Source organism: Silurus aristotelis, assembly GCF_946808225.1.
Source record: "Silurus aristotelis genome assembly, chromosome: 10".
Classification (NCBI taxonomy): Eukaryota; Metazoa; Chordata; class Actinopteri; order Siluriformes; family Siluridae; genus Silurus; species Silurus aristotelis.
This window is the reverse complement of record NC_139583.1, coordinates 7564727-7679726: the sequence shown is the minus strand read 5'-3', so window position 1 is coordinate 7679726 and position 115000 is coordinate 7564727. Positions and strand designations below refer to the sequence as shown.

The 115000-nt window shown below is 37.3% G+C and overlaps 7 protein-coding genes across 21 annotated transcripts in view; 3 read left to right on the top strand and 4 right to left on the bottom strand.

Moving 5' to 3' along the window:
• The first annotated feature begins 23360 nt into the window (after nucleotides 1-23360).
• Nucleotides 23361-26362, top strand: lepa (leptin a). Of its 2 annotated transcripts, none has more exons than XM_083551712.1 (3): nucleotides 23361-23448; nucleotides 24321-24521; nucleotides 25508-26362. In XM_083551712.1, exons 1-3 carry the CDS (start codon nucleotides 23425-23427, stop codon nucleotides 25877-25879), a joined length of 597 nt encoding a protein of 198 aa, XP_083407838.1. In that variant the 5' UTR covers nucleotides 23361-23424; the 3' UTR covers nucleotides 25880-26362. The 2 variants fall into 2 exon arrangements, with proteins under 2 accessions (XP_083407838.1, XP_083407839.1); XM_083551713.1 differs by having other exon boundaries at nucleotides 23363-23448; nucleotides 24317-24521.
• Nucleotides 26363-26988: 626 nt separating this feature from the next.
• rbm28 (RNA binding motif protein 28) lies at nucleotides 26989-44669 on the bottom strand. Of its 4 annotated transcripts, none has more exons than XM_083551698.1 (19): nucleotides 44301-44669; nucleotides 42577-42735; nucleotides 42346-42473; nucleotides 41008-41083; nucleotides 39861-39953; nucleotides 39680-39751; nucleotides 39497-39602; nucleotides 38913-39094; nucleotides 38758-38827; nucleotides 38172-38281; nucleotides 37229-37302; nucleotides 37006-37141; nucleotides 35869-35933; nucleotides 35568-35726; nucleotides 33385-33534; nucleotides 32118-32225; nucleotides 30057-30220; nucleotides 29826-29940; nucleotides 26989-27799 (listed from the first exon to the last, which is right to left on the bottom strand). In XM_083551698.1, exons 1-19 carry the CDS (start codon nucleotides 44416-44418, stop codon nucleotides 27665-27667), a joined length of 2220 nt encoding a protein of 739 aa, XP_083407824.1. In that variant the 5' UTR covers nucleotides 44419-44669; the 3' UTR covers nucleotides 26989-27664. The 4 variants fall into 4 exon arrangements, with proteins under 4 accessions (XP_083407824.1, XP_083407825.1, XP_083407826.1 ...); XM_083551699.1 differs by having other exon boundaries at nucleotides 30057-30217; nucleotides 44301-44652; XM_083551700.1 differs by lacking the exon at nucleotides 44301-44669 and adding an exon at nucleotides 43086-43437 and having other exon boundaries at nucleotides 42577-42777.
• A 1845-nt stretch (nucleotides 44670-46514) lies between these two features.
• LOC310731859 (transmembrane protein 53) lies at nucleotides 46515-51201 on the bottom strand. Of its 2 annotated transcripts, none has more exons than XM_083551817.1 (3): nucleotides 51057-51201; nucleotides 48406-48887; nucleotides 46515-47160 (listed from the first exon to the last, which is right to left on the bottom strand). In XM_083551817.1, exons 1-3 carry the CDS (start codon nucleotides 51167-51169, stop codon nucleotides 46799-46801), a joined length of 957 nt encoding a protein of 318 aa, XP_083407943.1. In that variant the 5' UTR covers nucleotides 51170-51201; the 3' UTR covers nucleotides 46515-46798. The 2 variants fall into 2 exon arrangements, with proteins under 2 accessions (XP_083407943.1, XP_083407944.1); XM_083551818.1 differs by lacking the exon at nucleotides 51057-51201 and adding an exon at nucleotides 50683-50823.
• A 7138-nt stretch (nucleotides 51202-58339) lies between these two features.
• On the top strand, nucleotides 58340-65246 carry prrt4a (proline rich transmembrane protein 4a). Of its 2 annotated transcripts, XM_083551767.1 has the most exons (4): nucleotides 58340-58831; nucleotides 60087-60720; nucleotides 61327-61461; nucleotides 62246-65246. In XM_083551767.1, the coding sequence occupies exons 2-4, from the start codon at nucleotides 60174-60176 to the stop codon at nucleotides 64138-64140; spliced, it is 2577 nt and encodes an 858-aa protein (XP_083407893.1). In that variant the 5' UTR covers nucleotides 58340-58831; nucleotides 60087-60173; the 3' UTR covers nucleotides 64141-65246. The 2 variants fall into 2 exon arrangements, with proteins under 2 accessions (XP_083407893.1, XP_083407892.1); XM_083551766.1 differs by lacking the exon at nucleotides 61327-61461.
• A 529-nt stretch (nucleotides 65247-65775) lies between these two features.
• On the bottom strand, nucleotides 65776-86565 carry impdh1a (IMP (inosine 5'-monophosphate) dehydrogenase 1a). Of its 8 annotated transcripts, none has more exons than XM_083551780.1 (17): nucleotides 85705-86565; nucleotides 81904-82002; nucleotides 77027-77075; nucleotides 75255-75356; nucleotides 74780-74854; nucleotides 74481-74687; nucleotides 74254-74341; nucleotides 73967-74166; nucleotides 73546-73636; nucleotides 72924-73019; nucleotides 72690-72833; nucleotides 72432-72576; nucleotides 71588-71731; nucleotides 71082-71165; nucleotides 69929-69945; nucleotides 69086-69136; nucleotides 65776-67449 (listed from the first exon to the last, which is right to left on the bottom strand). In XM_083551780.1, exons 1-17 carry the CDS (start codon nucleotides 85935-85937, stop codon nucleotides 67379-67381), a joined length of 1896 nt encoding a protein of 631 aa, XP_083407906.1. In that variant the 5' UTR covers nucleotides 85938-86565; the 3' UTR covers nucleotides 65776-67378. The 8 variants fall into 8 exon arrangements, with proteins under 8 accessions (XP_083407906.1, XP_083407909.1, XP_083407910.1 ...); XM_083551783.1 differs by lacking the exon at nucleotides 85705-86565 and adding an exon at nucleotides 82692-82910; XM_083551784.1 differs by lacking the exon at nucleotides 85705-86565 and adding an exon at nucleotides 82555-82894.
• Nucleotides 86566-92438: 5873 nt separating this feature from the next.
• Nucleotides 92439-98439, bottom strand: LOC310732709 (E3 ubiquitin-protein ligase TRIM35-like). Its single transcript, XM_083553327.1, has 6 exons — nucleotides 95832-98439; nucleotides 95078-95173; nucleotides 94348-94578; nucleotides 94237-94259; nucleotides 94023-94141; nucleotides 92439-93193 (listed from the first exon to the last, which is right to left on the bottom strand). Exons 1-6 carry the CDS (start codon nucleotides 96234-96236, stop codon nucleotides 92661-92663), a joined length of 1407 nt encoding a protein of 468 aa, XP_083409453.1. The 5' UTR covers nucleotides 96237-98439; the 3' UTR covers nucleotides 92439-92660.
• Nucleotides 98440-109983: 11544 nt separating this feature from the next.
• frmd4a (FERM domain containing 4A) overlaps nucleotides 109984-115000 on the top strand; it is a 155068-nt gene continuing 150051 nt past the window's right edge. For both annotated transcript variants that reach the window (XM_083551744.1, XM_083551760.1), the window contains exon 1: nucleotides 109984-110454. In XM_083551744.1, coding sequence (XP_083407870.1) covers nucleotides 110410-110454 — 45 coding nt within the window. In that variant the 5' untranslated portion in view covers nucleotides 109984-110409. The remainder of the gene's footprint in view (nucleotides 110455-115000) is intronic.

The following is a 115000-nucleotide window of genomic DNA, read 5'->3' as shown; positions in this document are numbered from 1 at the left end:
CGTAAGTGCCCAAGAAAAGTATGACTTATATTACATTGTCTGCAATCAATCAGTCACCTCTAGAAGTAACACCCCAGTGGTTGTAGTGGAATACGTGCAAAAGGACACGTTTTAGGTTCGTCAGAGAAATGGTTGAGATGCTACCTGTCTGCTGTATGAGACAAACAAATGCTCTGGTTTTCTTACTTTTTATTTGGGTGTTGATTATATATTTGTCTGTTTATGATTGCTTGTTTTCATCGTTATGTCAATACCTAGTACATCTGCACCACTCAGCACCCAATTTAAAGCATACATCACATTTTTGAATAATTATACTAAAGAAACATTGCATTAAAAACTGATAAAAAATAATAGTAAAAAAAGTTGTGAAATTAAGTCATTAAGTTTGAAATTCTTCCTGGTTCCATGGGATTGGGTTTAAATTTTCGTTTTCTACGACATACCTGGTACTGTTTTGTTGCCCACTTTTACCTACTGTTACATCACAACCAACCTTTTGTCTGCGTCATATTTTGCAGAAATTCATATCACTATGCTGATTTCCATAGATTAATTTTTTTCCAAAATCTTTTTAAAACCTTACATCGAGCAGTTTTAAGTCATATTCACATTCACATTCATATAGGTTTTATGCATGTTTTAAGAGCATCCTGATATTTTGTTCGTGAAATATTAGTGGAATAACAATAAGTATTTAAGTATTTAGGGGGAGTGGTGGCTCCAGCAGTTAAGGCGCTGGGTTGCCGATCGGAAGGTCTGGGGTTCAAGCCCCGGTATCGCCAAGCTGCCACTCTTGGGCCCTAGAGCAAGGCCCTTAACCCTCTATGCTCCGGGGGTCCCTTACGAGGGAAATATCAAGGTCCGTGACGTCGGAGTGACGTGGGGCCGCCTTCTCGTGGGCTCGCCACCTGCAGGAGAGACCGTAAGGGACGGTGCTGTGAGGATTGGGCAGCAGTCGAAGGCGGGGGCCTGCTTAGACTGCTGCCCCCGCGACCCGAATTACGGATAAGCGGGAGAAAATGAATGATGAACAATAAGTATTTATGCAATCAATTTATACGATTGATTTTCAATTTAAATGTTCGACATTCAGCATCTTCTTGTTGCTGTTGATGAAAGCTAGTCTGCTACCTTTCATAAAACATAAACACATTTTTATTTTAAACCTCTATGGTTTCGAAGATTTTGTTTGAACACAAGCGTTTTCAAATAGTTTCATACATTTAATATCTATGAACTTAATTCATATCATAATAGAGGCTCTGCTAGCACTCATTTCAGCTTATAAAGAGGCCCATAGATATCTGTGCAAAGATCACTTCCTACACAATAGCTATCAATCAAGAAGGGTGAGGGCAAGCATGTGTTTCCTCTGAGACCCATGAAGACAGCTGTCATATTTATTTATTCCTTTTGCTCATGATCATATTAATTCTCATTCTCATGAGATCTTGTTTATTGCTATTTGATTGGATATCCAAACTAACCCAAACTACTCTAGATGTTCAATATGGCAACAATGTTTTATATTATATTGTTACATATTATTATATTGCTATACCTACTGTATATAACACTATTTACTGCACAATATGATTGGTAAAATAGAACATGGTTCAATATCAAACTGCAACATTATTCTGACCATAATAATTGTGAATTGTTCAATCATCAAACAACAATCAAACAGATTAAAATAAAAATAACATTTATAGACCCATTACATCCATTAAAAAAAAAAAACCCTCCACTATAAATATTCAATATTTTCCTGTATTTATATGAGGAAAGTTATGGGTTAAGCACCTCTGTGTTCCAATCAGCAGTATGTAATTTACTTGCATAAACCTAATGCCTTCATTATTGCAGGCTTTCTAATTAGTAAAAGTTTCCTAAAAATAAGAAAGGCTTTATTAAATGGCTAATTTGCATATATCACCCTTATGTTAACTGTCAGAAAAAAAGCATTTAACACATAATATATTGTTCCCCTCCTACTAACTAGTTACTTTTCACAATGTTAATGCCTTTACAAATCTGGAATGCCAAGAAACACTAAGCATCCAGGGGAAAAGATGAAGTAACTGTAAGCATGCTTTGTTTTTTCGTTTTTTTCAGATCCGATGTGGATGTGTTCACATATTTCCTCTGCTCATGCCCTTCACGTATCTTTTTGCGGTCTGGGCTTGCTGTTCTGTAACTGAGTAGCCAGGAAGCCCTTACCCCAAAAAGTATGTGTGGAGAGGTCCAAACAGCACACACTCATCTCTCAGATTCACAACAACGAATCCCTTCTGTGGTGTCACACTGTTTGTAATTAAATACATATTTTGCCTATTTTACATTATGCATACAAATAACTGCATCTTGGTTTTTTTTGTCTGTTTTATCATTATTGTAAAAATGTTAAAGGTTAAAAAATAAAATGTGTGTACCTTGCAATCCAAATAAATAATCTTACCTAAAATTTGAGTATTTACTGTATTGTTACTTGTGATAATAAAGAACCATCTCTAATATATATTTATTATTCATATAATTATATATATATTTATTCATATTCATATATGGAAAAAAGTATTGGGACACATGACCTTTACTGCCATATGTGGTTCTTCTCCAAACTGCAAACTGTTTCCACAAAGCTGGAGGCACGCAAATGTACAGGATGTCTTTGGATGCAGTTTATTAAAATTGTGCATTTACTTAAACTTGGAAACCTGTTCCAGCACGACAATGCCCTTGTGCACAAAGTAAGCTCTATATAGATATGGTGTATATGGTTTGGAAAGGAAGATCTTGAGTGGCCTGCTATTGAGCTCTGATATAAACCCTACTGAACAGCTTTGGGATGAATTGGAAAACTGACAGCACCCAAGGTCTCCTCACCTCACCTACATCAGTACCTATATAACACTCTTGTGGCTGATGAACACAAATGTCCACAAGCACACTCCAAAATCTAGTGAAAAATCATCCCAGGGAAGTGAAGGAAATATTAGCAAATTGGGATTAAATGTAGAATGCGATGCTCAAAAAGCACATAGCCCCCTTTTGACAAGGTGTCCGGAAACTTTTGGCAATATAGTGTATGTACAATTAACTATAAATACTTCAAAAGCGTGATAAGTAGGCAGGCAGACAGACAGACAGACAGACAGACAGACAGACAGACAGACAGACAGACAGACAGACAGACAGAAAGACAGGCAGGCAGGCAGACAGACAGACAGATAAATCGCTCTTTAAGTATTTACAGTTGGTTTAATGTTGGTAAACTTTCAGTGTGAGAAAAGTTAGTTTCTGTTAACACTTATAGCAGCTATAATCATAAACATAAGTCGATCACTCAACAGTGTCTGTTTGTTTTGTTAATAAGACAAGAATAAAGCTTGTGTCTGTGTTCCCAGTAAACTTTAGTTGTATAAAAAAGAACTGTGCATGGTGAAAAGCTTATTGTTACAAAGTGTTGACATCTGAGACTCCCTTCATAAAATGTTAAACAGATAGCTTAACCATATCATTTATTTCCTTGCTAAATAAGGGTTATTGTTTTCATGTTACTCCAGTATGAAGCTCATTCACTTTGTAAATAAGTTGTTACTATCAAAGCCATCATACATTACAATTTATAGAAGTCATCCATAATCATTTTACTGCCAGAGCTCTTTACTATGCATTCTGACCAGTCAGATTCAAGAGTTTAGAAGCAGCGTGGTATCATTTAGTTTAAAAGCAGTTCATTCCAAGCCACTATTTTAATTAGTTTAATTAGCAATGTTCAAGAAAATCCTATATTCTTTACAACCACACTGGAACAGAATGGTGTGTGTGTGTGTGTGTGTGTGTGTGTGTGTGTGTGTGTGTGTGTGTGTGTGTGTGTGTGTGTGTGTGTGTGTGTGTGTGTGTGTGTGTGTGTGTGTGTGTGTGTATATATCACTACAATAGTCTGTGTTCTCCACACAAATTTTAAAATTGTTCTTCAGCATCTTTAGCAAAATGGCAAACCATTTTTTAGAAATATTATTTTGGTTTTAAAATAAGTAAACTCATCAAATATAGATTAAAAGTAAAAATGAGCACCAATTTCCCCAGTGGCACCTTTAATGGGAATGTACAAATCAATGTGAGCCAGTTAGACAGGTAGATGACGTGCAATGATGTGAGTGTGGCTTCTTCAGGATCTATTTCTGCAATTACCAAAGCAAAAATACCTAAAACATCCAGCCATTGGTTTATGAAATGTCTATTTTTCATTTTTTTAGCAGTTATACTTCTTCTTTCGGCTTCTACGATTAGGAGTCGACACAGCAGATTATCGTATTCATGTTTCGCATGTTCGATTTGGCACGTTTTACGCTGGATGCCCTTCCTAACGCAATCCTCCACATTTATCCGGGCTTGGGACCGGCACTAAGAGTGCACTGGCTCGTTGAACCCTAATGGCTGGGGTCGATTCCCTGACCGGAGATCGAACCCGTGCCGCAGCAGTGAGAGCGCCGCATCCTAACCACTAGACCACCAGGGAACCTGAATTGCTTAATACTATCATTTCTAAGTAATTTTGGGCCTTCTGTCAACGTTCTGTCATGATCTATGTATCATACACAAGAATTTCTCCTTGATGTGTAAGAAATTATATATGATTATATATGTGCTCCTTCCCCAAACTGCAAAAACAAAGCATCGTTGGAGGCACACAATTATATAGAATGTCTTTGGATGCGGTGGTCTTACATTTTCCCTTCACTTGACCTGGGAAACCCAAACCGGTTCCAGCTTCCAGCATAACAATGTCTCTGTGCACAAAAAAAGCTCCAAGAATATATAGTTTTCATTGGTTGGAGTGAAAGATCTTGAGTGGGCCACAATAAAGCTCTAATCTCACCCTTGCTTAACACCTTTGACACATGAATTGAAAAACTGACTGCACCCCAGGCCTCCTCAACTCCTCAAAATCCGTACCTGACTTTACTAACGCCCTTATAGCTGAATGAACACAAATAACCACAAGAACATTCCAAAATCTAGTGCAACTTTACCTCAGAAGAGTGGAGTGAGTGAAATAACAGCAAGTGGCAACTAGATGTGAAATGAGCTCCAAAAGCACATATCAATCTTACGGTGTCCAAAAGCTTTAGCCCATGCAGTGTTTATATATTTACTGTATAGCTTATAAATATAGTATCTCTGTCAACTGCAGTACAAAACATAATATTTACATATATACATTGGTTTTATATTGCATATGATGTCATAAAGAAAACTATGCACTAAGCTTCAAGTCACAGAGCTTATTCCTCTGCTATGTCACATAAAATCCAGCAGATGGAGTACATCTTCTTTGCTACACACAGAGCGTCGCTATTGAAAGGTCAACTAGTGCATTAATCTGTCTCTAGTTTTATTTACAGTACACAAGTATTTATTAATTCATTTGAATCTACTTATTTCACAATGCATGTTTTGTTCAACTCATTAGGGCGATACTATATTTTTCTCTATTCAGTATAGGAGGTTTTTGTGTCATGAACGAGAATATCTATCTAGCAAAGTTAATGATACACTGTTAGTTTTAACTAATTGAAGAATGGTGAAACGGAGTTTTTTGGTCAATTTCATTCAAAACAATTGTGTAGTCGTGTTTTTTTATTCAGAATTAGTTTCGAAACATGATCCGTCTCCTCGAAGTTGATCACAAGACAACTGGTAAAGCCTTGGCAGCCATGTTAATCTAAAGGAGAAACAGATGTGTTCAATTTGTTATTTTCCAAACAATTACATGACCAAGTCTGAGTTATAAAAGATTTCATAAAGCTTCCTGTAATCCAGCTGTTCTCAAGTAAAAACAAAAAACAAACCAACAACAGAATAATGTAATTATTCGGTCATCATGTGTTTAATATTTTCTAAACCTGCCTATCATAGACTCAACACAAACATACGGATGAGCTGATCTGTGGAAATAATTAAACCCATCATGCAGATGAAGGTGTAAAGTATTTATACTCCTATAAACTGGCTTTTACATATGGCTCCTCCTTGATGTCATTTTTAAACAAACAGCTGTACTTCATTTCATTTCATAAATACTTAAAAGAGTTAAAAGCAAAACCATTCACAAGAATTCTTTTGATATGTCTGTTCTTGGAATTCTCAATGTATGACTCAAATCACAAAGATGTGTTAATATGGATTGTGTTTGTTCATGAATTTCTGTGAAACTAATAGCTTGTGTTCAAAAACATTTTTTTTTAACTAATTTATTTACTTCTAATTTGTGGAAATGGAAATCATACACAGCAGAGTTTCGCTTTCCCTGAAAACCAAAAGCATTAACTATATCGTAATTACATTTAAAGCCATTTTATTCCGTTCCTGTAGCACTCAAAAGGATGTACAATGAATGATCAAAAGTTTGTTGACAACTGACTATGTCAGACATATGATGTTCTCCATTTGCTTGCTCAGATCCACATGGTACTTTTAGTTATTCTGTCTTTTCTTGTAATCCAAAACACTGAAGAGGACTGTAAATGTAGTGTTTTTATCAATTATTGTCTAGAAAAACTTTTCTACTGGCATGAGCAATAATTGGAAATTATCAATTAGAGGACATTAGAAAAGGCACTGCTGGATTGTCCAGAATTAATCAAATTGACCCATTTAATGTACACTATATCTATGACACAATGATCAAATCAAAATTACATTTTGCTCACTTTCTCAATGTGGAGCTTCTGCAACTTGACAATACTCTACTTATTGTGCCATTTATAAGTAAAATATCCATTACATGTAGTACATAAAGCTAAAACTTTCTCAATACCAAAAAAGGAACCACAGCGAGGAAGGTCCACACTCATTTTATGATAAAGCTAAACACATCAAGTACACACATCCTTAGCTCAAGTAGAACTACAGATACTGATGTTTTAAAAGACTCTGGTAAAAGTTAAAGTACTAACAATAATTTGTACTCAAGTTAAAATAAAGAAGTTTGGGCTCTTATTTGTACTTAAATAAAAAGTAGCCATTACTACTACCTGTTTTAGTGTCATGCTGGTAACTGGACCTCACATCTTATTCATATATTAATACAAAAGAATTAAAAATGTTGTTACCTAATGAATGTATCCATGTTTACATCACTGACTCCCTCTGTCTCATCCACATTACCCCCATACTTCTTGTTGCCTTCTGCCTTGCTTGTTTTAGGCTTTGTAAACTAGCCTACATCTGTGGTGTGTGATAGCCAGGAAATGATACACCAGTGGTAGGTTGAAAAAGATGCGCATTGACAAGAAATAGACAAGAAAATGATGGGCTAAAAACGGTGAGAAGAAAAAATATTGATCATGTCACCAGTTAGATTCAAACTAAAGTAACAAGCCTAGTTTGAAAATGTAAGAAGTAGAAAGTGCAGATATAGGAAGTAAAGTCAGGAACCTTGGAGGGGGGTTTAAACTGTTCTACCATGGTGTGAATGGAAAAAAACAATGGTGTAGGGATGATCCTGAGGGAAGAGTACAGTAAGAGTGTAGTGGAGGTGAAGAGAGTTTGCATGCTCATATTACTGCACTATTATTAGTCTATATGTGCTGCTCTCAGAGCAGTAGTACACAATATGCTTATATTACTGTACTATTTTTAGTGTATGTATGCTGCTCTTAGAGTAGGAGTACTCAATATTAGGTCATATTTCTTAGTGATATCGTTCTGTACAATTTATTCAGGACATGAAGGCCTATATGTTTAATTTGTATTTGGCTCCTACAATTTTGTTTCTTAGAATTTTCCAGGTCAATGGAGAATATTTGGCTTGAAGGGATTAAACGAAAATTTAAGAAATTAAAGGATGTTAGAGTCAGTCGCCAGGTCATATGTTTTTCTGGAGAGGAGACTGATTTCATGCAGAATAAGCAAAAGGCATCTTTAGGTTCCCTATGTCAACTCATAAAGACTATTTTTACTCTTTATGGGAAAGATCAACCAAAGCAAGTGGAAAAAGCAAGGGAGAACCAACAAAGACAAAACCTAATTCTTGCAAAGCGTATGTGTCATTCAAAATCCTCAAAGATGGTAGTTTCACAGGTGCTGTGGTAAACAAAATGCTTCAAAACAGCGCACATGATGTTTGCATGAAAGAAGAGGGAATAAAAAATCGCATTGACAAAGTTATTAAGCTTCATTAAAATGTTGATTAATCAAGGACTGTCAATTTCTGAAACATTTTTAAAATGTGTGGACTGGGCAGAACGGCATGGACATATGGACAAATACAATCGCCGATATTATGTTACACCGGAAGATATATACGAAAAATCAAGAAGACAGTCAGTACTCTTAGGTTTGCTGATGTGAATGAATGTGTTAGTGTGGACAAGTTAGTCACATCAGAGTTGCAGGAAAACATTTGTTACTACCAGCCATTGAGCAAAAATCAACCATTAATAATTGTAGTGCAAACACCTTGGCAAAATATGGTCAGAGAACATCCACATGCCATGGTATTCATGGATGCTACTTACAAAGCCATGGCGTCATATGGCTACGCATTTTATGCACTTCTTTTGATAAACAGTATTGGAAAAGCAGTGCCAATAAGCATACTTTATTGTCAGTCAGGAATGAGCAGAAAAACTTGCTCTTTGCTTGAAAAAGCTTACAATACACAACCCTGGATTTCTTCCTAGGTCAGAAGTTAAAAGTATAGGGAAGTCAATTTTTGGCAAAAATAATTGCTAATGTACTGATGTAAACTATGTTTGTACACAAGCGATTCATTTCGCCCAACACTAGATGAATATGCTTAGAACTTGATGTATTTAAATTCCTTCTCAATTCTTCATCATGTAGGTCAATAATGTTTGACATTGACCTTAAGGAACTTAGGTTTTTCCAACAACCAAAGTTCTTCTTTGCTGGTTTCATGTACTTCAGGTAGGTTTATTACATCTTTAGTACTTAAATAAAAAAAAAAATAATAATTTAGATTACATTTACAAAGGTCATATAAAGATTCTAACATAATGACTAGCTTTTGATCATTTAAATGTTTTTGTAGGCCATGCATAGGTTGATGGTTAGAAAAGAAGAAGGGGAACTTTCCAGTGAATGAAAGAATCATTGTGATTCAAGCAATGGTCCCAATTTAATCCTGTTTAACGGTAATATTTTTTTAATATCATACCATAAACCACTTTATTCTTTAGAAATAATAGATTATAATAATAGATTATTGTTAGATGCAAACTATGAATTTTATAGGATTGGTTAAGTTTATATATTGTTTAATGTTGTGTGTGAAATTAATGTTATAATTATTTTAAACAGAGAATCTAAAAGCCAGTAGACAATAGAATCTAAAAGCCAGTCTACTGAAGAAATAAAGTCATCTATGTTTTAATTGACATAAGGGGAAAGAAATTATTACAGAGATCACAAATAAGTTTTACCACAAAATGACAATTTTCCACTTTAGGTGAACTACCCCTGAAATGTGTGTTAATTTAATCTGCTCTAAATTTACAATGTTGTTTTTCTTTAAAGGAAGAGGAGTTTAATAGCATGTCAGCTAGAAAGTGCAAAGAGCTTGATTCTTGTCTGGGCAGTTCACATCCACCTCACATTCCTACCTCAAATATAATTGGATTTGATTGAGAGATTTGTGGTCCAGTTTTGGCAGGTCATTCTATCACCATAACACCGAAAACCAACAACAAGGCAGAGAGGTCATCTATTAAAATTATAACACCATGCTCTCATTTTATTTGAAAATATAGTGTAATTAAGATAATATACAGGAAAAATATTATATAATTGTCAATACAATTATGAATGTTCTACCTTCCTTATCTTTTTTACACAGTTTTTTTTTTTTACAATGCAGTACCAGTTTCTGAAGGAAAGGGTGAATAGCAGGAGTGTTTAGCTTCTTCGCTTGTTGTGTGGCGATGTCCAGAAATATTACAGGTAAATTTATGTTCATTGTATAACTTTTGTTATGGTGCAAAATTGTAATTAAAAGCCAAACAAATCATTTGGCCAAGCTGTGGTACTCTTATTATATAGCATAGATACATTAATCAGGCATAACATTATGACCAGCGGTCTAATATTGTGTTGGTCCCCCTTTTTTTGCCAAAACAGTCCTGACTCGTCAAGGCATGGACATAATTAAATCCCTGAAGATGTGCTGTGGCACCACATCTGACACCAAGATAGCAGCAGATCTTTTAAGTTCTGTAAGTTGCGAGGTGGGGCTTCCATGGATCGAACTTGTTTGTCCATTATATCTCACAGATGCTTGATTGGATTGATATATGGGAAATTTGGAGTCCAAGTCAATACCTCAATACCTATTGTTGTGCTAAAACCATTCCTGAACCATTTATGCTATGTGGCAGGGTGCATTATACTGCTGACAAAGGCCATAGCCATCAGGGAATACCATTCAAATGAAAGGGTGTACATGGTCTGCAACAATGCTTAGGTAGTCTGTACATGTAAAAAAAACATCCACATGGATGGCCCAGCAGAACATTGCCCAAAACATCTCTGCCGGCTTGCCTTCTTCCCATAGTTCATCCTGGTGCCATGTGTTCACGTAATGTAAAAGAAAAGGTGATTCATCAGACCTGACACCTTCTCTCATTGCTCTGTGGTTCAGTTCTGATGCTCTAGTGCACATTGTTGGAGCTTTTGGTAGTGGAGAGGAGTCAGCACAGGCAACCTGACTGGTCTGTGGCTACGTAGCCCCATACACAACAAACTGCGATGCACTGTGTATTCACACACATTTCTATTAGAACCAGCATTAACTTCTTCAGCAGTTTGAGCTACAGGAGCTTATCTGTTAGATCAGAACACACGTATCAGCCTTTGCTCCCAACATGCATTGGCGCCCATGACCCTGTTACCGGTTCACCACTGTTCCTTCCTTAGACCACTTTTGATAGATACTGACCACTACATCCCACAAGAGCTGCAGTTCTGGAGATGCTCTGACCCAGTTATCTAGACCAGTGGTCCACAAATTCTTAAAATCTTAGCCACATATTCTATGACTCACTCTTGATGCATGTCTAGATGCTTGCCTCGGTCTCATGTCTTACCTACATCCGCAACCTTCTTAAAGGGGCTGGTCCTTCCGGGAACCAACAATACATTACTGCTAAATTCACGTTTATTATTATATTTAGAAAATACCAGTTTTTAATGCCGTTCGTATCATTTTATTTTGTTGTATATATCCGCCACACCTTAAAGGCAGGTCAGTGAAAATATTGTCAGACATTAAACCGGTCTGTGGTGCAAAAAAAGGACCACTGGTATAGACGTCACAATTTGGCCCTTTCCAAACTCGCTCAAATTCTTATTCTTACCCATTTTTTGTTTCTAACACATCAACTTTGAAGAAAAAACTTTTACTTGCTGCCTAAGAAATAATTCCCACCCATTAACAGGTGCCATGATGAGATAATCACTGTTTTTGACTTCAACAGTTAGTGGTCATGATTTTATGCCTGATCGGTGTACATATAATAGTTTATAGATTTATTCCCTTAAACAGCACATATTACTCCTGAAATAGTTTAGCTAACAGGTCTGCCAGCTTACAGGGCATTGTTGATCCCATAAAACACAGTATTCCAGAGCTTCCCTTTTTGTTCTATATAGTATAGTTTTTCACTGTAATTTTATTTTTTACCTTGAAATCTATTAAAAAATATTAGGGTCATTAATTTTCTTTAATAATTTCTTTGTTACATTAGTTGAAAATTTCCTCTCTTGTTCTTTTATTTCAGTTTTTAGTTACCTCGATGAACTGACAGAAACTGGATGCAAAAATGGAAGTGGATAAAAATGGAGAATGTTTGGTTCCACCCGATACAAGCACACAATCTCACAGAGTTGACTTGGTGATGCATAAATATAATTGCAAACGATTCCAATGTGGATCTATGTGCAAACATCTAATTATCTCACAGAACATTGCAGAGAAACAAGGACTTGTAATTCAAGACCTTAGGAAAGTGTCAGAGCGCCACCAGTCATGCCACCCTCTAACGCTCAACCTTCTCACTCAGCCTCTCTCTACTACTAATCACCATCACCTGTTTTCCATTTACCAGTCCCCTTTAAAAGGTCCCTTTTCCCCTTCACTCGATGTCAGATCTACCGTTAACTTACCATAGATCATCCGGACTACCTACCGTGCCTATGAACTCCTGAGTTGCCTATGCTCCTCGCTACGCTTCTTGTAAAGCACGCCTCAGTTTATTATTTCCTGCACTCCCATTTCCTACTCTCTTGTGTTTTGTCTGTCTAAGATCAATAAATGACACCTTGTTTTACCCCAGGTTCCCAATAGCTCTTCTGGCTTCATACTCCAGGGAAGCAGCCGCAGCGGCTTCCTTCTGCAAGTCAATCTATACATCGAAATGCAGCCTACCAAATTCCCCACTGATCGTTCCAAGATGGATTTTCTCATCTCGCTAACCGGGAAGGCTCTGTCATGGGCAAGAGCTATATGGAACACCAATAGTGCCCTTACCACCTCGTATTTGCTATTTTACCAGCCACTTCGCTGATGTGTTCAGCATCTCCACGGCAGACCAGCTCTTTAGACTTCTCCAAGGGTCTTCCTCGCTCACGGAGTATAGCCTCCACTTCCGCACTCTGGCCGCCACCAGCGTTTGGAATGAAACCGCCCTGCTCAGCACATATTGTCAGGGGCTTAACCAAGACATCAAAATGGCTATGGCAATATATGATGTGATGATATGCTGGGTCTAGAGGCATTCATCCAAAGAACTATACACATCTCCCATGCCTGTCAATCCCTCACTCCGTCCCACTCCGTCCCACCGAACCATCACTCCTCCCCACCGTCCCTTCCATCCCAGAAGCAGAACCCATACAGATCGATTCCCAACGCTACAGTATCGAAAAGAGAGAGGCATGCCTGTATTGTGGTGATCCCGGTCAATTTATTCGCCAGTGCCCTGTCCAACCACCCGTTGGTGAGTACTGTAAACCTCACCTCTGAGATCACCCACTTATCTAAATTACCTGACAAGATCATTAACCCCAACACTATCACTTCTGGTTTCGAATTAGTCAGCCCCAAAAAAATTGTTTTTACTTTTTTCTAAAATGTTACTTTATTTTTATTTGTTCATTGAATACTAATGGTTTGTCTACACTGTAACATTAAACTACATTTATTTGGTAATTAAAGATATGAAAGAAAATTATGGTAAAGTTGGTCCAGACAGAATTACATGGTGTTGAAGTATGGAAAGGAAGCCATATTGGTTCATTAGGTCCAGTGACTGCTTACACAGCGGGCTAGTGGTAGCTCAGTGGTTATGGTGTTTGGTTACCCAACAGAAGGTCGGGAATTCAATCCACAGCATCAACTTTTTAATCAAGTCATATATGAGTTGGTGACTTATAACCTGTAATAGAGTAAGTTTTTCTGTAAGGTATCAATACTTCTACACAAGTTTGATTGTCAGAAACTCTTTACAGCACCTTTTGTGGTGACGTTGGTTCCAATTAGCCGCAGTCCAGACAGAAATTCATGGTGTTGAATTATGGAAAGGAATCCATCTTGGATGATTAGGTCCAGTGACTGCTTTCACATGCCGATATAGATAACTTAGTGGTTAAAGTGATAGGTTACTGATCAGAAGGTCGTAGGTTCCAGCCCCGACATCGCCATTTTACTCAAGTTATACTGGAATTGGTAACTTGTAATGGAGTAAGTTTTGCAGTAAGGTATCAATACTTTTACAAGTTGGATTGTCAAGAAGTCTTTATAGCACAGGTTGTGGTGAAGTTGGTTTCAATTAGCTGCAGTCTAGACTGAATTACGTGTTGTTGAACATATTGAGTACTGCTGCTCTTAGAGCAGCACATATACATTTATAATAGAAGCAGTAATATAAGCATATTGAGTACTGCTGCTCTAAAAGTAGTACAAATACACTATTAATAGAAGCAGTAATATAAGCATATTGCGTACTGCTGCTCTGAGAGCAGCACATATACTCTAATAATAGTAGCAGTAATATAAACATATTAAGTACTGCTGCTCTGAGAGCAGCGCACATACACTAATAATAGTAGCAGCACTAGCGTGGAAGTTTGGCTGACCAAATATCACAGAGATCTGAACCAGTTATTGTCGCTCATATCAGCTTCATAAACAGCAGACTAACATTGGAAAAGTGCATGTTTTATCCCAGTAACAAGATAAACAGGGAGATCAATGAAGGAGTCAAATCAAATGCATACAATAGGCTATTTAGACAATGAGTGTTAGCTCCTTACGTTTGTCATGTTCTGCAATTATCTCTGTAAATATCAGATGTTTTGATTTTGAAGAAAACTTTTACAATTTTAATTTTTAAACTCTCTGCGAATGCAATGCTAATATAGCTGTTTGAAGGATTCCCTCCACACGTTCAAATGCTCTGACCTCTCTATCAGTTTAATTAGTTGAATCTTTAAACCTATAATTTTCTTTCATTTTCCTTTCTGCCCTCAGAACTTATTTGATTAGGTAAAATAACATATAACATATAAGAGTGGAGGATGGTGCACACAGGTGGACTATGCTCTATGGAGGAGATGCAAACTAAAGGAGATTGGCGACTGTAAGGTGTTGGCAGGGGACAGTGTAGCTAGACAGCATCAGATGGTGGTCTGTAGGATGGCTTTAGAGGTAAAGAAGAAGAGGAGAAGAGTAAGGACTGAAAGAAAAATTAGATGGTGGAAACTGAGGGAGGAAGACTAGTGTGAGATTCAGGGAAGAGGTCAGACAGGGGCTCGGTGGTGGTGAAAAGGTGTTGGATGATTGGGCAACTATTGCAGAGGTGATAAGATTACTGCAGTAACTACAGGGAAATTATGTTAATCAGTCACATTATGAATTATGGGAAAGAGTAGTGGAAACCAAGCTAAAAGAAGAGGTGACCATCTGTGTGCAACAAAATAGTTTCATGCTGAGGAAGAGCAGTACAAACAGAGTAGTTGCTTTGAGAACGTTGATGTAAAAGTATAGAGAAGGTCAGAAGGAGTTGCAATGTGTGTTTGTGAATTTGGAGAAAGTGTACAACAGGGTGCCGAGAGAGTAGTTGTGAGGACCTGTATGAGGACAGTATGACAGCAGTGAAGTGTGCAGTAGGAACAACAGACTGGTTTAATGTGGAGGTTGGACTGCATCAAGGATCGGCTCTGAGCCCTTTTCTGTTTGCATTGGTGATGGACAGGTTGACAGACAAGGTCAGACAGAAGTCTCTGTGGACTATAATGTTTGCAGATGATATTGTGATTTGTGTTGAGAGTAGGGAGCAGGTTAAAAAAGAGCCTGGAGAGAAGTGGAATGAAAGTCAGTAGGAGTAAGACAGAGTACATGTGTGTGAATGAGAGGGAGGACAGTGGAGTGGTGCGGTTGCAGGAAGAACAAGTAGAGAAGTTGGATGAGGTATCTGGGGTCAACACTGCAAAGTAAAAGTGTGAGTGAGTGTGTTAGAGAAGTGAAGATAAGAGTGCAGGCAGGGTGAAGTGGGTGGAGAAGAGTAGCAGGAGTGATTTGTAATAGAAGGGTATCTGAAAGAGTAAAAGGGAAAGTTTATAGGACTGTTCTGAGACCTGTTATGTTGTATGGTTTAGAGACAGTGGCATCGACTAAAAGACAGGAGGTGAAGCTAGAGGTAGCAGAGCTAAAGATGCTGAGATTTTCATTGGGAGTAACGAGGATGGACAGGATTAGAAATGAGTATATTAGAAGAACAGCGCATGTCGGACATTTTGGATACAAGGTCAGGAAGGTGTGATTGAGATGGATTGGAAATGTCCAGAGGAGAGACATGGGGTATATCGGTAGGAGAATGCTGAGGATGGAGCCGCCAGGGAGGAGGAAAAGAGAAAGGCCTTATGAGGTTTATGGATGTGGTGAGAGAAGACATGCAGGTAGTGGGTTTGAAAGAGGCAGATGTAGAGGACAGGGGGTATGGAGACGGATGATCCGCTGTGGCAACCCCTAATGGGAGTAGCCAAAAGAAGAAAGAAAGTACAGATATTTGTGTAATAAATTCAAGTCAAAGTAAAAAGTTCCAAAAAATAGATAGTGAAGTAAAGTACTAATACCAGAAAAATGTACAATGTATTTGTACTTTGTTACTTCCCACCTCTGTCGATTGGTTACACCATCTCTCAGGATACAAAGAAGACATGCTTCAATGAGGTGGTGGAACAAACTTCCAAGTTCATATCTAAACAGCTGTTTCACTAGCAGCTGTTCTATAGACTTGCTTCTTCCAGCAGCACTTTAATAAACACTTTAAAAATTTACTTTCCAAATATATTCCCTCCCAAATTGTTTTGACTAGTCCTGTTTTGAGTGTTTGGTGCCAGAATGTATGTATTGATATATTTTACAGAAATACTTTGAAGTATCTAAATGGGGTTCTAGCATCTAAACTCTGGTTACCCCAAAAAGTAAAAGAAGAAGAATTGTCTATGTTGATAATAAGAAATTTGTTAACACTTTTTCATTTATTATCTCTGACATCATCACCTGAGGTAAAAGTCATTTGTGTTATTTAGAAAACAAGCCTCATCGTTACCTCTTCACTCCACGGACCTCTGTTCACACTTGCATCAGTGAGGAAATAATCACTGTGATTCATTCAGGCAGTTTTGTTTAACATTTTATTAGGTCATTTAAACATTTTACTATCATACAGTATGTGAATAGAGAGTGTTAGAGCTCTTCTTTGTTTTGATGATGTCAGTAACATTGACAGTCATCATCACATTACAGACTGAACTTATTAGGCTTTATATATCGCTGTGATATATAAAGGGCAAAGCTTTAGACAGCTTTAGGTAGTCTGATTGATTTAAAGCATAAAATGTCTTTTATGATATTATGTTTATAATTCTTTTTTTGCCAGAAGTGAGAAATTTGATTTATTTTGGGGCTCTCTGCGTTTCTGTCAGGCGAAAGAATGTGCCGGAAAACCGAAGTGAAGTCCACAAAGGTTTTTAATGAAAAAATAAAGAGCACAGCAGAAAACAGCAAAACCGCAAAAAAAAACTCCAGCTTCAATAACCCTGGTGAAAACTATGGTTAGACAAAACAAAGAGTCCTGCAACCAAAGATAAGCTCAAACAGAGTGCTAGGATAGTCCGACAGTTTTCCTTAGCCTAAGCTTTAGAACGGACAAAGAACTGGTGGAGGAACGGGGTTTAAGTAGCGTGCAAACTGATAAGGGCCAGGTGTAGCTGATTAGTATGTGGGAGAGCTGTTTGGAGTGATAGGTGAAGGTGTGGCTGGTGGATCCCTGACAGTTTCCTCAGGAAATTTATGTGTGATGCCACACTTCGCAATTGTGGTTACTGGCCTGCATGAAAGTAGACAAACAGGGCATTACAAACTGCAATATTACATAGCCTGCTAGATTTAATTGTTAATAAATTTTTTATGCAGATAAATACAGTATTTTACTACCAAAAATGCTTTGGATTTGCTACATTTTATATCTGTATCAAAATAATTGTGAAGAGAACAACCTACCAATTTCCCATTGCCTTGTTCACCAGCAGCTAAATAATACTACACTACATACAGAAACCCAACAGTGACCTGACTAATCTTATAACAGAGATAAAATAGTTCATTTGTTTATACTGTTTGAAAATGTCCAATAAGTCAATTTCATTTCTGTGTCAAACAGTGCACTGCGAGAAAGGGAAAAGGAAGAAATGTCCAAATCATATTTCTGTAAAAAAAAAATAATAATAATAATAATGAAAAAGCATGAATAATAAAATTATTATAAATCTCAATATATTCGAATATTTTGTTTATTCTTGTTTTTCAGAATGTGTCTGCTAGTGTTTTCCAGATTGTACACATCTGCTTCTAACCCAGTTTTATTATCTCTTGAGACTAATGTTTGATATTGACTTCAGTACACTCCTGTCTGCATTATGTCATCGTCTGTACCGCAGTCAGACCAGAATCATAAACTTTTTATCTTCATTACTGAAAAAAAGTGATGTAATCATGTTCAAGGGATATGACAGTAATATGTAAAAACTGCATTAGCATATATACAGTGTGTATATATATATATATATATATATATATATATATATATATATATATATATATATATATATATATATATATATATATATATATATATATATACACATACAGGTAGTCCTCTACTTACAATGTAGATACGTTATGATGACCCCATCGTAAGACAAGGTGCAATGACTGTGACAGACTTTCATGCTTAATGCTGATTCATAATTTTCATTTTCTGCTACAAACTGAAAGCTTTCCTCGTCTTTTTTTTTTCACTACAAGCAGGAGGCATACCTGCTTTTATAACTAAAATTGCTGTTTGAAACTGTTTGAAACAGAAAGAAATATACACACTAACATTAAGACAACCCACTAAGAGCGTCTTTCAGGGTTATAGATACGCTCTTACCAGCTGCGCATCCAACAAATCGTACATCATACGCTACTGCCTGTGCCTGTTGCGTAAAATTGTAAATATTTTTACAATTTTGTTGTATCGCTATCGTCATCGTAAGATAAAAAAATCACAAGTCGAACCATCGTAACTCTTGGACTATCTGAATATATATATATATATATATATATATATATATATATATATATATATATATATATATATATATATATATATATATATATATATATATATATGTATATATATATATATATATATATATATTACATACAGGCAGCCTTGATTAGTTCATATAGAGTACAATATAAGGTGACTGGTAATACATAGCCAAATGTTCGCTAGGATGCTAATGCTTGGCTGAATAATATATTAGCTACTGTTTCTAAGCTGATGAAAAACATGGATGAGTTCCTAGTGCTGTAGAGGTCACATGAGCTAAACATTTAGCTAGCAAAATTTTTGCAGCGTCATTGCGCTATTCTGTTGTGCTGACACAGTACAGTACTTATCCGTGAGTGTGTGTGTGAGTGTGTGTGTGTGTGTGTATGTTTAATGCTAAACATACCTGTACTGTGTGTCCAGTTTAATAGACATGGTGTTGTTGTGGTCCAAATTACATGTATATGTCTTTTTTATGACGTATATAAAATAAACATAAAACTAAGGAAAATACAGATGAGTTGCATAAAGCTATGTGCAGAATGCCGGCACTGACATATACAGGAAAGTGAGACTAATGGGTGAGAGATTTCTCACTGTGACGCTGCAGCAGCCAAACAGAGAATTCCCTCTGGGGAATTTCATGACACACACACACACACACACACACGCTAAATGTTGAGCTTGTGACGTCTTAAATTACAGTATGATGTTTTTCCCTAAGCTTTGTAACATTAGCTTCATTGGCGTATACATTACCATAAATAGTATTTACTGTCGGAGCTAATTGAGGCTACTTGCATTACAAGTAAACATGTATTGTGTAAAGGACTGACAAATGCATTTCTTTTTTGCAAAACATGATTCCTCAGTTTCTCTTGCCACACGTCTGTCCCAACATCCTCTGTGTGTGTGTTTCAGGAGGAGTTCTCAGAAATGCTGCATGAAGGCTGAAACACACATTTCTCGTCCAGTGTCAACATTTGTTGGGCACAGACTCAGGATTCTGAGTCCGACTATTCTAGATATCCCACATTGTAGCCCATGCGCACATCTGTTATTTAAGGCTGCCATATTGATTAGGAAGCAGTGATGTCAGTGTTTGTACAGGTGAAGCTCCACTTTCTGGCACAGTGTCTTACACACATACACATTGCAAAATTGTTGAGGGGGTTCTGTTTACTTGAAACAATTAATAGATTTCCCAATCCTGTTATTTTTATTATTTTGTTTAAAAAAAAATGCTGCTAATAATAAGTGTTCGATGATAAACACATGGCTGCACACATTCCTTTTCACTCTTTCTTGATCCCGGGGGAGCCAATTAAACCTTTTCCATTGGGCAATCTCTCTCTCGCTCTCTCTCTCTCTCTCTCTTTCTCTCTCTCTCACACACACATACACACACACATACACACATACATATACCCACACATGAGCACTTCTGTTCTCTTCATCCAAAAAACAGCCTCATGCATCCAAAAATAGCAATGTGACTACAGGAATAGTAACATTTCCTGTGCCTTTTCACTTTTTCCCGTAATATTTTTTGGCACCCCACACACTCACACTCACACACACTCACACACACACACACACACACACACACACACACACAGCCACGTGCCTGTGGCATACGAAAGGCTCTTTTACGGTTCCAGTAACAACGTGTGCATACCACACCTGGATCTGGATCACGCTGGTTTAGCTCACACATGTCCAGACAGATCCCTGACATAGCACTAATCTCCCAGTGGAGATATCACATTGCTTACACTGTTGAGGTTGAGAGCATATTACCGGACGCTGGATGCCATTGTCGATGTACTGTGCAGTTCTGGTCTGTGTTCTCGGTAGCCTCCTGACGAGCACACTGAGAGCACGCAGAGAATAAGTTTTGGTTTACACACTGAGCGTGATGTCTGCTAATCCAGAGAAACAACACAACTGGAATGACAAATTAGTTTGTACTTGTCTTCCTTGTACCACAAAGACAACCTTGTAGTGACTAATTCTGAAATACAGACAAAAAATTTGGAATTTAGAGCCAGTGGAGTTCAGCCAGTGCTCTAAAACCTATAGAATCGCAGAACCACATAGTGTGCAAATGTTTTTTTTACTTGCTAACATCACATACATTATCATGTAATAATTAAGAGTTACTCTTTGACTCAGTTGTTATTTTGCCTTACTGTGTTTTTATGAATTGTTAAGTCATTAGTATCTCATTATTTTGCTGTTTTAAGTTATTAGTTTGAATTTGTGTCTCATGAGTTGGACACTTGACTTACCATGTCATAAGTTGGGCTTAATATCGTCTAATTGTTTATTTGTGATTTTGTAAATGATTTTATTAAAATTTTCAATGATTTTGTAAATTATTTAAATATGTTGACTTAGTATCTCAGCATTATTTTGAAATTAGATGAAATAATGATTTATTAGGTCAATATTCTGAGTCAAAATAATGACAGCAATTGAGAAATAAATTCACACTGACACAGAACTATGGAATAGAAACTGGGGGGAAATTATGTAATAATGTCTGAGCCCTTAAAGATAAAACCAAGACAGTTAAGCATTTGTCATTGAATTGTTCAAATACCAAAGCCTTTAAGTGGCAGGTTTTTGTGAAATGGAAAGAAACTGAAGAACCCAGAGGAAGTCCAAAAGACAGTGAGAACATGGGGAACCTGGATGTCTCATCAGTTATGGACAATTCATCTCACCTCCACCAGAGGGCAACTTCAAATTAGTTGTAGTGTGGCATTTTTCACTTCCTGTTAGCTGCTAAGTCAGGCCACATGGATGTGCTCAATGCTAAGTCGTACAATTACTATTGTAGTAAATTCAAAGCCACAGTTTGGTCATCTGCAGCTTCTACTTGGCTGGAAGTAAAACTTGCACGCACACTGGCTTTTTAGTGGCAATGCTTTCGCGTGTCCTTTGTTACACTGGAGCTGTGAGATGTCAGCTGCACCACTGTCCTACCTTTCTTGATAAATCATTCTGATAAACTATTCTGTTCTAATACTATACTAAAACTATTTATGTGGGCAAATTCATACTTGAGGGACCAACAAAAATACTGCTGATACTGGCTATAATTTGTAACAGGTTTTTGGATGTATGCCCAGAATTAGATTTGATCAACTAGAATTCATACTAGCAAAAACTACAAAGTGTTAATTGCATCCAAAATAGGACACTACAGACTACAAAATATGATCGACTAGCATACATGCTAGCAAACTAGTGATCGACTGGCATACATACTAACAAACCACATGTTACAAAATCAGCTAGCACACAAACTAAAAAACTTCATATTTGACTACATGTGATCAGCTAGCACTAATGCTAAAAAAAAAAACTACATAATACATAATGTGATCAGATAGCATACATACTAACATAAACTAAATACTACAAAATGTGATCAGCTAGCATTATTACAAAAATAAACTACATACTACAAAATGTTATCAGCTAGTATACAATTTTAAGAACTCCATACTACATAGATCTACTTGCATCCACAATAACAAACCATGTACTACAGAATGAAATCAGCTAGCATAATACTAAAGAAAGTACACGCTACAAACTGTGATCAACTAGCATCCATACAAATACCATAAGGACATTACAGACCTTCTTGTTATGTCCTTTTAATTAATTTATCGATTTCTTAATTAATGTTGTCTCATAAGGAAATACTATTAATTTGACCGTCTCAGTGAATATATCATCACGTAAAAAATCAAAGAAAAATGGAATGAAAAAATTTTTTTCCAGGAATTTATAATGTAACTTCCTGCTGTGATTTGTGGTAATGTTCTAAATACTTATGAGCGAATGTTGTGAGACATGACTAAAATGCATTTTTCATCATCTATAATGTATGATTCATGGAAAGGAATGTTTTAACATGAAGTCAAATGCAGTCATACATGCAAATAGCATGTTCTGGAATATTATGGAATATTTTTGATTTAGAAAGGATACTCCAATAAGGAGCTTTAGTCTTCTTAATGTAGAATCTGACTCTCTCACTCACTATGCTAGATCAGGGATCAGTAACAAAAAAAAAGAGAATGAGTAAATCAACATGTCGGGACCATGTTTACACTAGGATTGTTCCTCAGAGTGACACACTAGGAGGAACTACATATTATTGTGTAAAAAGAAAGAAGGAGAGAGCAACAAATGGTCTTTCACAATTTCACAAAACGATCGTGCGACTATGGACTGTTTCTATTTATGATATATCTGGCAAAAATTCATCCTGGGGACATGATGTTGGATTTTAAGAGCACAAAGCACGTCATCAGATTTCAGTCTGCCACTTTTTTTTTTTTTTTAAGGTACAAGAACTTAATGACATGCCACCGTGTACACAGTAATATGTTCTTGCAAAATTGCTATAATGGAGGGAATTTTCTGAGAGTTAATTGATAAAGAAAATCACTTTTGTTTTTGTAAATCAAAAACTTAAACATGCAATAAGAGCATACCAAGTTTAAGTGTGTAATGTTGTGATGTTATGTTGTGATAGTGTGTGCTAGGTCTGTTGTGTTTGAGGTAAAGTTAGGGTTGGGGGGGGGGGGGGTATATTGTCCCCTTCCACATCTCTGCTCTGGGACATCACATCAGGAAAGCCTGAAGTGATTCATTGATGAGTCAACAGCTATGAGCTATAAAGCCACAGCACTGATGGAGCCTAAGCATGACACAGCTCGCTCACCTAAAGGTAAGACCCCAAGTCTTTTTCCTCTGCATCTCTTGACTGTTTACTGACTAAATACACCTATTAGTGGTTGTTTTACTTTAAAAAAAAAAAAAAAAACCGTTTTTATATTATACTCTAATCTTTTCACTTCTTCAAATGAAGGTCCATTATTTGGACCAGAAAAAAAAAAATCAATTTGTAGTATTTTAAAACAAAAAGTTATACAAAAGTTATGTAATAACTGTTTAAACACAGCAACACAATGCTTTGAGGTTATTTTGGAAGAAATAAAATGTTAAATTGAGACTATAACAAAGGTTAAACTGTTTCAGTCGAAGCTGAATTTTAATGTTAATAGTTTAAAAACATTGCAGTTTGTTCAAATGAACGCTGATCTTTTTGGATAAAAACATTGTTCCAATGGTGAAGAATTTTCAAAGTAAAAAAAATTCAGTAATTACAAGACCAAGACATTGACACTAGGTAGTCTACTTGTAAATTATTTTTTATTATTTAGAAATTATATAATAAATGACAGTAATTTAAAATCTAATATCTTTCTGAATCACTTTTGCTATTTAAATTTTTTTATGGAATATTCTGATCCATTTCATCTGCCATGTATGTGTGATTACCATGTGGTTTCTATATACTGATAGAACATCTTATTTTTGCTTTCATTTCCTTGAGATTTCCATTAGAAACCCAATTCAGGAAGAAATAAAAACTTTTTCAGCTCTCAGACTGTGTTTGATTTGTAGTTCATTGTAATCATGCATACTATATATACATACTATATATATGGATGATTAAGATTACTTTTAATATTGCTGGAGTATTTTATATATGTGATGGAAATATTCTTTATTGATTGATTGCTTCTCTGTAGGTAGGTGTTGTTCTACTCTGAAGGCACAAAACCACTCACATCCAAAGAAAACGTTATGGCTGTGTACCCTGCACTTTTTTGCTCTAGTGTAGTGACTGTCCTCACACTAGCTTACGGCCGTGGTCTTCCGACAGACAGTATGAAAAACTCCGTCAAACTACAAGTCGAGAACATCGTCTCCAGAATACAGAAACACAAAGATGAGGTAAATGCCAAGAGAACAAAATTACTTTCTTTGCTCCAAGTTTTTATTGTGCTGTTACATTTTTTATTCTAATTAGGGTTGATTAATCTTCAGCAACAGCTCTGACAGGCTACAAAAGCAAATCATAGGTTTATCTTCTAATAGGAACACATTATAAGCCTAATAATTGTATTGCAACCATGCAAGTTGAACAGCAATTGTATTGTGAGTGCTTTAAATAAGGTTAATAAATAAGTTTATACTACAAAAAAAGTGTAAAAAGAAAAGTGATGATTTGTTAAAGTTTTTTCTGTAAAAATGTTCTGTAAATTTTGTAAAAGATTTCTACACTTTGAAAGAGACTACGATCTTTACAAGCTTTTCCTGAAAAACAGAAAAAGTTCTACATTTAGTCAAATTACTGTTAGATCCTGGTGATGGAAAGATTGATAGCTGATATGATAAAAAACAAACAAAAAAAAATGTATTAATAAATTCAATAGGTATAATTGGTATAAGAGGAATAGAATACTTTAAGATTTAAACACTGTTGTTGAAAAGATTTATCATTTATATATATATATATATATTTTTTATTACAATCTGGCATGCAACTCCATTATTTCAACAGTACTGGGGAAACCCATTTTGTGTGTTTTTTTTTAATACAAAGTTACACAGGAATTATGCAATAGCTGTTTATTTGAAGCCAAACTGATTTGTGGCAAAATGAAACACTAAACTACGGCAGTTGAACTTGGGAAGAGTAAACACTGTATTAATCATCCATAACACTGCAGTTGGTTATTTCTTCATGCTTTGTTTGTAACGGTAAAAGTAACTTCAGGTTGCATCACATCATTCTGTCTATACTATTTTATTCCTTAATAAATATAGTAAACTATGCTATCTTTATAGTCTCGAATGTAGGTTTAGTCTCAAGCATACTACACAGAAACCCAGCTCTTTCTCTTAAACCTGACCTGAGCTCCATTGTACTCTCACAGTTCCAAATACTTCATAAGATGATCCTGGATAGTCCCGAGCTCCTGCCCGAGCTGCAGTCTGACAAGCCCATCGAGGGTCTGAGCTCCATGGTGGAGATGCTGAACAACTTCCAGCGAGTTCTTCACAGCCTGCCCAAGGGTCACATGAGCCAACTGCACAGTGATGTAAGCACACTGCAGCACTACCTGGAAGACAGGATGAGCTCACTGCAGTGCGCACACAGGAAAAGAGAAGGCACAGAGAAGATCCTGGAGGCCTTCCTGAAAAACCATAGCATGTACTACATCACCCTGGGTCATGTTGCTCTGGACAGACTGCAGAAGTACTTACAGAGACTTAACCACAATCTAGATCAGCTGAGAACATGCTGAAGCCAAAGAATCGTGTGCTGCTTTTTTTAATGATATTTTTTGTTCTATTTATTTATATAAATGTATTTATGAACCTAACAACTATTATTTTCTATTTTATTATTATTTTTTAATGAATGCGTTTGGGAATCAGACCAGACATTCCCATCAGGCTTCACGTTCACATATGCATGCACACAGACACAAATCTTATACATGCTGACATCACCACCAGCCAAGGATCCTAAATGATGTCACAGGATTACCGGAAGACTCCTGACTGAACGTGCTGGGAAGCACAAATCCTCTTTCCCTTTTCTGACCACCAGCAGACAATCACTATGGATCTGAATGCACTATATTATTATATAGTGCAAGATATTATGTATATACTGTCAAGAGCTTCATTTGAGGTTATCTGTAAACTGATCGAGATGCAAGATATTATTTCTTTTATATTCACGAGCTCAGCAAAAATAAAAATAAAAAGCACAGTTCTCTAAATCGTTGTGTTTGTTTCCAGGATTTTTGCAAGAACACAAAGAACCAACACAACAAAATCCCAGTTTATTAGCAATCATTTATATTGTACGGCCATCTGGCTGCTTGATGTTGCAGCAAAATTGTCCTGCCAGCTAAAAGCCCTGTGTACTGGGGCTTAATGAGACATGCATTTTGTGGATTTAAAGGCAGGACAGGGTTGTATAAAGTAGAACACAAGACTCTCCTAAAATCTCCATAGATTGCTATTTACTGTGCTTTAGGACACTTAAAAAGTCATTTGTTAGTTATCAGAGCCAACATAAGGAAAGAGAGCGGCCATTCTTCTCCAGAAAAACGACACGAGTAAAAGAATGACGCACCAAAAATCATGCGTGTGTACCTCCGGCATAGTAAATATTGACTCTCACCAACCCAATTACCTTTTATCCTTCATCAAATTCCCTGGAAAGGCAATGTTTGTGAATACATCTGGGGCAAAATTACACAACACTGGTAAAGAAAAGGAGCACATTCTTTCGAAGTGTGCACGTAACTCAACCCTGATCTCAATGTCCAGTCTGAGACTGGACACTATCAGATGTAATATTGTGCACATTATTCCCAAAACCTTTACTGTAACTCTGCAAGAAGTTGCACAATACTTTATTCGAAACATCCTGAGATCACTTTGAAAGTATTATTCTGATGGTTTTCCACTGCGTTTGGAATTATGTTTCTTTTACCTATCAAGGAACATAAAAGATTTGCACAAATGAGGCAATTTCCTGGAACTGTGGCTGAGTGAGCATGAATTCTTGACAGTAGTCAGGGCCTCACATTAGCTGAACCCTGGTGTGGTCCATATTACATGTGGAAGTTATTAACATTCCACATTATGCACTGCATTATGTGACTGGTCCTGTATCTCTAGTCGTGTTACTTTCTGATTTAGGGATTACACTATCAGCTGTACCTGAAAGATTCAACGCAGTGACCATGTCTTCTCATTAGTAGATGGAAATGTACTTTCCTGCTCCTGTCACCTCCAGACTACTGATTATAGATCAAAAGAAATTCTTTTAAGAATGCAAAGCAGGGAATCAAAGCTTTTGCACTCGCACAAACATTTTATGGTAATATTCTCCTACAACTAATAGTCACACAATTAAAAATGCTGGAACATGAAGCATTACATTATCAGTCCAATTTTATCCCCCAATCTTTAATATAAAATGTATCGCGCTCCAGACAAACTGAGTAAAATTCAGTCTTTTTCTTGCCATGTTCTCACTCAGGTACACGCACCACAATTTACAAACACTCTCAACTAAACCACTTGCTCTTCTTGATGAGAGAGTCCTTCGATGTGCCTGTGAGTTTTTTCTTGTACTGTTCGACCAGACGGTCAAATCGATCATCCTCTCTGGATTGGAACTTCCTCTTCGCTGGCTTAGCGTTCTGAAATCATGTAAAACAAAAAGATGCACATGATAATTGCACTAGTGATGGATTATTTCAGATCATCCTCTAAAACCAGTACGACTGAGATATAAGTCGTATATAAGATAGAAGTAAAATTCTGCAGCTATACAGTAACTTTCATTTTGTTCTCATGTTCCGTCTTGTTTTGAGGAGTTGTTCCTTCACTTTTATATATATATTGTGTATATTTTATATATATATATATATATATATATATACACAAACTGTATGAGGGGCCACACAGCAGGCAGGATTTGCATTTCAGGTGTAATCAAATCAAATCGGCTAAATTGTCTGTGTGCAATTTCAAAACCTTGTTTACTGAATTAACTCAATTAACTGAAAACACCTTTAAAGAATCTCCCAGACATTTTTAAATATTAAAATCCTTGCCGCCAATGTGTCCTGTGTCAATCACGGATCACGAAAAGTGAAACATAACTAACTGGGGGCTGGATTTATTTACGCACGTTAAAAATATTTATTAAAATCTTCACATTTGTGTTCACAACATTATCAAAATAGGCTGCATATGAACTTATTGGAAAACCGTATAACCAAAATGGCATGATCCTTGGTTCATAACCCCTCTGCAAAGGTTCAACTGTGGGATTGGTAGTGGATTCAGGCCCCCCCTACCTGGAATTTTTTTATATAATATAATATAATATAATATATAATATAATACTCTGTGTGTACCAGGGTGCTTGGGAGAGAATCTCTATGATTTACACTAGTGCCTTATTTAATTTTTTTTTTTTTTTGTAACACCGATTACCTCAGGTTTTATAAGTTTCACACAAATGCCACAGAGGATTTTAGTCAAAATCTTGTAAAAATGAATCATCTCATATTACTTACCTGAAAGAAAGCAATAAAAAAAAAAGAGGACAAATGAAAATGCCACATAGCACGTTTACGAGTCACTCATTCATTTAGTCATCATATTGTCACTTTCAGATCTCTGTGAGCTTTGGCTTTTATAAAGTTTTGCGGGCGTCAGTAAAATCTGTGCTGTGAATGTGACTGGTAAATTACAGGAAATCGGTATTTATTAGCAGACAAGTACAAAGTCAGCGTTACTGGAACTTTTGCACAACTTTGCAGAATTGTTTTACCTAAGAAAGCATGCACATTACAGTCTGAGGCACAAGTCCTCAATTTCACTGCGGGGTTTATTTTTTTTTGGTGCTAATTTTCATGGAACAAAAAGAGCAAAGGGCCTGCAAGACTGCAAAATTTAAAGGAGCTTTAGAGGCCAATTTTATACATGCTTCCATTATTTTCATTCAGGTATTCTCAGGGACAAACTTAATTGTTTTTTATTGGTCTTTAATTTTTATACTTTTAAAACCAAAAGCATTTCTGGTTTCAGCATGAAGGCAACCACGTGCACACACCTCCAGGAGAGTGACTATTTGGAGGGAGGGAGGGAGGGAGGGATGTATGGTTGCATCTGTATTCTCTATTTCAAGTTTTAGGATTTTATGTAGATATAGAAGATAGGTTTCTTTTTATTATTATTATTATTTATTTAATTTTTTTTAGATTGAAGGCTGGGACACTTCCCAAGACTCTAAAGAAAATTTGATCAGACAAAAAAAGTGATGAAGTGCAGAATGATTTCATCAAAACGGTTGATCCGCATTGGTGGTGGAAAAAAAAGGCATTCTGAACGCAGATATCTTTTAAATGTGAAATTCTGACACTGTTTTGGAGCACATTAGCTTATTTTTGTGTATGTGTTATACACACACCTATCTATCTATCTATCTATCTATCTATCTATCTATCTATCTATCTATCTATCTATCTATCTATCTATCTATCTATCTATCTATCTATCTATCTATCTAAAAACCTTAAAGCTTACATTCATAATAAAAGCCATTTCAATTTGACGGGGACTTCAGATATATGCATAGACCACCCCCTGGCCTAATATTATACATTATTCTGTATCTCTAACAGTTATGTAATATAGACAGTAGAACATGTTCACCTGTTTCTTGTTTTCACTGGGTTTCTCCATTGAAGGAAGTAACTTCCTCTCTTTCCTGCTGGGAACCGTCTTCACTTTCTTAACATTGGCAGTCTGTTTACCTTTATCCCGTTTCCTATTCCATTCAAAGAACACTTCCAGTAAGACCATCAGATCATGTAAACGTATCAGCATTGCTCAACCAGTATGTTTAACAAGATAATAAAAAAATCACAGAGACCAAATCAGCACCTGATCTTTGGACCCATATGTGAAGGCATGGGAAGAATCTTCTGGCGTTTTTTGCCATCTCCCAGCTCCACGTGCTCTACTTCTGGTGTGGTTCTGAAGCCAGAGTAATGGTTGCTCAGAGATTCCTGGTTCTTCTCACTTCCTTTCTGAGCTCCTGTTGACTGCTGAAATGATGAAGACTTTTTAGGAGATTTCTGCTTACATTTAACTTCCTTCACAGTTTTCTGGAAGTTTATCATCGATATCAAGTTAGAGATGAAGACAAAAGAAAAATTATTTTATACTCGTGAACTTCAGACGCTTTTGCTTCCTTCATAAAAATGATAATCTAAATTTTCCACTTTTTAATCTTTTACTCAGCTACTGCTGAGTACTGGTCTATAAGAAATTGTTTCCAATGAAAGATAAAGCCCCAGAGAGTGTACCATTCTGACCCGTGGCCTGGCACCCATGGAGTGTTTCTCCAATAGTTTGACTAATTAAATAAAAGTATATCACCTAGGATCAATTGTAACATAAGTTAAGAAGAAAGAAAAAGAGCTCCAAGATCAGTTAAACTGCCTGACTCCTGTAGCCTCTCTTTTCGGCACTTAATAACTAGGAGAAGTGGGACTGGTGTCTTTTAAAAGCTAGTTATGAGTGGTTGTATTATGCAGCATGTTGGTCATTATGATTCAGAATTAATAGGCTGTCAGGTCATGGATATAAAATACTTAAAAATATCACTGAGCAAAATTTGCCACAACAAAAAGTGGTGCATGTCTAATACAGTTGAAATTCATTAACAGCAAGAAATCCTGACTCTCGAATTATTAATTGCACAGTTTAGCTGCTTCTTGGGCTTGTCAAGTTTCAAAATGTTACCTGCCACTTTCAGTACAAGTTGTTTGTGAGAAAGAAGCGTTTTCTGAAATTGTCTCTAAAAATGCAGCACCTGACATATACCAAGTGGCATTAGTGAATTGTGCTAAGATGAGACAAAAATCTACTTTTTCGGTCAACGAAATTGTCAGCATGTTTCAAAATTTATGAGGACTGCATGTCGGGAAAAGCAGGTTATCCAGTGATAAATCTGGTGGTTAAATAAATTGGGTTGTTTTAAGGCTGGTGGCCACCTAGTGGATGTGTTTGGCATTATGAATTCTGTTAAATACCAGGATATTTCAGAAAAATTCCAGAAAATGGTTCTGGGAAATGAATCAGTTTTTTACAAAAACTAATACTGGATATGAACTCCTTGTATTCATGTTGTGTCTACAGGTTGGTTTTATATTTTGGTTACAGATGCCATGAGAAAATACCTAAATAAAAATTTATTATAGGGATTAAATTTTTTCTGTGCATGCATATGATATACCAAGTTTTTGGTAGAGCTTGACATACTGCGAATGAGGAGAAATTGTTCTAAATGATTTTCTAGATACACCCTTGAATATTATCCGTCTAACGTCTATCTTGATACACTACAGTCAATGGTTGACAAAATGTGTTAAACTTTCCAGATTGTAAGATTTGCGTCTGGCTTAATAAATAACGCACCAATTATTTTACACACACATGTACACAGGTCTAGTTTTTAACATTCGAGTAGAAATATGTAAATGTAATTTGTCTGCTATTAATAACCAGACACAATACTCGCATGCTTTTTTTTTCTGGTGAAAAAGAAAAAAAAAAAAAAAAACACAACCGTCAAGACTCGCTATAGCAGACGGTTTTTCCAAAACACGTTTAGTATTAAAAAAAATAAATAAAAAATTCAATGCGCTCAAACCATAATTAAAATAAAGCAAGTGTACTGCTTTTCTTCTAATGGCAACAAATAGCCCTCTAAACATCATTACATTCAGACTGACTGGTTCTGAAGAAGAGATTACTGAGGAACAGATTGTTGAGGAACAGATGTTCATGATCCAGCACATCTCTCACAGCAGACACCGAGCTGTCTTTGATTAATTTTCTTCATCCAGATTTTCGAACGGAGTTTACTCACTCAGGACTTATATGATTAGGGGAGCATAGTGGGGTTAAATTGGATGCGATTTACATAATGATCCTCACCTTTTTGGCCACAGAGTTAGAGGCAGCTGTCATTTTACTCTTCTGCTCCCTCATAGCCTTCAATTTTAACTTCCTCGAGTCCTCCAGCGAAAACTCCACAATAGGCCTCTGAGCAGAACACAACAAAGGAAACAAAAATCACACACAAGCAGACACACAAACACACGCACACACTATAAGAACGCTGTTGCGACAGGCACGCTGTGGTTTAGAGCAAAAAATTCCTCAACGTAATTTCAGGGCAGCTGAAAGACAGGTTCAGGAAATATCAAAAGTAATTATTCAGCTTATTTTCAGGAAAAAAATAAATGTTCGACAGGGAAATGTGTGTGTTCGTGCCGCATGAGGCTCTAGCTAAAAAGGAGATAAATAAACGTACTTCTAGGAAGCTGCTGTCTATTCAGAAAAGTGGTTACAGATCATCAAGCAAATGGATAATACTCTATACACAACTGCGGCACTGAAGAAAACAGCCTTCATTAGGACAAATTAACTTCCTCCCACTGCACACAATAAGACTATATTTCCGCCTGCTAGTTCGGCACATAACGCATTCGACGCGGCGCAAAAAACTCATCACATAACGACAAATGCAAAAGTTTGTGCACCCCAGGCCAATATGAAGAAGCCATTCAGAGCAGGGAAGGAAATAAAATGGAGGAATACACAAATCATGTATTATTCTTCTGAAATAACATGACTTTGGGTTAACATTTGGGCATTATGTACAATGCAATTTAACGATCCGGCGCACAAAATAGCTCCCAATGCTTCATTTTGAATCCTTATATCTCGATCATCTACATCCTGAATGTTGTATTTCGTATATCTTTAACTAGCAGAGCCTCAGAACAAGTGAATCATTTATTTTCTTCATTAATATGATTAGGAAGATCATATAAACACTTTCTAATGTCATTAGTAAGAGTGAATCCTGACCGTGAACCATGAAAGACATAAGAAATATTTAAATATATATACGTTACTAATATAAAGTTTCACTGAAGTTCCTTCTATATTAAAAACAAAAAAATCCTATGATATCTTTGATGCCATATTCTGCTGTCCTTAAAATGTTTTCTGACAATTTCTCCTTTTGTTTTTTGCCGTTTCAGACTGCACTTCGAACTTGCTTTAATCTCTATTACAGATAAAATGCAAATTATGGGTGCATTTAAAAATCCTGGAAAAATTATTTTCCTCAGCTGTATGGAAAAGGATGGGGCTTGACCTCATTCCCTTCTGTAATCACTGACATTGAACTGACCTTGACAGGTGTGAAGATGTTGGGGTTGTTGTTAAGATGACGCAGGGCTTGGAGGGCGTGTTCATGCTCCTGAAACTCCACAAAGCCGTAGCCTAGTGACTGACCTATCGGCTCACCACGCACCGGCTTCCTGTCGTACATCACGTGGCACTGGGCAGAAAAACAGTAAGAAGTGTTTTTTATTTTTTTTATGTGGTATTTTGCTTTGGATAATAATGCACACGTATGCAGCAATTATTTTTTTGCAGTGGCACAGACCTGATCGAATTCATGCCATGCTTCTAGTACAATACTGCCATCTATTGTTAATGTGAAGCAACAGTGAAATCTACATATATTTGAATATTTTCCCATTCTGCAGTAGATGTAGATTAATAATTTAGCCAGAGGAAACACTTTGTTAATGCTATAAACCTTTGTTAATGTTTTGAACCTTTTAAAAGCTGCTGATCTCCTGAATAACTTATGTAGAATTTACAGAGAATGGTGCAAATAAAAAAACATCTAGCTAGCAGGTCAGTGAAAAACACCCAGACTGGCTGAAACTATCAGGAAAGTTCAGGTGGCTCATACAATCATGGCAAGCAAAAAAGCACCACAAAACACACAAGACAATGATTTTTGCGGGGCAGCACAGCATCACACCAGATTCATTAAGTGGATGTCACCGTAGGCAATAAAACTTTCTTTCGGTATCTCCCATTAGGGGTCGCCACAGCGGACCATCCGCATGTTTGATTTGGCACGTGTTTTTACGCTGGATGCCCTTCCAAACGCAACCCTCCCCATTTATCCGGGCTTGAGACCGGCACTAAGGCTTGCGCAACCTAAATAAAGTGAGCGCAAAATGAAAATTAAAAAAAAACGTCTGTCACATCCTTTTCCCTTCACTGAATGTATTTTCCGATAGATAGATCTTATTTACTTTTGGTTTAAGACTTGAACCAAAAAAGCAAAACATAATTTTCGTGTCTTCCATGTCACCAGTGGAACAGGTGAAAAATGTTGCTATGACAAAACGGTACATGATCTGCATATACATATTCTTTTCAGGGTTTTTATCACTGTTTCATATTTTAGCGATGCATTATATGAGGAAATCATATACACGTATTTTCTTAGCAATTTTTACAATAATATACCATGCAAGAAAAGAATTAGCTTATTTTAACTGGCATCAAAAGAAAAAAGAAAAAAAAAAAAAAGAAAAAGAAAACAGCCCAGGTAACTTATCCCACTTCCTCAACTATAAAGCCATACCCCAGTATGTGAACTGTTTCTAATTTGACTTTAGGTCATGCTGAGTCACTGATGTGTAGTCTGTAATATAAAGCGCACTATAATTAAACACTTCCCAGCACTATAAACAGTAAGCAGGCTACAGTTGTGGCGTCAGTTTTTTATTCCCACAGGCCCATACAGGCTAGACTTTAAAACATTTACCAAGACGCCAAGCATCACCAACTGTCTCCTGCATATCGCTGTTCCTCTGAGTAAATTAATCATGAAGTGTTACAGGGAATCTTGTCACAGGATTAGACAAATAAAGCTCAAATGTTAGAAGAATTATTGTGATGTACAGTAAAGTGCAGGCAATTTCTCCGCAACAGCTGCAAGAAGCAAAAGGGAAACCCATCATCATTTGGGTGACACCAAGAGTGCGATGACAAATCATTAAAACATTACAAACACTAGAGGAAGAAATATCATGAGCACCGGAGTGTGTGATTATGAGTAGCGTCCTTTCTACAGTTTTATACAGTCAGTTGGAGATGAAAAACCAGGAGCTCCTTAGCAATAAATTAGCTCAACATCTGAGACCATTAAAGATTCAACACCAATTCAGGAATTCAATTAATCTAGACAATGTGGAAATGTTTTCTATACTTTTTTAAAATCATGCTGTGGTCTTCTTCTTTGATCACGTTGTATCCAGTTTAACGGACTACTACCGCTTCAATCAATATATTACTTAGTCTGATATTTATTGAAAAAAAGATTTATTACCTCAGAACTGTATTGGCCTCACCTATACTAGCGTTCAATATTTAATCAGTATAATGACCTCCTCTGAACAATCAGGAAGGCCCCATGAATCATTCAATAATTACCACCTATTAAAAGGCTCTTATTTTGAATAAGGTACATATGTGAATGTGTGTGTGAGTGTTGGGACTTGTTACCTCCTTGATCCGGACACCTCTTCCTCCCCCTGCGGCAGACAGGCAGATTTTAAACAGACGCTTGCGGTCCACACTTTTGGGAAGGTTGTGAACACACAGTCGCGTTCGAGACACAAATATGTTCACGTCCTTCAGCTTTGCCTTCTTCAGCTCTGCGAACTAAACACACACACAACCATGTCAATGAATAACAAAAGACATTACACAGCTTTTGACATGATACAGCTTTATGGCTAAAGCTTTTAAACTCCAAATAAAAATATCCAGGAAATCACAAGAAAACTTTGAGGTAATGACCTACCCTCAACCTCTTCGCCATATCAGATTCAGAAACTCCTTCTGCTGTTTTGGTTCCAGGACGGATCACTGAATACAGGACGAGGTAAAAGAGAAGTGGGGGACAATTAAGATGTAGAAGTGAAGTGAGAAAAAAAAAAAGCGTCCGGTGACTCAGAACTATTCGGGATAAATTCGCCTTTCCTTTACTACACTTATTTGACTGGAATTAGTTTTTTTTTTAATTATCTTTAATAAGATCTTTTATTTATATTATCTAATATCTATTATAAATGTTCTATTAAAACCCTAATTCCATAGATGTTTGTCAAATGTAAATAAAATACAATTCAATGATTTGCAAATCTCATAAATCCGTATTCTGTTCTAAATAAAACAAAAAAAGAAAAAAAAAAAGCTTTTTAGGGGGAATATAGCATGTTAAGGGAAAAATAATTAAATTTTTTATTTGATGGCTGCAACAAGTCTCAAAAAATGTTGGGACAGAGCGAAAACAAAATGTTATTAAAATGAAGAGTTTGAGAAACATTTTGCAACTAATGAGGTTAATTGACAACAGGTTAGTAGGATGATTCTCTCAGAAGTAAAGATGTGAAAAGCTTCACAATCTGTTAAAGACTATGTCTACATATTAAGGCAATTTGCAAATCATTGCATTGTTGTTGTTTTTTTTTACATTTTATAGTGTTGCAACTTTTTTAGATTAGGGGTGATAGGAACGATAAGAAAGCATATAGGTCTAGGAGGTTAGGGGTTTCCGGTTTTTAAAATAATAAATATAACTAAAGTAGTTGGATGACATTCTGAAAGAAGAACTGTGATGTCAATTATATGCTATATTATATTACATACTGGTTAGAAAATTGATCAACATGATAGATAGATAGATAGATAGATAGATAGATAGATAGATAGATAGATAGATAGATAGATAGATAGATAGATAGATAGATAGATAGATAGATAGATAGATAGACAGACAGACAGACAGACAGACAGACAGACAGACAGACAGACAGACAGACAGACAGACACTAATCATCTGGTGTAAAAGTGTAAGAGATTGTAGCACGCTCTCGTTTTTCAATTAACGTTAAACCTACTTTCCCAAATTCTAAGGAATGTTACTGGCTGCACTTACAGCCCTCTCGGGCGAGGTACAGGTTCCTGGATCCTGTGTGTGTTTTCACTTTCTTGCTCTTCAGTTTGGAAGCGTCTTCCCTGCTCACGGCCAGCACAATGTTCAGCTTCCTCCCATCCACCCTCACACCACCAGCCTGCAATACACAGAGCAAGACTCAGACACAGAGCCAAAACAAAGGCTCAGAGAAAACCCTCACACACAAACGCTCATTTGGACTCACTTCAGATTCTGTCTGTGCTACTGCTAGACATTTCTCTGTTGCTTGGTTTGTTTTGAACTGAGCAAAAGCACAACCTAGAGGAAAAGAGGAAAAAGAAAAACAGAGTAAGCAGTGCTTGTCTGATAGTATTGACTGTGCTGTTCTTATACATGGTCATCAATATACTTTTAAATAAGTGCAAAAATATTATTATTTAAATATATTTTCAATTATTATTATCATCATAATTATTAATAGTATTATTAATTAAATGAACGAGGACCAGAGGAAAGCACATTTTTCAAGTATCTGTTCTTTATGAGAGCTTGCTTTTGGGGGGAAAAAAATTACTACTTATTAAAGCACAATATCTTACTTTTTACACTGCTAGATTTCAGAAAGCATGTCTTTCCTTACTACTTTAAAGTAAACACATAAATTGTGTTAAATTAGAACCAATCACAAGACCACAGAAAACTCTCCCCTTATAAAAGTATAGCATGCAGGAAAATGGAACAATTTTGATATTATAAAAATGAGATGAATGGACGGACTCTATATAACAATGATGAAACTCTAGTTCCATTGGTTCCAACTTTTTATGGCCCACCGGATGTCACTTAAGTTGTTACTAAGCACTTGTTTTCATACACAAATTGCACCTAGGCGATCTCTACACAGAAAATAAATTTAGCACCGATTTATGAAATGTGCTGAAAACTTTTAATTGCTCTAATGGATCCCAGAACTAAATCAACAGCAAGTTTAAAAAAAAAAAAAAAGGCTAAATTATTCTTTATCATTTTTGTATCAGTGAGAACAAAAGATTATAGACAATAACAAGTAGGTTATAAAACCTAATTACTGATGTCAAAAGTCATTTCCTAAAGATTTTAATGGCCCTCTACATAGTGTGTCATTCAAAAATACAACAAACGTGTATGTTTAATAAAAAAGCACCAACCTTTTGAATGTCCCGTGTCAGCATGCACCACAACACGCACATATCGGAGTTCACCAAACTGCAGAAGAACTTCCTCTAAACCTTCTTCCTCTGTGTCAAAAGACAGGTTTCTAAAAAATACCATTAAGAATTCGTTTTTCTGCAACTTTTTTTAACACACGGTTTAACTGCACATTTTAACACTAAATCAGGAGTAGAGTCTGACTGGTTACTTATCCATTATCAGCTTATCCAGTTAATTCTCAAGAAGTTAGTTCATGATGCATATTGTAGATTCATATGGTGATTAAATCATTACCTCGCATTTAAAATGAAATAAATAAAGAACACTGATTATTTGATGTGATTTTTAAATCTTCTAGCTTGCTCAAATGTTACACAGCAGAAGAGTCCACACACGTTGAGTAAAAGATCGGCAGGTCTGAATAAATGTCAATGGGCATCACAAAATTCTGTAATAACATTTAGGTCTTTATAATGCACAACTCTATTCTTTTCAGGTACAATCAGGGTGCTTCTGAAATCAGACACTAATGCATCATAAGATTGGTATTGCTCAGCCCTTCTAGCTATCAATGATGTTTACCTTATAAATACTGTTTTTCCTTCGTTCACATCTGAAGGAAGAGCATTCTTCTGTTTCTTCTTCTTCTTCACTGGAAAGATAGAAAAGGATCAACCACCCTGAGCGCAGAGAGTTCAATAATAACAATCTCAACAATTGTTATGAATAAATCATACCATTTTCCTCATCATCATCATATTCATCATCTGATTCTTCGAGAGAGTCAGAATCATTATCCTCTTCGTCCTCACTGGTTTTGCTTTGATCCTCCTCGTCATCATTCTCGTCGTCATCATCATCATCATCATCATCAGATGGCGATTCTGCCTCAGAGTCGTCCTCTTGTTGTGTTATTGACCTTAAAATAAGTCAAAGTTTTCTTTACTAAGGAATGACATAATGCTAGATATCTGAACACGGTATTGCTATTCACACTATTAATACACACTATGACCTGATGTCATGCCAAGAATATATGTAAATAAAGCAAATGCAAGCAAGCTATCTAATTTAATTTTTTTTTTTTCTTTGCTTTACCTGTAAATTACTATAAGTATATTTCTAACTCACTGTGCTACTGTAACGTCAATTTCCCCCAGGAATGAATAAAGGGCTCAATCAATCTACTGATAGATCGATCTATTATATCAGTCTGTATGTGTAACATTAGGCTAATTATCATATTCTGCTATTTAAACTATTAACACCAGACACTGTACTTTTATACATACAGATGCAAAACAACAGGTTCAGCTCTTACTCTTTCTCTGCAGCCTGATCATCCTCTTTCTCATCCTCATTTTCCTCCTCATCCTCATTTTCCTCCTCACTCTCAGTCACTTTTTTTTCATCCTCTTTTTTACCTGCTATGATAAAAATGCAGTCAGTTAGACATCAGATGAAACGTTTAGTCAAGCAGCAGAAAGAGAAAACGAACTCGTACCTGGGGCAATGCCGGACTGCTTTGCCATAAACTTGTCTTTCGACACGGCCCAGTCTACAGCAACCCGTCTGTCTGCGAAAAGAGAGGCAGACCAAAGTTTGCCCATGGCACTTTTAAATGTTCTTATGACATGTGGGAGGGAAGAAATATTTTGTTCCAGGTGGAAAAGAGAGAATCTCACCTTTAATTTCTTTCAGGTTGGTTGCTGCGAGGGCTTTTCCGGCTTCCAGCATGTTCTTAAACTGAACGAAAGCAAATCCTCGTTTCTTTCCATCTACACACAAGCATAAAAATGAAACATTGTCTTTTAGCACTAATATGAGTAAGAGGATCACTAGAGTAACAATGCATTAACACAACAGCAGAATAAGGCTCACTTTACACCTGTAACAGCTCATATTATTCTCATGAATCGGAGCATTTATTTCTTTTCACATGAAGATGTGTGTAGTGGCCTGAGTGATCCCTTAGCTTCAAAATCACTAAATATTTTAGTGAAAAATATATGTATAATCACTTTTGTAATTATTTGTAAGATTTTTTCATTGGAAATAATACACCTTACAAAAAAACAAACTTGTTTACTTAAATATATATGCATACATACTAAATATATTATTGATTTCTTCTTATATTTATAATATATACCATCAGAAGAAACTCAGATATATTCATTCATTTATTTGGTGTTTAATTTACTTTTTCTACCATCCATCCATCCATCTATCCGTATGATGACGGCATAGAAACATCTTTGATATTTTGCCAGACTACCAGCCTATTGACAGACTGATTGCACTGATTGCATAATCATTTGTTAAAACATCTGACTTCGGTGCATACCAATCACTCAATATTCGTTTAAATTAAACATTTCCATGACAAGAAATCTGATTTTATTTTTAGACTGGTAACATATTATTAACCTGCATCATAAATGACATGATTTACAAGTTTAAACTGGCATAAAAATGACAGTTTTTATTATATATATATATATATATATATATATATATATATATATATATATATATATATATATATATATATATATATATATATATATAAATAAAATAGTTGCTTTTAATTGGCAGCACACAGTAAATAAACACCTACAGGCTGAAACAGCCTTTGTGTTGTATATAATCGATATATACTTTACAAAAAATATACAATTACAGCAAACACATTTAGTGCTAAATATTCCACTGTTTACCATGTAGCAAGCCTGATTCCATCAACAAAAAACAAACAAATACAAGGTATTTATCATGTTATTATTATTTGTATTTTTCCAATCCACTTTTAACTCATTTAGTGAGTATTACCTGGTTTCAGAGGGATCTTCACTTCCAGCACTGTCCCATATTTTGAAAAGACGTCGTTCAGATCTGCTTCAGAGCACTAAAAAAAGCAAATAAAGTTTTTTTTTTTTTTAAAGGTAAGTGTTTAAATCTAAACACAATCAGTTTCATTAAAGAATAATCAACTTACTGAATACAGAAAGGATTACAGTAATACATCATTAGTGCATTATATGTGATTTCAAATATGCCTGATAAAGAAGCTGAGGAAATACATTACATAACATGTTGCCAATAATAAATAGAAAATAAAATGGATGTAGCTTTATTTCACTGGATACAAACTTTTTAGGAAATCGGGTAATGAATTCATTTAAATTATATACGCCATGTGGTGAATACAGTTTGAACATCAACCATACACAGTACAATGTGTGGTGGAATGACGTTAAAACAGATGGATGGATGAAAAAGAAAGAAAGAAAGAAAGAAAGAAAGAAAGAAAGAAAGAAAGAAAGAAAGAAAGAAAGAAAGAAAGAAAGAAAGAAAGAAAGAAAGAAAGAAAGAAAGAAAGAAAGAAAATGAATTTACAACTGAAAGTAGAATTAATATACATTAGCAGAATATACATCCCATAAGGAAGAATCAGTATGACTTTTCAAACTTCCTATTAAAGTACAACTGAACTGCTGTTCATTCCAGGTCATTTATTTCCACATCAAGATCTTGTGATCTCGATCAACAACTCTCTGCACAAATCCTTGGGGTTAGGATCGACAAGCAACTGTCCTTTTCTTCTAACTCTGCTAATCCAACATGGCGGTTTCTCTTTTACAACATCAGGGGAATTTGTCCAGTTCTGTTCATATAGGCCACTCAGATACTTGTTTAGAACCTCATCATCTGAAAACTGCAACTAACTCCGGGCAGGTCTGCCTCTGAAAAACATTTGATTGCTGCCACTGATTCAGAATGCTGCTTTTTCAACCTTTGTTCACCCAACCACTGCTCATCTGGCCCCAACATCTTTCAGCGCACAAGAAAGAGATGTTATAAGACTCTATATATCCTAAGTTCTAGGATCAAGGTGGCTATGAAGTTCCACTTGAAGTCTGAACTGCTTAGTCTTCAAACAAAGACCCACCTGCTCCAGCAGTACTTAAAGTAGCACTTTTCTTAAAGAAAAAAACTATGCTATTTTCTAACAGAGTTATAGACTGATAGTATTTCTTAGTCTGTGTTCAAATGAACCAGCATCAGAATGTACTTATTGACAAACATCGTCGCTTTTGTAAAGTCACTCTGGATAGGGCATCTGCCAATTGACATAAATGTAAATTGGAGCATGTAATTGACAATTACCTTAAAACTGAGATTTCGGATAATAAGCCTGGCCTTCATCTTGTTCTTCCTCATGCCTTGTGACTTTTGCTGACTTTTCTCCTCTGTTGGTTCAGAGTTGGTTGGTGGACTCTCTGTTTTTTGCTCAGCTGTACATTTAAAAAAAAAAAAGAAAAAATTAAAGAACAGAAAATGCTAAAAGTTAAAACAGATAATAAGTGAAATCAATCTAATACTAAACAGGACACATACCTTTGTTCTTCTTTCCCTGCTTCTTTTCAAAAACTTTTTTCTTTGCCTGAACTACAGAAATCTTTTGCCCATCGTAGTCCTTTATTTCTCGGAGAGCTCGCTCAGCGTCTTCTGCCATGGAGTACGTGACGTAGCCGATACCACGGCATTTCTCTGAGCCTGGACGGAAGAAGACCCACCAGACAGTGAGATTAAATCTTACTCACATGCAAGACAAATAAGAGGATAAGGGGATGAGCGGCTTTTTACATGTATTTTACAGCACAGTGAAATTCTTTTTTTGCATATAACAGTGATGTTAGGAAGCTGGAGTAAGAGTGCAGGGTCAGGCATACAGTTAAGGGCCTTGCTCAAGGGCCCAACAGTGGCAGTTTGGCAATACTTGGGTTTAAAACCCCAACCTTTCGATCAGTAACCCATTTGTATCAATTGTAATTCTATGTATTACTGTACTATGCATTGTGCCCCTTAAATCGAGAAAGAGTTGTACTTCCTCCTATAAGTTAAACAGGGACACTGCTACTGAGAGCAATAAGTGACCAGTTAAATAACAGGAAATGTAATTAATTATTCTAAATATTGTAAAAATTTTAATGAAAAAAAACTTATGTAGAAATAAGTTTATTAGAGGGACAGCGCATGTAGGATGTTTTGAAGACAAGGTGAGAGAGGCACAATTTCGATGGTTTGGTCAAGTTCAGAGGAGGGACATGGGATACATTGGTAGAAGAATGCTGAAGATGGAGCTGCCAGGCAGAAGGAAAGAAATAGGACGGCCAAAGAGGAGGTTTATGGATGTGGTGAGAAGATATGCAGGTGGTTAATTTAAAGGGGCAGATGTAGAGGACAGGGGGGTGGAGATCTCCCCTAATGGGAGAAGCCGAAAGAAAATGGCTCGTGTGTGGTTTTTTTAACTAATTTAATGATAATCTATACAACAAAAAAACGTGAAGATTAAACCCTGTATATGGTTTCCTACCCAAACTATAATATCTTTGGGTATTGTAGCATTACAATTTTGCTTCCAAGGTCCAAACCTTTTTCAGCATCGCAATACCCCTGCACAATGAATCAATCTAAAACTGCAGGATTTTGCACAGGCATATCTTCAATGTTTAGAAAGTTCACATTAAACATGCACACAATTGAGTTTATTGCATATGCACCATCATAAGTTTGTACATTTGTAATTTACATCTTGTGAATTTTTTTGTTTAATCCTTATAATTTATATCAGAAGTCATTCATCAGTTTGGGCGATTAATCGGCATCGATAGTTGATTGCTAGAACTATCTTTAAAAATCCATACCAATAGTTTTTCCGGGTTGTGTTTTATAGTACGAGAGCGGCCTCTAGAGGCGAATCATTTTTATTCATCCATATTTATACAGGATCCAATTTAAAAACTATAAGTTCCTTAATCGGTTGTCAGCAAAGACGATCCAACATAGCTATTGGAAAAATGTACTATCCTTTGACCTATAATTTATATTAAATGCTGCTTGGAGGATTCACAGAGTAAGATTATGACATTATGATGTACCAGACTGATTCCAGTGCAGTTGACACTCCACTTTTGAATCCTTAAAATAAAAATCTACTTCAATTCTAAGATTGCACGAACAATTTAGGAACTCCTCAATGTGAACATTTCTTTATAAAGTCTATGTTGTCTGAAAAAAGTCTGAAGGCTACACCTTGAAGGTGCAGTTTTGCTCGTTACCTTTATCTCTGACTACAAAGCATCGCTTCACCGGTCCTACTTCAGAGAAGATCTCCTCCAGGTGATCACTGGATGCTGATGCAGGTAAATTCCGCACAAATAAAGTCAAACCTGCCATTCTGTTTGTACTCCTGATGTTCTCATTAAACCTGATTCCTGGATTAGAATGTGTGATCAGTTCACGCTGATAAAAAGAAACAGAATGTAAACGATCACTAGACGGATCAGGCAGCTGTCTACACTGCCTCGCTTTTGGAATATAATCTCTAGATTTTGTTTTACTCTTCGTTCACACACGACTAAAAAAGCACACGTTTTCTACAAGGCAGACATCTTGGATGTTTTTCCCACCTGGACATTACAAGACCCGCCTCCTTTACTGTGATTAGTTAGTAGCGACAGGTTTCGATTGTGGACACTAAAATCATCCAATTGGAAACCTGCTTTGAACTTGCAGCCAATTGAAGTACAGGAGGCGGGTTTCTTCAATGCGGGTAGGAAAAAAAGGCCGTCATGTTGGTATGTCAAAACGGAAAAGGTTTTTCTTCCGGTTTTCAGAGGCAAGGGAATGGAAATGAAGAACAGCAGCGCCGCATAGTGGCTCGGTCATGTTTGTACATCAGAAACATCATTATCAGAAAGATTAATTCCATTGAATTTACACTAGAAATAGTGCATGTGTGTAATTTGATTAGATAAGCAGCGCATTTATACTAGCGCACTTTGGAGGACGGATCACTGTGTATAGGTATCACTCCACTGGACCGTGTTTCCCCATATAATATAAGAACTCCTCCAAAAGTCCTGAGGGATTTAACTACAGTGAAGTTAGTGGCATCACATGCGGACAAGAAAAACATTATAAAAGTTGGTTTGGTGATAAAAACCTTTAACAGGAAGTTAGAGATCACCGAAAACATGGCAGCAATAAATCTAAGTTGGTGTGGCTTTATGTTATGTTATCAGTGATTGGTCTCTGTAATGAATGGTGATCAAGGATCGGTCACTGGAAACAGTAATGATCAATTATTGGTCACTGGAAACTATAGTGATTAGTGATTGGTCACTGGAAATAATGGCCACATTGGTGATCAATGATTTGTCACTGGATTGGCCACAGTGGTGATCCGTGATCGGTCTCTGGAGAAAATTGTGGTCAGTGATTGGTCACTGGAAACTATAGTGATTAGTGATTGGTCCCTGGAAATAATGGCCACATTGGTGATCTGTGATTGGTCACAGTTGTGATCAATGACTTGTCACTGGATTGGCCACAGTGGTGATCCTTGATTGGTCTCTGAAGAAAATTGTGGTCAGTGATTGGTCACTGGAAACAATGGTGGTCAGTGATTAGTCCCTGAAAATAATGGCCACATTGGTGATCTGTGATTGGTCACAGTTGTGATCAATGATTTGTCACTAGATTGGCCACAGTGGTATCAATAATTGTTTACTGGATTTGTCACTGGAATCAATAGTGGTCAGTGATTGGTTTCTCTGTTGGCTGCAGTGGTGATTAGTGATTGGTCACTGAAAACAATGGTGATTATTGTGCTATTTTATGCTATTTTTTTATATATAGTCCTGTGTTGGTCCGCTTATGTCTCTGAGTTCTGTGTTGTCTCATGTAACTCTGTTGCTTTAGGTAGCACCTTGGTCATGGGATACAATGATGATCAGTGATTAATCACAGTGATCAGCGATTCTTAAATGGAAAACGTTGTGCAAGTGCAAAGTTTCACACACTGGTGGCGAGTCGTCTGAATCCGGGCTCAATCAGCAGCTGTGATGTGAGCTGGAAGGTCAGTAACATCTAAAAGACACTAGATTTATCACAAGGCATTTGTCTAAATGCTTTTAACAAGTCAAAACCTTTTAATTACTATAATTCCTTCATGAGACATGAATGCACTATAATGCAGAACATTGTACAGGTAGTTTATATTTTACTAGATATTGCTCAATTAAAGTGAGCAGACAAAGAGGCCAGTCTAAATCAAACCCTAAAACTGAAAAATACCTCTGTAATGGTGAGCTAAAAGTTCAGAACTGTATCATCATCTACATTTGTGGACGCTATTGATTATATATACACATACATATATATATAAATGATAGTGTAAACAGGTCAGGGCCTGATAGTGGTATCAAGCTATACAACAAAGCTGGTACAGTATATTAACACCGAGCTAAAAGACTATATTTCAAACAATGGACAGACAAATACAAACATTTATTAATAAAATATTACACTGTGTTAGTGTACTATATATTCTTTGTTATAAAGTAAAGGCAACTTCAAATAACATTTAAACATTTCAGGGGAAAAAAAAAAAAAACAGCTCAATAATCAGTGATATTAAAATGCTGCTTTTCCACAGAGCCACTTGTTTATGACTCTGAAAAAGAAATTCCCCTTAAAATGATGCGACAAAGTGAAAACGGTTATTGTATTGTGCGTTATAGTGATCAATTACTGTGTCCTTCCTACCAAATATTCACATTTTGGCTTTTAGAGGTACCATGTTGATAGAACAGAGGAAGTGTTCCAAGGTGGAGAGGTATTCCTGGGGATGGGCACGTAGATGCCCAGCATGGATAGACTCCTTCCACTTCTTACTGGTCACTGTGATCCCCTGCTTTTTCCAGTGCTCCAGCAGCTTTAGTATGGTCTCAGGGTCACACAGGGCATCGTTGCAACAGAAGTAGTAAAGCGCAGGTGAGGTCAGAGGCGTGTTCCAGAACACGCCGATGCTCTTGTTGAAGTAGTCCACCGTCTGACGTTTAAACACATGGAAGTAAAGGAGGCTGGTGCGCTTCACCACAGGCTCCAAACGAGGGAACAAGTGCTTACTTAAACCTGGAGTATATAAGAAGTGCAAAAATGATTAACATCAACTCGGGTTATCAAATATTCAAGTTAAAGGAAAAACTAGTAACGGATAATGTGGATATTTTTGTCTATGGCTGAATGTCTATCTATTACAGTGGTCCTCAAATTGTGAGGCGTGCCCTTCTAGTGGGAACAAAGATATGGCTCTCTTTATTTTTAATGCTAATTGATGTTCTTGATTTATACCTTTATAATTTAATAAATTCAACATTTTTAAACTTGAAGTATTTCATTGCAATTTTTTGGTGTGATGGAGGACAGGTGAGGCTTGAAAATCAACCCTCTCTAAAGCGGGGAATGGCAAAAAAAGGTTTAAGAACCACTGCTCTTCTTCTTCTTCTTTCGGCTGCTCCCTTTAAGGGTCGCCAGAGCAGATCACCCATCTCCATACCCCCTTGTCCACTACATCTGCCTCTTTCAACCCCACTACCTGCATGTCTTCCTTCACCACATCCATGAACCTTGGTCTTCCTCTTTTCCTCCTTCCTGGTGGCTCCATCCCCAGCATTCTCCTACTGATATACCCTATGTCTCCCTCCTTCTGAACATGTCCAAACCATCTCAATCTCACCTCCCTCACATTGTCCCCAAAACCTCCTACATGCGCTGTCCCTCTAATAAACTTGTTTCTAAACCTGTCCATCCTCATCACTCCCAATGAAAATCTCAACATCTTCAGCTCTGCTACCTCCAGCTCCACCTCCTGTCTTTTATTCAATTGAGAACCACTGCTCTATTGAGTCTAAAGCGTTAAATGCCTCTTTATTATTTCTAAAGTGCACCAAGCTCTAGAAAGACTGTTATACCAAACACAGCGAGTAAACACAGTATATAAACACCCCATGTGAGGTTCAGCCCAACAGTGTGCCAAGGGAATAAAAAAGTGGAAAACTGAATTAAAATGAGTAGATCTTACTTGGACCACTGTAAGAAATATGAATATCTAAATATATAATATATAATATATAATATATATATATATATATATATATATATATATATATATATATATATATATATATATATATATATATATAAATACAAACATATTTCCCATAACCAACATCTCTTCTCATCTATAGCTGTACCAAATTTTCCAATTCAAGTTTTTTACTATCAGACAGTCTCATTTCCATTTTGTGTAAATACAGTATTGGGATCAAACTCAATTATAACTGATATAAACCATCATTCTGTTTACTCTTTACTCACCTACAGCCATGTGCTCCAGTGAGCCGATAACCAGGCTATCGTAGATCTGTCCTCTGACTCGTTCAATCAGGCCATGATACCGCTGACTATTTTTGGCTACGTGAACGAGCAGCTGAGCGAATGTGTATCCTCCGATGGAGAAGGCATGGACCAGCAGAGGCCGATTTGAGAAGCGCTTGCTCTCCAGCAGCTGCAGCACTTCCGCACTGTGCTCCAGACCCCAGCGAGGCCACAGGAAATGAGCCACCTTGCTCTCCACCACAAGCACGTCAAAACCTCTTCTAAAGTAGATCTCGCAGTACTTGGCCTGAGCCTGAGGCCTTGAGCCAAGCCATGGCAGCAACAACAGCAGCGGCTTCACCTGGCTACTGACTGCAGGGGTCACTGTACTCTCATTTGAATAGAAGGTGATGCCCTTCCTGAGATGGTGAGTTGTTACGCTCTTCAAGGGCCCCTCACCGAGAGGCATCACACTGGGAGATCTAAAGAGAAGGAAACATTGAACTCAAAATCAATATTCTCGATATGCACTCTTCATATTGAAACCACTTACAGATAAAATAAATAACTTATTATTATTACATTACTATTTTTTTTTTAGCTTTATTTTTTTTATATATATTTATCTCTACATTTTTTATTATCATCATCATCAAAAAGAGGACATCAATAAATAACAAGCTCTAATAACCAGAATAAATAAAATGTTTTACATATAAATAATAAACCCATTTGTTTAACTGGGGTTGTAAATTTTTTAAGGGGTCCCTGATCGATCAATAGACAAACAGACAAACAGACAGACAGACAGACAGACAGACAGACAGACAGAAACAGGTAAAAACAGGTAGATCGATCCATCAATCAGTCTTTCTATCTACAGTCAAAAGTCTGAAAACTTGTCTTAGAAACAGATGCATGGTCCTTTTTTTCTATGCAACAAACAACATAATTTACCAATATGAAAAGTTACTTTGTCCAAGCAAATATGTAAATGTGAAGAAGCTAAATTACATTTTAAGAAAAAAGAATTTCCTTCAGCAGAAATATTTTGCCATGCTCTTAACAAAACCTTGCCAAAGGCGTTCTTCACTAGTTGCATAACCTTTCCAACCTTGTGATCCAGATCATCTCAGAGCAGTTCAATAGGATGAAAGTGCAGTGACTGGCCAGGCCATTCCATAATAGATAACACACCAACTGACTGCTCTCTAAATAATGCTTACAGAGCATGCACGTATGCTTTAGGTCATTGTCCAGTTGAAGTATGGAACGTAGCCATGCCGGTTCAGTATTTCTTTCACCTGAAATAAGTCTCCGACTTTCCCTGCTTCAAAACAATCCCAAACCATTAAGCTTTCACCTTTATGTTTGAATGTGGGACATCTCTCCTGTTCTTTGTCTTACATAAGTTCTTCTGTTAGAGACAAATATAACATCTGTCCAAAGAACTTTTGTCCAGTTATTCGGTGTCCAATTCCTGTGTTTTTTTTCTTCTTTTATCTTGTATGTTGCATACAAATAAAAGGGACCTGCATGTGTCCAAGAATGATAGAACTGGGTGTTTCCAAACTTTTGAGTGCCTATCCATCCATCAATCCATCCTCCATCCACTGCAGAGGTTCTCAAAAGCTCTTAGTTATTCTGTAGTTATTATAATGTAGCATTTAATGTATATAAAAAAAAAAAATCAATCTCTACAGTGGCCATTTATTCAACTTTTGACAGCAGTAACATTGATGCAGACTGTTTATATGAATTATGAGTGGGATCTTCTATTATTATTATTATTATTATTATTATTATTATATTAAATCGGTAAAAAATCTTACTGAAAATACATCAAATAAAGCCATTTAAATAATTAATAATAAACATAAACTAACAATCTTTCATACTTAAAGAAAGCACAGATATATAATATATATATATATAGTTAATGTGTATGATAATGTAGTATTTTGCCCCACTTTCACTATCAGCTTCACGGAACACAGTCAAATGTGTCGCTTTTCTACCAATAATACGGATTATAACTGAGTCAAAAGGGGAAGTAATCAGAAATGATTCACTTTTTAAACATTTTTACTGCGGGAAATATAATTTAGGTTGTCGAGGGAATCATTTTGTGGCCATCTTGTATATCGTAAAAGTTCTCCAGAAGCTGTGCTAGCGTCGAGATGTACAAGGAAAACCTTCATTTCAACCTTCAAACAATTAGATATACATATTTTATATTAAAATTGTAATTAATGCAAGCAACAGAAATATTCTTACCTGCGTGTAATGTTAAATATATATATTTATATATTCAAATACCAAACATAGGACAGAGGATGTTATATGCTAGCTATATGGTGGAAATGTGTGTGTGCTCCGCCTACACACACACACACACACACACACACACACACACACACACACACACACACAGCCATATGACAGTGCAGTACTGAGGATTAGAGGTCAGTGTATAGAGCGAAGATAACACTGTAGATAAACTCAGAGATCAGAGTCCAGATGTGCGAGTTATATGACTCACTGCAAGGTTTAACATTATTTAGGTTATTTATATATATATATATATATATATATATATATATATATATAATAGACACACATGCTAGATTGTGTTATACTTTATTAAATACCTGTGGTTTGAGACAGACGGGCACAAAATCCGGGAGACACCATGTTTATAATAAGGCTGGAGAAAACCAGGTTTCAGTCTGGAGGAAAGTTCACAGCGAACTACTGCAGCCATGTTAAAGCGTTACAATTTCAGCCCGAGGCCACGCCCACAACACATAGCCACGCCCACGAACCCGGAGGTCATGCTATTATGTCATCTTTTTTTTTTTTTTTTTCCCTCCCATCATGCCATCTGTGCATTATAATGTACAGCAGAGGTGCTCACACTTTTTCACTTATTCAATACATTTATTATTACGAAGTTACTCTGATGACTTGCACTGAATAGAGTCAGCCAGGGTTGCATTATCCAGATCAGGGGTCAACAACCTTTTTGAAACTGAGAGCTACTTCTTGGGTACCATTGATGTGAAGGGCTACCAGTTTGATACACACAGTTTTCAGTTTAATCTGAAATAACAAATTTGCTCAATTTACCTTTTATTATATGTTATTAATAATAATTAATGATATTCATCTATGTGAAGACACTGATCATGTTAATGATTTCTCATAATAAGTATCAACAATGATTTAACAAAGTAGGAAACAGTTATTTTTTAGGAAAGGCCCGCCAGCTACTTATGTGGTCCTTGTGGGCTACCTGGTGCCCGCAGGGACCACGTTGGTGACCCCTGGTCCAGACAGTAGCCACAAGCAGACTTCAAAATGATCATCAGTCATGTTCAGAGATGCAAAGTACTTTACTGTACTCAAGAAGGTATCAGTACTTTCACTCTTTAACTTTTGTACACAAATATCTGTACTTTTTTTTTACCTCTTACATTTTTAAACCAGGCTTGTTACTTTCTATCTATTTGGTGACATAATCAATATCATCTCATTGTGCTTCGTTTATAGCCCATCAACCTATTTCTTGTCATTGCACAGCTTTTTCAATCTGCCACTGGTGTATCATTTCCACCACAGACGTAGACTAGTTTACAAAGCTAACAACGAGCAAGGCAGAATTTAATACCAATATATTATTATGATGTGAAGTTCAGTTAGCGTGACACTAAAACAGGTAGTAGTAGTGGCTATTTTTACTTAAGTACATGTCAGAGCCCAAACTTCTTTACTCTTACTTGAGTAAAAAAGTGTAGTGAGTATTTTAAAACATGAGTACCTGTACTTCTACTTAAGAGAAGGATGTGTGTACTTTTGCCATCTCTGGTCATGGTGAAACGGCAGTGGTGGACGAAGTACATCAAATGTACTTGAGTTAAAGTAGAGATACAGTAGGTACAATATTACTTTAGTAAAAGTGCTTCATTTAAACTTTCACTTAAGTAAAAGTACAAACGTTTTTGCCATAAGAATCCAAAGTATTATGATTTATTCTGGCTATAATGTTCCATAATGTTCCCCAGCTTGGCGATACCGGGGCTTGAACCCCAGACCTTCCGATTGGCAACCCAGCCCCTTAACCGCTGGAGCCACCACTCTCCCTATTCCTATTATAATTTTTATAACAAGATTATTTACTTAATCAACTCAGTATATTGAAAAGACACTAATGTTACTCTTAGCACAAAAAAATCTATTGCCAACCTCTTATATCTTCTGGTCGGAGTCATTCGTTCTTTTTGCACATGACTCCCATATATATATATATATATATATATATATATATATATATATATATATATATATATATATATATATATATGGGAGTAATGTGACAACTCGAGAACACTCGAACAAGAGGATTTATGAGATAAACTACAGGTAGTCGTCGACTTATGACCACGATTGGTTCCGACAGACCGGTCGGAACACGACTTAGTAGAGTAGGCTATATGTACAGTACTGTGAAATGATGTTATAAAAATCTTTAAGTAGTATTTTATCATAATTTTCTTTCATTATTGTTACAGTGTATATATCATCAATTTCTTTGTTCATTTTATGCCATTTGTATCATCTCTACACCATTTTGTTTCTTACTGTCGTAGCGATCGTGGTCGTAAAGTCGAATGATTGTAAGTTGCATAGGCCGTATGTCGACGACTGCCTGTACTGAGTTCTGTTTCCTGTTCTTAACCTACAGAGAATTTGCGATGCTTTGCTCATGCGTGTCCAGCATAAAATTAAAAATCACTCTTTTAGACCATTCGTTCTTTTGTCACACTTCAAAACTAACAAAACTTTCATGAACGACCCATCACTAACCCACATAAATAAGTGGAATCAATTCATGGATGATGGATGGATAGATGCCTACCTACATACCTTCCTACCTTCCTACTTACCTACCTACCTTCAATCCATCCATCCATCCATTTATCCATCCATCCATCCATCACTTTACTGCAGAAATTCTCAAACCTCCTTTTACATTCCTACTTGATTACAAAAGTATTTGCATTTTGCATAAATATGAAAAGTCCAAGTACAGATCTGTGAGAACTATATTTTAATAATTTATGCAGTTTGTTGTATGGTGAAGTCAGTTCCACTTAGCCACAGTCCAGACAGAATTGCTTGTTGAAATGAGTTGAAGTATGGAATGGTAGCCATGTTGGTTCAGTATTTCTTTTATCCAGAATAAGTCTCCAACCTTCGCTGTTCCAAAACAACCCCAAACCATCAAGATTCCACCTCCTTCTTTGGGTGTGAGGCCGTCTGCTAACATATACACTACACTGTTCTCTGTCTTATATAAAGTTATTTTATTAGTGCAACAAATGTCAAACTTGGACTCATCTGTCCAGAGAACCTTTTCTCTACTTATTCACTGTCCAATTCTTGTGTTTTTATTTTTTGAATATTTTTAATAAATGTTTGTGGTATAAAAGCAAAAGGAACATGCATTAGTCTCAAAAATACTAAAATAAATGTTTAAAAATTTTGAAAGGCTATCCATCCATCCGTCCATCTACTGTAATGCAGACATTCTCAAACCTCTTGGTTAAAAGTGAAACTACCCCTTTTACATACCTACTTAATTGAGTACAAAAGTAGGCATTGCATTTCCATTTGCATGTATTCTATTTTAATAATTTATGCGGTTCAGAGTTCTATTCAGAGAGAGGTTTCTATTGTTAGAGGCACACTGTGAGAGAACCCCTACCCAATGCAAACTCTTTCCCAGACCCACTGGATTGTGCTTGTGGTCTCATGACATGTATATGTATTCACTTTAAAGCATTGAGGAACTAAAGGGAAATCTGAACATTTTTGAGGAAGAAACACATATGGGTGTTCTCAGGGGTCTGTATACTTTTTGTTAGACAGTGTATGTTCTCCTGAAACTATTCTAGTAAGTCACATGGTAAACACTTTTCAGATCGAGTTGCAGACATATTTGAAAAAAAAAAACAGTCTTACGATTTATAGTAGCTTTGATTAAATAGATGTTAAATTTCAGTCCTATTGAAAAATAATAAAAAATAATTATTATTTTAATAAGAACAACTGGACACCTGGTCATTTATACACTTATACATTTAATGTGCATAAAATCATGCAGATACAGGACAAGAATTTTTAGTAATGATCACATCAAACATCAGAATAGAGAAAAGATTGGGATATTTGATCATTTAATTGTGGTGAGTTTGTTGGTACCAGATGGGCTCGTTTGAGAATTTCAGGAACCGCTGATCTCCTGGGATTTTCACACGTAACAGACTCCAGAGTTTACACAGAATGGTGCGACGTCATGGAAAACATTTTATCTGAAACATAACAAAGCCCTACTGAATACATGAATGTGAGTTTTACACATCACATGAAGGGTGCAAAGATTTTCACTGTGCATGCTATAGATATACACCTGTATTGTGTCCTCAAACTGGAAGACTTTACCTCCTGTACTTTTGAAATAGCCATTAATCATGTTTGCAGCCTCTTTTAGTGGTTTATTCCGATCACATTCTTCTCTAAATGGCTACAGATGAGATGGTGTTAGGAAGGTTTGATGGTCAATGATCATCTCTATCTCTAAACATTCTGCCTGAAAAGGAAATGATCGTGAAGACGTGACCTCCATGATATCTTCCAAAAAGGGAACTTCTTCTACATTTGTTTCATGCTCTAAAGCCTTCTGAAATGAGATTCTTTTTTGTTATATTGATTGATTATGTTCATACAGGTGTATATAGTTCTCCTACAAGTTCCTACAAGTTCCTGTGACAACTGTTTTTTACAAAGCTTTTCTAATTAAATGCACAAGAAAGAAAGAGGTTGTGGGAAAAGACACACAAGAAGAAAATATAAGAACAATAAAGACAGGGAAAAGGTCAGGATTCGAAATGTCTTGGGCACATTCATCAATACCCCCAACCCCCACAGCTTCCACACTCATTTGCTGCTTAGTCCCAAACACCATGGATGTAATATAAATGTGTAAGGAGGTGCACATGGGGACCAAAAGAATGACCTTTATCAGAGTAATTGAGCCAAGACAGATGAATATCAGGTTCAAATAAATGACTTGAATTTTTCTTTAACTAAACATTAACAGTTAGTCTCACAAACCCAAACACCGTACAAGGGCTAAAATAACCCAAGACTGTTCTATATGTCTCTAATCTTGGTCGATTTGTACACCTGAGCAGGTTTAAACTCTGTCAGGTTTTTTATTAAATTTTATTTATTTATTTTTAGAACAGATGCCCAAACGTCTTCTTCCAGACAAAACTTAGGTATTATATTTTGTCTCTGCAGGGTAGCACATAATGTCCTGGATAAATATCCACTACAGGGCATGTTTATGTTATCAGTCATGGGTCTGTTTGCAAAATCCCACTTCAGCAGGTCTCTGCTAATCGCTTGCTTAAGGTCACTCATGCAGATGATTAGCAGAAAAGGAGCCATTGGCCTGGCCGGGAGTCAGGTGGCGGATCACGGTGATGTCATATGTTTAACCAGCTCGTCATTGCCCTATCCCAAAGCCCCTTTTAGTTCTGGCTCATTTGCTTTCTTCCTGTGCTTTTAAACAGTGGAAAACCAGATGCACCGATGCCATGAACCACAGTGCAATACATAACATGTCTAATTATATAACAGTGGACAAATACAATTCTGTAATATGTTAATATAAAATACCACAATTTGAACAGAAACTGAAATTGGTATATCTAATTAAGAAAATGTAGTTATGTATACATTTATTTACCAACTGTATTGGTAGACTAAACAATAAAATAGTGAATATAATAAATAGAAATGTGAAAAAGTTTATTCCTCATGTTAGGTAACATTCATGCTTCTTGTATCTTTCCAAAGTAGGTCTTATTCATTTATTTTTTTTATTGTTTTGTCTCAGGCTCAGTCTTTAATTTATCTAAATCCTGACTGCTCTGTCTGACCACATACAATGACTAAATCTATCTTCACATCCATTACTCTTATAACGACTGTGGACACTGTGGAGCTTCATAAAAGGACTTTGAATCATTTCCAAAATCATTAGGCATTCGGTTCAAACCAGAATCTTTAAGGGACTCATAAAAAATATCTCATGAAAAAAAGAGTGTATCTGTAATGTATGAACATATGAGGCATGTTGCAAGAGCATGCGCTTCATGTGTGACCTATTTAGAGCCATAGAGCCAACCAATAAGCATTAAAAACCCAGGATTGGGTGTGTTTCAATGCACAGGTAGGCAACAGGGATACATACACAAAATTAAAAATCAGTCCAAAGTCAAAACCAGAAAGTACACGAAAGCTAAAAGGCTAAAAAGAATAAGGTTTAAAAACAAAAATCCAGCATTTGGGAAACAAATCGAAAACAGGACACAGGATGGAGACAAAAACTAGACAAGTAAAACTGTCCACAGCAAGGCTATTCCTTCTCGCTACTAATCCCTATGTCTGAAATTCCTTTCCAATATACTTCAAACAAGAATAAAGCTTTTGAAGAAAATAATTCATACATTTAACCTTGCTGTGACCTTGACTCCTTTTGGATAAGTTCTAATCAGTTCATCCGTTGATTACAATAGCAATTCCAAAGACATCGAACATTTCGTTTCAAACTCTTTTTTTGACTAAGAAATACAGGGATGAACCAAAAATATAATGCCTCCACCAAGCATTAGATCATGCCGTGGAGTTGCCATGGAAACCCCAATGCAAAGGGGAAATCCGTGACTGCATCTATTTGTGGTGGAGTGTAGATCAGATACCAAACTTAAAATGTTTCTTGGTTTGTCCCCCGGACAAAAAAAACCCTGCAGTAACCCTTTTATTTAAAAGAGGGTCAGTTGTTTAGATGGGACGAAGGCAGATTCTTTTATTTATACTGCTGTTTCTTCATTCATAATTTCAATGTTCAACCTCGGAAAGCTCCTCATATAAGCCTGCATACGTTTAAGCCTGGAGGAAACTCTGAGCATAATGTGCAGTGATTATCTCTCCACTATGCTGATGCCTTAAGAATAACAGGGTGTGATAAAAGTGCAAGTGCTAGTGGTTATTGGCCGAGGCTAAAACACTGACAGCCACACAGTATCTACTCTATCCTGGGCAGGAGCACTGAGCAAGAACCAGGATTATCCATTATTTGGACAAAAGTTTGTGGACGCCTGGCCATAAGATTCCTACGGGTTTTTCCAACATCCGATTTCACATTAGTCCGAATTTGCTGTTGTAATAACCTCTACTCTCCTGGGAAGATGTTCCACCAGATTGTGAAGTGTGCTGTTGGAAAATTGTGCTCATTCAGCAACAAGCGCATTAGTAAAGTCCCCCTTTTGATATTGGTGAGGTGAGGCGGCCTGGGTGCAGCATTCCAATTCTTCCTAAAGGTGTTTAATAGGGTTGAGATCTCTATAGCAGGCCACACAAGATCTTGCACTCCCATGTAAACTATATCTTTATGGAGCTGGCTTTGTGCACGGGGGTTTGTTTTTCCTAGTTCAAGTAAAAGAAAATATAATGTGACCACATCCAAAGACATTCTATACAACCGTGTGCTTCCAATATTGAGGTAACTGTTTGGGGAAGAACCACCTACAGAACCACATACCTTTCTTCATATAATGAAGATACCATTCCTTTATAGGGCTCGATACATGCACATATTCACATACACATGGGCAAAATAATTTAGCATAACCACCAACTGGGAGAAGGGAGGAAACCGAGGAGCCTGGAGGAAACCCATATTGACCTGAGGAGAGCATGCAGACAGTAACTCAAATTTAGGTTTGAACCTGGCACCTTGAACCTTTGAGGCAACTCTGTGACCCATCTATGTTTATTTTACCTAATGTATAACTGATCTTGTGCTCTGTGTGCTTTCTTAAACTGACAAATTGAACAATAACAGAAGAAAGATTTCATTTGCATGCATATGAGTAGGAAAAAGAAAATTCCCTTGTGATAGAGCTCTTTTGTGCAGCGAGAGGTCTTGCCTTTTTATTCTGCAGTTTGTTCAGTGAAGTAAGACGAGAGGAAGTCAAACACCTAGAGGAGCTAATCCACTCTTGGCAGAGAGAGAGACAGACAGTGGAGCTCGGATCAACACAATTGGAGAGAGATCAGACACGTACAGCGTAAGAGCGTTGGGGGAAGTGCAGTCAGATAGGGGGTGTGTCAGGCAGTGTGTGTTTCTGAGAGAGAAGCTGAGGCAGAGATGGGGTGTGTGTGAGTGTGTGTGGGGAGCGGAGCACGAGCCAGTGCACTAAAACTCGCACACATGCGCAGGAACCGACAGAGACGGAGACAGCTTTTCAGCAGCAGCTAAGAGATTACTCCTTTCATCTCCATCCTTCCTGGGGTGAGGCCCTCTCCTTTAACTTTAAGAAATCTTTAATGCGCATGTGTCTTTAATTGCTGCTGGGTTTGAGAATCTATAGCACTGGATCCAGCTGTTGAGAAATAGGTCCAGAGCTTGGTCATGTGGATCATATAAACCTAACCATATATCATTCGGGGAATGAGTGCTGAATGAAGAGAAGATGACCAGAAAATGGGGAATGACGCTTTGAAGGAGATAAGGAGAAACCCAGGTTTGAGGTTTCTACCGCAGATGGCTCAATGCAGAGCTTCTTTTCTCCGATAGGATACCTGGTATTTCATTTTTTAAATCGACATATCTATAATGTAGATATTTTGATACAATATCTAGAGGACCAGATACGGTAGCTTTGCTTTTATGTGCATCTCTTGTTGAGGATCAATCAATAGTCCTGATTGGGATGGAGTGGAAAACCTAATTCACATGACAAATCAATGCTTATAAAAAAAGACTGATGAGGATTGATAGGACTTCGGGTTGGAACTTCAGGACTGATCCAGTGATTTAGAGCTCTCAAGGACATCTCTATTACGACAAAACAGTACTGCAAACTGGGGCACGCTGCGAGCGAACGTTGCCAGGAGAAATATAAACTGACCAGAATATAAACGGAACAGAGCTGACAGCTATGTGAAGAGTAAATTCAAGGAATACAGCAGCATTTTTTTAAATGAATCTCTACATTCAGCATCTCTAGCGTATGTGCTATGCAGTTTCTCTGTTCTGAGAATAGAAAAATAAGTGAGTATACTCACTATTCAGAATATTCATTTATATGCACTATTATATAATAATTCTATATTTCCAGCCATAGACGTTATTTCACAATGTCATTTTATCTATTTAAAAAGGACACAACCCAGGTTTGGTCCCGTGCTTTTTTCTATATTTTTCTGGTAATTAATCTAATTACCTAATTAAGAAATTAGCTAGTGAGTTCCTTAGTTGAAATGAGTGTTGGAGCAGGGAAAACATGCAGGTTTAGGCATTGTTTCCCCAAAAAAGGGAGCAAATTGTGTCTTCCAAATAAAAAAAATTGCATGCATTTTAAGCACCCCGACAGCTGCCCTTGATTACAAGTGAGTTCTGATTGAACAAGTTTTCTGCTATTTTCTCAGCTCAGAGAATAGTCTTTAGTCCTGCTTGTAACTGCCTAATCACTCCAGATACAGTAGATTAAGATTTTTTCATACTTTCTTTAAGCTCATTCTTTTCTACTTTTTTTTCATTTCAGGTTTAGTGCCAGAGAAGTATTGGAGACCTGAGATGGAGCACAATAGGACACAGCTGTAAGCTGTGATCTCTTCAAGAGGTTGCAAGCATGATCCTTCACAGTACAAGATTCATAGTTATTCTCAGCCTGACTTTGTTTAGCAGTCTACATGCTGCATATCTGTCTGGGGATGGAAGAGAGCAAGCATGGACACAGCCAAGTCCTGTTAAAAAGCACAAGCAAGTCTATCCAGCTGGCATCTTACCATGGAGCAGGAAGACATCAAAAGCCAATACAGACACCACTACTCCAGCAGTCACACAGAGCTCTTGGTCAGCTACTCATAATGACATTAGCCATTCATCACTAACCACTTTATTAACAGCACTGGACGCATCTCCCTATCTCGACTCAGAGATCCAGAACAATGTATTCAAAGCTTCAGAGTATACAACATCTCCTGACCAAAGGAGAACTGAAATGAGGCTAAGTGATACTTGGGTATTTGGGGAGTCCATAGCTGTTGCTCAAAGATCAGATAAAACAGGGCTGAAACAGACGCAAACCGACGCACTGACAACTCTACAGAACACCAGAGGAATGATGGAAGAGTTCTCTAGGAGGCCACCTCACCTTGGTACTATTTCTCCCAAAGGTAAAAATTCTAATGTATTCAATTTAACAGATATGATTAAATATAATGACCCACAATAACGAAAGGACACAAAGCAAGCATAAAAGTACACAGAATCTGAAACACTATACACTTATAGAAAATAAGTGTTTTTACAACCAACTCCTGAGTTGGAAATGTGCAAGAAAATGGCAAATATATCAATTAGAAAATAATCTATTGATTGAGGACACTGATTTGCCTGCTTGGTTAATAAGCTGTCAGTACACTGTAGTGGTGTGTTATGGTCTTATGCGCTGCAGTGTACAATCAGTATTCCAGAAGCACACAAGGGAAATTCGTCTCAGCGAGGGAGGGGCAGACCATGCTTCATGAAGACACACTTTTCTCTCTTGACTCATTTTAATTTCCGTTTGATCTCAGTTGCTATTTAGAACAAACAGATTGCTGTTTTTTGAATTGACTTAATAAACCGATACAATAACAACACGATTTCATGATGTTTGTGAGCACAATTTTGTTGTAGATTTTTTTCTTGGTTCATATTTAATTCAGATAGAATGTTATATTCCATATCAAGCTATAGATTAGTCGAAGTCTCTAATCCAGTGACGCCTTTGAAATTAGACTCTATGCCCAGTCGGACAGACAGCTTGGACAAAGTGCATGAAGGTCCATACGAAAAAAATGACAGTCTGGGTTCCTTGAAAGAAGAGACGTCCAGGCCGACTCCAGGATTGACAGCACGCGCTCTTCTTCCAGGTGATTCTTAGCACTCACTCTAATTACACTGATGCCTAAAAGGCTAGTAAACAGTACACAGGTCAAGTAAAAAGGCACTATGTAGTCCATCCCTAGCTTAAGGAATAATGCTGATACAAAAGATTGGCTTCAAAACACCAAGTAATGCATTTGATGCAGAACCTTCGATCAATAAACAAATTGTCAATATGCATTATTGATTATACATTATTTACACTATTTATTATACTTAGTTTTTTCAGCCAGTGACCCCCATTTTACAAAGTAAGGACAATCAATTAGGATAAAGCTGGTTTCTAGTCAATTTGCATTTGCCTGTTAAATATCTCAGATAAGCGATGCACCTGCTTAGTGTGCCACATCCTGGTTTTTAAATAGTTACACGAATGAGAGCAGCACTAAGGTCAATGACTCCTAATCTTCACTGTGTGTGGAAGACTGCATGACCCATTTTTTTCAGTCCTACTTCCACATCCCTCACTGTAAAATAGGCCAGCTAATTACCAAGCCGAAGTTTTTTGCCTTCCAGCTCATGGGCCTGTTTTTAATCACGAAACTGACAATTGTTTTAGGACATTTTATTTTTTATTTTCCTTTTGGATTTGAACCTTTTTTTATTTCGTGAAGGGGTTCCCAAGTGGTACGGCCAACATACGATTTATAAATGTGGGAATTAATTCGGCAATGAGTGCAATGCTCATATTAGAAATCTTTTATGCAAACAATTTATAGTGATGTGAAAAGTGCAAATGTTTCTAATTATATACCTTTCCTGTATTTTCAGGCGTGCTTTCACTTGATGAATGGAATGAAGACTTTGCTGAATCCTCATCCCAACCTGACTGCAATATCGACACCACAGGGGTCTGCAACTCCTCGAACCCTCTCTGGAGCCTTGGTCTCCCTGACAACCTTTCCAATACCCTGACTCCTGCTTCCCCGATGCTACCTCCTCTGAATATGACCCCACCTCCTTCTATAGTAACGACCCAACCTTTTTTGGTGCCATTATTTTCAGACTGGAATGCTGCAATGGCAACATGGGGCCTGGCATGGGAGCTCCAGGTATACGGCCTGGGCTGTGTGTTCTCTCTAGTGGCCGTGTTGTCAGCGCTAAGCTTATTGTGCCTCCCTCTGTGTCAGCCTTCTGGCTGTGCTAATTTTACCCTTCTGCATCTCCTCCAGCTGCTTATTGGCTCGAGTCGGGCTTTCTGGCTCATTTATGACCCCTATGGGCAGAAAGAACGCCTTCCTGTGGCCTGGGCACGGGTCCTCCATGAGGCCGGTTACCCATGTTTAACTGGAGCCTTTGGCATGCTACTTGTGCTGCTTTCTCCTCAGCTCCTCTCACAGAACGCACTGCGGCGGAGTATTTGCTGCCTGGCCGCACTCATGCTGCTTCATATGGCCACAGTTATGGGCACAGTGGGCATATTATGGATTTTCCCTTCCTTCCCTGTCATTTCTTTGCTGCCCCCTTCAGCTTTTCTGGTTCTCTCATGTCTCCTCTCAACTTCATACCTGCTGCTTTACTGCTGTGCCCGCATAGAAGCCAAGCACATCTACAGGCTGAGGGATAACTCCCCCGATCGCCTTGCCTGCCAGGCCAGCCAATGGCCCCTCAGTGAGGCAGGTGTGTGGGAGCGAGCAGCCGGAATGGGACTGTTCTCAGCACTTTTCCTCCTGGCATGTGCAGGACTCCGGCTCTTTGCCATTCTGCATGTGCTGGGACTGACTGGCAGCACGTTAGGGCTCACGCCCTGGCACTGGTGGGTCTTTCAGCTGAGCTGCAGAGTATGTGAGGCATGTGTTTGTCTCACTCTAGCTCTCATCCTCACACATCCTCTCCTCTGCTGCGGAGTAGCTCATCCCAAACTAAATCACTGGAGCTCATGGTTCAACAGGTCGTCCACCAGAAACACGATGATCACCAAACCCCAAATTCTGTCAAGTGGCTGGACCAAGAAGACTGGAGAAGCATTGCATGAAAGCATGTCACAGCATGAGAGTGAAAGTGTGCCACTTTATACCCTAGCAGAGCTGCCCATCGGAGAACCAGAAGGCCTGGACCTTAACTATCCCCGCAGTCCTCAGCTTGCCTCTGCTCAACTTCCTAAAAATGGACTTTTGCTATCTCAGCCCTCTTTTGTGAGCCTGGACTGTGATTCAACAGTAGATCTGAGGCCTCCATCTCCAATAGACTTAGGACGAAGCATCGATGAGGCTCTGAACAGCGAGGCTTTGTTCCATCGAAGCTTGTTTAGCTCGTCCAGACTGTCTCTCAGCACACGGGGACCTCCAGATGGCCAGCCATGCAGAGGAATGCCTGCAGAACCATCCCTGTACCGCACTGCATCATGTGGGGATGTGGATTTACCTTCTGCACCATCACCACCTGTACTACGAAGCAGTGCAGCATGGAAGGCCTCGAACTTCAGCTCCTTACGTGGAGGAACTAGAAGTCATGGAGGTCAGGCAGCTTTTTATACTGGCTTTGGCTCTGGGCGCCACAGTCAGAAGCAATACCAGGCTCTGGGCTCACTTTCTTCCAGAGAGTCTTTGTATGATCAGCAACACATTCGCACACAAGCTGACGAACTGGCTGTGCAAGCCGAATTCATGAACGTCTGCAGACAGATAGATGCACTGAGTGTCTGCAGTGACACCATTGAACTGTAGGTTAATAGGACACATCAGGATCAAGTGGAGTGGCTCTGAAGATCATCTAGAGCCTATGTCAGTGCATGAGACCTAATCCTTTGAGAGGAAATCTGTTGGAGATGGAACACTTATCTTCAGTTTGTATGAGCTAAATAACTTAAATCAAGTTTGCAGACTCTTTGGAAAATGTCACTGCAGTGGTTTTGCTGCATACCTTTAGGAAAATGGGTGAAGAAAAAATATAAAATCTGAGTTAGTCCTGGACACATTACAGTTTTATGGCACCATAAAATGTACGAGGAGAAAGGAAATTGGTGGAGGGATTTAATTTCCATATTTCACAGAATCTGGATTTCTTGATGAGAGGAAAAAAGCTTCTGTGCCTTTTTTTCAGTTGTCTGTTTTCTTCATTTTTCTGGAAGCAACATTTCAAGCAATTTATTATTCAGCACAGAAAAGAAAAGCTTACTCTCTCTCTCTCTCTCCTTTAAAAAACAAAAACAAAAAAAAAACATTTTTTCGATGGCTGTATGGGTTTTGCTCCAACGGTGTACCTTCCTATTGTGTTGCACATGCAAATATAAACAACTAATTTGCAACTTTACCGCACAAATGGGAACGAATCAGAATACATTTGTACATACAGTATATATTTTGGCAACATTTAACTGTCATTAAATTAAATACAGAAGGGCTTTTCCTCCAGCAGCAATATGTCTACATTTAGCACTTTATGTATTTGTGGAAAAGATGAGGCATCACTGAGAGTGAAGTGTGCTCAGGTGTGGCTTTACTTGTCATAATTACTTGTAAGAAAAAGCTTTTTAAGTGAGTATGTTTGTCAACTTTGTAATACTAATATAGCAGCACCGGTCAGTGCATGTATGGGTGGGAGATAGTTTTTCAGGGTTTCAGGAATTACACAAGACATATATGAGAGAATTTTATCCTCACTTTACCTTCCATTCCAATTTTTTCTGTACTGGGTAGAGTAGCACAAGTCACCAATGCAGCTGGGTTATATAAGTAACAGGTCTATGAAAATGATAAGCTTGGCTGTTTGTGGATAAAGGAATAGTGAAAAAGTGGATGAATGTACAAATTAATAAACAAATCTTTACTTTTAGGATTCGAGACCATGAATGTCATGATCCATCACATTCTCTGATGCATTATGTATTTATTATTATTTTTTCACTCAGTTGCTTTAGAGCATTTCTCAGATATTCTCAGTTGCTTGGATCAATGCTTTGGTACATTCATTTAATGAATTGTGTACAAATGCCTGCTGTTTCCTACATTAGTTTGTCATTTTGATTAAAATATATTATATTGGTTTCACCTGAATAGTCCAACTTATTATAAAGGCAATGAGATGTTCATTAACAAATACTTACTTTAAAGAGATAAACTAAAGATTTTGAGAAAAGTACAGACTTTTGCGAGAAATTAAATGTATTGTGCTGTTTGTACAAATTGTTTTAAGAATTTACTTACTGATTTGCAAATATCAAGGATGATTTAAGAAACGCTCCAAAGCAACTGAGAAACACTAACTTTTCCCTGTACCAAGCGCACTGTACAGAATCATTACACTAAGAGCCCAAAGCGCCATCTAGTGGTAACGTGAATAAAAAATAATGAGCGAGCCTCTTGGATTATAGCCATCTTTATTAATGTGACCCTTTTGCACATCATGGCTGAGTGCACAGCTTTGGGTGGTACTCCTGTACAACAGTAATACATGAGCAGCAAAAGCCTGTCAAAGCCATTATCCATTAACTCTGCTTAGAGGTCATACACCCCAAAAACTGCACCGTTTTCTAGCTCTAATTGTGCTTCGCACTGCTGTAGCACAGATGTTTAACTGTTTGAGATGCTTTGACGTCACTCTGTTTTCAGATAAACCGTAGTCCTGTAGTCACCCATTTGTTCTATACGAGATCTTTAGGTTCTCGCTGTATTGAGCTGTTTTACAGAAGAATATTGTCAAAAAAATAAGATAGTAACATTAAACATAATAAAGGACTATAATAAAATAGATTTCTTTGAACAGATTTTCTTTTCTCTAAAAGACTCTGTACAAATTTGGGGAACTGCCTGACTTGCCAGCAATCGCAGACAAAATAAGAGGACCTGTTGTTAAGTAAACCTATTTTATACACTCTAAATTCGAACAATGACTCGGGCGTTGGAAAAACAAAAACAAAAAAACAACAACCAAACAAACAAGACAACACACATCCACACAAATGGAAGTGAGACCTTCAAACTTTTTTTTTTTTTTTCCTGGGAATGAATTAAGTCTAATATTCATTGTATAGCATACACACGATCACATTTTGGTATTACACTCATAGTGGAAAGTGTACACAATTACCTTTTTTTCTGACATTATTATTTAAAAAAGAAACTGTGCAGTGATGTAGCAAAATTTCACAAAATTTAAACACACGGATGACAAGTGTTGCTCTACTCAGACCAAATCCACCTACGCTGGAAAGTTTTAGCGCTTAAGAGTTTCCGTTCCATGGCAGCCCTAGCATTAGTGCAACCACTGAAAATCATTATCATACTGTTGTACCCGTATGTCATCTTGCATCGGGCCAAAAAGTAGGTGTGTTGAATTCAAAAGACTTAAATTTCCCAGCCTTAGAGCATCACTGGCGTCTCAGGGTAATTCTAGACTTCGCTTTCATTTGTAAGGCGTGCAGGTGGAAAAGAGCTCGGATTTGAACTTAAGGCTATCCCTTAGCTTTTGGTTCCATAGTCTAAGCCTGCTATCTAAAGAACCTAAAAAGCAGATTGAATCAAGTTTGTGAAACGTGTACTTTAGGCTTCATATACAAACTTCATGATCTTTCACATGCCATTCTGCCAACTACTTTCAGTGACCAGCCAGATACACAATAATAAAGCTTATTGCTAGTAGGCCCACAGAGAAGACAGAATTTTGGTTACACGGACCACAAGTTGAAAAGCAGTAAAAGTTAAACTATCCTGTGAAGACAAAGTACTTCAGTACAATACTGTAGGATTTACACAGATTGTCATATGAGGAGAAAATTGAAAAAAAAAAACCCACAGACAAAAGTGCACAGCAATGTCCATGTCTGTGTTGCGAAGGTAGAGCGCAGGATACCTGCAGGTCTGCTGCTGAGCACACCTGGTCGAGAAAAACACATTGTTTCGTCAGAGGAGGATGCCCGGGAGGAAGGAAGGAAGGAGTGAAGGAATGTAGGAGAGCTCAGATGAATCAGTTGTGTTTGGTCACAGCTAGGGTCGTATGGCTTCTGCTGCCACCCTCAGTATAACCGCTTCTCGTAACTACGTGAGAGATAAAATGTCATTAACATTGTGTTCAAACAGCAAGCATGCATCAGTGATGTGAAAACGTCCAATTTACACTTTTTAAAGCATCCACCATTGTCCTGCTGCCTGTAATAGCAAAACAAACTTTATTTCTATATTGTAATTTTAGCTATGGCTAAACTTTTTCTTCACCGATATCAGTTTTAAACATTGTTACCTTCACAAGCTTTAAAACCAAATGCCTGTAAAGTCGTTTGATCAATCAGAAGTGGCCAAAAACGACGACACGTCAAAAACCGCTACCCAGCTACCGCACAGCTCAACCGTGGCTCTGGATCAGCTGGTTTCCACACATAACCACACATCTGACAGGAGTTTGACTGATCGTGGGTGACGGCAACCGTGTATTTAAACTGATTATCTTCATAGGAATAAGAGAAGGCTATGGAAGTCATAAGAGGCCATGCATTATAGATATTTTTTTCTTTCAGGTTTTCTTGTGATCATGACTTCATTTTCTTGTGATCTCGACAGAACAAAATTGTTCCCGTTATCACAATGTTTATGTCAAGATCAAGAGTCATAACGGGAAAACTTTTGTGTCGAGGTCGCAAGAAAGCAACTTTTCTTATGGCAAGAGCATTCTGGCCGAATCAAAAAAAATAAATTATACTGATCACAAGGAAACAATGTTTATGTCAAGATTAAAAAAAAAAAAAAAAAAAAAAAAAAAAAAACAACACGGAGAAAACTGTTTCCTCGTGATCAGTACTTAGTTGAATTCGGCACGTTCTAGAGCAAGGGTCTTCAATATTTTCCACAATGGGCCGGTGTGGGTGCAGGCAGATCCACACCAAATTCTACCTGTTTAAGGTTCATGATTTTCATTTTAAATGACTGTCAGGTGTGGCCCTTGATTGGTTGGAATGAAAATCTGCACTCACCCCATCCCTTTGTGGAGAAGATTGGACACCCCTGTTGTAGAGGCAGCATCATGGATGATTGCATTTGCTTTTACTTAGCAACGCACTCGAACTAGAGATAAAGTCCATATTTGCTGCAGAAAATAGTTTTTTTTAACCAACACGCCAGGAATGTTCACGAGACTTCTGAATTCTGTATTTATATGTTAGATCTTATTACAGATGACCTGGAGCTCAATCAGTGCTTCAGACACGTAGGTGGAGCCAGGAATATTAATCCCATTTTAAAATTATTTTTTAATGTCTTGAATCAGGGTGAGCAATGATAAAGAGACACAAAAGTAGCAACACAGACTATTGAGAACCATGAATTGATTAGACCTGATAAAGCTTTTCTTATAGATTGATTTCCATATAAGTTTGGGAATCGTCTACACACGTTCTGCGACTACAGCAGAAAACAAAATGACCAATTACAACCAATAAAGAGAACACTGGAATATTGTATTGCTTACACTATATAAACTGATATATTGAGTGACTAATGGTTGACAACTGCTGCATTTATTTAGTGTATTACGCATTTCTCTTCCCATTTAAACACACCGAATAATCCACTTAGTTCACTCTGAATGCCACCAACAGAAAATGTTTTTTTGCTGCTATTCATTAGAGATGAAAGTTTGAAGAAATTTTCTTTCAGCTTCATCAGACTATTTATAACTCACCTTTGTTTATGTGTTTAGCAAGGAGCCTCTCACAACTCGCTTTGTTGCGGCCTATAACGCAGATACATTTGTAATTTTTATTACTCTTGACTATAAGGTTTAATTTTTGAATTGACACATGCTTATATTTGGGATTTCATGTCGATTATATAATGATTGGGAGATCTGTGTACTTCAGTGCAAAGGAAGCTCTGCCTCCTAGTAAATTAAGTTTAAATTGTTTTAATTAATTCAAATCTGCTTCAATCAGATGCCTTGATTTAGAAATGTATAACAAAATATGAGTGCCTTCGATAGATTTAAGCAAAAATAGTAAACCCAGCAATATTACATTTATGAAATTAAAACAGTAAGAAATGCAGCTGAACCTTTAAAGCGTTCCAGAAACATGTGACCTGGGTGCAGTGACGGACCAGATTCCACTTCATTAACCCGAACATAATTGACCTTTAACCACAACACTATTAACCTCTAGAAAATAATCACAAATATTTTCCCCAGTATCCTCATTCACCCCCATTTCTATGTGAAAATTAAAAGTATAGATCGGCCAAAAATGCTAACACGATCATCAATAAATGAACATACTCAGTGTCAGCATATGTAGCATTTTCGACCCACTATGCTTTTATTTTTATTATAGTTTGCATATAGTGTAGATTCAGGGCTTCTGAACTGCAAAAGGATGTTAGAAGCATCTAGGTATTAAGCAGAGAAAGTGTCATCGAAGGAGAAAAAGTAAACTTATGATTTTACTAAAAGATCCTACAACTCAATCCCCTCCACCATGATTTACATAAAAAAAAATAAAAAAAAACACAGACATGAGGACTGAGTACTTACATGGCACAAAAGAATATCTACGATGAATGCATAAAAGAGAGGAGAAGAAGAGAATTTCACATCATTCCATAAGAAGATATGAGGGGAAAAGATAAATGTGTTTTTTTTGGGGAGGACTTAATAAACTAAGAGGGGATTGCGGAGTGTCTGACATCTAAGCAAAGGCTTTTACCAGACAAAACTGGAACTGCAAACCGACCTGCCAACCTCAGAAATAACGTACAGTCTTTTTGTAAGGACACCGAGGTGCTTTGAGATGAGGAAGCTGACGCTCATCCATTTTATTAAAGATGTAGACATTGAACAAAAATTTTACATGCTGGAAAGTGTGCATGGAAAATTATTTAATGCCTACAAGTTTATGGAAAAAATAAATAAATTAATAAATTAATTAATTAATTAATAAATATAAATTAATATATACAAAAATTAAATAATTGTTTTATATATATATGTATTATATATAAAATGTATTAAATACAATATAAATAAAAAACAATAATTTTTATTACACACGCATAAAATAACAAAGTGAAATATTGGCCAATTTCCTGCTTAGATTTTAGTTTAATAGTTTGATTAATGCTAGTTTAGTTTCTAAAAGAAGGGGCAGGTACAATCAACCACATGAACCTGGCTACATGGCTTTTAACCAGGGATAAAATCCATTTTTAAATGGTTTAGAATGAGATAGTAAAAAGACATCAGCAAAGACAAGCTGTTCTGGTTAGTTGCATTACACTGATAGTGTTTTTGTCTAAATATTCTGATGATGATAATAATAATAATAATAATAAGGAATATATAAAAAGGTCACACACATTACACAGATAACTGTTTTGAGTTTCATTTGCCAAAGCCAAAGATAAACGTGACGAAAAAAGGCTTGGTGTCAGTGGGAGCCAGCGGTGTGACTTATCGCTGGGTATGTGAAAGCGGTCCACAAAGCGTGAGAAACAAGCGATACAGGCTATTTGTCGGTCTCAGCACCTGCGTGTTCTGAGCGCTCTGTGAGGCTCTGCCTGGCAGCTGCTGGAGCAGTCACTTAGCACACCAACATTGGGTAAAGGGCACAGAGAAAGAGCCACAGAAACAGGGAAGACTGACTGCTCAGGCAACCTAATGGAAGTGAGCAGAGTGGGCAGAGACTTACGAGTGCAGGCCATGAACGCCACCCTCCACCTGAGCGGACATGGTTCTCTTCTCAAACTTAAGCTCTCCAGAGTACATCATAGAGCTACAAATAACACAAAAATAAGCATTACTGACAAATAATATAAAACCATAATTCTCTAAGCTAGGGGGCAGTGTGTGTGGTTTGTTTGGTTATTTTTTATTTGGCTCAAATAAACTGCCAGAATAGTAATAAGGAAATTAAAATAATAAGCCTCCTATTTGAATAGTTGGATTCTGTTCATAAAATCAATCTGGAATTAAGTTTATAAATGTATTTTTTATGTATTTTTTTTTTAATTAATTAATTAAAAAAAGAATCAACCATGGTGGTCTGAAAAGCATATTCACTATACATGAAGAGAAAATTGGGTAAATAAAAGAAGAATGTTTCCTGCCCATTGCCACAAGGTTAACCCACTATTAGCCTATCCAGCGCTCTAAAATAAATAAACAAATAAAAGATTACATGAGCCGTGGTTTTACCGTAGGATGGACAGGCTTTTTGCACCAATATCTTGGCAGCCATGCTGGATTCCAGCAATGAGGTATGGCACAAATTTATGGATGGATCCTTTATCTTGAACTGAGCCTGATACTCCCTGAGCTACCTTCACCTTATCACCTTCACTGTAACACAAAATCACAGAAATGCAAACATTCAGCTATGCAGTGAGGACAGCACAAGGTTCAACAGGTTACAATGACAGGTTATATTTGTAATAAAATCCTGCAAAGGATTAAGAGACATTTCCCTTTTTTTTGCATTATGTGCCAAACTTAAAAAAAAAAAAAAAAGGACAAATCATACCAGTATAACTATGTTTGGATCATCAAGTAACAAAATTAAGGAAAAAAAAAGGGGGATGTTATGAACAGAATGTGAATGGATGACTAATTTATTACATCAAGTTAAAAAGAAACTAAGGCATAGAAACAGTGTGCATATTAAAGATGTGTACTACATTACTAAATAGGGTCTAACAAATGTAAACTATTTAATGACATTTTTTCCTTTTATTCATTTAACTCATTTGTTCCTATTTTATCAATTACTCAATTTAACCAATACAAAGTATATAATGATTAATTTTTATATTTTCTATTTAAACAGGCATTTTATTGTTTGAACGGTTGATGTTAAATGTTAATAATAAAAAAATTAAAATAAAATAAAAAAAAACCAAAAAAAAAAGCTATTTAATGTTTTGCATTTCTATCCTCTAACTGTTTTAAAATTTAACCCACACTATTGTATAATGTAAAATATTTAACAATTTAGGAATTTAATTGTAAGCAAATTAGTTTTTCTACAAATTAAGACGCATACCTGAAATAGCGTTTTTGGCTGCTGCTGTTTTTCTCCATGGCATCCAGAGAGCCCATACCACGGTACTTCTTCAGTCTTACGCCATCAGAGAAAAAATACTCACCAGGAGCTTCTGTGGTTGCCGCAAGCAAGGAGCCCATCATCACTACAACAAAGCAGAACAAGTAAAATAAAATGTGGCAAAGTACAGAAATATGGCATAAGCCATATTTCTTACAGTATCTTACAGTACAGGTCTCATCAGCCTGCAGTGGCTACCTGTGGATGCTCCCAAAGCAAGAGCCTTCACCACATGTCCAACAGTCTGAATGCCACCGTCTGCGATTACTGGCACTCCGAAGCGGCGGGCGTACTCTGCCACTTTATACACAGAGGTGCCTTGGGGTCGGCCGCACGCCATCACTGCAGGAACAAGCTCACTTCAATTGGTCCATCACAGATCATAGATATATTAACGCACACATTCATCAAGTATATTATGATCTCACACACCTTCCTGTGTGATGCAGATGGATCCACAACCCATGCCCACTCTGAGAGCATCCACACCTGCATCGATCAGATTCTTTGCCTGTGCAGCTGTCACAACTACAGAGAAAGGAACATGAATGAACTTAAAAAAAAAAAAAAAAAAAAAAAAAGACAGAAACAAGGATAATTTTCTTTCTTTTTTTGCAAACTGTTAGGAAGCTGGGGTCCGAGTTCAGGGTCAGCCATACAGCACAGAGAGGCTTAAGGGACTTAACAGTGCTGGGAAACCCCCCCTCCACTCCGACCCCAAACAGTAACCCAGAGCCGTAATCAATGAGCGACCACTTTTACCAAATAAAACTAATTCAAATAATTTTTTTTTATTTATTATTTGCTTTAATTATTTGCATCCCACAAATAATAAGACAATGTCATTGAGAATTCGGCAAATAGTTAAATAACTGGATAAAATTCCAAAAAAAGTGAAATCTTTTAAATAATTTCCTTTGCTGTGAATAAAATGGGAGCACATGGACATTCATTATAATCTGTTTTAATCTTAAAGCCTTCAGACAAGATTTTTTTTTTTTACTAGATTCTAATCAAGGGAGAAAAACAACCAAAAAAAACCCTAATAACTCACCATTTCCTCCCACCACCTGTATCTCAGGGCACTTCTGTTTAATGTAGTTGATCATGCTGATCTGAAACACGGAGTTTCCCTGAGATGAGTCCTGAAAAACAAACACAGGGACATCAGACATCGAGCGAACAAATTTGGAAAAAAATAAAAAGGGAAAGAATTTATACAATGCAGGTTAAATATTTCAGGCTAATTCAAGGATAAAAGCTTTCATCACGCAAGCCATATGATTAAAAAAAATTATATAGGGCATGAATATATGGTAAATATATAACAGTATATTTATATATAATAATAATAAAAAATAATGGGATTACAAATGAAATATAGCATCTTTTTAAAATATAAATGTATATTATGTTAAACTTGAACACAATCAATTAAAGTCTATAAAGTCTAACCCTGCCTCTCAGAGACGTACCAGCACCACTACGTCCACTCCAGCCTGCACGAGCAGGTCCAGCCTGTATTTGTCGTCCTCGCGAGTGCCGATAGCAGCACCACAGAGCAACTGTTTACGCGAGTCTTTAGACGCCAGAGGGTACTCTCTGTTCTTCTTCAGGTCAGTTCGAGCAATTATGGCCACCAGTTGATCACTGTCATTCACTATGGGCAGTTTACCTGTCAACAACATAACGCCATCAATCAGGATCAAAAATCAAACACCGCCACTGTAAACAATTTAAAAGAAAACACAAGGAACCAGACCTTTCTTGCTGCGCTGCAGTATGTCATTGGCCTCTTTCAGAGTGACTCCTGCTGGTGCAACCACTAAATCGTCTCTTTTAGTCATCGCCTGTCAGATTCACATCACAATCACAAACCATTGTAGCTTTAACACACTGAAATCACTTGCAATACAATAAAAAAAAAAAAAGATAAATCATAGTTCTTGTATAGCACTTTACTGGTATTATTGTTATCCATTTACAAACCTCCTCCAATGGTCTGTCGTAGTCTTTCTCAGACAGAAAATCAATATCCCGTGATGTGACGATTCCCACCAGCTTGCTGCCCATTTTACCAGTTTCGGTTACAGGGATGCCGGAGAAGCCGTGCCGCACCTTAGCCTCAAACACATCGCCGACCGTGTGGCGAGGGCTCATCACTACCGGATCTGTGATAAAGCCCTGCTCGAATTTCTGCCGTGATCACATTCAACATTTTAATGATTAGACACCACAACAGGAAGCTTGGGAGGCAATTTAAAAGGAATCAAAAGTCAGAGATTTACCTTAACTTTCCGAACTTCATTCGCTTGGAACTCCGGTGTGCAGTTGTGATGGATGATGCCGATTCCACCCATGAGCTAACAAATGAATAAGAAAACAGTTCAAGGCCAAAAACCGTATTATATCTTGGCTGGGGATTCATTTTGAAGTGACCATCTCTAAGTCCTACTTTCTCAAAAGGCTATAACTCTCACAGTGAAAACCATTAGGAAGGAAATTTTTATTGCTGACAATAAAAAGGTGAACTAAGTAGCAAAACATTCCCAATTTCACTTTCTGTTAACTTAATAAGAGTTTGTAAATTTAGAAGAACAATCAAATACAAACTATTATAAGCAATGAGTCACAAATTGATATTTCTAAAATGTACTGTAATGCAAGTTACTGGTCATTTTTTATTTCGATCATAAAAATGAACCCACGTGGGTTTTATCACTTGGACCAGCGTGATTGTTTGCGATCATGTGGAATACTCACAGCCATAGCGATGGCCATGGACGACTCAGTCACAGTGTCCATGGGAGATGAAATAAGTGGTGTCTTCAGCGTTATCTTGCGGGTCAGGGCCGAGGTCAGGTCCTTAATTGGTGACATCAAACCGAACATGAGCATCAGACACTGACACCATAATTTTTCTAATACATTCTTCTGTGTAATGTTTATATGAATATGGCTGCCCTGACCGTACATTTTGCATGGAACAGAATTGAATAGCAATGATTTCAAGCAAGGATTTTCATGGTTTTAATGAAATATTGGTATGAAGCGACATATTTATCAGTACAGATAATTTCACCACACGGACACATTCCTCTTGAAATGTCAAGATTCTAAAGCGGGGTAGTTTTCTAAGTAGTGTCAATGTGCATGTACAAAATGTAGTTTGTCACAAAGGGATTTTAGACCAATTGTACATGCAAATTGAAACAAAAATTTTTTTTTAATAAACAAAATAATGGCAAATCTTGGTAGTGCTGATTACTGTTAAATAAATTCAAAACATTATATAAATGGTGGCATCCTACAGGGGCAATATGAATACCTGTTCTGTATATAAACGTTCTTACTAGCGATTAACTAGCTGGTTAATAACCTTGAGCTGTCATTAACTTCAACAAACTAAAAAACATTGTACAATTGAAATAAAAGTAATTTCTATATATTTTATTTTAAGTCGTTTATCTGCAGAAAAATGTAGGCCTTCATTTCTCTAAAGTCTTAATTGCACAATTTGCATTTTCTTGAAAGCCTCAAACTCTTAACTTACATTTTGCCAAGTGACGAAGTATTAAGCAATTTATTATTTAGTAACTGTTTTTTTATGGCTTTAAAAATACATGTTCTGGGTTTCTGTGACAAGTGCACGGTCTCAGTGTGATGACATTTTCAGCTTAACATGCAAAGCATCAAGTTATACTGATAATATAATTGCATTATATTGCACTGGCCATGGAAAAGTGTTATAGACCCCTATTTTTGGCTGAGATCTTGCTTCAGATTGCATATACGTAGAGTCAAAGTTTTGTCTTGTTGCTAGCATACCGCCAGCTGTAAAGTGCTCAAAAACACAAACACAGGTGTTTTTCACAATCTATATCAACATGCACTCATTTAATTTCCTTGTGGTGAGAGACAAAAAATAATAAAAACACTTTTCGCTCCCTCCAGGTCCTCACTTTAGAGAGTACAACACACAGAAACAATGTATATTCCCAAGTAAGTCAATCTAATTATTACTGAACAATCAGAAGCAGTAGAAACCCTGCCAGTGTTTCGTTATGTAATCTTATTGAACATGCGTTAGGAACGTGAATCCATTTAAATCCAAATATGTACCGAATATAAAGCATTCTCTCCCTCAGCTTGGTTATTTTCCTGTCACACAACCATGTGTACAAATATACACGTATACACACACAAGCTACCCTGCGTGTGAGAACATGCCTTATGCACCTGGGATGCTGGCTCCACCTGAGCCTCTCATTTGCTCTTCTTCACCCCTATCGACTGTCCCTTAATCAGATGTTTATCTTACGCTCCGCTTCAATTTGCTTTCAAAAGTGCACCGACAACTGACTCAGCTGCTTCGTCTCAGCGCGTGTGGTGGAGCCATTCAGCATCACAATTTGATTAGAAAAAAATGTCGCCCTGTAAATCGCTATTAAATGTGGCATGTTAAACGAGGACACATGCTCTAGGGAAGGATCAATGTCTGACGCTGACTGCTGTTTGCATGCAGAGATACTCACCACTTCGTCTGAGGTGAAGTCGATGAAACCGGGCAGGATGAGGAAATCACTGAGCCAAAGACATCAGACAAGGAGAAGTTAATTAGAGGAGATGGCAAACAGACAGGCATTTGGAACATGCACCATTATCTTTACATGAATAAATAAACAGTGTGCATGTGTGTTTGCCAGCACAAGCAAACACACCAATGTTTAAGAACTTGAACTCAAAAATCAATTTCAAATCAGGCCTTGCTTGCAAACTGGTCTCGTTTAGGTACTGACATTTGAAACAGGTATTTCATCGAGTCACCACCCAAAATCAAATTAACAATCAGTAATAACAACCAACGTGGACTCCTGCAATTCTCAACAGTTGCAATGTTCTCTAATGAGATCAAACGGACATTGAACTCTTTATTCCAGTCGTACTTGTTTTTGTGTAAGCCATGCTGAGGAACATGGCCTACTGTCTCAAGCATTGCTGTGCGAGGGTGTGTGTAATGTATTTTTGAATGGAAGCCAAGGTCTTAATCAATCACACGGCATACATACAGGATGTACAACCGCCACTGCCTTTACTTTCACGTTTTACTTGTTTTAGAAACTCTATAAGCCAGTTGTCTAGCTAGCACAATTTGGCACTTGTCTAACTAGTTCAAATCCTTATGCTTGCCCATTTTTCCTGCTTCTTACACGTTAACTTTGGGGACAAAATGTTCACTTGCTGCATAATATATCCCACCCACCCACAGGTACAATGATGAAGAGAGAATCAGTGTTATTCACTTCACTAGTCATAATGTTATGCTTGATCGGTGTATTACTGGTAGTAAATATCACACTTTGGTGGTCTAGGGCAAACTGGATACATCCCAAAGTTGTATGAAGTATATAATGGTTAAGTTCTAGTGACTGTTTCTGTAACTTACCCTAATGAATGTGAACTTTTTCATGAGTACACAGCAGTCTCTAAGAGGACGAGATGGATACAGAGGCAGCTAAAGGTCTCCATTAGTAACCACATGGCCCCGATTACAAACTATATATAAAGGAGTGTAAGTACGCTTCTACACTCTCTTCCAGTGTTATAGTTAAGAGTCTGAAAAATGGCCTCCATTAGAGAGCATTAGAGACTGTGTCCAGATTGTGGACATAAACAAAGACTTATGTCTTACTAATAAAGTTCACCACAGTTGGGATCATTGGAGACAAAAAAAAAAAGGGTGCTGAGCTGTCCAAGAAAACAAGAAAGAGCAACGACCTTCTTTCCTTCTTTTTACACCCCTCTTTGATCTCACCTCTCTGTTACTTTGTTTCTATGGATACAGTCTCAAGGTTGCCATAGAGCTCAAAGCCATCACCCTGACAGATGTCCTAAGAAGTAGTGGTCTATTTAAAAAAATAATAATACAATAAATAAAAACATTTAAAAAAGGCATTTACACTCTTCTTTTTAAAACTACTCCTCACCTCCCTCTTACATACATCTATAGTTAGAAAGTCTCCTCAACAAGCAGGAGAAAATAAAAAAGTATGTGTATTTGGGAGAGTATCATCAGTCAGAGGTGTGATTGGTGATTCTGATGGAACCGAAATGTGTGAAACTCATAACAGTGTTCTTGCTTGAACTCTGAAACCTCTCAGACACAGCTGATTGGCATGTACAGGCACCTCCATGTTCTTTGGTTTTTAATTACATCATGATTTTCATCCCTTCGGTTCACACACTCTGAGCGCAAACAGATACTGGAGCTTTATTTCACAGCAGATTTATTAATAGCTACTGGAATGTAAGGAGATTTAACGGAATAAAAATATATATAAAAAAAATGATATTAAAACGACATCTGATTTTAAACCCTGTTAACACCCTGAAGTCAACATATTTAATGAGCTAAAAAGTGAACAGTGTAGAAAAACTGCTTCAAAGAAAAACGAAGCACTATAACGTGAAAAACAGGGTCTCCAAACACACTCAAAATAAAAATTGAGTATGCTGGATTTACTAATTATGAACTAAATAAACTAATTTGATTCTTTGGACATGTGAGAACTTGATTCGTTTTGCCAAATTTAGTCATTTGAGAATACTGTGCTCTCCTGTTTTGCCTGGAAACAGCATATGTATATGTTAAGACATGAAACCATGAATAGAGAATCATGGTTTTGAGTCTTAATATGCAGGCAATGCAAATGGTACGGAAGCCTGCTCGGCTAAACAAACTAGATGTATAACTTCATTTAAATGGCTGTGGGTCAATCGGTCTTTAAATTAGACCGATATGAGCATCAGTCTTCCTGGCTACATTATGAAGTGCAAGAGAAATATTTCCCACAGTCCCATGATAATACTTTAATATTTATCCATATCAAATTATGACCAATTAGACCTGATTTTATTTGTTTGAGGGCTCAAAATAGCAATTGTAAGACCCAGACTGAAGAATCATCTGATGTGCTTAGTAATACTTCATGTGCATGAGTTCTATCTTGAGTTCTTGTTGAACAAGCCTGCTCCTCAACATGTCAGAGTTTAACAGTCAGGTTAGAAGAGAATCATTACCATGTGAAATGTTTAACGATCCAGTCTAGTTAACGCACGACCTTAAGCACACGGACAAAAAAATCTTTCTGTATCGGGTGACATTCAGTCGTGAAGAAATACTGCCTCAAAGTCAGACTGATCCTGTAACCTTATAAGCAGAAGTGCTCTTATTTATAAGCTTTTATCTGAGCTATATGCAGTGTGAGTCTTCAATAGAAATGGCTTCAACACACAGTGAGGCAAAAATTTAAGACTGTATAGTTTAAGAAGGCATATTACGCTCCTAATGCGAGTTCACTGCTTATATCAAAGTTTATATGGAGTGATGAATTCTGATTTAGAGTAGACCAGCACCACAGGCTGGACCCGGGTTTGATCCTCAATCGAGATAAAAGCATGATGCTCGATTTTATTCAGGGTTTTGAAAAATACATGAAAGGCATGTTAGATGTGCAAAAAAATAAAATAAAATACAAAATGTTAACATAGTCAGCACTGGAATTAAGTAAATGCAAAATGCATTTTCTATTTAGGTGTGTTATTTAAGTGTTTCAAGTTTGTCCTGCTCCAACCCCATTAGCTCCACCTACTCAGAAGTCTTCAAGTGTGTTCTGTAGCTGGATACAGTGTTGTAAAACAGCCTGATCTCTCAGGTGCGGTCAGGAAAACATTTCGCTTCCCTAAATGCCTAACAGATTTGAGCCCTGAACCTGAAGAACACCAAGGACTGACGCCTGGAGGCAAGTGCACAACACCCACTACCTCATCCTAGGTTTTGCACCTGCACATCATGTTACTCAATTTCCACGGATGCAAATGCTGGAAAATATTTGCATATAATGCAACTAAATTTTATTTATATCCCTATGTATATTTCATTAGTTTATATTATTTTTTTTAATTACATTGTAAACTCCTTTTCCTTCTGCCATTACATTGTCAATTCTATTTTATTTATATTCTTAATTTATATATGTATATAAAATTATAAATACATGTGACAAGTATAAAGCACCTAAAATACCATAGTGTATATATATTGTTCCATCAATTAATCTGATAAAATGTGCTTTTTCTTTATTAAAGAGGAATACTAAACATATAAAAGACAATAAGACAGGTCTCTTTAAAGGAACAAGTCATTTTTCTTTCAAGAAAAATTTACATTTTTATTGCTGAAATTGCATACAAGAATATCTGTGAAAACTAAACCCGGTTTAATGCATTTAACTCCTATATTACATAAAAATGCAAATACAATTATTAAAAATAATAATCTGTTTCAAATAACTTAAAAAAGATAAACACACAATTGTGTGTTCTTTATGTTTTAGTTTTTAATTATCCCAAACTTTGGAAACTTTCAGATGAAGTATTTGGCCTGAATCTTCACCTCGCCCCTTGCTGTTTTCTCATCGATCCTCCGTTTTTCTTTTTTCCTGAGTCAGTTTATTATTTTTTTTATTGGGATTCCATAGTGTTTACCTGTCCAGGGCAAGTTTAGTGGGTGGTGCGTCAGTAATACCGGTCCGTAGGGAAACACAGTTCTCCGTGTGTAGTTAAACAGACTAAACAAAGCATAAATAAACTAAACAGATAATTTGCCTTGATGCAATTTTGTATTCGAATTACTCGAGGAATCGTTTCAGCTCTAGAATGTAATATATATATATATATATATTACACACACACACACACACACACACACACACACACACACACACACACACACACACACACACACTTATAGTATTTTAAGTGCTGTATACTTGTCAAATGTACATTAGAGCAAAGTGAAATTCTACCTTTGAATGTCAAGGTAAAGTTTTAAAGGCTTTGCTCAAGAGCCCCAAAAGTGGCAACTTGGCAAACCCGTGGCTTGAACCCACGATCTTCCAATCAGTAACCCAGAGCCTTCATCATTAGCTGAAATAGTATTTTATATTTTCCAGTGGGCTCACCACCTGCAGGAGGGACCGTAAGGGACGGTGCTGTGAGGATTGGGCAGCAGTCGAAGGCGGGGGCCTGCTTAGACTCCTGCCCCCGCGACCCGAATTACGGATAAGCGGGAGAAAATGAATGAATGAATGAGTATTTTATATTACAGACCAGTAGAAAAAAACATTTTACTTGCATACTACAATACATTTCCTTGCATGTCATAATGTGTATGGTTGTATACGTCACAAATAAAATTAGAACTTAAGCAGGAATCTAACTCAAGTTCCCACCCTTGGATCTTGACATTTTTGGGATTTTTCTCACTCAAAGAATTTCTGATAGGTAATCTGTTGTGTTCTAGGTCAAGGCTGAACTTCTTAACCGCGTCGTCCGCCGAGCGAGGACTTACTTGTACGTAAGGCCGTCTCCTATAGAAAAGAGCTGCTGGGCAGTGAGTCCGTCTTCTGGTACATAACCAGTCCCTCCACTGATCAGATAATCAGCCATGCTGTAAAAACATAAACACATATGACAAGAACATAGAAAGATCAACTTCTCATTCTGGGTCAGTTTTGATAGAAAACCTTGATCTAGACATGTGGGTTGGGATCCCAGTTTTGTGCTTTCATTGTGGGTTCGAAGGATTTGTACTAGAAAAGGCTCAACAATAAACTAATGCACAGTGTTATCCTTATCATCACGAATTACACAAGATTGCAATTGAGCAACTATGAGCTGAATCCCCAGCGGATCTCTAAAATATCTCCTTATATAAGCGCACCACATGCTGTGGAAAGTATTGCTTCCACACCCCAACAAAAGTGCACAATGCGTGCAACGTAGCGAGAAACGAACCACGGACGGATTTTACGTAGCTGCTTACGTACTGACTTACAGCAGTCTGGGATTCAGCCACGGATTTTTTCTTCCGTCTACGCGCTTTGTTCTCGAGGTTATATGTATAATAGTATACACATTATAATATACAACAACCGTTCGCTTTCTCTTTCCCTTGTTCACACGCAAAAACTGAGCATGAAAACCGCTCTAATAAACTCACATAAGGCGATTCGGCGTGGAGGATTTCAGCAGCCTGAACAAAGCTAAAGAGTGTAAAACACGCTTCCTGAGATGAACTATACCGAGATGGCGATGAAAAGAGGGAAAATAAAGGCCCTCCTCTCGGGTTTTACTCACATGACGGGCGCTTATGAAGCCTTAATAAGATTAAAAAAAAAAAAAATAAATAAAACGAATTAAATATCCCCCCCTGAAACAGTGAAGCCCGCTGTTCGTCAGTCGCGCATGTGTAATGGCTGCAGCAGCGCGTGCTCCATCTGCGCGAGGCTCCAATTTTCGAATCTCTCGTTCCACGTTTGAAGAACAGAGAGAAAAAAAAAAGCAAATGGTGCCGCGATGACGTCATGTCGCCTGTAGTGGGCGCTGTTGAATCCTAATACTGTAATAATAATAATAATAATCATAGAAATCATAATAATATTTTTATATTATTATAATTATTATGTTTGCTCGTATTGCAAACATCCGATTTCGTCTCCCTCCGACACGGAAGTGTGTGTGTGTGTGTGTGTGTGTGTTCCTCTATACGGAATCACGCGGAGAGAAGCAGCAAAACGAAAAAAAAAAAACTCCAGCAAATTTCCCCATTTCCAAATTTTTACACTGTCATGCTTCATGCATATCACTGCAAAGTGTAAAAACGTAACGTCATGCACTTCTTTTAAAAGAAAAAAACTTTAATTATTATTATTATTATTATTATTATTATTATTATTATTATTATTATGTCTGCTACACATTCCTCTTAATAACAACAGCATAACATAACCCGGTTAATGCTTCCCTGCTGCACATTATTATTATGCATTTTATCTTTAAGCTCAACAGCCTCGTGTATAGGAAGAGGCGTGGCGAATCGGTTCTTTGAACCGACTCTTACAGAAGAGTCAATTCGCATAAACTCAGCATACATCGTAAAGAGGTACATACTGAGCAGTAGAGCCAAACCTAGAGAAAAAAAACAAACTGGATTTCTCTTTAAGCAATTATTCTGAATGGAGTTTATAACATACAGTACATTGTAATGGTGTTAATATAAAATGCAGAATAAGACACAGTGTAAAAATCTAAGCACTATTTAGGATAAAGAAACAGTCAGAGTATATATTTACAAAACAAGAACAACAACAACAAAAAATACTGGTTTGGAATTGAGGTCAGTGTCAAAATATTGGGAACAAAATGGTGAGCTGAGACAAATTATCTGCCTTTTTTATTTGTATTTTTATTTTTGGGCAATACCATTTTTTAGTTATTACTTGGCAATAAAGCTTTCTCTGAGAAAGGAACCAGTATTCCCATCACTAGGAAAGACATTATCCTCCATGCTGACTAAATATTAAACTATAATTATGTATGTGTAATTAATGCTAGTGTGAAAAATGCCACACCTCCAACCAGCACATCAAGACTTTAATCCACATCATAGTTCAAAATTAGCACAATTCTGCACTACAGTAACTTAACTGGCAACAATGATAACATTTTACATGCATTTCTACTCTGTTTTGATATACCAAGTCTCTTCACAGATAACTGTGAAATACCACAGATAACCATACTAATCATGATAAATATAAGCCCTTGGTAGAATATCTGTAATTACTCATGCAATGTATATTTAACTCACTTTTGTCCAGATGTTTTTGGGACTGTCTTCTGTGTCAGCAAACCTAAATTAAGACCCAATGCATACTTAATATGTGGAAAGAAATATTCGGAAACACTTCTCAAATGTGGCTTTAGAACTGCTATAAATAAGAAATGTTGTGAAGCAGATTAACTAATCACGCTGAAAGCAAGTCTAAATTAGTCAACATTGAACCGCAGACTTTGCTATGTAAAGTTCCATTGTACATAATGCATCGCTGTAAAGCATTTACTTATGAGTAAAATGTTATTTAATACTTTTTATTGGTAAAAATTTGCACCTTTAATCCGCAGGGTTCTAGCAAGGTTTCTGCTCTAAACCACAGATTAAATATACTCATTACTAATGTAATCCTCATGCACATTATAACACTGTTGACATATTAAAAAACAAGTGGTCACATTTGAATAGTGCTGAAGTATGTCAGAGTTATGCAAGAAAAGTAAATCAAGGAAGTATTAATGTTCACATATTATATGTCTTGTTTCTGTAGTTGTGTTTCGGTATTACTCTACAGTAATCCTTGTAGGGATTTCAAGTTAAATTTGACACGTATATTCTTTCAGTAAGATTAAAGTAGGGCTAAATTAAGTGTATCTGTAACACCGTGCCCAGCCTACAGCTCGGCCCAAGATCTCAGTGGCTAAGAGGATTGTAGTACGTCAGTTCCAGGTACAGATTCACTGTGCTTTTTAAAGGCCAGCTTTTACAAAGGGTCAACACCACGTTCCAGTGTACCCTGACAACTTTTTTAAAACGGATCTTTGGTAAGACTGTAATTAATGCTACCATAATGCCTGAGTGGTCAACCTATTTTTCATCATAATCATTTTTCATCATTTGTAATGACATTAAATTGATGCGGAAAATTTGAGAAAATACTGACCTAATAAAGTGTACAGGAACATATAGGTGATGTATGTTTGTGTGTAGAGGACACTGTTAGTGTTGCAGTGAAAACGTAATCATGTTAACAGCCCAAAATTCTATTGTTACATATTTAACAAAAAAAATATGCAAGTTGAAATTTGGAAAACAAAGGAGTGAGAAAAAAATTGGTCACCAAAAATCAAGGATTATTTACAGAGAAATGTTTAAAGACAGTATTGTACTTGCTTTTTGTATAAATGGTTAAGCTATGATTGTTTGATTCTTCAAGAAACAATTTAACTAAAATCAGTTAAAATGTCAGCGACTTAACCATATTTTTGTTCTCCTATCTCTCACTTGCACCTGTTTTCTCCTACTCTCTTGTGAAAGATTACTGTAGGAAAGATACAGTATAATAATATAAAGATTGCTTCCACAGCCCCACCATTGAAAATGTGTGTGAATTGATTTGAAGGTCTTTCCCACTGAACACCTTTAACCTGGCATCCATTTGTTAATCTAATATGAAGTAAACATTTGGTTGCAAGGTATTCTACCACACAGGCGTGTGTTTGGGTTCTTTTAAAAAAATAAAGTAGCAGGTCTCACCTCTCTGGCTCGTACCCAGCCTGGATGCGGGTGGCGCTGTAGCGCTGGGCCGCTGTCTCATGCCCATGGCCATGTGATGTGTTGTGGATGAACGGCCCATGTAAGTGGTGTTCTGAATCTTTTAGGGAAAGCCATGGCTTGGCCGGCTCAGTGTCTCCTACGATGCGTCGGTAGTCGATCAGGTAGCTGTCACGTTCTCCGTCGGTGTACCGCTCAAAATTTTGTCCCTCCATTGAGGCAAAAAGCAAAGTGTTTTCTTCTGCTGTGGCCCCTTTGCCAGCCGACCTGATGCCCCACAACGCTAACAACTAATGCACTTTTGAGTGCGCATTCACCGGTGGTCACGCTGGAGCAACATTAACACACACTCACATACATGGATCAAAAGTTTGATCGTCAGGAGCTGAAGTCCTCCTTGCAAGAGAGCAGTCTGAGTTTCATCTGATACACATCATGCAAATAGCCAATTAGGCTTTGCTCTAAAACTGTGGGTTCCTCCCACATTAAACAAGTCTATAGCAAGTAAGCTTCCGTCCTGCTTGTCTGGTGTTACTGCTGATGACTCCTGTTGGCTTAGACAGACTGTTCTTAAACAAATCTTTCCTCAGGGACGAGAGGAGGTGAAGTCGGCACTTCACCACAGAGAGTGGCAAGTTACAGCAAGGAACCAATGGAAAAGCAGAACATAGGGCTTGGACAAAAAAAAAACCTAATTTGTTTAGGCTGCAGGACGATGTGTGTATCTCTCTCTTCTCTCTCTCTCTCTCTCTCTCTCTCTCTCTCTCTCTCTCTCTCTCTCTCTTGCTCTCTCTCTCTTTCTCTTTCTCTTTCTCTTAGCTCTGTTTCTGACAGAAACATGTCACTTTCACAAAGAGCATTACAGCATTACGAGTGTGTGTGTGTGTGTGTGTGTGTGTGTGTGTGTGTGTGTGTGTGTGTGTGTGTGTGTGTGTGTGTGTTGTTGTATTTATGTGTGCATGCTCCAGTTCGGAGGAAAAACTAGAGTGAATGCTGGGTAATGGAGTTTGTGTCAGGAGTAAATGCAAATCTTTTGTGTGCATGTGCATGCATGAACGTGTGTGTGAGTGAGTGACTCAGGTACTGTACATGCAGGTTTGTGGTTGCATACACTTTTGAAAATGTGAGCGTGTGTATGCTGTGCTAAATGTGAGCAGGTCATGGAAACAGGTTTCTTCCACAAAGACAAACAAAGTCAAATCCCAAAGTGTGTGATGGTTGTGAGGGATTTAACCCATGAGACTGCCAGGTTGTGCAGCAGCACAAGACTCAGATGCACTGTTAGTATAAACATGCACACTGGTACAATATGTGGCAAATACTGTACACAGCTGCCATAGCGTGGGACTTATTTTTCAACTGTGCTTTTTTCAAGTTACATCAGTGGATTTCAAAGCTTTTCTTGTGCAGCCCAGGACCTCTACTACCTCTATCTTCCCATTACAGCAGAGATTTACTTCCTCTGCACATCACCCAGCCATTCAAATATAAGGCACAATAGGCAAATGCGAACCATCAAGTTTGTTTACTGGAGCCATCAGAGCTTTTCATTTCTGAATTTTTATACCCACAATCCCAAGCCAAACATTTTGTATCACATTAGCAAGACGTCTCCCAGTTTCCTCAATTCAAGCTGGTAATATTTATACTAATATTTATCATCAAGCCCTTTCAGTTCGAGTGGTCATTGAATATAACTTTAATACTTAAATAATAACTTTAACAACACTGATAATAGTTGACACTTAATGTAATGTCTACCACAATGACATCTTAAAAAAAAAAACAGTAATATATATAACAGTAGGATAATGTTCCCACTGGCCATAAATCACAGTCATGAAGTGCCTGGCGCCATTCCAGTTTAAAAAGTAAGATTTATTGTTTCTTCCTAGACGTATTCCAGGCAAAAAAAATACTGTTACCTGTACAGTCGATGTATACCACTATGATGTTGATTTCTCATCTCTCATTGGTTGGCTGGTGGATAAATTTCCTATAACAGCAGATCTAACAGAAGTGTCAGCTATTATACAAATTATCGTTTAATATTATTGCACACGTTCCATTACATTACACTGTTTCAGTGATAATGAGGCCTTACATTAATGGAATAAATATTATGTGTAGTTATTGACATAGCAAAGACATTTATTTAACATTTGGAAGGAGTCTGTAATCAAAAAAGGCCTTTATTTGTCACCTAACGCTTACAGCAAATTTAGCAATAAAGTAGCAGTGCTAGGGCTCAAACCCCTGACCTCCAGTTTAGTAACCCATAACCTTAACCACAGAGTGTCCCACAATTTTCTAATTTATACAATGAGCAGTTGAGGAGCCTGTAGTGGTTTCTTAGTGGTGCTGGAATTTGAACCCATGACTTTCTGATCATAAGTCCAACATCCTAACATCTGAGCTAGCACAGCACTTAGCAGTGAGCTTGTCCCCATTTGTTGTTATAACTCCCATATGCTGTTTCTCGCTTCTGAGAAGATATTTCGAGTTCCACTAGATTTTGGAGTGTGCTTGTGGAGATTTGTACTCATTTAGCCACAAGCGTGTTAATAAAGTCAGGTACTGATGCAAGGTGAGGAAGCCTGAGGTCCACTGAGGCCACTTAACAACTTTCACTCCAAATAATTTAAACCATATCTTGTTTTGTGCACAGCAGCATTGACATGCTTGTAACAATTTGCTCTCCTAGTTCAAGTGAAGAACAAAATGTGATGCTACTGCAACCAAAGACATCTTTTACAATTGTGTGTAAAAAAAAAAAACTTTATCGTAACAGTTTGGGGAAAACCACATACGGCTGGAAAAGTCAGGCGTCCCAATTTCTTTGTCCACATTGTGCATATGAATAATCATAAACACAGTTTTGTTTTTTAAACCATGGTATGTGACCATGGTTTAACAGAGACAATCTGTTTAAGAGTTTAAGTTTAAGAGTTCAACCCAAAATAGGACACCAGTGCATCTCAGGGTACCTTTCACGCACCTGCATGTTTTTTTGCATGGTGAATAAGGAAACCAAAGATGAAACTCATGTGAACATGAGGAAAACATAAGAAAAACATTCAAGTGTGCCACCATGCCAATCATAATAGAATTAATATACAAAAAAATATAGAAAATTAAGCAACAAGTAAATAGCTTCACTTCAAATTTTAAAAGAACAGGACATTTCACCGGGCCTTATCTCTTAATCCAATATTAATCAGCTAAAACTATTTACATCAGAAGGATTGGTTGATTTTGTAAACACACATGGATGCGTGTATGCCTCTGTGAGTGTATAGCAACAAAGATAATTGTCTCCATCTTGTTGTATTTCAATCCCCCTGATGACTTCCTTTGGCTTCTTAGGATGGATTAAGAGCGTTACATAAACGGAGGGGGAAAATGATGGAGATTTTGCTTTATGTAAGAATTAACCCAATTTTGTTTTGTATTGCTCGTGACCATAATTACCAATAGTGCCATGATTACGTTAATTAAATCATGCTCTGCCATTCATTCAACCACAAAGGCACAAACGGACACAAGTAGGACACTGTGTTTTTAAGGTTCCTCTGAATGGCTTCATCTGCAGGTGACAGAGTGCTTGTGACAGTTGTAGAGGGATTGGGAAAGGAAAGCCTCTTAGCCACTGCCTGCATGGCCCACTGCCATAGAGACAAAGCAAGGTTACAGCTGAGCCGTGAGCTTTCAGACAACATGGAGAGCAGGGCTTCTTGACACTTTTCACAGTTGCAACCTGTTTCATTGTGGTGTATTTGCTCTTACTGAGTTAAATTTATTCATTCATTCATTTGTTTACTTATCAATTCACAACAGTTCATGAGTTCATTGACTAATGTACTGTTTTTACTTTAACAGCAGCCATTTGTGTGTGTGTGTGTGTGTGTGTGTGTGTGTGTGTGTGTGTGTGTGTGTGTGTGTGTGTATGTGTGTGTTGCTTGTGTGACACCCAAAGCAAATGCATGACCTTGTAATTCAAAACGAACATAAATAACAGATAAAAACTAAACGGATTATCAAGTGGGTTTTTTTTTTTTTTTTTTTTTTTTGTTTTACCAAATTTCTGTTGAGAAACTCTGATATACTTAGATACAGGTGTGTTTATAATAATTTTATATGAATTTAGTGATCAGCTGAGTATAAATGCTGGTATCTGCTGGTGTCTAAACTAATAATAGTTACTGAAGCAGTATTTTGGTGTAACTAGAATTTCAGTTTTATAATGCACAAATATTATTTATTATTACAGTAATATTTGTTTTACTGCCTTCTAACATGTTCAATGTTACAGCATTTACGCCCTGTGTGTGTGTGTGTGTGTGTGTGTGTGTGTGTGTTTTTCCTTTCCAGACACTAAGAGCGCCCCCTTGTGGCGCTGAAATACTCTCTGTAATAGCATTGTAACTGTACAGTAATAGCTCGGTAGAATACTGAAGAATACCGAACAATTATTTTTTTTTTGCCACTTTAGGAGCCATGATATATGTTAGATGCACAGAAATACAAAATATAACTTTTATCAGTTGTCATAACGTGTCGATTAACGGATTCATCAGATTAAAATAAAAAAATTTGATGTTTTGCTGATTATAACTATACAAAATCCTAATTCAGGGTATTTATGTACAAAATGCAAAAGCCACATAATGAGTTTAACTATATTTTGTACATTTTAGAAAACTTATAGTGGCTTCTTGTTGAAGAGTGCATTGGGAATTTCTTAGTAGGAGAATGCTGAGGATGGAGCCACCTGGAAGGAGGAAAAGAGGAAGGCCAAGGAGGAGATTTATGGATATGATGAAGGAAGACATGCAGGTAGTTGGTTTGAAAGAGGCAGATGTAGAGGACAGAAGGTATGGAGACGGATGATCTGCTGTGGCGACCCCTAATAGGAGAAGCCGAAAGAAGAAGAAGAAGAAACTAGGTAAAAAAAAAACCCAGAATAAGTCCATGTTATTAAGAGAGTAAACAGTCATTTGGAGTGTTATCTATCATGGATGATCCTGACCAGCCACTACATTCAAGACCTATTAAACTGCTCTGAGATTAACTAGATCATAAGGCCAGAAGGAAATATGCAACTAGTAAAGAACACTTTCGGCAAGTTGTACAAGAGCCATGGAAAAATATTTCAGCTGAATGTTTAGCAAAAGGAACTTCACCAAAGAAGGATTTTAAAATGAAAATACAGTCTAACATCTGCAAATGTATATATTGTTTAATCAAAGTATATCTTCATACTGTTTAATTCATCCAAGTTCATTGCATATTAACAAAAGGGACCTGTATAACTCCCAATTGTTGTGTGGTCACCATGTGTTCCTGTCAGAGCATCTTTCTGTACCTTAGATAAATTATTCAGGCCATGTTAGTTCAGCCTACATTTTTAAACGTACTAAATGACAAACACTAACCACACTTGTGAAACCATGACCATATGGCTGACATATTGACTTGTTTAATCATAACAATATAAAAAAAATGTTTAGCAGTGTAACAGATGAACTGTAAAACAGGCACAACTGTGAAAAGGTATAGAATCGTTCCTGTAAAGTGGCTTTTGTTTTAAATGCTTTACTGACTTTCTAAACAGACCTGTGTTTACTGAGGAGAGAATCACTTCCCTTTTTAGTCATCCTGATCAAGACACTTGATTACCTGATGTAGACTGAAGAGGTTCCGGCCTATGCTGCTCCTTCTGCAATTATATCATGATTACGGAAGCGCCTCATCATTTGATTTGAATAACCTATGCAAACTAATTAATTCAGGAGGATTGCTTAGCACTTAACACTTGTATATAGTGTAGCACATATAACACTCTCTCTCTCTCTCTCTCTCTCTCTCTCTCTCTCTCTCTCTCTCTCTCTCTCTCTCTCTATATATATATATATATATATATATATATATATATATATATATATACAGTACAGACCAAAATTTTGGACACACCTTCTCATTCAAAGAGTTTTCTTTATTTTCATGACTATGAAAATTGTAGAGTCACACTGAAGGCATCAAGGGCTATTTGACCAAGAAGGAGAGTGATGGGGTGCTGCGCCAGATGATCTGGCCTCCACAGTCACCGGACCTGAACCCAATCGAGATGGTTTAGGGGTGAGCTGGACCAAAGGAGTGAAGGCCAAAGGGCCAACAAGTGCCAAGCATCTCTCGGGGAACTCCTTCAAGACTGTTGGAAGACCATTTCAGGTGACTACCTCTTGAAGCTCATCAAGAGAATGCCAAGAGTGTGCAAAGCAGTAATCAAAGCAAAAGGTGGCTACTTTTAAGAACCTACAATATGACATTTTTCAGTTGTTTCACACTTTTTTGTTATGTATATAATTCCATATATAATTCCACATGTGTTAATTCATAGTTTTGATACCTTCAGTATGAATCTACAATTTTCATAGTCATGAAAATAAAGAAAACTCTTTGAATGAGATGGTGTGTCCAAACTTTTGGTCTGTACTATATATATATATATATATATAGACTAACCTTTTGAAGTACCACTTGTCTCTCGTATGTCTCTCCATGATTTTTGTTCATGATAATTTTTGTAACATCGTTCCAAGTTGCTCTTTGTTTATGTTGTGGTTAGTTTTATTGTGTTTGTTTTGTTCGTTACATGTCAAAATGGTAAAAAATTATTAAGTGATTTTGAATTCGGAACCCACAGTATGCATACAGTATTTACATTGCTCTTTATTCACATTGTCACAGCATGTTGGTTAACATGTACAAAAAAAGAACTTGTTATGTAATGTACCCAAACCAAAAAAAAACCCAAAAACCCCACAAAAATATATTCACTGGGCGGTAATTAGCAATACTTTAGCCAAGCCTAGCAGTATGATCACAGTATGATTAACTTGTGCAGCTCCTTTTATGCAAATTGTTCAATATCCACCCTACTCTTCAGTAAACGACAGTTCCACTGGAACAATTCTTATAACTTTATCATGACAAGCATTACAGAAGTATGGATACACACGCTCAGTGAATGTGTGTAAAAAGGTATGCACATGAGTATCATTGACAGGGTTGAAGAATGAGACACAACCTTCGTCCCAATCCAGTAGCACTCGGACCCGCTGAAGTTTTTCCTTTAGGTTGATAGGAGTCAACATCTCATCTGACAAGCCTTGGCCATATTTCCCCTTGTAGTAACCTATATACCATAAACCCTGCTTTGAGATTTCTTTGCGCTTATGTGCCGTCTCGGAGATCACACCAACCGCCCAGGCTGAGTTGTTTCCCACCTCGACGTCCCAGCAGTGTCTACCTGAATCAAATCCTTTAGAGCCGAGGGCACTCGAATAGTCAGTGAATCTCAGTGGGTTGACTATAAGCGCTTGACTGCTGTTACAAAGTTCCATTCTGGTCAAATTATCAGTCAGGTGTAGGCAGGGGTGAGCTGTGTTAGGGTCAAGGATAACTGGACCTGGAGGATAGAAGATAATTATATTGAATTAGTCTTAGAATGAACTCGTTGAAAGAAGGGTGTAAATTCTTATTTTGGGTTTAATTCAATATACATCCAATCCAATATTACAGAAAAGGAGGTTCTTGAATGAATCATTGAACAACTATGACAATGTTCTTAGGTTTTCACGGAAAAACAAATATAAAAAAAATTAAATAAAAAAGTTTGAAAAAAGGGCCAAGCATTAGCTGGCAAAATATTTAGCTTTTAATGATCTTAACTAGAAATCATTGGTCAGGAAATGAACAAGAACTAAACACAGAGAGTGAGTTGTTGAGGAGGTGAATTGAGGAGTAGCAGATATATTTTGTGAACCCACTTATGCTGAATTTGACGTCAAACATTTGAATCATAATAATGACTTTACATTTGGTACAAGAACAGTTCAATGTAGCCAAACCATACAAGTAAATGGTGGCACAAGAGGTTTTAGGAGTGTATTTGTTTAATTCTTGCTAATCTTCTGATCATTGATCTGTTGTTAAGACCATTATAAGCTTGGGCTTGGGCCATTTTCAATTGTGATTGAATGTATTTTATCAACTTGAAATCATGAAGATATTAGACATGGCATTCTAGAAACACCAGATTTGAGCACAACGGTTGAAATTGGACTACACTGGTTTTAAAAACAGATCAGATTGGACTATGACATTTTAGTGTTTACACTGACAAGGAAAAACAAATCAATGTAACATCTGATTTAAGTAACCTTTTCCTGCAATCTGAAGTCCATATCAATATACAATTTCATCTACTGAAATCAAACATGCACAACTGAACTCACTATATTTGATAATACTCAGCATCTTCTCCCAGACTCTGAACCTCAGGTTGCCCAGATGCTTTGCCACATCAATCAGTGATGCAGAGTTGATCTCAGGATCATTCTCCTCACTCTCAGTCCTGGAGGAACATCCATGGGTCAGAGCTGTTAGAGGCTTAGACTCAAAACCACAGACAAAATAAAAATAAAGTACCTTTAAATAAAATATACATACCTTTTCAGAGTAGTTTCATGGTTCTAGAATTAAAAATAAGACATGATTAGATTTATGTTCAATTAAAGACACATTTTTAATACCATAAAATGTCTTGTGAATCCTTTTCACCTGCAAGAATGAAATATTATTGGCTCCAATTCCTTGCTCAATAGTTGTAACTTTGTCAGAGAGAACTAAAATGTCTCTGTCGAGTTGAGTCAGCTTCATCACGGCTGCACGAACTTTCTGCTTCTCTTCTTCCCTCAAAGCAGACACTCTTGCACTTTCTTCATCCCAAAAAAACTGGTGAATCTTCTCAAACTCCTCCCTGATCAGAGACTCAGTGTAGTGGGCCTGACACTGGAATAATATTGACGAGAGACATGACTACAACATGCAGTATCTCCATAAAGTATTTACATTATGTTTAAATTTAGACTCCAAAATATAGACCAGGCCCCAAATGGCAAAATTATCATGCTTTCATTGGTCTTAACAACAAACCATTGATCAGAAATTGAGCAAGAATGAAACAAATGCATTTCTGAGACTTTCTGTACCAATATTTGCTCGTTCACTTTTGCTTCATTGAACTGTTCAATAGAAACAGGGAAATTCAATGAATGAAGCTCATCAATATTAAATAGAACAACACCCCGGCTCATGTTTCTGTAAAAAGCTCTTCCATAGTAAGTTACTTTATTTAGTTGTTTAATTCTTGCTAATTTTCTGATCAGTGATTAGATGCTAGAACCATTAAAAGCTCAATGCTTTGCCATTTGGAGAATTTTTTTTGCTACACGCCCAGGAGTGTAGCACTGTTTCTGTACTTCACCGAAGAATCAATTCTATTTTTTACCTTAATATAATGCTCAGTTTGAACGCAGGCACGTTTTGCATTTCTGAAGAGTTTCAGGCGCTCTTTCAGTAGTGCCAGTTTTCTTTTCATATCCAACTAGAAATTGGGGAAAAAACAACAAAACAGGTAAACAATCCAGTAAAGCAGGGATTTTACCTTTACATCTTTTGCCGTTTCCCCCTTAAGCGTTTTTATTTTAATGGTGATTTACATGTCATGAAAATCAAAACAAAGTAGCAATGCTAGTTAGTACGTTTATTAGTTGGTTTGCCAGATAGGTAGCGATATTAATTGCTATATATTTATCATACCAATATATTGATTCATAAAAGCACAGTTTCAATATTTTTGTGAAAATCAAGTGTATAAATAGTAGTTATTTATGTTCACAGTTCTTAAAATGAGCTTTAGAGACTCCTCGGTTTTATTTTAATTTCTTATTAATTAATAAATATTTTATTATACAGTATTAAAAGGTTAAAAGTTAAACGTCTATATATTGATATGGCATTAAATGCAATGTTCATTTACTTCAGTTAGCTAAGTAGTATTTGTATGCTACCATTAAAAAGTGCCACATATTTGCAATTTTTGAATATTATCACATTCATTACATCCTAATTTCTGCTGTGATCATGGGGGTCTAGTAAACATCAGCTACACATAAAACTCAGATACAGAAAATGCAGTTATTTAATTAATGTAAGTATTTGTGTAGTGTGACAGAAGTAAAACACCATGACCATCACCATACCTTTAGATCTCCTGCCACTTCATCAAGCAGTTGAAAGCAGTGTTTATGGTGTATTTTTAAGCTTTGACACTCCATGCACACAGGCTGTTTATCCTCCAGGCAGTAGTGTGTAAGCTTCTTGTTATGCAATGCACAGAGGATCTCTGCTCCACTTGAAGCTGGCTGGTTGGTCTCCTGTACAACAGCATCACACAGGTTCTTTAAAGCCAGATTACATGGAGGACAATTTACTGACGAGTTCGTTCTGCACAGAGGACATGTGGGAGACTCAGTGTGTTGCCAGAACTGTTCCAAACAGAGCCGGCAAAAGCTGTGAGAACACATCAGGAGCACGGGATCCCTGAAGACATCACGGCACACAGGACACTGAAGATAATCCTCAAAAAGAACTGGACACAAAGCCATTGAGCAAGTTTAAATTCGTCCTTAGTACTAAGCTCTAACTTTAATCCACTCTCTCTTTCTCTCTCTCTCTCTCTCTCTCTCTCTCTCTCTCTCTCTCTCTCTCTCTCTCTCTCTCTCTCTCTCGCTCTCTCTCTCTCTCTTTCTCTTTCTCTGTGTGTGTCTTTTTCTCTCCCTCTCTATCTCTCTCCGACTCTGAACATCTGACAGGTATTTAAATACTGTAATTTAATGTGGGTGCTTTCCTGATGCGAAGCTAACATAAGGGGCAATTTGCATTTTTTTTACCCCAACCCTTTCTGAGCATTTCTCAAGAAACGTTCTTCCTGATAGGGCCAGGCTTTGCCAGAAACAGTCGATGTTGATTGAGATAAAAAGATAAATGCGCATTTTCCACTACTGACTTCTGGAGAATTTCCCAGGGTTTGGATTTACACCAGAGACCACTGTCTGTCTTCTGCAAACAGTTTTAAGTTCGTATTTTAGTGGCAAACAAACAGACAAACAAACAAAAATGTCTAAAGGTAAATAGGTCAAGTATTTATAGATCCAAGGTCTAGAGCATATCAATTATGACAATTATGGTTTACATTTATAAAGTAACGATTATAAAAACAGAATGCCAAATTTTCTACAAATCTAGTGGAAAAATACAAGGCTTTAAAATAGAAGGAGGTTAAATATTTGTGCAATGCAATTTGATGCTCTTGAAAAAAAAACCAGCTTAACCTGTCAGAAGCTTGTCCAAAGCGTCCACACAAAAGTCATGTTTTCATTTCTTTTCAAATAGCCTTTGACGAAAGAATGTATTTAAAATCATTCATGCAAATACACACACAAATTCATGTACAGTTCTTTATGAATGCAAGAGAGAAACGAACGGCAACAACATAGAGTCATTGAAAATATTAGATTTAAATGCAATCACTCTTTAGACCAAAGTATTATAAAATTGTCAGCAAATGTGCAATTTGACCTTCACCGGAAATCATAAGAGCGCACAGTCTCCCTCTGTAGTGTAATTGAAATTTGAAGTGCTAAATTAAACATGCCATGGAAAAATGTCTCCTGGCCTTTTTCCAGTCATCAGCTGTATAGTTTTCGTGCCAATCTGCAGCCTCACAGTACAGTTCTTGTCAGAGAAGAGTGAAACCTGATTTGTTTTTCTGCTACTGTACTCTATTCATATTTATGGCATTTGGCAGATACCCTTATCCAGAGTGACTTACAATAATTTTCTTCATATAACTGAGCAGCTATTGGGTTAAGGGCCTTGCTCAGGGGGCCAGGAATGGCAGCTTGGTGTGGCTGGTATTTGAACTCATGTCCAATGCCTTTACCACTAAGCTACCACCTCCCTATTCACTTTATGATTCTTTGAGAGTGCATTCTGAGATGCTTTTCTGCTCAATATGGTTGTAAAGAGAAGTTATTTGTATAACTGTAGCCTTCATGTCCGTTCTGACTTCTCTCATCAACAATGCATTTAAAACCACGGTGTGTTGATGTTGTTACTGTTGTTCTATGCCATACTGCAGTGACAAGGTATTCCCTCTTCTGTTTAATATAAATACATTTAATATGAGTCTTGGATCCAGTTCTTTTAATTTTTTAGATGAATTGTAAAATAGAGGACAAAAAAAAGGAAAAGTCGCCCAGGTGAAGGCGTCATGTTAAAAAAAAATGCACATATTATTGTGCAGTTGTTAAAAAAAACAATAAACCACAACCAATGTGGTTATAGAGTTTTATTAACAATGCCTCAGCTTATCGGGAGAATGTGTATGATCATACAGGAAGCAATGAAGGGTTAACAGCATGTTGATCCACACGTGTGTATTCCTTAGAAAATGATAAAAAAAACCACGGGGTTTTAAGTCTTAAGTATATTGTTATCCTGTATTGCGACATATTACGATTCAACTGAACTAACTGGACTATTTCAAGGAACTAAAATGTTTTTTATAGTAAACACGATGAACAAATCTTAGCTACAACTTTATATTCTAGTCAATTATATATTTTAGTATCACACTTTTTACAAAAGACATCACACAACACCTTCAAATGGATTTCTGGATAATTTGGACTTGTTTATTTCACTAAATAAAAACTAATTATATAAATCTCTTTTCAAAAGACAGACTATTAGGAACAGGATTTCACTTTAGTACAGTATACAGGTTTACACCTGTAAACAAGTGTTGACAGGATGTTCAGTAAGAAACTATTGTGAATAGATGATTTTCTGATTTATATGATTTTATTTATAAGATTTAATATTTATAAGATTTAAGTTGAAGAAGATTGTATATATAGCTAACACAGTGTAAAATCTCTGTGATGATAGAAACAGACATTTTTGCATGTACTGCCACCAAACCTGATTCATCAGTGCGAACATATAAACATATTTGTGACCTTTTTTCTGTTATCATTAGCTTCTCTGTAAGAAGGATTAATGGACAATGACGTAATCATTTTCGTCTAAACAATCTAACAATTGTTTGTCTGTAACAAGGATGAAAAGACCTTGAAGCGAGAGAAAAGGGTGTTTATTAGAATGTTCGTCTGAGCATTGATATGGAAAGTCAGCCTTTTTTTGGATTCATGTTTATACTTGTTTTTTTTCAGATAGTTTGAACTTGGAAAAAATTTACTTTTATAAACTTTTAAGTCCCGAGCAGAAGTTTTTACTGTTCTCAACTCATCACCTGGTAACTCTGATATTTCATCTTATACTGTAAAAATGTACCATATATTATATATACAACTTCTCAGGAAAATGGTAATTCCAGATCATTATAAATATACATTTCTGTAAAACTAGCCCTTTTCTCAATTCTATATAGATAGATAGCTATACTATAGCTATACTATACTATCTGTACACAACTGTAGGAACATTACAATTAATTATTTATTAATTAAGTACATTATTGTTAATTGTTAACTGTTAATTGCATTTGACAGTTGACATTTTAGTCCATAAATTACCATTTTCTGGTCTTTGCTTCAAAAATGAAGGTTTTAAAACTTTGTGTCATGTAAATACACCGTGTACTGTGTGTGTGTGTGTGTGTGTGTGTGTGTGTGTGTGTGTGTGTGTGTGTGTGTGTGTGTGTGTGTGTGTGAGTGTGTGTGTGTGTGTGTTCGTGCAGAGAAAACCAGTGAGAGCGGATGCAGGTGCAGGTAAATGTGTTTAATATACAAGCATATAATCTGAAACATTAGGCAAAGTCATGCTCGTGCAACAGGCAAGGGTCAAAACAGATAGACAAATAAACAAGTTACTTTGCGAAGGGGAAGTGAACACAAAGGGGTATTTATACAAACATTCTAATCAACACGGAAACGGGGCACACAAATGACAGGGTGGGGTGAAGACATGATATGAATGAATCAAAACACAGCATGATTAAAACAGAAGCACATGGAACATCAAGCAAAAACAATGCACGCAAAGAGCATACACTTCGTTGTGGCTAGCATGCTATGCACTGCTACAAACGAAGTGAAGAGGGGATTATTTGACACTTGGTATATGTTGTTACCCAGTTCTTTCTTTTTACTGTTGTGAAAATGATCTAAATTATAATATTTTTTATTTATTGATGATATATAATAGGTTGAGCTGGTAGCACAGTAGTTAAGGCTCGTAGTTAATGATTAAAAGGTTAGCGGTTCAAGCCCTGGTATCGCCAAGCGGCTATTCTTGTCCGTCTGTGCTCTAAGGGCACTGTATCAAGGCTGACCCTGTACTCTGAGCCCAGAGAAAGAAAGTAGAAAGCATTTCGTTGTGCTCTAAAATACATGTGAGAAATATAAAACACCTTTTATTCTTTAATAAAATCAGATGCACACAGTGTAAAAAAACAAACAAAAAAAAAAACAGTAAATATATTATTCTGCTGTAACAATAACGTGTACGTCTGTAGAAAAACACTGTAATACTGCACAATAATGTGATGATCAAGTGTGTGGCAACACCATTGCTGTAAAGGCTAAAAATACAGATAGTGGTTGGTAACCTTGCTGCCAGTATGTTCATTTGCAAACATTAAGGGAAATTAATAGTATTTTCAAGACGCTTGAAACCCACCACTCCTCTAACACCGAAAACAGCTCTCCCCTATAGACTCCACAAAGACATACACAAATACCTGTTTTACGTGATATCCATAATTCAAATATGTCTTCCCTAGAAAATGATAAAGAAATACGTGAATGCATGTGATATTATCATGGATTGTTATGTCTTAGACCTGAACTGAAATACCTGGAATAGTCAAAGGCACTTAAAATCTTCTAAAATGATTATAGAGGCTACAAATCCAAAGAGATACATCAGAGTAGTTAAAGCATGTCTGTGATCTCTAAGAACTCACTCTCTTTCCTGCTACCCGTCCCTCTCTCCCTCCTACTCTTTCTCAGTGCCTTCTTATCGCCATCTAAAAAAACCTTTACCCACCTGAGTGCCACAAGCAGAAATCAAATTCACTGTCAGCATCAATAAACTTTAAAAAGTAAAGCATTATTTTGTAGGATACAGCCTCAACCAGAGAAACTCGAAAAAAAGTAGTAGAGATAGAATGCCTTCATTTCTCACATATACATTACAGCACAGTGAAATTTGTTCTTCGCATATCCCAGCTTGCTCGGAATCTCAGGTCAGAGCACAGGTTCTGCCATGATACAGCGCCCCCTGGAGCACAGAGGGTTACGGGCCTTGCTCTAGGGCCCAAGAGTGGCAGCTTGGCGATGCCAGGACTTAAACCCCTGACCTTCTGATCAGTAACCCAGCACCTTAACCACTGAGCTACCACTCTCCAAACATATAACAAAGACAGATAAGAAAACCTGGAGGCACAGCATTATTATGATACAGAAATCCTGAGCGATTTACTATTTCCAACTATGGCTAGAACCTTGACTCAAAGCTGTGTGAATCACATGTATCGCATTGTTAATCTAACAAGTATGAACAAAGAAGCACGGTGGCGGTAGCTTTGTGTTAACGTTGAACTCCAGTTGCCTCATCCCAAGGGTATCCTTACCTGGTCACTGACTTTGACTGGCACGTCAATGTAAAGTCATTGTTATGCAATGTTATATTTATTTATTTATTTATAAAAAATTTTTTTACATTTATTATTACCTCTAATTGCCAAGTATTAATTTTAAAAAGCAATACATTTAAGGCCACTCTACACTAGTGTGAAGTATGATGATGGTCCATCACATCCATTGTTTTCTTCCGTTTACAAAAAAAAGTGTAATGATCAAGCAGTTCAAAGTAGAACAGTCTGCCACTCTTCTGTATGCATTGGACTCTTACAAAAAATCCATTCTCTTATTTTAATCTTTCATAAGTTCAGATGAAAATGTATAATATGGAGGTTATCATACTTGTTCTAGCACTGGATTTATCCATGGCATTTATTTGTATTAAAATTGCATCCAGAAAGTACTGTGGTTCAACTACTCTTAGCATATTATCTCCTCTTAGCAATGTCAAGGACAGTTATTACATGATCTGGCTCTGCTGGGCCATTGCAGATTTCATAGTAAGAAGGATGCAAAGTGAAGGGTCTTTGCTGTGTGATATATTACACAATGATCCATATAGCACAACAACTTCCAAACAGTATGCTTTCACCTGGACATGGATCTCATTATACTTATGACATGGTAATTGATCAGATGTGGACTTTTTTAAGCTAGTTATGTGATTATACTGCCGAAACCCTTTGTTATTATAAGCTATTTTGTGTAGAAACAATTACATTCAGTCCTTAATTTATATATTACGACATGTGGAAAGGTTTAAGGGTTTGAATCCTTAAGTAATGCACTTTATAGCTGAACAGTGCAATGAACGTTGCAATGCATTGAGTTTGGGTTCCTTAAAAGACAAAGTTCCACCTCTATGGTAACATTTATTAAATGTAATATTATTATAAATCATATATTATTATTTTTATATATTTAAAACGCTTGATGCGTTAAACTGACTAGTGTATGTTATCATGTGTGTTCACTTTACCAACATCTGTTTCCTTGTGTACAAACACCTGTTATTATTTGCATTGCTGAAAACTGAGATGAGGTAATGCTTGGTATTTCCTTTTGTAAAAATTTAATTTACCCCATGGCATTTTTTTTATCTCCCACCCACTACATTCTCTCTTAAGAAAAGGACATTACCTTGTAATTTAAGAAGCATTACATTTCATTAGAAGTATTTACCGGTAAGACCTGTTTACTGCTTCATAAAGAGTACCTGAATTATCCACTAGAGGGCAGAGCAGGGCTGATCACTATATAGGAAGGAAGATTAAAATCTGGAAAGAGTTTCTTCTTTGTAAAAATCTGTTTATCCAAACAAGTAAGTCGTGCTATTCTACAAGATCAGGCTTGGGGCAAACATGGTAGAATCTGATAAATAAAGAATCACTTTGTTTATGTGGGTTTTTAAACCACAAACGTTTTTGAACACGTATTTAATGGAACTGTGTAATGCTCAGTAAAAAGGTTGATGTCTGTTGGTTTTTTGTCAAGTATATTTCAAAAAGGTTATACAATTGCACTTAATTTTACTTAATCACATAATTTGGAACTTATGTTTTGTGCAGTACACTTTCAAATCAGAATTGTTTTATGACTAAATAACATTATGACCACTTGCCTAATATTGTGTTGTCCCCCGTTTGCTGCCAAAACAGTCCTGACCTGTTGAGGATTAACAACATTAACTTCTTCAGCAATCACACTGGGAATACCCCACAACAACTGCAGTTTTGGAGATACTCTGACCCAGTCGTCTAGCCATCACAATTTGGCCCTTCTCAAACTCAATTCCCTACACTTGCCCATTTTTCCTGCTTTGAAAATTTTCCCTTGATGGCTAATATTTCCAATGCTAATCAATGCTATTCAATTAAAACTGTTCATGGCAACTGTTGTCCTACACCATTGTGGCAAACTGTTTATATTAATTACAAGTCAAATGCATCTTCATGGGAATTGAGTTTTACTCCTCAAATTCACGTCATGGACCTCATATGTTTATATGGAACCATCCTCAGCAGGAGCAAGTGGTTTTTTAATTAAAAAGGACACCATCAAATGTAGGGTATCAGGATGGACTAGTCAGGTCTAGTAAGCAGATTGAAAGTGGATCACTGTTATCTCAGGAGCATGTTAAGCCTGAGAGAAAGAGAGAGAGAGAGAGAGAGAGAGAGAGAGAGAGAGAGAGAGAGAGAGAGAGAGAGATTATCTGGCTATGCTGGCTTCACACTGAGATAGGGTCTGTAATGCAAGTTTACAAATGGATTCTCTCAGCCATGTAATACGTTTGTGCTCAAGCCATGACCAAAAATACTGCTTTTTATGATTTATGAGGTTATTTGTACAGGAGAAGTTGAAGTGTATATTGTACATACAAATAATCGGGTTGGTAGTTACTATCTAGATTTTTTTTGGGAATACATTCTAATTGTCTTTGCATTTTTATACTGTATACTGTATAATGATATGGTGTGCTTTTAGGCATTTCCTTTTACTTCTGTCTAATTATTTTGAAGAGTTTCAAGTTTTTTTTTAAGTGAAACCACAATAAGAAACATAAATATTTTTTAAATATATATTTACTTTGCTTTTGATTGACTATGATTTACATTATTCATACAGAGCCTTGCTTAGAAGATACACACACACACACACACACACACACACACACACACACACACACACACACACACACACACATTTATTATACAGTATTTCCACTCAGCTGTGTGACTTTTTTAATATGTCCAGTCTTTATTTCTATTGTTTATTAATATACTGTAATGAAATTATAAAATAATGTAATACAAATGAGTAAATACACACTGTACAGGAAAAATATTTTGTTATTGATTATTATCTACACAAATGTGGCAAAAAAAAATCTCTTGTTATAATGTTACTTATGATAATGAGAGAAATCGTATAATTGCGGATTCTGAATTCAGACAGTGAGCGCAGGCGTTAAACAACTTCATTTCATTTCATTTCATCTTCTCCCGCTTATCCGTAATTCGGGTCACGGGGGCAGCAGTCTAAGCAGATTCCCCAGACACTTCTCCGTGTCCGGGGATCGGGCTGTCAAGGCCCCCGCCTTCGACTGCTGCCCAATCCTCTCAGCACCGGTCCCTTACGGTCCCTCCTGCAGGTGGTGAGCCCACGGGAAGGCGTTAAACAACTTGTTACGGCATTTCGCTTTCAGCTGTGTCTGCATCACTGGTGTCTGTCTTGTTCATTTTCTTTCTTTCTTGTGAGTTTAACACATTTGTTCTCTGCCCATCGATCAATCAGTGCAGTAGTTTCAGAGGTGTAATTCTCCTTGCATTATTTATATTTATTCATTTATTATTTATTTTACTTAGTAATGATACGATTTAAAATGTAGTTAAGTACAATACTTCAAACAAAACATATATAATTAAAAGTAAAATTACATATTTTAAAAACTACATTAAAAAGTAGTTTTACTCAATTACTGTAACGCGAGTAAATGTAATTCTTACTTCCCACCTCTGTTGGCTAGTTTATGGTTTTAATGACAGAAATGTGATGTGATGTGTGTGTATACTTAGATGATTAATAGATAATAACTAATCCTGAATGTAATATAAACTCAGTCAGTAAAAGGAGCTCAGCAAGGTGGTAGCTGAGTAGTTAAATCATTGGACTTCGGATCAGAAGGTCACAAGTTCAAATCCCAGCCACACCAAGGTGCCATTCTTAGACCCTTAAGCAATACTATTATCCCCATAAGAGCTGCTCAATTGTATATATAAACAAGATAAATGTTGATAAAAGTTGTTATGCATAAGATGCCCAAATGCGAATTATTTTTTTGTGCTTTTTGGGTTTCATGTATAAGCTGAGACTTATTTACAGAAATACACTACTCTCTCTCTCTCTCTCTCTCTCTCTCTCTCTCTCTCTCTCTCTCTCTCTCTCTCTGTGTCAACATTTTCTAAGAAAAGATCTCTTTACAAAATTTTGAACATTTCACAACTTATTAATTTGAACCTTTTTCTGAAACAATGACCAGTCTGACCAGACAAACTAAAAGTTCTGCTCTGTGTTCTTTTTATATGAGAAGTGAAGTCATAAAAGGTCAAATAGACTAAACAGTTTAACTTGTTTTTATCAATGGTGTTGCTTAGGCTCAGTTTTTTCTACATTTTTATTAATTTTGAAAGATTTGATACAAACTGTCACAACTGTCTTCTATTTTCATGATAAGATATTTTTAGACAGCTACAGTCTACAGTTTGTAAAACTTTGTGCAACACATAGAATCGTAGCACGCCAAACTTCAGGGCAAGTGTACTTGATAATGCACATCACTTGACTCCATGTTGGGAATTTTACCACTTTGCATTGCCTTAGGTGAATGCCTTCAGATTCTCGACAGCGTGAGAATAAACCATGTTTGATTCTTAAACAAGGGATGTGGGGAAATAAACCACACCAACATGCTGAACGTAAGGTCAAGGGCAGTGCTTTATCTGACTATAGTTTTGCATTGAGTTACAGTAGGTGACTGTGGCCAGGAAATTAAAAGAGAACATTTGGAAGCTAAACAAATGTGCTTTAAGACATCATAACAAATGTGTAGCTCATGCAAATAGGATGCAGTGTATGGGTTTTTTTGTCTTCTTCTTTTGGCTGTTCCCATTAGAGGTTGCCACAGCAGATCATCCGTCTCCATACCCCTCTGTCCTCTACATCTGCCTCTTTCAAACCAACTACCTGCATTTCTTCCCTCATCACATCCGTAAACCTCCTCCTTGGCCTTTCTCTTTTCCTCCTTCCTGGTGGCTCCATCCTTAGCATTTTCCTACCGATATACCGCATTTCCCTCCTCTGCACATGTCCAAATCATCTCAATCTCGCCTCCCTCACCTTGTCTCCAAAACGTCCTACAAGCGCTGTCCCTCTTATAAACTCATTTCTAATCCTGTCCATCCTCGTTACTCCCAACGAAAACCTTAACATCTTCAGTTCTGCTACCTCCAGCTCCGCCTCCTGCCTTTTACTTAATGCCACTGTCTCTAAACCATACAACATTACAGGTCTCACCAGAGGCCTCACTCTTGCAGATACTCTTCTATCACAAATCACTCCTGCCAATCTTCTCTACCCACTTTACCATGCCTGCATGCTTTTCTTCACTTCTCTAGGACACTCTCCATTACTTTGCACTGTTGACCCCAGGTACCTAAACTCCTCCACATTCACCACCTCTTCTCCCTGCAACCACACCACTCCACTGCCCTCCCTCTCATTTACGCACATGTACTCTGTCTTACTCCTACTAAATTTCATTCCTCTTCTCTCCAGCGCGTACCTCCATCTCGCCAGGCTCTTCTCCACCTGCTCCCTACTTTTACCACAAATCACAATATCATCCGCAAACATCATAGTCCACGAAGACTTCTGTCTGACCTCGTCCGTCAACCTGTCCATCACCACTGCAAACAGGAAAGGGCTACTACTTATGGGAAAAACCAACGTTTGATATGGCAGAAAGAACTCCTAGGCATTCAGACAGTCCAAGGTGATCGATGTCAATAAGAAAATCCAAATGCTGAAGAGATGAATAGCCTTGAGCAGTGTGTAGGTACTCTTCTTCCAAATGATTGAGAGCATTGTCAGGAACAGGCTTACAATAAACATCAATAATTTTAAGCAATGTGCTGAAGTAGATATTGAGAAATTCTACACCTATAAGACAACTATTAAAAACTGTCCGATACCCGATGAAGCGCAACTGTAAAAAACTGAGCATGATTCACAATAGTTCAATGTGAAAATATTTCATTTACAAACCTGAATGGAAAAAACAGCAACCTTGCTGGAAAAAAATAAGAAGTGGTTTAACGATTAGATTTCAGGACAGAATCATTCACATCAGGGCCATCATGTTTCAAAGAGGAGCTCGAACTGCAAAACCCGGTAAGCCAAGGTTATATTTATAAACAATACAAGCTTCATATTTCTTTATATTTGCTACATATTTCTTTATCTTATTAAAACACATGTCCTCTCCAGGGTGCATCCCAATCTTACACTTAGAGTTCCAGTGATAGACTCCAGATTCACCATCATCCTGACCAGGAAAGAACATGTATATCAACGAGGAATTAATTAATATAATTAATTTATTATCCAATTATTATTATTAAATTTTTTTTATAAGATCTAAAATTTCATTTGCACCCTGACAGTTTGGAAGTTTACCAATTACTACTCACTGAGTCTTAACAGCCTCAAAATATAATTTTTGTATCAGCCTCTGCACTTACATTCACCAAATTCTCCTTTGACCTCTGTCATTTTTAGTTCTAAACCACTCGGGAAGTCTAGAATTGGCATTTAAAGGACTTTAGAAAGATGGAGAGAAAAAGAGAGAGAGAAAATGCTGGGATAAGGGGTCAGAGTACCACAGAGCTTTGCGTCTGTATGCTCGTATACATGTTGTCCATGGTGCCATGTTTAGATTGCAGTTTGAATTCAGTGAAACAGAATGGCAACTTCAGATCGAAAGTGGAGTCAGACTTCTTTTTTTAAGACAAAACACGTTTTGTTTTCTACACTGAAGATACAACTGGATATTGCAACTTGCACAGTCAGCAATAGTTGTGCCTGGCTATGTTAATTATTTCTAGAAGGTGTATCACTTTACATGACCCTTATACTGTATGTAAAGCAAAACTAACATTATTTATGCCATTAATTAACATGAACATTACCATCATCTTATTATTATTATTATTATTTTTAGTAATAGTAGTAGAAGACCGATAATAGTAATCTGTAAATAATGTTATAGGAAAATAGTGAATGACCCCGAAAGGTAAAAAATTTTATGCTTAGATGGGCGGAGTTTGATTGAACTATCAATCTCACAGTAAATCTGCATCGAGGTGTTATGAAAAAGGATTGTGCCATTTTGGTTATATGGGGGTGCTCAATGTCTGATTTCACATATAACTACCGGTATTCTCACAACAAGTTAATATACAGCCCATTATGATAATGTGGGAAATTAAATTGTGAAAAGAAAAAAGCTTACAATAGCTATTTTAACGCGCGTAAATAAATCCACCCCCCTCGTGACAGATTTCTTTTCACATGCTGTGATCCGGATCGAGACAGGATCGTCGTGGCGGCAGGAATTTAAACAATTAACAATGTCTGGCCAAATGCATACATTTATTCATGTTTTTGTGAAGTTTGGTGCACTGTGGCATTAAAATGATATGAGCAATTGTTTTATATGGTCATCGTCCAGCACCTCCTCAACTGACACACACACACACACACACACACACACACACACACACACACACACACACACACACACACACACACACACACACAAATAGTAAGATGTGAAACCAAGTTACTGCTACTGCTTGAAGTTCGTACTTTTTATCCATTTACCGCTACAGTAGAAATATGTTCCTTTTTTAACCAATAAGTCAATTAATAAATATATTGATTCAGTTGCATTATGCCTACAATCAAAATACTGAAGGGGTTAAACCTCTCTCTCTCTCTCTCTCTCTCTCTCTCTTTCTTTCTCTCAGCAATCTGTCACTCATACAGTGCGACTGAAGGTGAGAATAATTTGTCTTTGTTGGCTCGTTGCTATTCTTATGAACTAATCTAGGGACGGTTGCAAGAGCCAAGGCAAGGAAAAATTCCTGCCTCTGTGTGTGTGTGTGTGTGTGTGTGTGTGTGTGTGTGTGTGTGTGTATGTGTGTGTGAGACACCCAGGTGCACATGTCTGCATGCATTAAGCAATAAAGCGAGACTCCTTGGCTCTTGAGAGAACGCGCCTGCTTCTGATTACACCTGCGATTAAAATACGTGACATTTTTTATATGCCACGATCATGCTTCAGAAAAAAACCTGGGAGCCCAATACGAAAATGAAAGAGGAAGAAAAAAAGGAAAACAAAAAGCCATTTGAATACCTGAATCTGAATATGTGTGATGTGGGTGTGTGCATGTATACATTATGTGCGTGTGAAAAATAGGTCTTAACCGACATGTTTTCAAGAAGTGTGTTACATCCCATGAGGATCGTTTCTCTTTGCTGTCGTGGAAGACATACAGAGAGAGAGAGAGAGAGAGAGAGAGAGAGAGAGAGAGAGCTTGTGAAAAACTATATCATCAAGGGGAAACAGGAGCATATTTTACAAAGCCATCGCTGCATCGGTGTTTGTTGCTCCCTGATAAAACTGATTATTTTCCTTTTATTTCTGATAAATATCTTTAGAAAAAGTTGGAAAATCTGCTCTTAAACAGAACTCGTAGGGTTAAAAGCCCCTCATTCAGAGACATTTTATTGTATTTCAATCTTAGACCCATCTACACTCTCACATATCCTACGCTCACTTGTAATGCATTGATTTCCATGGTGGACTCATGGTTTCTTTGCTCCTTTCTCTCTCTCTCTCTCTCTCTCTCTCTCTCTCTCTCTCTCTCTCTCTCTCTCTCTCTCTCTCTCTCTCTCTCTCTCTCTCTCAGTCTCTTCATCTCCCTTCCCCTATTTCTCCCTTTCTCTTACTCTCTCTCCCTCTCGCTCTCTCTTTTACTCTCAGTCTCTCTAAATCTCCCTCTCTCTCTCCCTCGCTCTCTCTCTCTCTCTCTCTCTCTCTCCCTCTCACGTTTGGCGCCCCACATTTGTCAGCCCGAGAAGATGGATTTCTAAACAGGAGTGTGTGTACGAGCAGCTCAGTGTGCCGTGTTGCTCATTCGCTCGCGATGCTGCCTCCAGTTCTCTCTCCACCAGCGTGTGTGAGTGTTTTAGTCTGAAGGCTCTGTGTGTATATATGTGTGTGTGTGTGTGTGTGTGTGTGTGTGTGTGTGTGTGTCCCATCACCCGTTCTGAGAAGAGAAGAGGAGAGAGGCTCTAACCGGCTGTTTGACATCAAAGAAGCAGCAGCGTGTGTATAGAGAGGGGGATCTGGTGCAAGCCAGAAACGCTGAGTGAGAAGCGTTCAGGAAGCGTTGGACTCATCCGTCCTGCCAGTGTTACCTGAGCACTGTGTTACCTGCTGAGATATTTTTTTTTCTGGACGGCGCCGGCGTGTGGAACGAGCAGCATGGCTGTTCAACTGATGCCTGAATCAGCCGTCTGTCTTCTTATGGTGAGTGCACACACACACACACACACACACACACACACACACACACACACACACACACACACACACACACACGCATGTATACATGCACAAGGGACAATATCTGCCACACCCTCTAGTAACCTCTTCATTGCTCTGTCAATCTAGATAGCCCTAAATGATTTGACCATTGTCATCTCAGTGTGGTCTGATCTCTAACTCATTCTCTCTCTCTCTCTCTCTCTCTCTCTCTCTCTCTCTCTCTCTCTCTCTCTCTCTCTCTCTCTCTCTCTCTCTCTCTTTCTTTCTTTCTCTTTCTCTCTTTCCCTTCTCTCTCTCCTCTCTCTCTCCAACCCCCACACACACTTTGAGCACGTGCACCTCTGCAGTACACCAGCTAAGCAGAACTGATGCAGCGTGCGCGCGCACGCGCACACACACACACACACACACACACACACACACACACACACACACACACACACACACACACAAAACACCAGCAGCATACACTTCACATTTAAATCCTGCTCCTGTCAAATCCATTCCATCACCTCTAACCCGAGTTATAACACACCATGTGATGCACACTGTACCTGAATATCTACCGACCACAAATTTTGCAGTGAAAGTGATATTTTAATGCTTGGTTCCCTGGTTGGTGGAATTCAGCTGGTGTGTTTTTGAACAGTGTGTGACCTTGGCCATTCTGGACTGCAGATGTGCTTTGTTTTGTTACTTTTTATACGTGTGTGTGTGTGTGCGTGTGCACGTGTGTATGTGTGCGAAGACATAAGGAAAGCATACTTTGGCGCGCACCCCCACCTCACCTGTAATGGCTGTCTGTCTCCATGGCAATAGGCCATACCTTTTCCTGGGGAAGAAAGAAAGAAGGAAAGAAAGAACAATTGATAAAGAAAAAGGTAGAACTAAAGAGAGAAAGTGAGAGAAAGAGAGAGAGAGAGAGAGAGAGAGAGAGAGAGAGAGAGAGAGAGAGAGAGAGAGAGAGAGTAACAACTATGTCTTTTTTTCTGGAATCTTTACTCCAGTCCTGATTAAATCCTTCCACGGATTTTGGAAACTCCAAACACTCACGCTCCTCAATCGATTTCTACTATTTTATTACAAAATGCTGACATGCAACATTCAAACTTTTTACCTCATAGGCTGCATTTATAATCCACTTAAAAAAAAAGAGGTCAAAACCAGCAACCAGCAAAAGAAATATAAATCCAAGAAAATAATTAATAATACACACAGCATTATTACTCTGGCAAGACTTCGTTGACCACAGTGGTAATGTTAGTGAGTGTAATCTGCATGCATTCTGGCTCAGAAATGAGAAAATCAGCAAACCAAAAATAAAAAGGTGGAAATGGAGGTTAGTAGAGTAGTGAAGCGAAAGTGTGATGGAAAGCCTGTCATGAACAGGGACAGCCCGAAGGGAAAAAAAGGAAAAAAAGAGGTAGCCTACCACCTACTGTAGGTAACATTTCTCATGATGGTAGGGTGGGAATACACCCTGGATGGGATGCTGGTTTTAGTCTGGATATCAATACCTCTGCAGTGACATATGTGTGTGTCTATATATATATATATATATATATATATACAGTGAGGAAAATAAGTATTTGAACACCCTGCTATTTTGCAAGTTCTCCCACTTAGAAATCATGGAGGGGTCTGAAATTGTCATCGTAGGTGCATGTCCACTGTGAGAGACATAATCTAAAAAAAAAAATTCTGAAATCACAATATATGATTTTTAAACTATTTATTTGTATGATACAGCTGCAAATAAGTATTTGAACACCTGTCTATCAGCTAGAATTCTGACCCTCAAAGACCTTTTAGTCTGCCTTTAAAATGTCCACCTCCACTACATTTATTATCCTAAATTAAATGCACCTGTTTGAGGTCGTTAGCTGCATAAAGACACCTGTCCACCCCATACAATCAGTAAGAATCCAACTACTAACATGGCCAAGAACAAAGAGCTGTCCAAAGACACTAGAGACAAAATTGTACACCTCCACAAGGCTGGAAAGGGCTACCGGGAAATTGCCAAGCAGCTTGGTAAAAAGGTCCACTGTTGGAGCAATCATTAGAAAATGGAAGAAGCTAAACATGACTGTTAATCTCCCTCGGACTGGGGCTCCATGCAAGATCTCACCTGGTGGGGTCTCAATGATCCTAAGGAAGGTGAGAAATCAGCCCAGAACTACACGGGAGGAGCTGGTCAATGACCTGAAAAGAGCTGGGACCACTGTTTCCAAGGTTACTGTTGGTAATACACTAAGACGTCATCGTTTGAAATCATGCATGGCACGGAAGGTCCCCCTGCTTAAACCAGCACATGTCCAGGCACATCTTAAGTTTGCCAATGACCATTTGGATGATCCAGAGGAGTCATGGGAGAAAGTCATGTGGTCAGATGAGACCAAAATAGATTTTTTGGGTCATATTTCCACTAAACGTGTTTGGAAGAAGAAGAATGATGAGTACCATCCCAAGAACACCATCCCTACTGTGAAGCATAGGGGTGGTAGCATCATGCTTTGGGGGTGTTTTTCTGCACATGGGACAGGGCGACTGCACTGTATTAAGGAGAGGATGACCGGGGCCATGTATTGCGAGATTTTTGGGAACAACCTTCTTCCCCCAGTTAGAGCATTGAAGATGGGTCGAGGCTGGGTCTTCCAACATGACAATGACCCGAAGCACACAGCCAGGATAACCAAGGAGTGGCTCTTTAAGAAGCATATCAAGGTTCTGGCATGGCCTAGCCAGTCTCCAGACCTAAACCCAATAGAGAATCTTTAGAGGGAGCTCAAACGCCGTGTTTCTCAGCGACAGGCCAGAAACCTGACTGATCTAGAGAAGGTCTGTGTGGAGGAGTGGGCCAAAATCCCTCCTGCAGTGTGTGCAATCCTGGTGAAAAACTACAGGAAACGTTTGACCTCTGTAATTGCAAACAAAGGCTACTGTACCAAATATTAACATTGACTTTCTCAGGTGTTCAAATACTTAATTGCAGCTGTATCATTCAAATAAATCGTTTAAAAATCATATATTGTGATTTCTGGATTTTTTTTTTTTAGATTATGTCTCTTACAGTGGACATGCACCTACGATGACAATTTCAGACCCCTCCATGATTTCTAAGTGGGAGAACTTGCAAAATAGCAGGGTGTTCAAATACTTATTTTCCTCACTGTATATATATATATATATATATATATATATTTTAGCAGGACACAGAAATGCGTTTTCACAGAGGTGAAAGAGGAAGTGGCAGGTCAGTTGGTTTAGTTTTAGTTTTTCGGCACACACACACACACACACACACACACACACACACACACACACACACACACACACACACACACACCGACTCTCAAATAGATTCTACCTTAAGTCACACTCTCACTTTTTCTCTTTCATACACACAAACACACTCACACATCATGTCAAGGCTTCACTGTCTCATGAAATATTAACTGGAATTTGCACAGCTTTTGCAGGTTGATGAATATTTATGCTATCTTTGCTGCAAGCATTAATATTTCATACTGAGTGTTAATTAAGTCACTTGACATTTTAGGGATGGACAAACCGCAACAAACAAAATAGATCCTCAAAAAAAAAAAAAAAAAAAAAAAAAAACCTAATAAAAACACAATTATAATACGACACGTCATCAGGTCTTCTGTTTTCCTCTTTCAGTCTTTTTGGGTCTCAGAGAGGGGGACATCTGTTGATTAAAGTGTGCCAGATGAAGAGCCCTTACTCTACCTCTCATTAGTGTGTAGGTTACAGCAGAAAACAGTGCTTCATCTATATCCATTCATTCATTCTCTCTCTCTCTCTCTCTCTCTCTCTCTCTCTCTCTCTCTCTCTCTCTCTCTCTCTCTCTCTCTCTCTTTTATCCCTCCTTAACCCCTGAAAAAAGTCAAGTCCCTGGACAATTGGTATACAGCCATAACACGATGACATCATTCTTATCAGGACACCACACTATTGTCCGATGCTGATCTCTGAGTACCTCTCATTAAAAAAAAAAAAAGTGAAGTTTTTACTTATAAAGCTAATATACACATGCATTCTATTTCTGTCATATGATTAATCAATTTTAATCCATATTTGTTTTAATTTACACAGAATTTTGATGTGATTTTTATTTTTTTTACACCTTCTTCATTTACTTTCTCCACCAATCCCTTCATACATTTCAGTTATTTCAATGTGCAACTTAAATAAAAACTTGATTTTAATTTTAATTAAAACCTTTTGCCTCTGATCATTTTTCATGTAGAGTCATATTGTTGATATGATAATGGGTGAAATACACCCCTGGGCAACTAAAAATAAAAATGGGCCAAGCCTAAAATGGCAAAATCTTTTAGTGGCCTTAAGTACAAATTATAGAATGAAACAAAATTGTTAAAAGGTGCCATCATTTGCTCATTTAATTCGCTTAAGTGAACTGTGTGTGGAAAAGCTAGAAACAGGGGAAGTCACATCTATACTCTTTACATCTATACTGTATATAACTATATATATAGATGTA

What these genes read in the sequence shown, in the direction of transcription:
- lepa (XM_083551712.1), top strand. Translation starts at nt 23,425, where the DNA reads ATGACACAGCTCGCTCACCTAAAG. An exon ending in CACAGCTCGCTCACCTAAAG is followed by an intron (nt 23,449 to 24,320) that starts GTAAGACCCCAA and finishes CTCTGTAGGTAG; the next exon opens with GTGTTGTTCTACTCTGAAGG. An exon ending in TACAGAAACACAAAGATGAG is followed by an intron (nt 24,522 to 25,507) that starts GTAAATGCCAAG and finishes GTACTCTCACAG; the next exon opens with TTCCAAATACTTCATAAGAT.
- rbm28 (XM_083551698.1), bottom strand. Translation starts at nt 44,418, where the DNA reads ATGGCAGGTTTGACTTTATTTGTGCGGAATTTACCTGCATCAGCATCC. An exon ending in TGATGATGATGAGGAAAATG is followed by an intron (nt 38,828 to 38,912) that starts GTATGATTTATT and finishes CTATCTTTCCAG; the next exon opens with TGAAGAAGAAGAAGAAACAG. An exon ending in TGACACGGGACATTCAAAAG is followed by an intron (nt 37,303 to 38,171) that starts GTTGGTGCTTTT and finishes CTTTTCCTCTAG; the next exon opens with GTTGTGCTTTTGCTCAGTTC.
- LOC310731859 (XM_083551817.1), bottom strand. Translation starts at nt 51,169, where the DNA reads ATGGCTGCAGTAGTTCGCTGTGAACTTTCCTCCAGACTGAAACCTGGT. An exon ending in CCGTCTGTCTCAAACCACAG is followed by an intron (nt 48,888 to 51,056) that starts GTATTTAATAAA and finishes CCTTCTCTTTAG; the next exon opens with ATCTCCCAGTGTGATGCCTC. An exon ending in ACTGGAGCACATGGCTGTAG is followed by an intron (nt 47,161 to 48,405) that starts GTGAGTAAAGAG and finishes TATATACTCCAG; the next exon opens with GTTTAAGTAAGCACTTGTTC.
- prrt4a (XM_083551767.1), top strand. Translation starts at nt 60,174, where the DNA reads ATGATCCTTCACAGTACAAGATTCATAGTTATTCTCAGCCTGACTTTG. An exon ending in TGGTACTATTTCTCCCAAAG is followed by an intron (nt 60,721 to 61,326) that starts GTAAAAATTCTA and finishes CTTTGAAATTAG; the next exon opens with ACTCTATGCCCAGTCGGACA. An exon ending in AGCACGCGCTCTTCTTCCAG is followed by an intron (nt 61,462 to 62,245) that starts GTGATTCTTAGC and finishes CTGTATTTTCAG; the next exon opens with GCGTGCTTTCACTTGATGAA.
- impdh1a (XM_083551780.1), bottom strand. Translation starts at nt 85,937, where the DNA reads ATGGAGGGACAAAATTTTGAGCGGTACACCGACGGAGAACGTGACAGC. An exon ending in ACTTCACCTCAGACGAAGTG is followed by an intron (nt 75,357 to 77,026) that starts GTGAGTATCTCT and finishes TCACCAATTAAG; the next exon opens with GACCTGACCTCGGCCCTGAC. An exon ending in TGCTAAACACATAAACAAAG is followed by an intron (nt 67,450 to 69,085) that starts GTGAGTTATAAA and finishes TCTCTCACGTAG; the next exon opens with TTACGAGAAGCGGTTATACT.
- LOC310732709 (XM_083553327.1), bottom strand. Translation starts at nt 96,236, where the DNA reads ATGGCTTTGTGTCCAGTTCTTTTTGAGGATTATCTTCAGTGTCCTGTG. An exon ending in AAGTGGCAGGAGATCTAAAG is followed by an intron (nt 95,174 to 95,831) that starts GTATGGTGATGG and finishes CCCAATTTCTAG; the next exon opens with TTGGATATGAAAAGAAAACT. An exon ending in CATGAAACTACTCTGAAAAG is followed by an intron (nt 94,142 to 94,236) that starts GTATGTATATTT and finishes ATGTTCCTCCAG; the next exon opens with GACTGAGAGTGAGGAGAATG.